General features: G+C 45.4%; 2 protein-coding genes across 3 annotated transcripts; one reads left to right on the plus strand and one right to left on the minus strand.

Annotated features, from left to right (window-relative positions):
* Window positions 1–6,201: 6,201 nt before the first annotated feature.
* Window positions 6,202–21,384, plus strand: C11H1orf35 (chromosome 11 C1orf35 homolog). Of its 2 annotated transcripts, none has more exons than XM_054992148.1 (9): window positions 6,202–6,381; window positions 8,492–8,658; window positions 10,944–11,094; window positions 11,826–11,871; window positions 15,865–15,947; window positions 16,622–16,694; window positions 17,426–17,505; window positions 19,081–19,218; window positions 20,994–21,384. In XM_054992148.1, exons 2-9 carry the CDS (start codon window positions 8,565–8,567, stop codon window positions 21,340–21,342), a joined length of 1,014 nt encoding a protein of 337 aa, XP_054848123.1. In that variant the 5' UTR covers window positions 6,202–6,381; window positions 8,492–8,564; the 3' UTR covers window positions 21,343–21,384. The 2 variants fall into 2 exon arrangements, with proteins under 2 accessions (XP_054848123.1, XP_054848124.1); XM_054992149.1 differs by having other exon boundaries at window positions 16,625–16,694.
* A 21,975-nt stretch (window positions 21,385–43,359) lies between these two features.
* On the minus strand, window positions 43,360–72,523 carry ARF1 (ADP ribosylation factor 1). The gene is made up of 5 exons (XM_054991223.1): window positions 72,383–72,523; window positions 51,654–51,837; window positions 50,541–50,651; window positions 47,247–47,371; window positions 43,360–44,805 (listed from the first exon to the last, which is right to left on the minus strand). Exons 2-5 carry the CDS (start codon window positions 51,799–51,801, stop codon window positions 44,644–44,646), a joined length of 546 nt encoding a protein of 181 aa, XP_054847198.1. The 5' UTR covers window positions 51,802–51,837; window positions 72,383–72,523; the 3' UTR covers window positions 43,360–44,643.
* Window positions 72,524–144,179: the final 71,656 nt, after the last annotated feature.

Genomic DNA, 144,179 nt, shown 5'->3' on the forward strand with positions numbered 1-144,179 from the left:
GTGGCAGAGAATTCATTGAATTTCTCAGCAATCTGTCCAATCTCCTTCCTTACTCCTTTTACGTCTTTTTAAATCAAGGAATGCACTCTACAGGGGCCTGCCCTTAGAAACAGAAACTCTAGTTGTCAGGGGTCATTTTGTAGAAAAAGAGCTGGAGGAACTCATTATCACAGCTCATTAGCATATGCCACGCCCCTTGCCATCACCGGAAGTGTGTCATTAGCATAACTGATTTGCATATGCCACACCCCCTGACATCACCTGTTCTGGCTGTTTTGGACCCAATCCTGGCCATTCAGGGCTGAAATTGGGCCCAAAATGGCAAAAAGGGGCTGAAAATGGTTGAAAAGGGGCCCAAAATGGTCAGGATCGGGCCGCTGCTGAGCAGGAGAGAGACCCACCACCTGTCAGAGGCCCGATCCAGGCTGTTTCAGCCCCAATCCAGGCTGAAACGGGCCCAAAATGGCCAAGAGTCAGGTGGATGGGGCCACCTGACATGTGACCTCTTTGGGGAACTGCCGGAACTGTGTTCCTGTGCATTCCCCCTCGAAATGAGCCCTGCTAGTTGTACAGAACACCACACCCCAGCTGCTATTGGAAACTATATGGAATCTGCATATCACTTCCTTTCTGCAGACACTCCATTGGTTACAGATCAGTTACTGGGTTCCATTCATGGTGCAAGCTTTCACCTACAAAGGCCTGAAAGGCTTTGGTCTCCACATACATGCAGAAGTGCCTCTCCTATTATGTTCTACTGCGAGAGCTCTGCTCATCTGAGAAAAGCCTCCAGAAAGTACCGCCCTGCAAACTAGTAAAATTGGCAAAGGCTCATTTGTGCGTGTTCTCTTTGGTGGCTCCCAAGTGATGGAATGGTCTGCCCAAGGCTATTTGGAAGCCCCCACACGTCTAGTATTTTGCAAAATATGCAGCAAAACAGAATGGTGTGAGAGGGCATTCTTGTAGCCAGGGCTTATTTCAAGGGGGAATGAACAGGAACGCAGTTTCAGCAGTTCCCCAAAGAGGTCACATGTCAGGTGGCCCCACCCACCTGACTCTTGGCCATTTGGGGCCCATTTCAGCCTGGATTGGGGCCGAAACAGCCCAGATCAGGCCTCTAACGGGTGGTGGATCACTCTCCCACTCAGCAGCGGCCCGATCCTGACCATTTTTGGCCCCTTTTCGGCCATTTTCAGCCCCTTTTTGCCATTTTGGGCCCAATTTCAGCCCTGAATGGCCAGGATTGGGTCCAAAACAGCCCAGATAGGTGATGTCAGGGGGTGTGGCATATGCAAATCAGTTATGCCAATGACACACTTCCGGTGATGGCAAGGGCTGTGGCATATGCTAATGCATTATGCTAATGAGTTCCTCCAGCTCTTTTTCTACAAAATGACCCCTGCTTGTAGCAGGAAAAGAGCTGTGGTGTAATGGGTCAGCTCTGGAGGTGACTCTTATTGGGGACAATGTGTCTTTCCTCCCTTTTTCATGTTCCACTGAGGGACCGCTCTAACAGTCGGGAAGTTCTTCCTGATGTTTAGCCTAAACTCTTTTGATTTAATTTCACCCCATTGATTCTGCTCGGACCCTCTGGGCCAATGGAAAACAACTCCATGCCATCCTCTATATGACTGCCCTTCATGTACTTGAAGATGGTTATCATATCACCTCTCAGTCGTCTCCTCTCCAGGCTAAACATACTGAGCTCCTTCAACCTTTCCTCATAGGACTTGGTCTCCAGACCCCTCACCTCACCATCTTCGTTGCCCTCCTCTGGACATGTTCCAGCTTGTCTATATCCTTCTTAAACTGTGGTGCCCCAAACTGAACACAATACCCTAGGTGGGGTCTAACTAGATCAGAGTAAAGTGATACCATCACTGTAAAGAAAACAGCTTTTCTGTTCAAACTATGGCCATCTTAAAATCTTTGGTTCAGGAGAAAGACCTGAGAAAGACTTCCAGAGCTCGCTAGCAAAAGACTACACACTGACCTTGGAGTTAAGAGATAGCTTGTTAGCGGAACTTCCGTGGCACAGCTTTATACCGATAACATTCTGAATATTAAGCACATTTAATTTAATTATCACCCTTATATTCCACTCTCCCTGCAAGCAGGCTCAGAGTGGATCACATCAGAGTATAAATAAAACAATTCCATCTCATAAAACTTACAAAGACCAATTTGTCTGCTGCTGGATTACTGCCCAATACGGCTTTGACTTTCGTGTGAGAAACTCACTGAGAAAGATTCATGGAGGCGAAAAACGGCCTGATTGATCCTGGGGTGTTTTCCGGTCTCTGAGTAAATCACGGTACTTCTCCCCCTGTCCGCCGCTCACACAATGAATATAAATGAGATACATTTGAAAATATCATTCTACCCTATTGCATTCCTGGTACACGTAATGTAGGAAAACGGTTAAGTGCAACATGATGATCAGCCCAAATGAAATATAATTAATATATAAATAATAAATAAAATAATAAATAATAACAACACAAACCTAAACTGCTAACCTACTCTCAATATAAAGAAAACCAAGAGATAGATCAAGCGTTCAACACCCCCACTCTCTCTTGTCTCCCATCTACGTCCGACTGTCGCCCATAAAGTCGGTTAGAGGCGGGAGTTGTTCAACCGCCACTCTGATGACATCATCCACAATTCAACAAGCAGAAAAGACCAAGGGGAAAGATGATTGGCTGAGCTGTGGCTTGCTGGGCTCTCCCATGAAAATGCCACCAGGTCACTGGCCAGGTGCTGAACTTGACTTTTTCTTCTTTCAAGTCTTCTTGGGGAGGGTGGAGGATGAAGAACGTCTTGGGCATGGGGGCAGAATTTAGGGCCTTCTACCAGGGCCTGGCCAGAGGGATCAGGAACTGGGCAGCTGAAAGCCCAGCAGCCTTTAGGGGGCTGTGGAAAGGGAAGTGTAGGGAGGCACACTGAAGGACATCTTGAGACAACTTTTTCTTGTCTCCTTGGGGTGCCCAGACCACACAAGTTTCACAGAGAGCTGTGCCCTTCCCAGGCCTCATCTAGAGTGCAACCTCTAGACCTGGAAGCTGGATCCTCAGCTAGAAATCCCGAGGTCCCTTTTTTAGGTTCTGCTCTGCTTAGTGGAGGGTTTGGGGTTTTTTTTGCTAAGCTCTCCCCATTCATCACCTAAAAATTTCAAAAGCCCTCCCCCCCCATCCCAACCCATATGCTCAGCCCTCAGACCTATAAAGGGTATTCTTATGTTTATTGTCATTCTTCTGTGCAGTCCCACATGGACCGTGTGTGCCTGCACAGAAGACACTCGACAAACAACAGTTTCAGGTAAGTGCAACACTGTTTTCTTAATGCATGAATGTCAGACCTCACCTCACCATAACACAGCGTGCCCTGTATCTGTAGGTAGTGAACGCTGGGAAGAGCCACGTGGGAATAGCTGCTAGGTCATGCTGAAAGATGGGATCCTGAAGGTATCACTGGCTCTGTGGGGCCCTTGTGCTTTTTAACAGCTACAGGAGAGGCAGAAATTTAGGAGATGCAGCTTTTCCCAGCAGGTATTTGTGATGTCCTCCAGCTGTTACAGGCACAAGAGCAGTTCCTAGGAACGAAGTTGTCACCTGATGAGGAAGGATTCCTCAGAGGTGGGGGAGCAGAGACCACCCCCCCTAGTCAACTCCAGTGCCAGCAAGGATGACAGAGCTCTGCAAATATTCCTGTCGTCCTAGAAAAACCCTTAAGTGGTGTCTCAAACCAAGATACTGTATATTATACTAATAATAAGGAACCATCTAGGTGATATCGGCACAAGCAGGATAACAACTGGACAGATGCAAACAGCTGTACTGCTTGGAACATGCTAAGGCGATACTTCAGTGCTCTTGGATAACATCCCAGTTGGTGGCAGACCAAAAAAATCCAGCCCAAATGTCTTTTGGACTGTGATAACATCACATCATAAATAATAAATCTGAATGATGGGGTGATAACCCACAGCGATTGAGGAAACAGTGTATCTGGTAGTAGTGGGCCTTTGTGGACTACAAACCTTCAGAATGTAATAGGGGGCTTTTTTGTTAGAAAAAAATCCCTGCAGGTGGAAAACTAGCATGTCAGGGGAAAGTTCAGTTGCCTAATATTTCCCTGGCTGTGCTAGATTTCTGCATGCAGGGGTTTTGTATATGTATGTGTGTGGAGGAGCAAGTATCATGGCAGACCCTTGCTTGCAGTGGGAAGCTGTCCAGCTCAGAGACAGGTTCCTACCAGAGTGAGGACTATGCATGAGCTCACAAGAAAAACGGCCCTTTTAACTACATTTATGTACCCTATCGTTGGACAAAGAAATCTGACAGGAAGAAAATTGATTCATTTGAACTGTGGTGCTGGACAAGAGTTTTGCAGATACCATGGACGGCCAAAAAAATAAGTGGGTTCTAGATCAAATCAAGCCTGAATCCTCTCTAGAAGTGAAAATGACAAAACTGAGGCTATCGGACTTTGGTCACATCCTGAGAAGACACAATTCTCTGGAAAAGCCAGTAATGCTAGGAAAAGTGGAAGGCAGTAAGAAAAGAGAAGACCTAAAACGAGATGGCTGGACTCAATAAAAGAAGCCACGTCCTCCATTTTGCAGGATCTGAGCAAGTCCGTTAACAATAGGACGTTTGGGAGGTCTTTCATTCATAGGGTCGCCATAGGATGGAGGCAACTTGACCGCGCGCGCGCGCGTGCGCGCGCACGCACGCACGCACACACACACACACACACACACACACACACACACACATATGTATGATATTGCATTGTTTATTGAAATGTCTTTGAAATGAACTGTACTACTCCTGCTGCGTAATCCGCCTTGAGTCTCAGAGAGAAAGGCAGACTATACATAATGTACATAAAATCAGGGCTTTTTTTCAACTGGAACAGAGGGAACCTTTTGAAAATGGTCATATGGCTGGTGCCCCCCCCCCCCGTCCCTTATCTCCAGACAGAGGGGAGTTTAGATTGTCCTCTGCACCGCTGAGCGGTGCAGAGGGTAAGCTAAACTCCCCTCTGTCCGGAGATCAGGGGGCGGGGCCACCAGCCATGTGACCATTTTCGCCAAGGGCGATTTAAACTTTTAAAAATTCCCCCCTTGTTCCAGCTGACCCAAAGTGACGTCCTTGTGTGGTCCTGGGAGCATGCGAGCACTTTGCATGCGCGCATGTGGTACCAGGGGCACCACCATCTCCCGCCAAGAGTTGCCCCCTGTGCTGGCAACCCACTGAGTTCCACCACCTCTTTTCCCAGAAAAAAGGCCCTGCATAAAATAATACAAAAATACTGCCTGGAGCAAAAATCCAAAGCTATGAAAGGCAGGAGACTCAGCCAGTGCCAGAGGAGGCAAAGCACGGGCGGAGTGCATGCCTTCTTCGCATGCACCAAGCTGCCAGATGCAATTCCTAGCGACTCTTTCTCTGCCAGCTAGTCAAGGACACACAACAGGAGCAAAATCAAAAAGAGTCCAGTAGCTCCTTTAAGACTAACCAATTTTATTGTAGCATAAGCTTTCGAGAATCAAGTTCTCTTTGTCAGATGCATGATACAGAGACTGGTCAAATATAGAAGAGGAGGGGAGGAGAGAGAAGAGAGAAGATGCAGTTAGGGGGGGAGAGAGGGAGGGTGCAACCAAAACATTCCTTTGCTAGTAAATGTAAACATCTCCTTTTGGTGTCCTTTTTGGGCCAGTTGGCTTGAGTGAGGCTTCAAGGGAGTTTGCCCTGTTAGTTTGCAGCAGTAAAATAGCTAGACCATCCAATTCCTATGTAGTATAATTGCACCCTCCCTCTCTCCCCCCCACAACTGCATCTTCTCTCTTCTCTCTCCTCCCCTCCTCTTCTATATTTGACCAGTCTCTGTACCATGCATCTGACGAAGAGAACGTGATTCTCGAAAGCTTATGCTACAATACAATTGGTTAGTCTTAAAGGTGCTACTGGACTCTTTTTGATTTTGCTATTACAGACTAACACGGCTAACTCCTCTGGATCTTTGACAACAGAAGCAATGGTCTCCGCATTGCAGCTTACAGCAAGAACAGCCTGGCCACCCCTACCAGCAATTTGGTATAGTCTGCCCCCGCCCCCAGACATGCGCTGCAATGGTCTCTCCCCAGGCTTGCGGAAGCTGCCGCCGCCGGAAGTTGGACTTGGTGTTTGGAGCACGTGAGTCTGCAAGAGAAGTGGGTCTTGTCTGCGACTTGGAGAATCGGCTTGCCTTTCCTGGGCCAGGCTCGGGCAAGCAGATGCTTTTGGCTGGAGGTCGAGGGCGGCTGGATCTCAAAGAGATGCATTAGTGACGGGAGAGGGATATATAGAGTTTTATTATTATGGACTGCCTTCTGCTGTAAGTATGATCCTGCTGGTCGTTTCTGTGTTGTTGAACACGTTAGGCGTAGCATTGCTTATGCTCTTTTTCAGCATGTCTTGCGTTCTGTATTGGATTCCTGCCGGTTTTAAATCTTTGCACATATGTACCTTATTGCATTGCACGTTAAAGTTTATTAGAAAGGAAAAGACAACATAAAATACATACAAGAAAAAAAGCATTAACATTAACAGAATATACAGTTTATTTTTTATGCCATTGATAGTCTGCCTTTCTCATTGTGGCTAGTGAGATTAGTACAGTCAATATCAAGGACATTTCCATAAGCAATGCCATTGGGTAAATAAACACAAGTTTACAAAGACCTGGCATTGGCAAGAATCCAATACAGAGTTGAAGAAATGCTCAGACAGAAACATAATCAATTCTAGGACTGACATTAGACCCTGAAGCACAGGTAGCTCATAGGAGCACATATTTAAAACAGCAGATAGTATGCAAGGAAACCTAGCACGTTTAAGCTAGAAAATATTGCTCCTCTCCGTTGCCTTACTTACTTTATACTCAGCATTTTATATTCAGCATTATACTCAGTATTTTATATTCAACATTTTAAAATATTCATTTTCTGAATAGCCTGCTTCCATAAAAACTATTCTTAGTTTTCCTTAATTACCAGCTACATAGTCAAAAAGGACTTTCCATTTTTCCAGAAATTCTAAGATTTGTCTGTTGTGCATATAGGAAATTCATTTAGCCATTTGCACGACTGGTTTTTTGACATGGTTACTAACTACTGGAGATGAAAGGCACCTGTCCTCAAGGTTCTATGGTATTCTGTTCCTTTTCAAAACAATGAGTTCCATTTGCAAAAGAAATTCACACTGCTCATGCTCAGAGATGTTTTCCTATTAGGTCTTTGCTGTTCTCTATGGAAAAGCAAACCAGGAAAGAGTCCAGTAGCACCTTTAAGACTAACCAACTTTATTGTAGCATAAGCTTTCAAGAGCCTCAGCTCTCTTCCCACAATCAGATGCATCTGACGAAGAGAGCTGTGGTTCTCGAAAGCTGACGATGCATCTGACAAAGAGAGCTGTGGTTCTTGAAAGCTGCTGATGCATCTGATGAAGAGAGCTGTGGCTCTCGAAAGCTTATGCTAGGTTGGTTAGTCTTAAAGGTGCTACTGAACTTTTTGTTATTTTGCTACTGCAGACTAAAATGGCTAACTCCTCTGGATCTGTGGAAAAGCACTTTGCAAATGATTTGAGGCACTTGGATTAATGGATCAGATTTTTTCAAAACAAACACTGTGCCCATCAGACCAGGTTTTAGCTGATTTTGTCTGCTTTGCCCAGAATAAGTGAATTTTGGTTTTGCAGTTTTTAATATATTACATTTTGGGGATTTTTATAAGCTGCCTTGCCCTGACCTGGATAGCCCAGGCAAGCCCGATCTGGTCAGATCTTGGAAGTTAAACAGGGTCAGCCTTGGTTAGTAATTGGATGGGAGACCTCCAAGGAAGACCAGCGTTACAGAAGCGGATTATGCAAACCCCCCTCTGTTAGTCTCTTGCCTTGAAACCCCCACAAGGACTAGTGGAAGAAGAGTTTTCAGTTGTTTGGAATCCCTTCTACAAGTGGATAAAAAGTAAATATAGAGACTAAGGCAACACTGTATGAAAGATTAGAATTCCCAGTCAAAGTTGTATTAGGATAAAGTATAAGTTGTGGAGAATTAGAATGTTGATATAAGCAAGCCTAAAATTTGTAAAAATTTTCTTTGTTTCTTTTTCTACTCTTTTATCTCCTTCTTCATCCCTTCTCACTTTCTAACTATCTGGAAAAAACAATAAAGTATATATATAAAAACCCACTAGAGATCACCGTACGTCAGCTATGACTTGATGGCACTTTCCACTGCCTTGAGCTGTTAAGAGAAATGTTTGGCCCGAATAAATGATTTTTTAGCCAGAGTGATATTATACTAATTGTCCTAGGCTTGACATCTCCATTTCTGTGGGTTCCATTATTAAATCTTCATTCTCTGCCTAATACATGTAAATTGTCTGATAGAATTTTAGCTTTGTGATGGATTCTGAACAGCTGTTCTCTCTCCTTAAATCTTCCAGATCCAGATGACCGAGAGCTGGAATTTGAGCTTCCTCTGATCTGAGCCTTGACATTCAGACAACTTTCTTCACCATGTTTGGCTCCTCCCGAGGAGGTGTGAGGGGTGGGCAAGACCAGTTCAACTGGGAGGACGTGAAGACGGATAAGCAAAGGGAAAACTACCTGGGTATGAAAATGCCAGTGTTTGTCTCACTTGCTTTATGGTGACTTTGGGCAACACACTGGGGGGGGGGGCGCGCGTGTTCTCGGTGCAAATTGCTTCAAGTCTAAAGCCTATCCCAGATGACACGTTTCGGCTGTGAACTTACAAAGTGTCCTTTAGCTAGTCGGTATCTCTTTTACAGCCCCACCGCTCCCTCAGTTTGCAATATGGAGGCGATCACGCTGGCGTCCCTTACGGGGTTGTTTGGAGGGATGCTGAGATAACATATACGTGAAGCACTCCAGGCACTCACAAGGGGCGTCCTTTGTTAACTTGTGAAATTCCCCGCTGGAGAACCTCGTGATGTCTGAGTTTAGTTGGCTTTAAAAGAAGATAAGCCACGTTCATGAGGAGACGTCCATCCGTGGCCTATTAGCCCCACCGACTAAATGGAACCTCTGTGTTCGGAGTCAACTGGGTCAGGTCAACTGGGAGAGCAATGGGGGTAGCTTTTGGCCTCTGATTCCAGCTTGTATGCCTTCCAGGGTCACTGTGTGAAAGAGGATGCTGGCCGAGACAGATCCATGGTCTGATCAGGCAAGGATATTCTGGGGATTATCAGTTATAGACAGGATGTGGATGGGAGAAGCTCGAAACGAAGAAAGGTATAGCTGGCTTGTCTGCAGAGGCAGTGGCTCTCCCAGAAGGACCTGAAATTGGGAACGTTGTCACCAAATGAAGTGCAATTGTTTTTTGAATTGGGAAACCTCATTTTGAACTTTATTGACTTTGGGGAAGGGGGTCCTCTCCATTCTGGCTTGTGGTTGTGCTTTTTGTTACTTATTTTGTAAAAACATGCCTATGTTTCAAATACTGATGAGTGATTGATTACTATTGTGCAGATATAATTTATTATTGCTTTTGTAATAACGTGTCTGTACCTGCAATTACCATTCCGTGCTGATGGTTAAGAGCAGCAGGACTCTAATCTGGAGAGCCAGGTTTGATTCCCCGCTCCTCCACTTGAAGCCAGCTGGGTGACCCTGGGTCAGTCACGGCTCTCTCAGAGCTCTCTCAACCCCATCCACCTCACAGGGTGATTGTCGTGGGGTTAATAATAACACACTTTGTAAACCACTCTGAGTATGGCATTAAGTTGTCTGGAAGGGCGGTATATAAACCGAATGTTGTTGTTATTATTATTATTGTCTACTCAGTCCTGCAGCAGCTCTTAAGGTTCTCGGGTCTTTCGCATCATCTACTATCCAGTCTTTTTCATTGGAGATGCCAGGGATAGAACTAGATAACATCTGCATGCAAAGCGGATACTCTGCCAGTGAGCCACAGCCCCTCCCCTCCCACGCAGACCTTTGGCACACACAACTGATGGGTTCCTTCCCGAGCAGCCTCAAGCCATGAGCTCAGCTTGACTGTACCTTGACCTGATCTCATCCTGTCTTCTGAACACCATTTAGGCCCAAGGTGGGCTGTAAATAAAAATATTATTAGTCGTAAAAAAACCGTTAGGGAAGCTCTCTATTAAGACACAACCTCCTACTGTAAGCTCGGCTATCTATGACTTCTAATTAGGTTTTCATATAGTGGGCCATTCTGGCCAAAGAACGGACTTGAACAAGTTCATGAGCAAATTCCACATTCCAAAGGAACTGGGAACCATGAATAGATATCTCAAAGAAAGAGCTCTCAGCACTTCCTTCAAACTACAGTTCCCATACTGCTTTGGAGGAAACCACAAGTGTCACAATTAAGGAGCCTCACAAGATAATGGTCTCACAGGATCACACATTAAGCTGCTTTATTCGGAATCAGACCCTTGGTCCATCCGAGTGAGTATTGTCTACTCAGTCTCCTGGGACTCACATTCGGTCCTTTTAACTGGAGACGCCGTGGATTGAACCTGCGACCTTCTGCCTGCAAAGCAGAGGCTCTTCCACTGAGCTGCAGCCTTTCCCCAGCTAATCCAGCCCTTTCCTTTCTTATGCTCCCTGAGAGTCTGCTTCAGTTTATCTTGAACATGCAGACGTACAAAGCTGCTTGGTACTGAGTCAGCCGCTGATGGAGCCTGGAATTATTTCCTTTGACTGCTGACCGGAGTCTCAGACTGAGGACGACCACCCAGACCCTCTTTTCAAGGTCTTTTTAACTGGAGACGCTTGAGAACGAACCTGGGACTTTCTGCTTGCCAAGTCTGGGCTCCACTGCTGAGCCCATAACCTTGCCTGTTGATGTCCTGGGGTGTCCATTCTCTCCTGCTCTGACGCTGTGTGCCGTTTTCCCCCCATCTGCAGGAAACTCCCTGATGGCTCCGGTGGGCCGCTGGCAAAAGGGGAAGGACCTCACGTGGTACGCCAAGGAGAAGAAAGGAAGTGCGGCCCTCTCCCGGGCGGAAGAACTGGCCGCTGTCCGGCAGGCTGAAGAGGAGGCCATGATGGCAGCTTTGTAAGCAGGACTAGCTATGCCCAGACTTAAGTAGAGCCCTGCTTGGTCTTGTCTGGCATCCTGTTCTCCACAGTGGCCAGGCAGGTGCCCCCGTAAAACCCACAAGGAGGAGCACAGAGTGTGAATCAGCAGTCTGCTGGTTCGACTTCCACTACTGCCATGAGCTCAGTAGGTGGCCTTGCGTAAGCCACTTCTCCCAGCCCTGGCCATGGGTTAATACGGCCCGAACTGCTTTATGTGTTCACACATGAAGATATGGAGCCAGCTGCCCTGCACAAGGGGTTCTGGGCACCTCTGAAGTGTGGCTAAAACTTCCAGCCACTCTCCCATTTCTGACTCAGTTCCCTTGCTGGAGAGGGGCCCCATTTTAGATTCTGGGTGCTGTCAAGTGTACCAGAGTGGCAGATGAAATGGTCTGACCAGGCTGTGTGTGTGTGGTAGTGGAAGGCACGATGCTGTGGAAAATTAGTTATTTATTTATATTTATTTCCCACCCTCCCCACAAACGGGCTCAGGGCAGCTAGCAACAATAAATCACAGGGCTTAAAACATCATAAAATTACAGAGATCAGTCAACAGTCTATTCGCCATCTTACAGGCCCTGCACAACTGCAACAGATCTCCAAAGTTCCATGCAGCCCCCTTGCAAGTAACTGAAAATGCAGTGGAGCTGGACTTTGTAGCTTGCCTCTCTTTTTGGTGATTCTCTTATTGCTGTTCTGTCTTTCCAGGGGCTACAAGAATATAAAGAAGCAGCCGACCGGGCTGAGCAAAGAGGTGAAAATGCTGCGTTTTTTACTTGCTTTACTTTACTCGCAGTGGCTCGCCTTCTCGTACCGCTTGGGTTTATCTGGCGTGGGGCTGATATGGGGAGGAGTGGTGCCCAGGATATGTGGGGTCTGGCCCTTGAAGGGGATTGAAGGTGAATTGGCCCTGGAAGGATACGGAGAGCCAAAACGGCTGTTCCTTAGATTGTATTCCACCCCTTCTCCATGCAGCTCCAAATAGTACGCGTAAGATCGGATACTAGCAATTTTCTGCTGGCAGAAGTGGATGGGTCTCTGCTGGTATCATGTGACACCCCCCCCCCAAAAACCCCCCGCTGATGCTGGGAGTTGCAAGACCGTTGTGGCTAAAAGGTGGAGATGTGGAATCAGGATAGATTCTATCTCCCTCCTCTTTTGTCAAGAGAATGTCCCCTTAGATTGTGATCCTGAGATCTCCCCACCTCCATTTTCATCATTCACGCACTCCTTTTTTTTTTTTTTTGAAAAATTTTTATTGGGTTAGAATCCATTATTTCCACATTTACATTCAATTTTCCCCAATTTTTTCATCTCTAACCCCCTCCCTTTCCCCCCCCCTTTTTGTTGACTTCCAACAGCTTTCCAACCCTTTGTCCCCTTTCCCTTACTTTTATTAGCTTCCTCTATCTAAAACAAATATATATTCTCCATTATTCTAAGCAGTACATCCTTAACTATTTTTAACATTATATGCCCAAACTGTAAGTCTTTGTTTCCATCTTAGATAAACAATTTATCCCAATTTTTCAATTTCAGATATTTCTATATATCATAAACCATATAGATCATACATTCGTTTATATCAAACAATTTGACTTATTCTCTATATATATTACTCATTCTATCTTTTTATAATAGTTCTATATATCTCTCCTCACGTAGTCAATCAATTTGACCCATCTATATCTTCAGACATTCAGTTTGGTACAAAACTTATCAGAAAAAAAGAAAATATTGTTAGTTAATCGCTCCTTATATTTAGTCCTTATAATTAATTATTTTCTCTATGTTCTGTTTGTTAACCTATATATATCTATATATATGTCAATCTATTAATCTGACTGCTTATTAATTCACATTTATCTCTTCTCCCCCCGGTAAAGTCTCCCCCCTCTACTTCAATACTTCAGTAGTTCTCAAACTGCCACAGTTTTCCTCCCACCTCCCATTTCTTCTCCAGGTATTGTTTCAGCTTCTCCCAGTCTGTGTTGAACTGCCCTGAGTCCAGATCTCTCAGTTTTCTTGTCATCTTGTCCATTTCAGCCATATACAGCAATTTGTAAGTCCAATCTTCAATAGTTGGCACTTCTTGTACTTTCCATTTTTGCGCATACAAAAGTCTAGCTGCTGCTGTCATATAAAATATCAACGTCCTGTGTTGGGCTGGAATTCCCTCCATTCCCAAGTTCAGTAGCAGGAGTTCTGGGTTCTTATTAATTTGAAATTGTAAAATTTCACTCATTTCTCTTATTATTTCCCCCCAGTACTGCCTGGCTACCTCACACGACCACCACATATGATAGAGGGAGCCCTCATGCTTCTTACATTTCCAGCATTTATTAGAAGTATTCAAATTCCCTAGCGCAATCTTCTTTGGTGTCATGTACCAACGATAGATCATTTTGTAAATGTTCTCTTTGATATTAATACATGTCGTTGTCTTCATTGTAGTTTTCCACAAGTATTCCCATGCCTCCATTGTTATTTCTTTATTAAAGTTTATAGCCCATTTCACCATTTGTGTTTTAACTATCTCATCCTCGGTATACCACTTCAACAGTACTTGGTATACCTTGGATATTCTTTTCTTATCTTCTTTAAGAAGGGTCTGCTCTAGTTCCGAATTCTCTATTCGTATACCTCCCTTTACAGAGTCCGAATTATATAAGTCTCTGATCTGTCTATACTGGAACCAATCGTAGTTAGGTGATAGTTCCTCTTGTGTCTTTATTCTAAGTTTGGATGCTTCAGTTTTAGTTATTTCTTTATACGTTAAACATTGTTGTTCATTATCAACAGCTCTCGGGTCTATCACCTCATATGGAACCACCCACAAAGGGGTTCCTTCTTGTAGATAAATTCTGTACTTCTTCCAGATTATGTATAGACTTCTCCGAACAAAGTGATGCAGGAACATCGAGTTGACCTTTACTTTGTCATGCCATAAATATGCGTGCCATCCAAATATTTTTTTATATCCCTCTAGGGCTAATAGTTTCTTGTTCTTTAATGTCATCCATTCTTTCAACCAAACTAGGCAGATTGCATCATGATAAAGTCTCAGATTGGGCAGTTGCATTCCGCCTCATCATTCACGCACTCCTGAAAGTTAATTTAGATTGAGAGAGAGTGACTAACTATTGCATCCGTCTGGCTTGCTATACCACGCTGTACCAGTATGCTGGAATCTCCCAGTGTCTGTGAAAGTGCTCATTCAGAGTTCTGAACCCTTAGGAAAATTTGACACAATTTAAAGGATAGAGCATAATAAAATTAAGTGCCATCAAGTCGCAACCAATTTACAGTGACCCCTCATGAGGTTTTCAGAGTAAGAGATAAGCAGAGGTGGTTTGCCGTTGCCTTCCTATGTACAGCAACTGTTGTAATAATACACCTTAACAATTTCCCCCGGTCTACCTTCCGATGGAGCTGAACTCCTGCAGTGCAACACTCTTCTTTTCCGTTTGCAGAACAGCAGCCCCGGGTAGGTCAGAAATGTGGCCAGTAAGAGGTAGGGGTGGGGGGCCCTGACGACCAGGTGAGCCTGATCTCGTCAGATCTCAGAAGCTAAGCAGGGTCGGCCCGGGTTAGTAATTGGATGGGAGACCTCCAACGAAGACCAGGGCTGCAGAGGCAGGCAATGGCAAGCCACCTCTTTCAGTCTCTTGCCATAAAAACCTCACCAGGGGTCACCATAAGTTCGCTATGACTTGACAGCACTCTCCACCACCACCACTGTTATCTACACCCTGACCTGGATAGCCCAGGTGAGCCTGATCTCGTCAGATCTCAGAAGCTAAGCAGGGTCGGCCCGGGTTAGTAATTGGATGGGAGACCTCCCGTGAAGACCAGGGTTGCAGAGGCAGGCAATGGCAAACCATCTCTGTTAGTCTCTTGCCATGAAAACCCCACCAGGGGTCACCATAAGTCCGCTATGACTTGACAGCACTCTCCACCACCACCGCTGTTATCTACACCCTGACCTGGATAGCCCAGGTGAGCCTGATCTCGTCAGATCTCAGAAGCTAAGCAGGGTCAGCCCAGGTTAGTAATTGGATGGGAGACCTCCCGTGAAGACCAGGGTTGCAGAGGCAGGCAATGGCAAACCATCTCTGTTAGTCTCTTGCCATGAAAGCCCCACCAGGGGTCGCTATAAGTCAAGTATGACTTGAAGGCAGTCTCCAAGAGGTGGGGAAGAAAGCTGAGTTGTCCATGTGACTTCGCCGCTATTTCTAGAGGAGGCCTCCCCTGGGCTAATTTAACATATGCACTGAAGGCTTGCAACCCAGTTGGCTTTCTCATGACCCTGGCCGACTCACAGCTGGTTGGATCCTGTGAACTGGTTCCACTAGCAGAATTGCTTTTTTCAGGCGGGAGACTCCTTGCCCCAGTGTAAACTGTTTCGACTAGCAGAATGGATGCACAGGGTCCAAGCTAGCATCTGGTCTTCCATGGTCTCTTGAGTACCAATAAAGCCTAAGTACTCCATGAAATTCTCAAGCTGGGAAGACTGTGGTCTTGGTTCCATTGGCTTCTCAGTTCTCATATTGCAACTGTTGCCCAGAGAAGGAACTGAAGGCAGATGGCCCAGTTTCACTGCAGAAACTGGGTGGAGGAGCAGTCTGGCCCTGAACAGTGCTATGGGAGAGGAAGTCCCTGTAGCTCAGAGCTGTAGTATCTTCATGGTCTCCCGCCCCGGATGTGTGCTGATTCTCAAAGTTTCTGCCTGGAATTCCTTTTCAAGGATCTCGCGGAGGTCTGCAAACGTGACGAAGCCGAGCGGGATGAGAAAGGCGTGGATCGAGTGTTGGGCCTGGGGAGCTCAAGGTAGGTGCAGCTGTTCTTCACATTGTTTGCCACGCTCCTCTCCAGTGGGAGGCGGTTTCCTGTGGATGGGTGAGAAGTTGCGACAGGAGGTGCTAAACTCCACCCGACTCATTCTTGTGTTTGGCTCAATGGTGCCAGGAGGTGGAGCATAGCTGGTTCACTGCCCAACTCTTCATCCATTCATAGCCCTCTTGACTGCAGACTTCTGTTGTGTCTTAGAGGAATAACTTAACTTGTGCTGTCTCGATGTGGCTGGGAGATCTGTAGAGCAAAGTCCTGCTTAGCAAGAGCTTGATGAGGTGTGTCAGAGCAGTCAGTGGATTTGTGTTGGGTCCTCTGTACTGAAAAGAACCCATTCCAGATGTAGACACTTAAGAGTGGCACACCCTCTCTTCCAAAACACAGCAGTCTCTTTAGTGCATTTTCCCCTCTCCTGTCCTCCAAGGAGCTTAGGAGGTGTGGACATGGTTGTCCATTCCTCTTTTTATTATCACAAAAGCCCTGTGACGTAGGTTTGGTAGAGAGAGGGGGTGCACCCAAGAGAGAAAGAGAGTGTAACTGGCCCAGGGTCACCTGGTGAGCTTTGATGAAGCCAGATCTCCCAGCACTTGGGTGCTGATACTTGAACTCCTTCTTGACACTAGCCATCTTATCCCAGTCTCCTTTGTTTTCAGAAGCGCTGGGAGCCGGATGATGTTTTCCAAAGAAGACAAGGAAGCTGCTAAGCTGGGGCTTTCAGTCTTTACAGTAAATCTTCTTTTCTCCTTCCCACTCCCAGTTCAGGTTCTTTAAAGGCGCTGGAATTCCTTGTTTCCTTTCTGCCTCTTGCTTGGCTTGTGAAATTGTATGCATTTTACCTCCATTGCAAAGCGCGCTCTGCATTGTGCACAAAAAGCAAGATGAAGAAAGTGCCTTGGAGAGCAGCGTCGCCTTCAGTTGGTGGACTCTGATCTTCCTCCAGGAGCTCAGAATGAGTTGCATGTTCTCAGAGGGTCTCCCATCCAGGGTCAATCTTTCTCCTGCTACTTTTGAGCTGTGGAACCGCACCATCTGCCTCAAGAGGCCGATGAAACTCAAGAGTTCTCTCTCCTTAGCCGGGCTTAGTTTATGCATCGCCAGCAGAATCAAATGGAGAAACTTTTTTCTGGTGGTAGACTGAGGTTGTGTGTTTCAGTTGTGCATGTGAAGGGGAGAGTAACCTCTTCCCTGCACAGAGAAAATCGGCATGTCAGGGAGAAATGTATGCTGGTTTTCTGGCATGCAGGCTGATCGACCCATAGGAGAGAATTGAAAACACCTGACAGCATGAAGCTGGGAAGTTTGGGAAATGCTCTTCCACTTGATTGTTGACAACAGGCCGTAGCGGACAGAGAAGTCTACAGGTTGGGAGGTTTGCCGCTGTATATGTTTCTCCCACCTGTTTTGGTCTGGCAGAATTTCTTCGATCTTACTTTTGTTTCCTCTATTTGGAATGCTAGCATCACCGAACAGCCAACAGTCCAGAGGTTTCTGCTCCTAAAAGAAAACCAGAGAAGGTAGAAGAAGCAGAAGCAATACAGTAAGAGCCAACTCCGTGGCAATTTTCTGATTGTTTTCTCGAGGGTCTGGGGTGTGAGGCTGCATGCTGTAAGACTGTTCCAGGATGATACCGTTTTAGACAGCAAGCGTGAGAATTCTGTGATTCTAATGCTCCCCTCTGTAAAATACACCTTGCAAACAGAAAGCCAACATGCCAGGGAGAAGACTAGACTAGGACCTTTCTTCCTGACTTGCTAGTTTCCTACATGCATGGATTTTTTTTTCCATTGGTGCACAAGCATCTGTGGACTGAAGAACAGCTTTGTCACAGAATGGCTGCAGCAGCTTACCTTCAGTCACACAGTGAAGATCCTTGTGCTGTGGTTGCAGTTGCTGCCGAGACGATTTTTTTAAAAAACATGCACAGCCCATCAGACCTCCAAGGGCCTGTCAGAAGCCTTGCTGGGCAAAAGCCCCAGCTGCCACCACCCACTTTCTAAAAACACTTTGCAGGTATAAGGCAAGGTGTTGGGTGCCATGGCGCACACGGGCACCGTGTTGGGAACCCCTGCTCTAAGGAAAAGAGGAGCGCATCTTATTAAAATGGCTGTTAAACACAGACAAAGCTTGCAAGGAAAAAAGAGGACCTTTCCCAACTCTCAGCAGTCTAAAAAGGCCTTGGCATAACTGTAACATTGTTTACATAAGTAAAAGGTAATGAAAATATGGAGCAGAAATAGGTTAGAATTCTTATTTTAAGGCTCTCAAAGATTGTGATAAAATAGTAAAAAGTCCAGTAGCACCTTTAAGACTAACTGACTTTACTGTAGCATAAGCTTTCGAGAACTACAGCTCTCTTCGTCAGATGCATCGGCAGCTTTTGAGAACCACAGCTCTCTTCGTCAGATGCATCTGACGAAGAGAGCTGTGATTCTCGAAAGCGTATGCTACAGTAAAGTAGGTTAGTCTTAAAGGTGCTAGTGGACTTTTTACTATTTTGCTACTACATACTAACACGGCTAACTTCTCTGGATCAAAGATTGTGATAATCAGTTATATCAAGTAATAAGCAGTGTTAGTGTTAACGATTTTTTTCTCTTTATTATTACTAGAATAACAAGTAGAAATAGGTTTAAACTTTGCATGTGTTGCTTATTCTGGAAAAATATTCAGTAGCTATTTTAATATCCATAAAGGTCATGACTCTAGTACTTTGTATTTCAATGATCCTTGTAGCACACAGTTTCACGTCTGCTTGTCCCTCTCCCCCCCTTTCTTTTCTGTACCCCCCTGTTTTTGCTTTAACAATAATTTTAAAAAATGCCTTGGCATTTAGCATGGCACTGAAAAGACATTAAGCTTGGTGCCAGACAAACAGATCAAAGAAGGGTGTTCCATAAAGCAACATGGAAACAGTTACAAGCAGGACTCTCTCCCCCCATTCTAAATTTGGTATAGCCTTATCAGGACTGTACCATATACCTGACTTCATATTTGGCTTGGCTCTTCACTTCAGGAAGCCGATCAAGCTCTGACCTGGCCAGGCCTCCGCAGGGAAATGAGTTCTTGGGAGATTGCACATTAAGGACAACTTGTTTCTTTTTGAATCACGCAGGCCAGAGGCCACCAAGAGAGCCAAAAAGAAGGAGAAGAAAAAGAAGAAGAAACATAAGAAAGAGAAGAAAAAGGAAAAACGCCATAAAAAGAGAACTGCTTCGTCTTCTGCTTCCTCTTCCCCAGACAATAGAGAAAGGTACTTGCGCAGTTGTTTGTGGATCTGTTGAGCTGTAACCCCCCCAGTGAAGTTAATTAACGTGGGGCTGTGGCTCATACTTGGCATGCAGAAGGTCCCTGGTTTGATCGTCAGCGTCTCTAGTTTAAAGGGATCTTGGCTACCAGGAGCTGGGAATGGCCTTTCTCTCTCCTCGAGACCATAGAGAGCAGCTGCCAGTCAGAACAGATAATGCTGATCTTGATAGACCAAGGGGATCAGGCAGCTTTGTATGTCTTTATTATCTAAATGGGAGGCCTGAAAACATTGAAGGGGCTGTATGTGTGTAGCTGCATTTTCAAACGTCTCGCACCAGAGGGCGCTGTAAGCAGCCCATAGACTCACCTTAAAGAGATTCATATTTATTGCAGAATAAGTTTTTGTGGGTTAAAACCTGCTATGTCAGATGCACGAAGGGGCTCCTCAGTCAGTAAAGTGCCCCCCTCCCACACACACTTGCAATTAACCTGGGCCTACTCAGCTGGTGACTTACCAAGCTGGAGACTAATCCTTCGCACCAGTTCTGTGTTTTTGCAGCTCCATCCTGGCAATAACAGGGAGGTTTATGAGCTGTATTCCGCTTGTTGTGACACAGCTAGTTCAGCCATCAGTTAGAATGTTTATGAATATCCCATCACATCACCGTGCATTAGCCAATGGTGAGAGGGGCCGGCAGATTGGCTGCTTTGCCTGTCTTATTAGATGGTATTTTTGACGTGGCATCGTTATCACATACCTTGCCTACTTGGGAATAAGCAGGTTATCCATTTGAACAGATCATTTCAGCAGTGAAGTTACCTGCTGGAGGAAGTTGTGATTTTCCAGAAAACGTTGGACCGGAATGTATTGGGAATTCTGCATCCTGGGAATATTCACTGTTATTTATTTATGTGCTTGCTTACTTCATTTATAGCCCTTCTTTCTCAAGGCTTTTTAGAATACATATTAAAAACTGAGCAGGCAGCATAAGACATTGAACAAACAGTGCAATAGGACTGGGATTGCAGAATTGCAAACTGACTAAGAAATGACATACTATAATGCAGAAATTATCAAGGTTGCCGTTCAGTTGCACCTCGAAGACCAACAAAGATTTTCGAGGGTATTTTGAGAGTCCAGCTCCCTTTGTCAGACAGGAGTAGGAATGGAGATCTGAGTCTTTTTTTATCCCAGTGAGAAGGCGGGAGGGGTGTTGCAAAGAAGTAAGGTAGGATGTGGAGGTACAATGTGAAATGTAATTAGCTTGACTAGAGGAAATGTAGAAAATCAGTATTTGCAATGCGAGAAGAATCCTGTGTCCTTATTCAGCCCTGCGGGGAGGTCCATTGTTCTGAATTTGTGAATGAACTCACAGTGCAGAAGACGGGTTCAAAAGGCAGAAGGCAATGCAGAGGAAGCAAGGTGATATATACAAGAAACTCTGCAATAGACTGCAGTCCTATTCCCTTATAAGAACATGCTTGAAGCAGTCTTTCTTTTGCCCCGGAGTTCTATATGTCAGTCCACTACATCCATGAGCAGGGGAGAGGGCTGATTGCAAGTTGCTCAGGGGAGAGGGCTGATTGCGGGGGTGGGGGTCTCTTGGGATTTAGAAAGCATGGGTGCAACTTCTGCTAAAGTGCATGCAAGTACTTTAGTGCCTGCAAGTATCTTGCAACCGGGCCTCTTGCCAAGCCTGCCTCCTCCTGTGCTCCTCTGGGGACCGCCAAATACACTGATGATCTGACCTGGCCACCTCTGGGGGTTTTTTTTTGCAGAAAATCACGGCCTGCCTCCCCTCCTGTGCGCCATCCATCATCCGCCCAGCAGGCTGGAGCCAACCGCCCTGACAGCCATTCATCACCCTCCCAAGAAGAACAGAAACTTCCCAGCAGGTGGCGCCACAGCCCGGCCTCTCCTGGCCGTGTCAAGGAAGGCACCCCCTGCGGCAGGCCATCGGCAAGGACGCATTCTCCCAAGCTAGGCGGGAAGGAACGGCAGAGTTTGAGCGACAGCCTGTCCCTGTCTCCCAGAAGCAGGGGTTCAGGGGGGCCGAAAAGGAGGAGAAGCAAGTCCCCCCCAGTATACAGAGCGAAGAGGAGGCATGATACGGACTCTGATGATTAAATATTCGCTGGAAACTGAGGCTGTGGCTATGGCTTTTTTTTTTTTAAAGAATGCTTTTATACTTTCTAACGGAGTCTGGTTCTTGGCTGTGCTGTTTGAGGTCAAGCTCTTTGCATTAGCACAGGGGTGAAGGGGAAGCTCAAATAACCTGACAAAAAATAACTGCCCCTAAAATTATTTTCCTTGTTAGAAGAATGAAAAAAGAGGTCAGTGTCCTGATAGCTGAACTCCCAAGAACGAGAAATCTGGTGAGATGAGTGCTTCTGTTGAAGCTAGAAGTGTTCGAAATGCTAGAAGTGAGTGTTTGAGTTACACAAAAGTTTTGGCACTGCTGATTAAATGCTAAAAGGAAAAAAAAGTGATATATGTCTGCACCAGCTCGGGTGTTTAACAGCTTTGGAAAAGATTAATAAAAAACTAGACTTTCCATTGAGCTGTTTCTGAACACAGAAAGATGGAGGTGTTCTTTTTAACAACGTCTATGGCGTGTGTTGGGCCAGCTATAACATATTTCCTATCAAATATGGGAGACTGTGGAAATACAGAAATGTGCCTGTCAAGTTTATGCTGCTGGACAAGTAACCATATCTGGCGTGCAGAAAGAAGATTCTTTTCAACCCGACTTCTTTGCATTATATAAATGGAACTATCAGTTCATCAACAACAGAATATGTTAAGGGTGGAGCTTTCCTCCAGCGCAAGGCAATTTCCTCTGGTGGCAGAAGAATCCCATGCGCTTGAAGAAAGCACTTCCCTTAGCCCAATAGAAGCGCATGAGCCAGCTATGAGTCCTGTGGTACCTGGAAAGCACATACATTGATTGGGGCAGAAGATTTCATGGGCCAGCATTTTCTGGTAGAATCACTTCAGTGGGTAGGTGTTAAATGGGTATATAACATGCTGAAGCAAGCTGACGTTTTACGCCTCTGATGAAGTAGGATCTCGTCCACGAAAGCAGATCTCGCAATAAGCGAGTTTGTCTTTAATGGGCCAAGGGCATCTCTGTTTCTGCTGTAATAGACTTAACCGGGCTGTTCCTCTGGGATTTGCCCCTAATCGGAAGGAATTGTCTTCCTTAACTTTGGTAAAATGCTCTGTGCAGGGGATTCAGCCCCTCCAAATCCATCCTTTTTTGCATTTGGAGAAATCCGTAACTGCTGCGCTGCCCTTGAGAGTACTGGGTTGTGCCCTTTGATGTCTACATGCAGGGAGGTAAAGTAAAGGTAGTCCCCTGTGCAAGCACCAAGTCATTACTGACCCATGTGGGGGGTGGGGGGCGTCGCATCATGGCGTTCTCTTGGCAGACTTTTGTTATGGAGTAGTTTGCCATTGCCTTCCCCCAGTCATCTACACTTTACCCCCAGGAAACTGGGTACATTCAGGGAAGAGGGCCCAAACTGTCTCCTTTCTTCTGGGGAATTTTTAATTGTTTTGTCACTATATTGCTCTAATGTTTTATTTCTGTGGGGAATATATGTCAGATTTTTATAATTTTGTATGTGCATATATAATGCGTAGACTATTGTAAAATTAAAGTTCCTTCCCTTAAGAGCGTTCTGTATGAGTCAGAGTCTTGCTTTCTGCTTTTGAATGGTTTCATTGACCTAGTCAGAGATCAGCTCCTTTCGCTGATCGTGTGTAATGCTAGTATGGTTCTGCTCTTATTTAAAATTTTTACATGTTGCATTTCTCCTGAAACTGAAAACTCAAAGCAGCTCACAAATTATAAAGCCATAAACACTCTAAAATAAATAATAATAATAGTAACTATAATAGTAAGTGTGCTTATATACTGCTCTTCTAGACAGATTAGTGCCTCACCCAGAGCGGTGAACAAGTTAAGTGTTATTGTCCCCACAATACAGCTGGGGCTGAGAGGAGTGGCTTCCCCAAGGCTGCCTACTGAGCTCATGGCAGTAGTGGGATTGGAACCAGTAGAGTGCTGATTCGCAGCCGAACCACTTAACCACTGTGCTACAAGACATCCATTATTACTACATCTATATGACAGCCCTTCAAAGTACTTGAGGATAATCATCTTCAAGTACTTGAAGGGCTGTCATATAGAGGATGGCGTGGAGTTGTTTTCCATTGCCCCGGAAGGTCCTGACAGAGCAGTCCCTCAGTGGAACAGGCTTCCTCGGGAGGTGGTGGGCTCTCCTCCTTTGGAGGTTTTTAAGCAAAGGCTAGATGGCCATCTGACAGCAATGCTGATTCTGTGAACCTGGGCAGATCATGAGAGGGAGGGCAGGAGGGATTACATCAGTGCTTAGTTCTCGTGGCCCCTTCTTACATGCCCAGGGTAAGGCCAATTGCCACCTTGGGGGTCAGGTAGCAATTTCCCCCAGGCCAGTTCCTGGAGGGTTTTTTTTTGCTGTTTTCTGTGCATGGAGCAGGGGACACTGGGGGTGTGGGGAGGGGAGGTAGTTGTGAATTTTCTGCACTGTGCAGGGGGTGGACTAGATGACCCTGGAGGTACCTTCCAACCCTATGATTATATGATCTGTGGTTACCGATTGCCTGCTGGGGGGGGGGGGCTGGAGACCTCCCACTCCCTGCTGTGTCTGCCTGCTGCCACTCAGTTATATGGCAGGAGGAAAATGGTAGGCGAAAAGAGGGTGAGCAATTGTCCCACCCCTAGCATGGTGACGCCATTTCTTGCATGACCTAAATGTGACGTCATCAACCAGGGATCCCTGGAGGGGCTACCCCACTCTTAGCACAATTCTCTAAACCTCTTCCCTTCCCATGACACTGTCATTGGGTCTCTCCTCCATGGATTTGTCTGGCCCCCTTTTTGAAGCCAATGCAACTCATCAAGACATCATGGGACTGAATTCCACAAGTTAGTGAAGAAATACTTCCCTTTGTCCATCCTCAATCTATTGACCACCAACTTCACAAGGGCTCATGAGTTACAGTATTTGGGGAGAGGGAGAACATTTCCTCCCCACCCCTGCATAGTTTTCTAAACTCCTATGCTGCCCTCCTTATTTTGTTGTCCTTTTTTTTGCATAGATATCTTTGTTGAGAATATTTTAGATATTAGAGTGGAAATAATACTCCAGTCGTCATAAGCAACACAGCTGTTAATTATAAAACTAGCATTGCTTCTGTTGTTGCTATTCCTCTGAATCTGATTTGACGTCTTTTGCATATGTCACAGTAGGCATCAAGTCTCGGGTTTCTAACAATCCCTTTATAATGTGTCATAGATCCAGAGGAGTTAGCTGTGTTAGTCTGTAGCTGGCAAATGGCAAAGAGTCCAGTAGCACCTTTAAGGCTAACCGACATTATTGTAGCATAAGCTTTTGAGAATCACATCTCTCTTCGTCAGATGCATCGTCAGCTTTTGAGAACCACAGCTCTCTTCGTCCGATGCGAAGAGAGCTGTGGTCCTTGAAAGTTGACGATACATCTGACGAAGAGAGCTGTGGTTCTCAAAAGCTGCCGATGCATCTGACAAAGAGCTGTGGTTCTTGAAAGCTTATGCTATAATAAAGTTGGTTAGTCTTAAAGGTGCTACTGAACTCTTTACCATTTTATAAGGTATTTGTACTAGAACAAGGCTTGAGTCTAGTAACAGCTTAAAGACCAACAAGACTTTCAGGTTGTAAGGTTTTGAGAGTTGAACTCCCTTCTTCAGATACTTGGAAATAAAGTGGAGAAGGGGAAAATGGAAGCCACTTCGGCTTCACATTGAAGAGAAAAATGCGGTATAAATGCAGTAAATAAATGATATGCTTTAAAAAGGAAGGCCTGAAAACTGTATTCATATTGTATAAACGGATGTTTTTGTAAGATAAATCCACTTCAAAGAGGACATTAAACATCTTTGTTTTTTAAAAAAGAATAGTTTTATTATTAATATACGACAGATATATTGATACTTGTATTACTTTGTAAATCGAGCTGGGATCAATTTTTTGCTCATCCAGATAGCTTTCTTAATCTCAGCCTTATCTACATCAAAGGATGATGGATAGAAAAAAAGGGGACCAAAAGAATCCTCATAGGCAGCCCTGAGATTCTTTGAGGAAGAGAGAGAACTGGAATACATTTTCAGATGGTTTGCTGTGTTGGTCTGCAGCAGCAGAACAAGTTTCGGGTCCAGTAACCCCTTTAAAGACCAACTAGATTTCGAGGGTATTTCAAGCATTCATCATCTGTTAAGCCGATACATCCTGTGTTCTGTGCCGGGGCTTGATCTGGGACCATGTGAGGTCACATTAGATATGACAAACTCTGAGCATACACAGAGCACCTTCCCCCCCCCCCCGCCCCCCAGCCACCATAATCAGTCCCCAGTATAATAGCTGGAAGGTGTGGGTTGCCAGGAAGTTTGAGACTTAGCATCTCTTGTGGACTTAGCATTCCGAAGTCTGTGGTTATCCTGCAAAACGGGAGGAAAATGATTCCAAGCTGAAAGCAATCTATGGAAGAGTATTTGGCCCACCTGGTGAATTAGGAAAATGATTGTCCGATCCAACCCAAATGTCCCTGTTGAAAGGGACAAAATGTCTTTATGGGGGGAAATAACCCCATTTATTTTTTTAGCTGTAAAGAGATCGGGAGCGATTGCCCATGAGAAGCATTAGCTAAGGCCGCTGTCTAGGTGGGATGCTCTTTTTACGAGCAGACTGTTTTGAAATGCCCGATGGCTTTACAATGGGCTGCTCCCCAGGCCGTAAATGCGTGAAACTATCCCCCTATTCTTAAAACATATTTTTTTCAGCTTGGTTCTGGGCCCTTAAGAGGTAAGAAAGAAAGGAAACGGGAGAGAAAATATCCTATTGAACGGAAAACAACAGCCAAATAACCTCACTGCATAATAATGCAGAGAGGAGGGAGGGCCTCTCTCACCTATGTGTTAAGTAGGGTGGTGGTGGTGGGAAAGGAAGCTTTTGGGGTTATAAGCCCTGGGCAGAACTACAAGCTAAGGAGTTGCAGGAAAAAGGAACAGGCAGTGTGAAATCAGAAGGCTGTAAAGACCCAACTGAGTGTGCTTTAGGGAAATGAGGCTCAGCTGGCATGGGGCGGGGAGGGGTGGCCCATCCACTTACTGGACCCAATCCGGCTAGGAACATGGGTGTGAGAAAGCGGCTCCCAGGAGGAAAACCCATGTGCACATATACGTAGGAGCAGGCCTGGAGTTGGACATGTGTATCCATGTGAAATCCGAAGCGCCAGTGCTGGCCTGCTGTATTAGAATATATGAAGCAGCCTTATGTTGACTCAGGCTATCGGGCCCTGCAGTCCAGTGTGGTCTGCTCTGACGGGCAGTGGCTCTCCAAGGACCCAGGCAGAAGGTCCCTCTTGGCTGTTGCCGGCAATCCTGCCAGTTTGGTGTAGTGGTTAAGAGCGGCAGGACTCTAATCCGGAGAGCCAGGTTTGATTCCCCACTCCTCTGCTTGAAGCCAGCTGGGTGACCTTGGGTCAGTCACTTAAGAGCGGCAGGACTCTAATCCGGAGAACCAGGTTTGATTCCCCACTCCTCCGCTTGAAGCCAGCTGGGTGACCTTGGGTCAGTTACAGCTTTTTCAGAGCTCTCTCAGTCCCACCACCCTCACAAGGTGATAGTTGTGAGGATAATAACAACACACTTTGTAAACCACTCTGAGAGGTTGTTAAGTTGTCCTGAAGGGCGGTATGTAAATCAAATATTATTATTATTCAACTGGAGGTGCTGGAGGCCAAAAGCAGGTGCCACTGGCCCTCTTGGGGGAAGGGATATAGGATTTCCCTGCTGCAGATACACTTCTTGGGCATCCCATATCTTCAGTCCAATCAGAGTTTATGCCCCCTGGCTGGACTGGTCTATCTGGAGGCCCAAAAGGAGAGATTTTCCCATGAGTGGGTTAAGATGTGCTGGGAAAAGACCAGGCGCTGTTACAACCCCCAAAGCGATACATCAAAGGCGGTTGAAAATAGTCTTCCCTGTGAAATCACCCCAAATACCCACTGGTTGCAATCCAGGTTGATCTAGTGATAAATCTGCCCCCCCCCCTTGGAAGCCAGCAGGATATGAAAGTACTCCGCTGAAAAGCACGCCCCACACGTTTTTAAATGTGGCAGTCATGAATTCCAGTTGCAGCAGCTCAAAGGGAGGAAAGAGAGTGGCTGAATGTCGGCAACGCGTTTCTCATTCCTGTGATGCGCAAACAAAACCCAATTCTTCACACATGTATCACTTGGGAGCCCCCCCCCCCCCGTGCTCTGCTTTAAAAATGGTCAGACAGCTTCATTCTTTGACCCGTTTCGCACATTTTGTTTCCTGCTTCTGTTGTCACGGTAGGCAAATTCTCTCCCCTCCCTCTAGATTTCCCATTTTTATCCCATCTTTGCTCCCAGAAGTCAGGGAGCTCTGCATGGTGCACTTTTTCCCATAAGTAGATCTGACCGAGAGTGATTAAGGCTATGCAGTAAGCTGCAAGGCCGACCGGCGATTCGAACCTGGCTCTTCCATGTCCAATATTCTAACCATGATCCCACACTGGCTGAGATCTCTGTGCTACTTTATTCACAAATGCCACTTGGCTTCTTCACTGCTTCTCCTGTAAGCATTCTATCTATTTTTATAGGTGCTACTGGACTCTTGCTCTTTTCTACTGCAGATAAATGTGTGGTAGGGTATGAGCTTTCGTGAGTCTTATAGGTGCTACTGACTGACTGGCAGTGGCTCTTTTCTACCGCTACAGACAAACTAACACAGCTACCCATATCTATCCGCCTGCCTGCCTGCCTGCCTGTCTATCCATCCATCCATCCATCCATCCATCCATCCATCCATCCATCCATCCATCCATCCATCCATCCATCCATCTATGCTCATGCAGCTATTGCCTTAAGCATAAATTAAAATGAGAAAAAACGTACTTAATATTATTTCTCTGATATTTAATTTTTACCCCTATATATTTTGCCACGGAAAGAGTAATGGAATCATTTATATCCAATAATAACCATGTCACCTGAGTTCTCATATTAGGTAATTAAGGTAGCCCTCAATTCATTGAATATGGGATACTCTATAATCATGTCTTTAGTGGTTCCAGCTTTATCATATAGTCATCTGCATGTTCTGTTAGGCATCTGATGAAGAGAACTTGATTCTCGAAAGCTTATGCTACAATAAAATAAAATTGGTTAGTCTTAAAGGTGCTACTGGACTCTTTTTGATTATATAGTGTGTGTGTGTGTGTGTGTGTGTGTGTTACGTGTTGTCAAGTCGCCTCCGACCTATGGCAACCCTATGAATGAAAGACCCCCCAAAATGTCCTGTCATTATTAACAGACTTGCTCAGGTCCTGCAAACTGGAGGATGTGGCTTCTTTTACTGAGCCAAGCCATCTCATTTTAGGTCTTCCTCTTTTCCTACTGCCTTCCACTTTTCCCAGCATTATTAACTTTTCCAGAGAATCTTGTCTTCTTGCGATGTGACCAAAGTACGATAGCCTCAGTTTTGTCATTTTAGCTTCTAGGGAGAATTCAGGCTTGATTTGATCTAGAACCCACTTATTTGTCTTTTTTGGCCGTCCGTGGTATCCGCAAAACTCTCCTCCAGCACCACATTTCAAATGAATCAATTTTCTTCTTGTTGGCTTTCTTCATTGTCCAACTTTCACACCTTTACATTGTAATGGGGAATACCGTCATTTGGATTATCTTGATAGTATATGGTACTTTCTTGTATCTACCCTCCAACCGCAGTGGGAAGAGACCCTGTGCGCACTCACGCTCTTTTGCTCGTATGCAATTGAGCTTTGAATTAGACTTCTGCTCTGGACGGTCTGAGCAAAAGCGCTCCGGACTCCAGCCGGAGCTGGCAGGAAGTGGTGATGATGAGTTCATTAGCGTACACACATGACCCTGCCCTCTTCTCCTGGCATAAATCACGCTCAGCTCCTTGGCAGAGCTCAAAGGTCAGGAAAGGATTCTGACGGGCTGTGTTGGGACAAAGGCCCTGCCACAGCCCATGTGCTTCTGAGTGATAGACACATGTGTCACCCACCCCTGCTCTTTCCCCTTTACTAGGGGTTGAAAGGAGCTCTTTCAGCTTATCAGTCCACCTTCTTTGGGTGAGTCTGTATTTGTTTGGAGGGGGGATGACAAGTTCAGCTGCTTCTAAGAAACAGGGAAGCATCTCTCAAGCCACTGTCCTGAACTCAAGCCTCATTTAAACGCCTGCACTCTCCTTTCATTGGATTTGGATTTTGCATGCACGTGGTGTCTCAGGGAAACGGGACCTAATCTAATCAAGAGAAAAACAGAGATGGACACATAATAGGGTTGCGAGGTCCAGGTTGGGAAATTCCTGGAGATTTTTGGGGGGTGAAGCCTGGAAAGCGTCAGGTTTGGGGAGGGGACTCAATCGAGTATAAAGCCATAGATTCCACCATCCAGAGCAGTCGTTTTCTCCAGAGGAACTCATCTTTGTCGCCTGGAGATCAGTTATAATTCCAGGAGATCTCCAGCCTCCACCTGTAGGCTGGCAACTCTATTCTAAGCTAGGTGACACCTGAGGAGGTCCTAGGTTTTGAGAGCAAGATCCAGGGCTGACAGACCAACTAGATTTTTCACTGATTATAGGTATTAACTATCAGCAAGACTCTAGCAAAACCTCAGTGGTTTGAATTTCACTTTCACATCATTATAGCTTCAAGAGGGTAGCTGTCTTGGTTTGTAATAGAAGAGCAAGATTCAGGGCCAGTAGCACCTTAAAGACCAACTAGATTTCCAGGGGACGAGCTTTCAACGAAGAAAGCTTTGATTCTTGAAAGTTCATAGCCTGGAAATCTAGTTGGGTCTTTAAGGTGCTACTGGCCCGAAATCTCGCTCTTTTGCATCAGTATAGTTCACCCTGAACTTCCTACATCATGCAACTCCTTTGACCCCTGCTATTTTTCTCTATAATCTCCAATATCAACATCTGCGTAGTGTGAACCCTCTACGTGCATCTTACAAAGTGGGAACTAGTCAATGCAAACTTTTTGACAGATAGAATGCTCGTTAGTCTTGTCACAATAATGCTGCTTAAATTAGAGTTGCCAACTCTGGGCTGGAAAATGCCTGGAAATTTGGGGGTGGTGCCTGGGAAGGGCACGGTTTGGAGAAGGGAGGGCATCAAGCAGAGTAGAATGCCACAGAGTTCCTCCCCACAAACAGCCAAGCTACAAGTGACGCCTTACACAGGTTGGACACTTGTCAGCTTCCCTCAAGTTTTGATGGGAAATGTAGGCGTTCTGGTTTTACAGCTTGGCTCTCCATTACAGCTGCAAGACCAGGATGCCTACATTTCCCATCAAAACTTGAGGGAAGCTGACTAGTGTCCAACCTGTGTCAGGCGTCACTTGTAGATTGGCTCAAAGTAGTCATTCTCTCTAGGGTAGCGGTCCCTAACCTTTTTGGTACCAGGGACCGGTTTCGTGGAAGACAATTTTTCCACGGACCTGGGTGGGGTAGGGATGGGAGGCCGCGCCTCGCCTGCGCCTCGCCTGGCCGGCCCTGCACTTTTCATTAGAAATATCACCTTGCCTGGCCGGCTCTCTCCCATCATGCCTCTGGGTCTCTCCTCCCACTCCCAGGCGGCACACGCGCAGTTGCTGCCTCGTGCTGTGGTCAGTGTGGCTGTGGTCGTGACGTGGCTACCCCTCCCAAGACAGCGATGGCCTACTTCGCCTGCTCCTTGGAGCCAGCTCTGCACTCACCCACCTCCTGTGTGGCCCACTTGCTAACAGGCCACGGACCAGTACCAGTCTGCGGCCCGGGGGTTGGGGACCCCTGCTCTAGGGGAATGGATGTCTGTAATCTGGAGATTGCCCTGACCTGGATAGCCCAGATCATGGAAGCTAACCAACAAAAAGAGAGAAACGTGGTGAAAGACAACAATGCAACAAGCAACCCAGGAGTACTTAAGTAGTAACAATAAATGCAATTCCTGTGCCAGTTATCAAATATTTTACTCACAATAATGCAGTGTTTAAACACTTCTGTTATAGTTCACAAATATTCAACTGTATTTTCAAACTGACTCTCTGTGCTCAAAGAGAGTTAATTTTTAAAGTGCCTCAATATGAACAAACCAATTCCTATAGGATACATTAATATACAGTGCTAGTGCTAAAGTGCTAATTCCAAGTAGGAAGACATATTGCACATGAAATTCATAAAGTGCAAATATATAGATAGCACCGTTCAGCAAAGAGTATCCTCAAAATACTTTTTTCAAGTTTCAAAGGACACAAGTCTTAAAGTCCAAGGTTCATAAGCACTATGTCTCAATAGTCACAGAGAGTTCATAAATCTTGACTCGAAGATTCTCGTGTGGAGTGACTGTGAAGGTTCCTGAGTCCTCTATTGGGTTATCTAGATCCTTATTGGCCCATTTCAAAGTGTATCTTTTTCAAAGAGTCACAGTCAAGACATTCTCAACTTCATTCAAGTGTATAGAAGTGATTGTTTCCTTGTCCAGTCTCTCCTCTATTAGCCTCTTGCCATGAAAATCCTACCATAAATCAGCTATGACTTCATAGTAGAGGTGGGCACGGACTGGAAAACCAACCAAAATTTAACATGGTCTGGGCCTCCGCGGCATTCGTGAACTGACAGGTCATGGGATGCCCATTTTCTAGGGACCCCATGGACTTTTCACCGGTCCGTTGGTCTGTGGTCGGTTAAAGCCTGCCGGTACCACTAGCAAGTGGCGCCAGGAGCGCTTTAGCATTTAAATCCCCTCCTTGCTCCAGCTGACTGGAGCCGGCTCAGACCAACCAACTGGTCGGTTCATGAACTGGTGCTAGACCGTGAAAAGTTCGTGGTCCGTGAAACGCCACAGGCCACAGACCACAGACCCACAGCCCGTGGGTTTTTCCCGGTCCATGCCCACCTCTGCTTGAGAACACTCCACCACTACCAGTCTGGAGATCAGATGTAATTCAGGGAGATCTCCAGACTGCACCTAAGTGGCAACCCTAGTTTAAATGTGGACGATTGTGTGTGGTGCATGGGGCTCTGTGGGTCAGTAACAGGTTGCTCTTTCATCGGATTCTGATTCAGCTTGTGAGGTCCAGAAGGGCGAGGGGGTCTCAGATGCAGCCTCGTTTCCCCCAAACTCGTCTTTGCACAGTTACCATCCTCCGATGAGCAGCAAACCCTTTGGCCAGAGTCTGTCGGGAGAGCCAGCAGGGGACGAGAGCATTCCGACTATGCTCGCGCATCTCTCAGTCACTGCCGTAAGGTTGGGGAGACTGAATCAATCTGCGGAATGGCAAGGAAGCCCCCAGTAGCTGCGGGCGAGGCCTCCTGCTTTGAAAGTCAGCCGGATGGCCAACCGGTCCCCGCTGCTGACAACCCCTCATTATCTTCATTTCCTTTCCCCTCTCTCTTATCGCAACAGGTCACTCCTCAGGCACTCCGGGATTAACCTGTAATCGTACATCATCGCCAGACAAGGGAAATTCGCTCTCCGCCTCCACATCCTCTTAGCAGCTCTGTGGGTGAAGGTGTAGCTGTGAAGTGCCATCTGGGATTGATTCCCAGAAGGACGAGGCAGGGAAGAGGGACGCCAGCCCTGTTGTGGCAACTCCTGGGAGCGTTGGGGGAGGCGGAACGGTGCCAACTCTGTGACGTCACTTCACAGCGAGCACCTGAAGTGACATCGAGGTGCCTACACTATTGTTTCCTCCCCATTTTTCTTCTGCTGCTCCTCTGAGCAAGTGCAGGTAGTGCAACACGTGGCTGACAGGTTGCCCACAGCAGGCAGGCAACTGGTAAGCCCAGTAGGGAAGTAAGGTTGCCAACAGTTTGGAGAAGAAGTCTTGAACAGAGTTCTTAACTGGGTGTTATTTACCAGGCGATGATATTGACCTCCAGGCTACGGAAAAGCTTCAGCTTCTATTTCCACACATTAAACTTCTGTTAAAGGAACAGGGCTTTTTTCCTCCAGGTGGCTGGCAATTGTATAGGGAACGGGGACAGTGAATGGAGCTCCCTGCTCCTCAAATAGGACTTCAGCTCCTCAGCCTTCCTATAGTGACCCTCATCTGCATAATTAGCCACTGCCATAGGCGTCCTCCAAGGTGAGTTTGCCAGTTTTAGCCACTTGTGCTTCTTTACCTCTAACTGCACAATCCTAAAGAGAGTTACTCCAGTCTAAACCCATTGAAATCAATGGATTTGACTGGAGTTACTCTTCTTAGAATTGCACTGTTAAGTGTGATCTGTAGACGTTAGAAGGTGGTGCATATTGTGAAAAGGCACAAGAGTAAACCACACTGGTTTCTTCTGATTTGTTGGCAATCCTGTTCCTAGATCAAGAAGGGTAGCCATGTTAATCTTTCCGTAGCAGCATAAAAAAGCAAGAGTCCAGTAGCACCTATAAGACTAACACAATTTGTGGCAGGGTAGGAGCTTTCGTGAGCTTTCATGAGTCATAGCTCACTTCTTCAGATACCTATTCTTGTGTGTGCATGTTTGTGTTGCCATCTTTAACACGAACCTTCGGCACAAACATTACACCTCAATACAGACAATCTTAAAGATTAATATACAATTTAAACCAGAAGCTTTTTAGTTGGGATTAATGGACAGACAGCTAGAAAATCGACATAGTATTTTATTTCTGTATATGACAACAGTGGCAAGGCTGTTGTTCTGGTATTGACCTATAAGGCCTTGTGTGGACTGGGACCAGCGTATCTATGGATCCGTCTCTCCCCATATATTCCCCGTAGGATACTCTGATCAGGGGACAAACAGCTGTTGGTGGTCCCTGGCCCTAAGGAGGCCCGCCTAGCCTTGACTAGAGCCAGGGCCTTTTCGGTCCTGGCTCCCACCTGGTGGAACGCTCTGTCTGCTGAAATCAGGGCCTGGCAGGACCTACTATCCTTCCGCCGAGCCTTCCGCCGAGACAGAGTTGTTCCACCAGGCATATGGCTGAGGCTGGGCCTCCGCTGGTCTGAAAAAAGGGGTGTATAAAATTTTAACCCTCCCTGTGAAGGCTGTCCACCATCCCATTTTAAATGTGTATTAATACACTGTTGTTTTAATGTAGATGAATTTTTATTGTATTTTAATATGTTGTTATCTGCCCTGAGCCCACTCGCGGGGAGGGCAGAATAGACATTTGAAATTTGAAATAAATAAATAAATAAATAAATAAATAAATAAATAAATAAAAATAGAAGCATTTGATATTGCCCACAATAGAGGACTGTGAAGAAGATGGAATTAGCTGAGATGGCTAAACTTACTGCTTTGATTAGAGAGCAGACACTATCTACATTTATGAACAAACAAACAACAACAGGGGGCGGGGTCTCCTAGACTAGTTAACACTATCAATATACAAACCGGGGAAGAAATACAGTATCAAGGTTTCAGGAAATAATTTTTATCCATTTTTCTAAATGTGCAAAGTGCACGGAACAAACTGCAAAGCAATTATTATACGATTAAATACAATGTAGAAAATTCAACAGGTAGAGTCAAAAATCCATATGGTAAAGAGTCCAAGTGGTGAAAACCATACAGTTAACAATTTATCTTTCATTGACAGGTTCAGTGGCATAGACCATCATGTTGTCTAGAAGAACTTGAGCGGAACGTTCCTTCAAACATACAGCCGACGGGTTTTTGCTAGCAGAGTTCCAATTCCTGTTTCGTACTCTTACTTCCTCACAGGCATGATTTTCATAGATGGTCAGCAAGCCAATACACACACATCACTCAGTTGGCAAAAGATGGAATCATACTGTGTATTTCCTGGTTTGATACTGTATTTCTCCCCTGGTTTGTATATTGATAGTACTATCTACATTTATAACAAAGTGGAAACCTCTTATTGACTTTGTGTGTGAAACTGAAAAAAAAAAGAACTGACGATCTGTAGCTTTAAAGCATAAGTGGGGGACAAAGACTATAGAAAAATGAGAAGCTTTAATCTGATAACAAGAGTACAAGTGTGAATTCTGTAAGTATGCCAATATATGTCACACAGAAAATCAAAAAAATTTCCTATATATTTTTCGTTTCTTTTCGGTTCTTTTTTCATCTCTTTTAAATTCTTGTATCTGTTTTTAAAAACCTTTCAATACAATTTATGCAAGAAATCCCCACAAACCTTACACCTGTAATACTTTACTTGGCATGTAGAAAAGAGTAAGAGTCCAGTAGCACCTATAAGTCTAACAAAATTTGGGGTAGGCAGGGCTCATTTCGAGGGGGAACGCACAGGAACGCAGTTCCGGCAGTTCCCCAAAGAGTTCACATGTCAGGTGGCCCTGCCCACTTGACTCTCAGCCATTTTGGGCCCTTTTCAGCCTGGATTGGGGCCGAAATGGCCCAGATCAGGCCTCTGATGGGTGGTGGATCACTCTTCCGCTCAGCAGCGGCCCAATCCTAACCATTTTGGGTCCCTTTTTAATCATAGAATCATAGAGTTGGAAGGAGCCATACAGACCATGTAGTCCAACCCCCTGCCCAGTGCAGGATCAGCCTAAAGCATCTCTGACAAGTATTCATCCAGCCTCTTCTTTTCAGCCATTTTCAGCCCCTTTTTGCCATTTTGGGCCCAATTTTGGCCCTGAATGGCCAGGATTGGGTCCAAAACAGCCAGGATAGGTGATGTCAGGGGTGTGTGGCATAAGCAAATCGGTTATGCTAATGACACACTTCCGGTGATGGCAAGGGGCGTAGCATATGCTAATAAGTTATGCTAATGAGTTCCTCCAGCTCTTTTTCTACGAAATAACCCCTGGGGGTAGGGTATGAGCGTTGGTGAGTCACAGCTTGCTTCTTCAGATAACAGCTAGAATGTGAGTCCATCTGTCCTTATATCTTGGAGAATGGAGTGATTTCAGATGCTGAATGACAACAGCTGGTGAACGACAACTGCAGGTGTGATTAGATTGGGTGGGGTATGCAGAGGGGTAGTGGGTGTGGAGAAATCAGCATTGGAAACGAGACAGGAAGCCGAGGTCTTGATTCAGCCCAGGTGGATGCATTGTCTTGAACTTCGTTATCAGTTGCAATTCAGCAGTCTCGATCTGTTTACTTGGCATATCAATAAAGGGGAAACTTCAGGTGCTCAGCATTTTTGCAAACAGGTGCAGGGCAGCATAAGAGCAAGGCTCAAGAAAAAGTATGGCATTAGTAAAGGACAGGAAGCACATGAAGCCATTTAAAAGGCACCAGTTTAAAGAACAGCTTATGGCAAACACAAACTATCAAAAATGCAGAAAATTCTACATTGGTACCTTGGTGGGGGCAACCTTTCTGCTCAAGGAAATGATGCTAGGTAGTGAAGCAAGCTTGCCAGTTGCCTAGAGACAGAACAATATTATGGAAAATATGTCACGTAGAAGGGCAGGCCCTTTTCTCTGATATGGTTTCCTATGTGCACAAGAGAGGGTTTTTTAAAAAAAGAGGGGCAGTAATTAACCATGCAAGACATGCAGCTTGAGCTGGATAAATCCAGGAAATGTTTTATGGCCTGAGGGAGGGAGGATCCAAAAGAATGGCAAAGCTATACCTGGTCAGCCTTCTGGCAAAGCAGAAATGGAATTAAATACAAGCATACATGCCACTCTAGTCTGTACACCAGGCTGTCTACCCAACAGGCACTAATTCACCACCACATAGGACGTCATGCCACTGGCAGTATCTTACAGATATAGATGTTATGCAAGAAATTCCTGCAGGCAGTTTGCAAGAATTTTTCTTCTCCTCGGAGAAGTTATGAGGCCGTAGTGGCAGAAGGTGGTGCTGTGGAGCTGCAATGAAATGTGTCCTAGAGGCACAGGAAGACACTGTGGTTAAGGTCCCAATAGGTGGGGTGGGAATTGGATATGCTACACCAAGCCCAGAAGTCCTGGAATCAGCTGCAATTTGCAAACCCAATTACTAATATGGCCGACTTAACTTCGTTTCACCATTCTCTCCCCATGCCGAATTTCTCATCAGTTTGGAAGGGTTCCAATACAGACCAACGGCTAAGGCTGAATGTGTGGAGGTGAATGCCCTTGTAAAGTAGTGTTACAGTAGGATCTGGAAGATCTGAGTTCAAATCCTCCCTCTGCTTGACCAGGGGCTGCTCTCTTTCCCTTGGCCTAATCTACCTTACAGGGTTGTGAGGATAAAGTGGGGGAAGAAACTTGGAACTCCAAGCTTTTTCCTCGAAGGAACGGTGGGATAAAAATATAAAAGAAGGAGCAGGAAGGAGATACGAACGAAACAAAATTTGCATGTTCAGAAGCTGTATGCCCCTAAATTTCAGTTTCTAAGGAGTGACAAAGCAAGGTGGTTCTTGCTCCATGCCCGGTTCGAGCTTCCTGGAAGATCTGGGTGGTAGGGTTGCCAGCTCCAGCTATACCAGCTTGTGAAATTCTTGGAGATTTGGGGCAGTTCCTGGGACAGTGGGGTTTGGCGAGGGGAGGGACCTCAGCAGGGCATCATGCCACAGAACCCACCCTCCAAAGCAGCCATTTTCCAAGGGGGAACTGATCTCTGTGGTCTGGAGGTCAGCTGTAATTCTGGGAGATCTCCAGGCCCCGCCTGGAGGTTGGCAAACCTCCTGTGTGGCCCCTGCAAGTGGGAATGGGATTTTAACTTCACTGTCCCTTCGGTCTGCTGCAGCAGGGCAGCAGCTTTCCTAAGGCTGCCTGGTAAGTGAATCAAAAAGAATCCAGTAGCACCTTTTAAGACTAACCAATTTAATTGTAACATAAGCTTTCGAGAATCACAGTTCTCGTCAGATGCATCTGACGAAGAGAACTGTGATTCTCGAAAGCTTTTGCTACAATAAAATTGGTTAGTCTTAAAGGTGCTACTGGGCTCTTTTTGATTTTGCTACTACAGACTAACACGGCTAACTCCTCTGGTAAGTGAATGACTGGGCTCAGCTTTGAACCGCTCCTCCATCATGCTTTTCATCTCTACCATCCACCAGGGCAAAGTCCCTTTTGGTCTTCGAACGCAGTTGTTTTTGAGAAGCGTGAATGGTTGGCAACTGCCACGTTTTGTGGTCAAGAGAGGAGTTCCGGCATCAATCCTGGGCAGCCCTGCCCTGGCTTTTCCATTCACTTTGATGGAGGGATTTTTCTTTTAATCTGATCCTTCTGCTATGGAGAAGAGGTCATGGTGTCCTTCCCCGTTTTATCGTCACAGCAACCCCGATAAGTAGATTAGATTGGGAACATGACTGGCCCAAGATCTTCCCGTGATTTGAACCCAGGGGTAGTCCGACACATTGGCATCTACGCCGTATGGAATCCCGCCACAGGCAAGTTGCAAGCTTGGTTATTAAATCACTTCTGATTTACATCTCTTACCCCAAAGAACGCATGGAGGCATATATGGTCCCCATTTGTCCTCACAACATCCCTGTGAAACAGGCTAGGCTGAGAGAAGATGAGTGGCCCCATGTCTCCCAGTGAGTTTCGTGGCCCTGAAGATCTGACACACGTTTCCCTAACCACAGCCCAACATATTTGATCTTCATTTTCTTGGCAAGCGGCAGCACAGCCCAACTCATCTCGTTTTTTTATCTCAGCCTTCTCCAAGGAGTGCAAGAGTACAGCTCTCCCCTCCTCTCTTTTATCATTACAACCCTGTGAGGTAGGCTAGGCTGAGAATCACCAGCCCAAAATTCATGCGTGAGTGGAGATTTGAAAACAGTAACTAGATGGGAAGACCATCAAAGACCAAGGTTGCTATGCAGAGGCAGGGAGTGGCAAACCACCTCTGTTCGTCTCTTGCCTTGAAAACCCCAGCAGGGGTCACCATAAGTTGGCTATGACTTGATGGCACTTTCCACCACCCCCTTTCCCATCTTAGTCCACCACTCTAACCACTACACACACAGGGAAAAGTCTGCCCACTGGGACAAATGGGTCACGAGAATATTCTCCTGCTGCCACTTTGGACTGGCATAAAGACGTTTTAAAATCTTGCATGAGAATTAGTGGACGCAAATTTGTGCTCAGCTGGAGGCCTGGAGAAAGTCACTTTGTTTTAGCCTAACATGGGGAAAATATCTTGAATATTTTTTTGTATGATGCTTTTAAATGTTTTTAATGCTGTTATCCGCCCTGAGCCTGCTTGCAGGGAGGGCAGAATACAAATACGATAAAACAATAAATAAATGTTTCCCCAGACTGGTCAATGGAAAGGTAGGACAGCAGGGAAAAGGCAGGAGAGGAACCATTTTCTCCCTTACATGCTAGCTTTGTACAATCATGAAGTTTAGTGAAGCGAGGAAGCATTGTAACTGGCAAGCCCTGCTGGTATTCCAAAGTGTTGTTGTTCCAGGGGTACGGTACTGTGTGATCGGCCTGCAATAAGTAGACTGGCTCCCCCAGACAATAAGGCAGATGGGCTGGATCCAAAGGCAAAAGCTGTGATGGTTCTTTTGCAAAAGCTTGTGCTAGCCCCCCTAAGTGGGAGATTTGGCCCAGGCTTTGCTTGCTCGATAGCATTCATTGTGCTTCAGAAGAACCACTTTGGGGATTGTTTTGCTTTCTGTGAACGCTCGACACCCTTTCTCACAAGCGAGGGTGCCTTCAGACCCAGACTGCAGTAGCACTTGGCCCAAGGCCCGCTACCCATCAGGTGCCTCGTGCGCCTCTTAGCTGTTTTTTGTGAGCAGCTCAGCATCTTTCAAATAAACTTAATACGAGCATGCAGGCACACATGCACTGACCTGACCTGATCGCCATCCTCTGACGTATCCTAGTCCAACAAACTCTGTCCTTCGTCCACCTGAACGCACCGGCTCCGTCCCATCATTCTTACTTTCCCCCATCCTTCCTCCAAAGAGCTCGAAGTGACATAAAAACGTCCTCTCCCACTTCATCCTTACAACCTTGCGAGGTAGGCTGAGCATGAGGCCTATGGTCATCCACAGCAGCATCCTAAGCAGACGTGACTTCAGACCTAAAAGGAAGCGACTCGTAGCGTGGCACTATCAATGAACCAGTGGCAGAGTGGCCTGGCTTACCCCAACCGATCATGTTCCATCTTCTAATCATTCAAAACTCACAGAGCAGCGAGTTTGGAAATCACCATCAGCGAGCCTAATTTTGGTTGTTGTGGGTTTTCCGGGCTGTATTGCCGTGGTCTTGGCATTGTAGTTCCTGACGTTTCGCCAGCAGCTGTGGCTGGCATCTTCAGAGGTGTAGCACCAAAAGACAGAGACACTGAGAGATGTCTGTCTTTTGGTGCTACACCTCTGAAGATGCCAGCCACAGCTGCTGGCGAAACGTCAGGAACTACAATGCCAAGACCACGGCAATACAGCCCGGAAAACCCACAACAACCATCATTCTCCGGCCGTGAAAGCCTTCGACAATACATCGAGCCTAATTTTGTTTAATGACAAATCACCATTTTCCAGGGTTCTTCCCTGGAGGTGTGGCAGAGTGGTCCTCTTTCCCCTGGATGGGATTCCCAGCTCTCCCCCTGAATTCTCAGCTGAGGAATAAATTGCCAGGACTTTTACTTTTGCTAGCCAGTTGTACAAAACTGCTTCTGACCAGGTAGTTCTTGGAGCACTGGCATGATTGGCACACGTTTAATAGACTTAATAGCATTCCATTTTTATAATTTAATGTGCATAATGTTGCATTTATCTTTTGCTGCTGTTTCATAACTTACATGCACCTCCATTCGTTGTGTTCTTTAGGTGGTACCCCTCCACTACAGGAAGACTTCTGGCTCCCGGTCTGAGGATTTCCCCAGAGGCAGCATATTCAGGGTAACCTCTTCCAACACTGGCCTTTTCTTTCATGTCAAATGATTTGTTCCAGCTTCAGTGCAGGAGCTTTAAGCTTCTCCTCTAGGCACAGTCTAGCATGTACATCTGGCTCAGTCTCACCTCATGGAAGTCCAGCCTCCCACTCTATCGCCAAGAGCATAATTCACCTTAGCTCTGTTTGGCAAGTCTCCGAAGGGAATTATCCCAAAGCCAATAAGGATCCATGGAGGAGCATGCAGACCAAATGTGTTCCTAGTATCGGGCCTTCAGCATATTGCAGGGAAGACTTCCCTGGCTGTGTCTGTCAACAAAATGCATTTGGCTTCATGCCGTCATTCCAACTTTTTACACCCCTCACCCCAGGGCAGATCTTGACCCTCATCCATTGACGCAGCCTTCCTAGATGCATGTGGCTTACTTACAGGGCTTGTGCACCAATAACTGAATCCGTCAGTTGAACCGCTGTTGCAGAGAACTCTTACCATACTGGTAAAGCAAGCAATAGCCACAAACTCTGCTGCAAGAGAGACTGGATGCAGGCCTTGTCAACAATCCAGATGCATCCACATTAACTGTGCCCATTCCAACAGGGGAGGTACCCTGTAGCACTGACACCTCCCCCCCCACCCCATGCACAAAGGGTCACCAATTCCTATAAGAAGCTGAACCCACCCACTCCCCTCTCCAAGATCAGCTCAAGCCCTGCTTCAGATCTTGAGATAGGGGGGAGCACTCGCTCAAACAGGGCATTCACTGCAACATTTCAACTTACAGAATAAAATCGCCAAGTACCTATCCTAGTTCCTCTTTGGCATCAGCTGGAAACCGTCCTACTTTCCAAATATCTGTGAGGACAGTTATGGAATGGGAGGGGTCAGTGTCAGGAGTGTTTCTGCTGTTGGTTGATGTTTTGTGTTTCATTCATAGGATTATCTTTGGATGCAAGCTGCCTTATGAGCAGTGGAGGGAAAGCAGGAGATACTAACCAGTCCTGAGGAAGGGCAGATTGCCCAGCGATTAACACTCCTGAGCCCCATCCGCTGGGCAGAAAGGGAAGGCATTGAGCTGAACTGGGCTATCCCACCGTTGCAAAGAAGCCGCTTAATGTGAAATGCTCTGCCCATTTTAATGCACTACAGCAAGCTGCCAGAAAACTGCTGTTCTAGTCCCAGATGGGGCTAGCAAATGAGAGATGGCGGGACTTGTAGGACTGCTGCTGAGCTTTCACCTCGAACTCTTCCAAGAGCATAAGCATGCCTTTTGCAGCCTTATGGACTACAGATCTGCCTTTTAAAAGCAAAAGCTTTTAAATGGAATCACTCCTCACTAGGGTTGCCAGCTCCAAGTTGGGAAATTCCTGGAGATCTGGGGGGTGAAACCTGGAGAAACCTGGAGAAAGTGGGGTTTGGGGAGTGAAAGGACCTGGGCATGGCATTCCATAGAATCCACCCCCCAAAATTAGCCATTTTCTCCAGGTGAACTGATCTCTGTGGTCTGGAGACCAGTTGCAGTTCCAGGAGATCTCTGGCCCCTACCCCTCACTCACGAAGGTGTAGGAGAATTCTTGAGCCACTTATTGAAGGGAGGGGGCAATATCATGGGGGGGGGAGGTTTGCTGCTGCTGAAACTGGGAAAACAAGCTGAGGAGAAACAGAGCGACCTCTCTGTACCTCGTGAACATTTCGGCGGAGAAAAACTGCCTCAGGGTGGTCCAAGGGAGGTCACCCCCCCACCATCACCTAAAAGCTAGAGAAATTCATGTTTCAAGCAGCTGGCCTGCACAAGCACAGTACCCAATGTGGGACTGCAATGAAGACCACAGATGAATGTTTGTAAGCTGCCTTGAGGACAAAGTGGAAAGATGGGAGGGATATAGAAGCCCTAAACAAAATGTTCATGAGAAAAATAAAAACCAAACATACGTCAGTTGATTTTCAACAATTCTGGCACAACTTCAGGCGAATGCTTTGCAGCTGATCCATCCCCCTGGAACCCAAACTGGCCTCAGCCAGGCCCATACCAAGCCAGAATTTGTAAAGCGTCACCACAATTATGAGGTAGTTCCACCAATGGAAATAAAATAATCCTGAAGGCAACCTGCAAAAATGCACAAAGGAATCTTAAAAGTCCCAGAAAGATTGCCCATGTGGTCCAGGAGCGGACCCAAAGTAGAATGTGACAAGTGCAAACGTCATGAACTGTTTTATTCAGCTTGTATTTGGTTCAGCTCCCGGCAAGATGAACAAGCAAAGCGTGAAAACTTCATGAAATAGTTAAGAGATTTTTATTCTAATAGCTTTTAATTACAGTGCTTGTTTGTCGAAATGAAAACTGAAAACAAGTATACAAAACAGTCGATTACTGTGTATTGAAAGCAAATAAGATTTTCCACGACACTAAACAAACCAGTTCTGATAGTTCCTCAAGTTAAAGTTTAAACAGCTCCAGCTTCTTCAGTGTTTTATCAAAATACAAAAGAAAAAAAAAGTTAAGAGGTCTTTTTTGATGGCAAATCTGAACCTTGCAGTATGAGGGATGCGAAGGGTTTTCACACATATACAGATGTGGGGATGGTTCCAATACTTCTATTATGGAATGAAACTCCACACGCTCATGCTTTTATTTTCCCCCCTTAGATGCTACATTAGATGATTTGGATGGCATTTCTTACTTAAGTACAGTACTTGCTGATGGCAGAGCTTATAACGGCTATGGACTGCAGTGCTCTGTGGAAAGAATTTGCCTTCTGTGGAGAAGTTTTATACAAGAAAGGTCCAAAACACTTGGGGGCGAGGAAGGGGGAGAACCCAAACAGAACAGATGAAGGTGACACCCCTACAGGATGCAAAAAGGCTATTCTTGCCTGAATCTAAAGAGAGCTAGAGGGTTGCGGTGTCTGAATGAGTGCCGATTTCTTGGTCACTGGCCTAGCTCTAATTTGAAAGAGGCTCTCTTAACACACACAAGAGTTGTCAAGCACAGGAAGACACAGAACGTTCCTCATTCTGTGAACCTTTAATATAGTAAGTTGCTGGTATTCAAGTTGTTGCAGAACAATGGACATATTTTGTTCAAGTTTCTTCGCTTTATTAAATAAATGGACATCTCCAGGCTAAAAAACAGCCGCCCAAATCTGGCCTCTCCACAGACCTCACCAGCCACGAGGGATCGTATTCAGCTCTAGCGTACAACTGGCAACCCTTCTCTAAGTCCACTTTAAATCCCTTTCCCAGTACTAAACAGCGAGTTGATTTTCTTTACAATAAAAAAGCTGAGTAATATTGCATAGGAGTACCAGAAACTGTCTCACTGGAAACGAGAACTATTTACATTAAATAAGAACCCTAACTGTTTTCAGGCTTGGATTTGCCACATGGACAGCATGGTGAAGGACATCCTGTGACAACAGAAATGAAAACAGCTTCCGGCACTCAATACCACAAAGTAGCATGGTTTGCCACGTTAGAGTAAAGCGAAGGGTGGAGGAAGAGGAGGAGAAGGAAATAAGGAAGGGAGGAAAAGAGGGGGGAGAGAGGAAGATTTTTAGGGCTTCATTTCTGGTTTCGGAGCTGATTGGACAACCAGTCCAGTCCTTCATAGAGACCGTCCCCGCTAGTGGCACAGGTGGCCTGGATGTACCAGTTCCTGTGGCGAAGAGAATGCAGTCCTAGTTTGTCTGTGATTTCTGCTGCATTCATCGCATTCGGCAGATCCTGAAACAGAAGCAATGCTTTAGAAAAATGTGCTTTTTCTTGACAATCACAGGACTAGACTAGCGTGCGCTATTAGAGATCAAGTATGCTGGTCAAAAGAACTATCAAAAACAAGCCAAGCCAGTTACATAGAGAGGCACTGGACACTTCAACGTGGGCAAAACCCCAAATCCTTCCTGACCTCAAGATACAGCCCCCCAGAAGTCCTAAGCAAAACCTATCCAGGGTCTTCAAAGAAAAAACAAATGATTTTGCAAGTATACATGAACGCCACCGAATCAAGGTCCTGTGGAGATGTACTAGGGCCCTGCTGCACTCTCCTCCCTCCCAAAACCTTCCTAATTTCAGTAGTTCACAAGTTAATCATCAGAACAGAAATAATTTATTCATCAGAAATGTGTCAACTGCACAGCCATTTAAATCTGTTGTTGGACAACACGCCCCCCCCCCCCCCGCAGTCAATGACTTCCTCAATTCAAGCCTGTTGCCTCTTTGGTCCCTGCAGGAGCAACACACACACATGAACACTCTAAAGCTGCAACAACAGCAATCACCCCTGCCACCAATCCAGCAAACACAAAGTTGTGAGTGCACATACTGGAAGGAGGCTACAGAGAGGTTAGTAACTGTTTCATTATAGAACCCTGGTTCTGAACCAGTAACACCAAAAACCAGCTAGATGTTGGGGCCACTAAATCCTCATCAAGTTTTCAGAGTTGGTATGGGCCAGGTGGATGGAACGGTTCACTACCCAATGCTGGTTGCATTTAGGAAAGAAAGCTCTACGATGGTGAGGGGATCAGGGGACACAGAGAGAAACTCAAGTCCTGAACGAAGAATCAGGCACAAACCATCTCTGCCTCATTCACAGAATCATAGGGTTGGAAGGGACCTCTAAGGTCATTTAGTTCAACCCCCTGCACAATGCGGGAAATTCACAACTACCTCCCCTCTCCTAGAAGGTTCAGAATGATTTAGACAGGAGGAAGGGAAGAATAAGGAGATCTGGAGTAGTAATCATGAGAATGGAGCTACAAGAAGCAGTAGAATGCTAAAGTGCTGCTTCTGCCACTATGAGACCTAGAAACGTGTCAGAGATATTACACTTTCAACATACCTACCCAGTTCCACAGTAAAGCAACAGCTGTGCCCAGGAAAACCCATTTATATTCCGTATGTCATTGTTTTGTGCTCCAGAAATAACCTGTCATGGTCTGGGTGTGAATGCAACTTAAAATATGGGAAAGCAGGGATTTAAAAAAATATAGCTGATGACCACCAGTTTTTAGAATTCCATAAACCGTGAAAAAACTCATGGAAACCTGTATTGAGATCTTCTGCTTCAATGGAAGTAAAGAGAAGTCCAAAATAAAAATCTTGCGTGTGAATACTGGGAAGTGAGTTTTGTCATTTTAGCTAGGGATGGTACGTGAAAACAAAATTCAGCCTCCAAGAATCCAGGTAAGTCTGAAGTTAGACCACCACTGAACTTTTTATAGTAAAGAGGATTTTTGAACTGCTATTCAGCTGTTCCACAGCCTGCTGCCAAATGGAACCAGAAGCCTCTTGGCCTGGAGATAAACCTGCACGTGCAGTAAACAATGGGACATACACAGATTTCCTGTAGAAGAGAGCTATCTGCTCCCACGAATTCATGAGGTGGACACAAGGAACGCATAAACAGGCAGCCGACGTTATTGTTTTCACTGAACCACTTTTCCAAAGCAGGAACTAATGCCTGCAAATCTGCCACTTTAATCCCTCCAAGTTTCTCTTCTGTTAAACCAAAAACCTGACTGCAAGGTTGTCTACCCCTGTGTGAACGCAGCTCGTCTTGCAGTATTTAAACTATATTCCAAGAAGGGGAAAAAAAGATATACTAAGGCCCAACTTCTACTCACCTTTCCCTCAGCTTCTAACTGCTCTGCGTAAGAGGGAGGGAACAACGGCAACGTAGCATCTGCTGGCCTACATTCGTCAATTTGGATCACCTTTTGATTTATTTTAAGCTGCCATATATTCAGAGGCAGATTTTTTTTTTTAAAAAATCCTAAATTAGAATCTTTTCTAACATTTCATCATTTCTAAACACTGCCTAAATAATCCTCCCTTCTGAAGGCAAAGTGGAGGTGATTTTTTAATTCTAGTAAGCTTGGGTACAGTGGTGGTGGTGAATGATGTCAAGCCATAGTGCAACACTTTAAAAACCCTGCCGCATATAAGTAAACCTGCCTGTGCGTGAGGGCCAATTAGCACAATAACACTCTCTCAGGCAATACATCACATTGCAAGGGAGTTCTTCGGAGTTCCCTAGCATAGCACTCCGGAAAAAGCCCACCCTGCAGCCATGTTATGTAGGAGGTTGTGTATTCCCCACCTCCCCCCGAAAGGCTAAAACTCCCTTTTGGCTGAGCTATGCATAGAGACTTCCTAATGCTCACCTGTTTGTTAGCAAACACTAAAAGGACAGCATCTCTGAGCTCATCTTCTGCCAACATTCTCATAAGTTCTTCTCGGGCCTCATTGACTCGTTCTCTGTCATTACTATCAACCACAAAGATCAAACCTGCAAAGGAAGCAAAGCACTTGTTAACTAGGCACTGGTTGGTAACAGACGGCACATTCCTAGTTAATTTCTTACAACAATTGGTGTGAGAATGATTTTATACAGCCATTTGCTCAATTTTAAAAGTATTGCTTTAGTTAAGAGAGGATATTTTGGGATTTTACTGCATGTTTTAAATCTGAATTCATAAGCTACCTGGAACCATGGGGGACAGCAGGGTACAAATACTTTAACAAACACACAAAATTAAGAATTAAGCCAAGGAAGCTGCATGGAGTCAGTGTGATGTAACGGTTGGAGGAAGAACAAGAGAGATGTCCCACAAGACTCAGGAAATTAAAAGAAAGTTCAAACCACAACTAGGGATAATGGAAGATCAACACGGAAATACAGTATTTGATCTTGACAAAATAAGGAAAAGATGGAAACATAACACACTAAAGAACTATACGGAATAGATGAAAGGATGACAGATTCCTTCAAAAAGAATCTTTTTATGAAGAGCTGTACTAAAATCAACTGGGAGAATCAAACCACCTGGAGTCAACTAATATGGAAAACAAAACAATGGCCCACAGACTAGAAATGGTCCATCTACATCCCATTTCCCCCCGCCCCAAAAAGATGTCAAAGAGTGCAGCAAGATGCTCAAAATTTTACAACAAAGACTCTTACCATATGTAGAATGAGAAATGACATGCGTTCAAGGTGGATTCAGAAAAGCAGAGAAACTAATCATACTGCAAATTTACATTGGTTATTGCAGCATGTCAGAGAATTTCTGAAAAGTTCAGCAAAGTTTTTACTGTGTGGATCATGAAAGAAACTGGAGTGCCACAACATTTGACTGTGTTGATGTGCAACCTGTACTTATTTATTTCGAGTTGTATCCTGCCCTTCCCGCAAGCGGGCTCAAGGTGGCTAACAAAACTCTGGAACAAGAGGCTACAGTTTGGACATAAGGAAAGCTGCATTATGAAGGTAGAGTGAACTGGGGGAAGGAATATTAACAATCTGTGATACACAGATGACACCACATTACTGGCAGAAAATAGTGAAGACTTAAAAGAACTAATGATGAAGGTTAAAGGAGAAAGTGCCAAAGCAGGATTACAGCTGAACATCAAGAAGACAAAAGTAAAAAGCTAACCGGAAGAAAACTGATTCATTTGAAATGTGGTGCTGGAGGTGAGTTTGGTGGATAACATGGACCACCAAAAAGACACATAATTGGGTTCTAGATCAAATCAAGCCTGAATTCTCTCTAGAAGCTGAAGCTGTCATAATTTGGTCACATCTTGATAAAACAAGATTTACTGGAAAAGACAATAACCGAAAGGTGGAAGGCAGAAGGAAAAAGAGGAAGACCTAAAACGAGATGGCTTGACTCAATAAAGGAAGCCATATTCTCCAGTTTGCAAGATCTGAGCAAGGCTGTTAATGATAGGACGTTTTGGAGGTAATTATGAGTTGCTTTAAGTCAGAAGAGACCTGGCAGCATATAACACACATATACACATACTAATAAAAGAATAAATAATCTCCATTCTGCCATAAAGCAAACTGGGTGACCAGGGCCAGTAAATCTGTCTCCCCCTAATCTAACCCAGAGAGTTGTTGTGAGGAGAAAATTGAGAGAGGGAGAAAATGTCCATTGCTCCTTGGGAGGCGTGGAAGAAAAAAAAAAGTTCTATAGTAGCAAAATCAGCAATCTTCAAACCTGAGTTCCAAATACCACCACCACAAGAGGAATCTGATACAAGTCAAGGAAACATTTGGCATTTGCAGATTGGGGCAAATATAGCTCCGGGTCTAAATTCAAACAACTTTCGCACTAAGGTGAAGCACCCTGGGCGAAGAATTTTTAAAGGAGGGAGACAAAAGCTGACAAGGACTCCCTGTGTGACTGTGAACTCCCTGTGCTCAAAGTAAACTGTGAACAGACAACATATGCTGATCTGTCAGTGCATCTGTTAAGTCAGCCCTGAGGGTTGGAAGAGATGGAGACGTGAGCTTTGATGCATATAACAACATCTTCAGCAGCTTAAACACAAGCGAATGATCAGGAAGGACAGGCTAAATAAATAGATCCAGAAAAGTTTAGGAAGCCAAAAGCTTCAGTGATCTTGAGCTAAAAGTTTTGTTAAGTCTCCTGCAGTTGCTTGCCAGGAAAACATTTAAAGGTACAGTTCTCAAACTGATCTTGTACATGAGTGTTTCACAGATTTTGGACCTGCAGCTTCTGCAGTTTTTAAAGCTCCGGTTAGAAGGCAGCATAAAATGAAGAGATCCACTATTTCAATGTCTTATGGAAACATCATACAAAACATACAAAGCATGCCAGTACAAAAAACGTAGCCTGAAGAAGACACTTGCTCCTCATGCATCACTTATGGGCTAATATTGTTCATAGAACTCAAGATATTGCTCAATGTATATTGAAATCTATCCAGTACATGTTTATCCTGCACTTCCTCCAAGAAGTCCAGGTGGCGTGCAGGGTTCTCCCTTCCACTTTTATCCTCACAACCACCTCAATGAAGCAAGTTCGGCTGAGAATAACTAGCGGGGGGTGGGGGGGAAGAGAAGCAGATGTACTGGCCCATACGATTCTGGAACAAGACAGAAAACCCATGTAATATCTTTTTATTAGGGCCAATGAAAATTATGCAAAATATTGTGCAAGCTTTGGAGTTTATACGAACCCTTCATCAGGCAGATGTTGCAAAATTTTAAAAAGCAGAGGAGGAAAAAGGCAGACCTTCATGCCAGCTCTAGCGGTACGGGATGATACCAAGCACACTAACTTGTTTAAGTGTTGGAGGGGTTAGATTCCAACACTTCTGAGTGCCATTTGGATTGAGCTGGACTTCGTTTTCTCAACTCAGACATGCCTCCATTGTTTACTTCTTATGAAGTGCTGCGATCTGACACCTCAGGCAATTAAACAAGTTACCGTACCTATTAACATCCAACATCTCCAGAGCTGGCAGGCTTTTTCCTCCTTAAGTTTTTATTTTGACCTGAGGTACTCCTTGACCTGAGGTACTCCTGATGCAATCAAGATAGTTAAGGGGGACCTGAAGAATTCCAAGAACAAGCTGGACAGAACTTTTAAGTGGGCCTCTACAAATACCAACAATATGTGGTGAGTTAGGAAACAACTCACCTTGAGTATTCTGGAAATAATGACGCCAGAGTGGCCTGATCTTATCCTGGCCACCTACATCCCATACTGTGAAGCTAATGTTCTTGTATTCTACTGTTTCTACGTTGAAACCTGAAACAGAAGTAGCAGGAGAGATTATGATTAGTTAACGGGTGAAAGGATCTGTGTTTGCCCATGAGATGTATGGCAAGGCAGACAAGTCGTCATTTGACTGATGCCTCTTTCTCCTATAGCACTTCATTATTTGCGACACACACCAATGCCTTACTACTCAAATGAGCTTCAAGCAGCAGCTTTGCACTGGTTTGTCTATCTGAAATGGCAAGAACAAAGGCCAGTATGGCCCAAATGCGGAGACTTAAGAAATGGTTCTGTTCTAGAAAAGCGTTAGAAACTGAAGGGGAGCTGGTAACATGCAAAATACAATAGCACCTAACCAACATTTGCTTATCTTCATAAAGCAGTTAGGCCAACTTCACGTAGTGTTATGCTGCAATGTTCCTTTTCTGACATGAGCTGGCCATTTAACCATCAAAACAAGACAGCAGAACATAACAGCGTTTTCTGCCAACTTTTCAATATACCTGCAATCTCAGGGGCTAAAAACTTTGGGAATGGAGGGCATAAACTTTATAGTCATTTGTGGCTTTACTGGATGGATCTGTCCAAGTTGGTCTCCCCAACCTTTAAAAAGGAAACAACTGCCATGAATCTTAGGGTCGATTTTCACAGCAATGAACAAAATTAAGAGACAGAGCAGACACTCTATCCCTAGTAGATTAATTCTTGTGGTATCTCACAAAAGCCCATCCAACATTTTCTGTCTTCCTCATCTCACAATAGCTACAAATAGCCAACTGTTTTTCTAAAAGACTATACTATGAAATAGCCAAATGGTGGAGAAATGCCTTGAACATTTTTGGTGTTTTATCTTGGTTCTCTGAAGGACTACACACTCCCTGGCTCCCACAGTCACAATCACCAAGCAAAAAAGGCACCAGAGCTAGTTAACTAGTTCACCTTGGCAGAAGGTGCTTTGTTATAAAAATCTCACACACATTTAAAGAACCACGTGGTTGCAGTAGGAAGAGGCTTAAGTTTAAAGTGTCTTACCTATAGTAGGGATGGTAGTTACTATTTCACCAAGTTTCAGTTTGTACAGAATAGTAGTCTTTCCTGCAGCATCCAGCCCAACCATAAGTATGCGCATTTCTTTTTTGCCAAAAAGGCCTTTGAAGAGGTTGGCAAAAATATTTCCCATGCTTGAATACGGAATTCACTTGCTGGACAAAAAAATCTAGAAATAAGAAAGGCAAGACAATTAGCTCTGTGCAGTAATAGGAACAGCCGCAGCCTGATCCTTGGAAGCTACCTCCATTAAATTTAAGGGCGCTCACGCTCCCAAGTGTAACGAACGAACGTCTACAGCAATAAAGGCTCAATGTAGACTTGTGTGCAAATAGGGCTTTAGAACAAGCGAGGGACTCACAAAGAGCCAGTTTGGTGTAGCGGATAAGAGCACGGGACTCTAATCTGGAGAGCCGGGTTTGATTCCCCACTCCTCCACAAAGCCAGCTGGGTGACCTTGGGCGAGTCACAGTTCTCTTGAGCTCTCTCAGCCCCACCCACCTCACAGGGTGATTGTTGTGGGGTAATAATAACACTTTGTAAACCGCTCTGAGTGGGCATTAAGTTGTCCTGAAGGGCGGTATATAAATCGAATGTTATTATTATTAAAGACTTGGGGCACTCACTTTATTTTCTTGTGAATTCCCTTCCTCACGTTATTTCTTCTCTATTTTCTTGGCTGCCCTCATATCTGGCTTCCTTCCCACTCACCAACCAACCTCTCTCTGACCCCCTCGACACTCTTCAGTTTTATTTATTTACGTGTGTATATATGTCATTTATAGTCTGCCTTTCTCACTGAGACTGGAGGCGGATTACATAGAGTGAGATTAGTACAATCAGCAGCAAAGACAAAGGCAGGCATTTCCATACAGTGTCAAGGACATTTCCATAAACGTCATAGGGTAAATAAATACAAGTTTACAAAGATATAGCATTAGCAAGGATCCAATATGGGGTTGAAGAATTGTTGAAACAGAACATTATCAGTTCTAGAACTGACATTAGACAACATGAAGCACAGGTAGTAGATAGGAGTACTTATTTAAAGCAACAGATAATATGTAAGGCAACATAATGGTGATCTATGGTCCCTAACTCATTAGCGAAGCATGTGAGACCCCCTCCCTACAATACCGCCCTCCTATCGAGTAAAAAAGCCTTTTTGAAGAAATCAGTTTTGCACTGTTTGAGGAAAGCCAGGAGCGTGGGGGCTCTCCTGACCTCCTCAGGCAGGCAGTTCCACAGGGGAGAGGGCCACCACAGAGAAAGCCCGTGTGCGGGTTGCTGCTGATTTTGCCCATGTGCAGGCTGGCACCTGCAAGAGACTCTTTTTGGATGAGTGAAGCTGTTGTGGAGGGGCATTGGGAGGGAGGCATTCCCGTAGGTATGCCAAGCCAAGGCCGTGAAGAGCTTTGTATGTTATAACTAATACCTTGAATTGAGCACAGTAACTGATAGGTAGCCAATGGAGTGACTGTAGGATGGGAGTGATGTTCAGGCTCCTGCTAACAGTTGAATTGTAGCATTTTGCACCAACAGGAGCCTCCTAATTAACTTCAATGGGAGACCAATGTATAGTGCATCACAATAGTCAAGTTTTGATGTTACCATAGCATTGATCCAGGTGGCCAGATCGGCCATGTCGAGGTAAGAAGCCATCTTCCAGGCTAGAGCGAGATTGTAGAAAGCAGTTTTTGCAGCTGCCTTAATTTGTTTTTCTAGTAGCAGCACTGGATCCAGTATAACTTCTAGCTCTTAACTGAATCTGCAAGGGTCAGACGAACGCCATCAAAAGAGGAGAGGTACAATGTCTTTCAAGATCTGACTTCTCAACAAGCATCACTTCAGTCTTGTCTGGGTTCAATTTCAATTTGTTATTTTTCAGCCATTTCACCACGGCTGTCAGGCAGCGATCTCAAATTTCTACTGCATCCTATGGGGACCTGGATAGCGAGTTATAGAGATGAGCATTGTCTGCATATTGATGACATCTAACTCCATAGCTGCAAACGAGTTCTCCTAAAGTTGAATAACATGAGAGATAAGACTGTGCCCTGAGGAACCCCATTCTGGAGATAGCTGATCTCTGATGGCAATCCTTTGAGTGTTCCATGAGAAATGATTTGAACCAGTTCAGAGCACATCCTTTGATGCCCACTTCTGTTTCCAAACATCTCAACAGGATGGCATGGTCTACTGTGTCAAAGGCTGCAGATAGATTCAGGAGGAGTAATAAGGAGGCATGGCCTTTCTCTATATTCAGACAGAGGACATCCACTAATGCTACTAGTGCTGTCTCTGTCCCATGCCCTGGTCTGAATCCAGACTGGAAAGGGTCTAGAGTGCTAGAGTTTTCCAAGAAGATATGGAGTTGGTCAGCTACTGCTCTCTCAATCGCTTTGCCCAGAAAGGGCAAGTTAGAGACTGGATGATAATTGGCCACATCGGTTTGTCTAGGGATGGTTTTTTAATCAGTGGACAGTTAACTGCCTGTTTAAGTGGCCAGGGAAAGGTGCCCTGAGTTAGCAAATGATTTACAATAGATCTCAGTGGTTCACTTATGTGATCTTTACTTGATTTTAACAGCCAAGATGGGCAAGGATCAAGTGCACGAGTAGTGGCTTTTATAGATGCCAGGATTCTGTTAAGGTTTGTCATTGTAACTGGTTCAAAGCAGTCCAAATGTGGGCCAGATGGTTTGTTTATTAAGCATTTCTTCTATCTTGTTTGCATTGCAGCTAGCATCTAGATCAGAGTATATTCATGCTAGTTTATCAGCGAAAAACTTAGCAAAAGCCTTGCAGCTAATTGTCTGTTCTTGGGACTGTAAAGGTTCGGATTTAGGGGTTAGAAGGTGTCTAGATATCCTGAACAATTGGGATGGTTGTGAACTAGCCTATGCAATAGTTGCCAAGAAGTAATGTTTCTCTGCTGCTTTCATTTCCACTTCATAGATCCTCCAGTGTGTTCTGTAGCAAGTTCTATCAGCTTCCTTGCGAGTTTTATGCCAGCATCTTTCTAGATGTCTTCCAGCCCTCTTCAGGTCAGCCAGCTCTGTGGTAAACCATGGTGCAAGCTTCCATCCCAAGGGCTGGAGAGGTTGACAAGGAGCAATGGTGTCAATAGCTTCAAGGAGCTTTCCATGTTCCTACAGCAGCTTCTGGGGAGCAAGTGTCAATTTACTTCATTTATACCACAACTTTCTCCCCAAAAGGTCCTCAAAGTGGCTTACATCATTGTCCTCTCCTCCATTTTATACTCTCAATCACCTGTGAGATAAATCTGGCAGAAAGTGAGAGACTAGCCCAAGGTCACTCAGTGAGCTTCTGTGGCAGGGCAGGGATTATAACCTGTGTTTCCCAGATCCAAGTCTGACACTAACCACTACAGCACACTGGACTCAATTAGTCTTCCGTTCAGAGCAGCGGACTGGGAGGGCAAAATAGCTCTGGAAAAGACTGACCCCCAGCCTTTAATTGACAGAATCCAAGGTTTGAAAGCTGGTAATACAGGTTTTTTTTTTAAGGTTGCATTTTAATTGCTTTTTTATTATCTTGGACTTGAGCAGGTCTCCGGAAAAACAGCATATATACTTCTTAAATAAATTATAAAACAAATTATGCACCATACAATACGTAAAAAGGTCAAATCAAAGATGAGCATCAGTGGTGACAGGGATACAAGTTTCCACTCATCACAAAATAGGGGATTTTGGTTACTTCATCAGATATATGTAAAAGGAATAATTATACACCATAGCATATGCAGCCATGTGACTGGTATAAAGTTTTATTAGAATGCTATCATTCATAGAATGTATTGATCTGTATCACTTAGCAAAAGATCCGTGGTTAGCTGAGGCACAGCCATTTTATATTTGTTTTAGGAAGATCTCTCTTCTTTTAAGAGTTGAATGCAGAGATGAGTCAATATAAGGGCCACCCATTACAAGAAAAAGTAACATGACAAGTTTAATATTCTTCCGAAGCATTTATTTCCTCAAACTCAGTGTACACTGTTTCCAAAAAGTGAAGCAATCTTGTTTCTCAGCCTCTGACACTACTTATTTGATTGACAGAAGGGCTGCAGAAGTAGAACTCTCTCCATTGTGTGGTCATATTTCCTTACCAAACTCCTCCACCCCCTCCACCCCCCCTTATTGATGCTTTAAATCCTGAAGGTACACAGCTCTTAATGGTGTGATCCAGCACAAGTTCTGTTGAGGCCTGCCCTATTCATCTCATGTAGCAGCTAGTTTATCATACAACCTTATAAAAGTTATTATATACTTCTGACACTTTATAATTCAGTGCTAAGATTAAGGCTAACTATAACATGCCACTCAACTTCTTTAGAGCCCTTGTGTCATTTGACAGCGAAATGGGTGGCGAGAATAACAGTGACTGTTTAGAAGCAAGAAGCAACTTTTTGGCCAGAAGACTCCAAAACCAACTGCTAGAAAATTTAGCCTCAGCCTGGCAAGTTAAGGCGTTTCTTTCAAGTGTCACAGAACAAGGTGATGGTGCTGGGGCGGGGGGGGGGGGGTCAAGCTCCGTCCAGTTCAGCTTTAGTCAAGACTGAATATACCAGATCCACTGTAGTCCCAAAATATTCCGTGTGATGCTTCAAAAAGAGATACCGGGAAATGACGATGCCACAAAATACAATGCAATAAAGGGCCAAAATCAACAACTCTGCTTCTTATATTTTACTGTGGTATGGGTATTTTGAGAAATCCAACTTTTCCATGAAGATAGTTTCAGGTGGGTAGCCATGTTGGTCTGCAGTTGAAGAGCACAATTTGGGGCCACCAGCACCTCAAAGACCAAAGAGATTTCTAGGGGATGAATTTTCAAGAGTCAAAGCTCCCTTCATGGTTAAACCATATATTCACTGCAGGAATGGAAGGAACTTTATCATCTTTCTCTGTCATGAAAGCTTGTTAGGTGACCTTGGGACAATCATATACTTTCAGCCTAACCTACCTCACAGGTCGTTATGAGGTTAAACAGATAAGAGCACAACATAAGCCACTTCAAGTTCCCAATGGGGAGAAAGGCACGGTATAAATGAAGTTGAATAAAATAAAACAGGAATACCTTTCAGGGAATTCCACATAGTTGATAATTCAATAACAAGCAGTAAATACAGATAATTAGCACCTGTATGAACCTTACAATAGCGTAACAAGGTAAACCAGAGATACAAGGTGTTGGTTTTGACCTATAAAGCCCTGAGCAGACTGGGACCAGCATACCTACAGGACCACTTCTTGCCATATGTACCCCAGAGAGCATTTAGATCTGCAGATAAACATCTGCTGGTGGTCCCCAGCCCCAGGGAGGCTCAACTGGCCTCAACCAGAACTAGGGCTTTCTCAGTCTTGGCTCCCACCTGGTGGAACTCTACTGACATGTGGGCCTGCCAAGACCTATCTTTTTGACGGGCCTGTAAGATGGAAATGTTCCACCAGGCATATAATTGAGGCCATTTCTATGCTATCTGTTGAGCCTCCCTTCCAGTCTCCTGTTGGAATGCTGTTCCCCCCCTTTCTCCTCCCTCCCCCCTGTGTAGGTGGGGGGACTGTGTTAATGAAGACCGTCATCTTGGGGACTGAAATCCGTATTTTATGATTGTATGTTTTTAGCTGGATTTTAATTTGTATCTTATTTTTGATGTAACCCGCCCTGAGCCTTCTTGCGGGGAGGGCGGGATAAAAATCAAATATCATCATCATCATCTACACAGAAGTGGGGCTGAGAGAATGAGTTGGCCAAGGCCATCTAATGAGTTCACAGTAGTGGGCAGAATTGATCTGGGGACCTCTCAGATCACATCTCAATCTCACAGCCACTAGGCCACACCAACTCTTGATACAAAGGCAAGGGCTGAATCAAACTACCAATCAGGCTTAGAATACAGTTAAAGCAGCATTCATGCTTAGGACCTGCCACGCAGCAGTGTTTAAACATGCACTGGACTTCTGTGGTATGCATACAACGATATAGCTGTTCAAGGCACAGGTTCGATGTAATGTATCCAATAATATCTAACTACGTATGATGACAGTATGTTGCGCAAACCTGTATCACTGCATACGTCCATTACGTTAGCCAAGATTACATAGAAGAGACCAGCTTTTAATGAAATAGCTTCTGGCTAAAGTTTTGGCTGCTACTATTAAGAACAATAAAGTACTTAAAGGATTACAAATGAGTGTGAACATTTACAATCCTAATTCCAGCACATAAATTCTCCAGCTTTCAGACTGCTGTAGAGTTTTAGAATACACAAAATTTCAGGTTTTTTAGGGTTTACTTAGCAGAAGTTTTATACAGGAACGTACTTCACTGCCACATTAGATCGTTTGGAACTTCAAGAAGCTATGAATTAAGCATCATAGCAACATGACACTGTAAAGAGGATACTATGGCACAATATAGTCAAAACAGACTTCTAATGCCCCGGATCCTTCTAGAACATTCCACTGGCTCAAGACCCTTCTACCAATGCTAATGGCTCCTGTGTTGGTGGAATACTCCTTGCATTAGAGAAACAGGCTGGCACCAGCAGAACAAATTGGTAGACAATATATTTGGAAGTTTACTGTGCTCAGAATGGATTTAAATAAAGTTGATTTAAGTCACCAAGAAAAAAACAGATATAAATCGAATTTTAAATATTTCCTAAATAAAGTACATATTTTTTCTGCTAAAACCATAGCAAACCATATAGACTGGATCCCGGCAGCTTTTTCACTCAATCAGTTCTCCTTGCCACAGTCCTCATCCCACATGGCTCTTTTTAAGATAGTGTTTTCATTACTATAATAATATTGCACTTACATAGTGCTCTTCTAGACAGAGTAGTGCCTCAGTCAAAGTGGTGAACAAAGTCAGTGTTACCATTATCCCTACAAGACAGCTGGGGCTGAGAGGAATGGCTCACCCGAGGCCGCCTGTAGAGTTCATGGCAGTAGTGGGAGTCAAACTAGCAAAGTGCTGACTTCACCACTATGCTACAGCCTTCAGACAACCTCAGCGGCCACATTTTCTTAATATTGTTACTATTTTGGAAAATGATAATACCATATTGCTTATTTTTAGGTCACTTAATGCTCCCAAGTCTAAACAAGGTTTCTTTTATAACCTGTGGATGACTGTTTCCCCACCCCTCACCCCAATTTTGCAAACTGCTGGCTGGAAGAAACAGTAGAAGGTGCTTCTGTCTCCTTCCCGTTCTGTTAGAGCCTGTCCTTATTTCTTTGTCATTAATGCTTTGCCTCACCTAGAATCAACACTAGAAGAAAGGCCCGGTAGTAAATTACTGGGCAGACTGATTTACTCCATGAGATTGAAAATAAATGCCCACTTTATATGGAATAAAAAAACTATTAAAGTACTGGGATCATTGCAAATAACAGGTTGTTACTAGTCTAAACTCGAGATGGATCAGCAGACCACACCAAGGATAAGCTGCCAGATTGAGGCCCCTGGTAAACTATAATAAGTACATAAACGATACACTAATGATGACTGACAAAGGTGCCCCCATGGTTTTTCATTACAAAGAAATGCAGTCTTTTATATGTCTTAGGAGTCATTTCAGTTTTAAAAGACTGTTTGCGCTAAGTTTAGGTTTCATTCCAAATCAGGTCATGCCTAAAAAAGATGAGCATGCCTTAAGTATTCACAATGGGCAATCTTCAATCTCCCTGTAAACATTCCTCCTACTGAAACATGCTTCTCCACATTACATTTACAGTATTGGCTAATTAAGCATATCATATTTGCATTTCAGGAGTTTGTTTACAAAACGTTTACATAAACTTTCTAGGGAATTTTGACAAACCCTGTTTACCAGAACGTCAAAAGGAAGCACTTCCCTACGGGATAAAAATATTTTTATATTCTCCCTCTTCCCAGTCTCTTTCAAGGTCCCCTAAACTGCTGCAGTACCTACATCTAACTTGGGGAACAGAGGAAAAAAAAAAAAACAGAACACTACTCCAACGTCAGGCAAAAATTAAGGGGAGGGAACATTACATTAAATTCCACAGTAGTATCAGTTAATTTGAAAACTAAAGAATATAATCAACAAGATAGCTTCATAGAACAAAGATGTTTAGCAAATCAGACTATGAAGATTTAAGTACTTGAGTTTACAGTGCACAAAATGGTTCTCTAAGCGACCTGCTGGCAACGATCTATGGCTAGACACCTCTGCTCAAGATACTATCTCACCAAGTTTCTTTAATGCCTCCTACAATCAGCATTCCATGTGAATTCTTGAACTCATCTTATATACTAATAACCAAGTGGCCCTGATATGTGAATATTTAAATCTGGAGATTGGAGCCATGCACCAACAAGACAGATCTTTCTACACACCTAAAACATGCTCCAGGTCTGTAGAGAAATCTGAAATCTAAAAAAAAAATTGGTGAGTGTGTTAAAAAACCCAAAATGATCACTGAAGCATCTATAGCTTTAACCAGATGCCCTCAGTGGCTGTTGCTAGGCACCCATAACAGTTTAGCCAATATTCCAGGCTTGGTTTTGTCAGTAAAAAGCAGGGGGAAGGAGCAGGGTCTGTTTCAGGGCTTTTTTGGCACTCGAAGGAAGACTCATTGGGGCAGAACAAGAAGCTAATAATGGGCTACTTGATACCACTTGACTTACATGACCCATCCAGACCTGGCTGCCTGCTACTGTTCAAAAATGTCCCTGCACCCCACAAAAGCCAGTGTAATGTACTGGTTGGTATTTCACAGTAGGATCTGGGAGACTCAAGTTCAAACTAGCAACCTCGTGTAGAAGCTCACTGGGTGATTTTTGTCCAGTCACACATTCTCAGCCCAGCCTACCTCTCAGGGTTGTTGTGAAGATAATATGGAGGCAAAGAGGTATGCTGCTTTGGGTCACCGTTTGAGAAAGAGTATATATATGAATTACATGAATATAGATGGGGGCAGATAAAAGGTAAGCTGTTTAGTGGGTTTGAAGGAGAGAAAGACATAGGGCAAAGTGAGCACATGGAGGCTGCCAGGAGGGAAAGAGGAAATAGTGTGGGGAAGGGGATACATGGGAAAGTTAAGTACCCCCACAAGCCCTTGCAGGTTCCCCCCCATACAAGTGGCTCTTATAGCCACTTCTGGCCATAAGGGAGAGGCTGCTGGGGAGAAGGGAGGGAAAGTGAAGACGGGGACAGACAAAGGTCAGTGGGAAGGAGAGAAGCAGGAAAAGGAGGAGAGGCCATGGGGGGACAGAGAAGGGAAAGTGGACATGATGGAGGAGGGGAAATGAAATGGCCCCCACAAGACCTTGCAGGTCCCCCACTTGTTTATTCCTAGTCCTCCTCAATACTGTTCCCTCCTAATTGCCTTGCCTCTATTTTTTTCTCCATTCCCAAGCAATTATTTTAGTACAGCTTTCCTCTAACTTCAGGACTGTGAACCCCTTCTAAGCTTATTCTATGTGGCTACTGATTCAATAATATAAAGGATCTTGTGGCTGGTTGTTGTGGGTTTTCCGGGCTGTATTGCCATGGTCTTGGCATTGTAGTTCCTGACGTTTCGCCAGCAGCTGTGGCTGGCATCTTCAGAGGTGTAGCACCAAAAGACAGAGATCGCTCTGTGACACTGAGACTGTGACACTGAGAGATCTCTGTCTTTTGGTGCTACACCTCTGAAGATGCCAGCCACAGCTGCTGGCGAAACGTCAGGAACTACAATGCCAAGACCACGGCAATACAGCCCGGAAAACCCACAACAACCATCGTTCTCCGGCCGTGAAAGCCTTCGACAATACGATCTTGTGGCTCTTTAGAGACTAATAGTCATTGCGGTGTGACCTTTCTTGAGCCAAAGAACAATGCTGTGAGATGCATGAAGTGTTATGTTCAAGATTAGAAACAGCACAAGCTTGGTGGCGGTTATTCCAAAGAGAGGCCAGCAAGCCCAGTTTCCCAAGGCATTTGCATTGCAGAGCATAGATCAGAAGATCCACTTGGGCATGACTGTGGACCACTCCAATCTGTTGATGAATCAGTAAAGTCAGATGAATGTGAATGGTGTAAATAACCTTCTAAGAAGGGACAATTCAATTACTGGGTCCAAGGATGCATATAAACTTTAACTCATTAGCTTCTCTGACACCAGCATTAGAAAGGGGGGAAATGTGGGCTAGTCAAAGTCTGCTATTAAACAGTATTCAATTCACTTGTCTTGGCACCTGAGGGAAGTACGGTTCTGCCACTCTCAGAATCTTAGCCCTCCCCTTCATTGTGATTCCCCACCCAATTCTTTCTCTCTTAGGAGAATCACGGCCCTAGCCTTATTGTCCCTGTGTAAACTTGCCCTCCTTTAAAAAAAAAATCACCACCTAAGCTAGGTGAAGAAGTGTTTTCAGTATGTGTGCTGTTGCCACAGGAACATTCCCTGGTGGCCATATGCCATCAACAGTAAGTTAACTGCTTGTGGCACAGTAAAACAACATGAATTGAGTTTTCTATTAGTGGGCAATCTAGCAATTAAAGATTTGCTAGTTTTAACTAAGAATGCTTCCAGATTCTAAAAAAAGCTCTGCTTGCTCAAGTAAAAAGCATAGCCTTTCCAATGCAGAAGATCAGCATGCCTACAGTTCAACCACATTCTTTTTTACAGCATCCCTCCCAAGATACTTAACAATAAAGGAACAACTATCAGCGTGTGCAGTTTACTCTAGTGTTGTCGATAAACTGCAAACAGGTGCGAGCTTTATATGGTGAAATATAGTTTGGTATCTATCGCTCCTTATAAAAGGAAAGGTGACACACACACACACCCATTCAGTTCAATAGGAATTACAAACCTCTGAAGAAATTCTCTGTCTTTGCATAGAAAATAATGAACGGTTACAACAGCCTCATAACCAACTCTTATTTTTATTTACTTTTATTTACTTACAGCCTGCCTCTCTCACCAACAGGGAGTAACTTACATTGTTCTCTTCATCTCCATTTTAACCTAAGAAGCTGTCCCTGGATTATGCATGTGTACATCTCTCAGTTGCTGGGAACATCCCTGGAAGGATGGTGGTGAAATTGTGCTGGGCAAGCAAGGAACAAACAACTCATGCAGCCAACATGTAGTGCTTACAGGCAGGGGGGCTGTGGATAGTCCTTATAAAATGAGGATTTCTGCCAAAATAATTGTGAGGAGAGGGAACTAGCACCTTCAAACTTCCTTTGTCCACTGCCTCATCTCTAAAGGGAACCAGCTCCTCTATCATTGACAAAACTTCTGAATTTTTCCTGCTTTTTCAGTGCTCAGTACTATTCTCCTGAAGACACACCTTTTGAACAAAGAGGCCACTTCTCTGTACCATGAAGTGGTGGTGAGGAGACAAGGAATGACATTCACGAGGATTCAAGCTTTATTCCAGCATCTAATTTCTTGTGGGTTCCTACCTGTTCTATGTCTATACCTTGTTCCCTGGAAGGATAACAGCAATAACTTAATACTGCAGTTGCAAAATCCTTTTCTTGGGCCCCTACATATTTTAGAAGCCACCTGTGAACTGTGCTAAGCGTAAACTGAACAAGCAAAGCTGATCATGTTGGACCATTGGTCTAGTGATGTCTATTCTGACAGCAGCTCTACCAGACAGTCCTTCCTAACTGCTATCCCAGATCCTTTGAAAGGGATCCATGTGTAACAGTGTGTCTAAAGCACACACTCTCCCATTAAGCACATCAGTTGCCTCAACATTACTGTATTCCTTACAGCATGGAAGAAACAGAAACAAGTCCCAGCAGCCAAGCAGAGTTAATGTTAGTATTTTATCCAAGCTGAATTTATTCAAGTTCTTGATTCAAAGCAAAAATAGTGATCCCGTAAGCATTCGCTCTGACAAGGAAAAAAACATTTCAAATTCCTAGGTACAAGATTCAATCTTTTACGATACAGAATCCTATTTAATAGTCAATACTGTGCAATGATGGGGGGAAACATGCAAATACACATACATGTAATTATTTTAGCGGGATGCTTAAGTAAATTGAAAACACTCTTTTATGGATTTACTTTATAGTCCAACATTTCTCACTGAGACTGAAGCAAATTATGGGATATATTAAATCAGAATAAGACAACCAAAGCAGTAAGGACAGGATTACAGAATTAGAGAACATGAACAAACTAAGGCAAGGTATACGATGAACAATACAGAAAATAGATTACAATTTATTAGAATGTAGCAAAAGAAGGTGATACCTCCAGTAGTCATTGCAGCGGACTACAATCCCATTTCATTCTAAAGACGCCCTCCTGGACCATTCCCTTTTACAACAGACCTAATCTCTCTTTAAAGATACCATCTTGAAAATGTCTGTTTTGCACATTCTTTGGAATGACAGAAGTGTGCGAGACTTCCAGACCTCCTTGGGCAGGCTCTTCCACAAGACAGGAGCCACCACTCGGGATTCATGTGAACAAGCAGTTGCTGATAGCCATTTGCAGCATGACACCTCATCTATGTTCAGATGAGTGAGGCTATCACAGCAGAGTGTAGCATGAGAGGCAGTCCTACAGGTACATGGGTTCGAAGGCATTAAGGGTTTTAGGGATAACCAGAAGTTTGAAATGAACCAGTAACTGACTGGTAACCAGTGACGTGTCTGCAAAATGACAGTGACATGCATTTTCTACTAGGGTGTGGCATTGAGCATCTACTGGAGTTTGAGGCGACTTTAAAGGCAGACTTCTATAGAGTGCATTACAATAGCTAGCCTTAATGTAACCATAGCATGGATCTATGGGGTTAGATGAGCTGTCAAGGTAGGAGGGGACCACATATAGACTGCCTTCACACTGAATGTTATAGAGGAAAGCAGTAGTTCCACATCATCTCCTCTCAGAACAGAATGTGTGACATCTCTCTCCATTATGAATCGCCTCCAATAAGGGGAATACAACTCGACAATACAAAAATATTTCATTACATGTTCTTTCATGAGGCACTGGAGGCAAAAGATGAAATGCTACTGCTTTTACAGGCAGCCAGCCACCTTCTACAACATGTCATTTTGCCTTCCACGCAAACCTTGATAATTGTACAGCTCCTTTAACATAACCTTTGGATCTGCACTGGAGAGGAGATTGTAGATATGGAAGAAGTAGAGGGTAAAGAACCTAGAACGAGCAGAACTATTTGTTGCCAGTAAACAGTTTTTACTTAACATGTGGGTTAACAGCATTTCTCGGCATAGCAAAATGCCTCAACTCTTTTTCCTGTAAGACAGGCACTGACAACTTGCCTCGCTCTAGGAGCCAGCTCCAAAATTTAGGAGCCAGTACGCTTGTTTCAGTGCACAGAGTTGAGTATTATCACCATATTTATTAATCCTAACCTCTTTGCAATTTCTTGCAGTTTTATTAAAGCTATGACAGAAGTATTGTACATAAATATAAGAATAGCCTTGGTTGTCACTGCTAGAACAAAAAGCTAACTCTAACCCTGCTTTTTCTGCTATTTTTGTTAACTCTATTGCTGCTTTAAAAACTCCATTTAATTGAATACTGGAGCCAGTAGAGAAAGCAACTGGTTAAAAAATTAATTCATCCACCACCACTGAATGGTGGTATACAACAAAACATTCCAGTGTGAAATGATAAGTTTCGTACTTCTCAGCGAGAGTGACTACAATAAAATCATTGCTAAAAATACTAGGCATCTCAGTGAAAATTTTAGGCACTGTGGCTACCTGGGATTTGTCAAGCCCTGCAGTAGTGTAAGTAGAAGGGTCATAACACGATATATAGTATTTACCTACTGCAAAATGCTTTCAGTCTTTAAACTGCTTAAATATCAAACAGTACTACTTCTCAACTTGGTATACAAAACTACACAAGTGTTTTTACTGTAAATTGTGTGATTAGATTTTTAAAATAGTGGAAGCATCAATATCATCTGAGAACATCTGGGAACAGATGAGAAAGAAAATTGGCACATCTCCAGAAAAAATTACTAACAAGCAATAACATTAGAATTTTTCAGATAACAAGAAAGAATACTGAATAAAAGGGAGGAGAGGGGAGAAACAGCTACTGTAGCTGGAAGTGGAAAAACACTAGTCTGAAGGCCATACAGCTTGAGAATTTCTGATCAGATACACCAGATAATGCAATGTTTTCAGCTCAGTAAAAATCAAAAAGAGTCCAGTAGCACCTTTAAGACTAACCAATTTTATTTTAGCATAAGCTTTCGAGAATCAAGTTTATGCTAAAATAAAATTGGTTAGTCTTAAAGGTGCTACTGGACTCTTTTTGATTTTGCTACCACAGACTAACACGGCTAACTTCTCTGCAGCTCAGTAAAAAGAATCTCTCCAAATACTTGTAATTGAACTTCATTTTCATCTGTAGCCAGCACTTGTTTTTAAAAAGAGGAGGCTAAAGACTCCTATGAGAGATAATAAAAATAGAAATAATGCTCCCAGTGATATGATAAGCAAGCTGCTCAGGATAATATTGTATTTAAATTTCATCCTGTTGAAATCAAAGTAAGAAATGCATTCAGGAATTATTTCAGCAGGGTAAACACAGATTTTGTATGCAGAAGCCTTCTAGCACTTTAAAGGTGAACAAATTTGAGGCAGAAGCTTTTGTGAGTAAAAGCACACTGACTGAGAAATGCATACAGCACAATAAAATCATTAATCTTTAAGTTCACACAGACTTGGTTACTCATGGATTTTGTTCCTTCCAGCAATTTGGGCTGCATGTTCTTTGTAGTTCCTTGGAACCAGTGCACAATGGATTTTTGTAAAATGTGGACAACCAGACCTAACCAAGTAATTAATAAAGAAAAACAAGCCAGTTTATTCTTAGTGCTACAGCAAGCCTAGCAAAATGACCAATCTTCCATGTAGGTCTGTCAAAAGGCCTAAAAGGTCAAACAGAACAAAGGCCTAAACTTCATCATCATCATCCTTACAGTCCAGTCTGTGAGCGGGCTCAAAGTGGATAACAACATTTACATGAAAATTTCCATTTAAAACCATAAAAACACAGTTCAGTAGTAAAGAACAGCTCTAAGCAGCAGCCTATATTACTCAGCCCCAATAAAACATTTCTAAAATATTTCTATGGGTGGAAGGTGAGGAACAGCAATTGTCTAGCAGATAGAAAAAGAAGAAAATGGGATGGGGGTTATATTCCCCCTCCCCAGGTGGCTGGTGGGAAGGCTCATCCATGGCCCAGCCTCAACCATATGCCTGGCAGTACATTCTGTCTTACAGGTCTGGTGAAAAGATAATACATCTTGTTGGGCCCAAGTCTCAACAGAGAGTTCCACCAGGTTGGTGCCAGGACCAAAAAGGCCCCGCCTCTGGTCGAGGCCAGGCGAGCCTTCCTAGGGCCAGGGACCACCAGCAAGTTTTTATCAGCTGATCAGAGCACCCTCTGGGGAACATATGGAGACAGGCGGTCCTGCTGGTCCCAGTCCACTAAGGCCTTTATAGACTAAAACCAAAACCTTGAATCTGATCTGGAACTCCACGGGGAACCAGTGTAGCTGCTGTAGAACTGGAGTTATATGCACCCTATATGGAGTATCTGTATGGATGTACGTGGCTGCATTCAGGACCGGCTGTAATTTCCAAATCAGGCCCAAGGGAAGCCCTGAGTAGAACGAGTCACAGTAGTCCAATCTGGAGGTGACCATTGCCTGGATCACTGTCGTTAGGCCATGGGTTGAAAGGTAGGGGGAAAGTTGCCTGACCTGCCGCAGGGGGAAAAAGGCAGACCTGGCAACGGTTGTAATCGGGGTCTCCATTGATAAGGAGGCATCCAGAATAACTCCCACACTCCTAGCTTTTGACACGGGCATAAGTAGTGCCCCATTGAAGGTCAGAAGCTGGATCCCCGAATCATAGCAGATTCTTACACTAAACTCACTGCTGTCACCAAATAGTAAGAAAGGTGTGTGCTGTTTTTGTACTTTGGATATAGTATTACACAGTGATATAGGGCAGAAAATTTCCCAAATTCAGTGGTTAAGTGGTTGGGTTGCAAATCAGCATTCTGCTGGTTCAAATTCCACTACTGCCATGAGCTCAGCAGGTGGCCTTGGGTAAGCCACTCCTCTCACCTCCAGCTCCCCAGCTGTATTATGGGATAATAACACTAACTTGTTTACTGCTCTAGGTGGGGCACTAATCAGTCTAGAAGGCAGTATATATGTGGTTATATTTCTCCATGGGAAAAAAATCTGCCCCACATATATAAATATAGTCAGTTTACCTATAAAGGCCTAGGGTTTTCTGCTACTAATCAATCCCGTTAGATGGTCTAAATATGGGATATGAATTATGGATGAGCCTGCGTGTCTGCACATGGCATATTTGTCTTCTTTTGCTAACATTTAAATTGTTTAAATCTGAATTAGAAAATTTTCCCATAAAAGCCACATCAATGGTAAGGAATAAAAGTGTTTAGGGACTACTTACATACTACTGGCTTCTTCAGGCAAAACCTAAAAGTCAAAATTCTACTAAAGTTGCAATTCAGGAGCTTATGAACTTAGAAACAATTAGCAAAAAAGCAATGTACATCTTGTTACAGGATTTGGGGTTAAAAGCACATCTCTTTAAAAATCTGTAAGACAGTATTCATAAAACCAGTGCTGCATGAGGTTTAAAGGAACTCCAGTAGTTTCCATAGGTGACATTTTTACTGTCCTTAAGACAATGTTTTCAAGTAAAGCTTTTAGATAGGCTTATTCAACCCAGGAACTTTGTAGCGAGATAAGACAACAGGCAAGGTCAAAGACAAATATTGAGGGTTGGTTAATTTTATAAGCCACGAAACCTTTAAAACAATGGCAAATACAACTTCATGCTTCAGTGTAAGCTGATACTTCCCTGAAGATTGCACAATAGGCATAATGTACTATAGCAAGCGTGTTCTTCCTTGAAACATCAATGTTACATACAACTCATTTGCTGATTTGTTTCATTTGCTGATTCACTGCATACAGTTCAACGATGTTAAAGGTTACGTATGTGAATCAACATGACTACCATCATTTTCCTTACTCTGTTTCATCTAGAGATATCCAAACCCCAAACCAAAAGGGCACAGCCAGCCCAGCCTCTACCTTCAACTCAGTTTTTTCCTTCTGGAAACAAGTTGCATAGCAGATACACCTAAAGAAGCCAGTCAGAAGAAGCAAGGATGCAGAAATGTGGAAAGGACAAGACTCAATCCTGTTGTTACAAAGCACACGCCCAGGAAAGTACTGCACTGACAAAGCTACGAGTTCAGGAATATGGTCTATACAATAGTACCATTTCAATTTGCCATTTGTTCATCAAGTGTATACAGCAATTGTTATGATGAACAACGCACAAGCCCCAAACTGCATCTACCTTTTCTCTATGGAAAGGAAGACACAGGCCCCTAGCACTCTTGTAATCTTAACATTTTCAAAGTAGAAGGGCATGGGAGCTTTCCCCCTTATGATTCCCACACCATGCCTTGTAAATTTTTGATAAAGCAGCAAATAGGTGCTCAACAGAGGAGGAAGGGAGAAGCGCAGCTGAAATGGTTGGGAAATGAGAGTACTATCTCAACTTCTCTAATCTGGATCCTTCCTTATTCTTCACATTGTATTAAGTCTGCATGTACACTATATGCTCAGTAATACTTCCCGAATCTAGCTTTTTCAAAATACTCCATTTTAAGGGTTGGCACATTGGTCAATTTACCATGGTCATGTAGCCTACAAAGTCAAGAATGCCAATGTATAGGTGGCACGCTTGATCTCCCAACAAGAATACAGAAGACAGACTTCCATATATCACTTCAAAGTTAATTTCACTGGTCCATGATGTGACTAATTTGTTTTATGAGCATATACAATAAATCTATCATTAAAGCGTCTCACCATATTAACTTTACTTAGGAGAACATTAAAATATTGGACTAATATTTGACCAATCAGTAGCCAACACCACCACATCATCCAATAGATTGTTTTGAAAGCATGTTTTATTGACTTCAATGAAACTTACTTTTATCAAGCTTAAAATGAAAATGTGCAAGCTGACTAAAAGATGTACCCTTCAAGGTTTGTAGAAGAAATGAGAGGGAAGGGAATCTCTGGAAAGCAAAATCTGACAAAAATATTACAAACAATAAGCACATGAACAGCTGTTACCATGCACTTGCTTATTGAAACTAAAATCCTAACACTGCTATTGCATACTCAAGTTATTTTACAGTCAGACTGTCAAAGGCAAGACGGCAAAAATTAAACAAGAGATGACCAGGTGATCAAATGGCACTCTTTGCCACAGAGATTTAGCTATAGAGACCAAGAAGAGAAATCACCGCTTCCAGGCACTGGGATACTTTGTTATTTCTCACTGCCTAATCAATTCTCGAGAGCTCTGTCTTAGCCATACAGGCTGGTGACCTAAAGCAATACAGTAATATATCTTTCCATTGAAACAATATTAGCTAAAAATAAAAGAGGATGGATCCTTGCCAGTGGAGTGCATCTGGCTGCCTCTAGCTGCAGAGACAATCAGTGCCAATGAATGCAGAGCTGTCAATATTACACTAGATATACATATAGCTATACATATATCTTTTTAAAAGCTATGAAACCGGTATATGAAGATTGCTTTGCTCCACAGGGCTGTGTTTGCGAAAGCCCCCAGAAAAAGAATCCCCAAGGCTGTAACTGGAGAAGGGCTTCCCTCCTCAGCCATTTCACACATGAGATCCTGCACTTGCGTAACTTTTTTGTCCTGCTGATGAAGTCACCACTGTGTGACTAAGCGAGCAAAATTCCTTTCCCCACCCTGCCATCTCCAACCTCGAGCCCAATTTCAGGGAAAGACTAAAGTGGATACTAACCATCCACTTACCAAACAGCCCCCCCCCCATTGTGTTTCAACAGCACTTCCACAGCTCATTTAAGCAACCAAGCGACACCCCCACTCCCAAAGTACTGAGTGGTCAAAAGAGAGCCTCTCTTTTAAGAGCAGATCAAACAATCGTTCCTCTGTGTACACCCACCCACTCCCATATATTGTTTAAAACGCTGAACGAGAGGCAAACTTGCTTTGAAAAGGTGTGTCAAGACAGTCCCAGGTTAGGGGCAAAAACCGCCAGCCCCTGTTTCAGTGGGGGGGGGGGGAGAAAAGACAGCAACTTAAAAATGGTGATTAAACGAGGGTGTGGAGGAAGCACCCTCCTACCGTAAGAAGGAGCCACAGCAGACAGACTGAAACACTTATTTAAAAAGAAAGACAGGGGAAAGAAGGCAAGTAGGGCCAAGGAGGCCTCAAGAAAAAGGGTGGCCTCCGATAGATCAGCTATACAGAGAAACAGCAGGACTGGAGCCCAGTGGCACCTCAGAAACCATCCAGGCTTCCAGGGCATAAGCTTTTGAGAGTCAATGCTCTCTTCATCAGATACTAGTGTTTCCTCCTTGTATCTGAAGAAGGGAGCTGTGACTCTTATACACTGACAAGCTTGTTGGTTTTCAAGGTGCCACTGAACGAAAATCCTGCTGTTCTGTTGCTACAATTTTGAGTAAGTGGTGACAATCTCTTTCAGAGGGCAGATCAAGATGGGTAGCCATGTTCATCTGTAGCTGTAGTAGAAAAGAGCAAGAGTCCAGTATCACCCATAAGACTAACAAAATTTGGGGCAGAGCATGAAGGGCATGATCTGAAGTAGTGAGGTGTGATTCACGAAAGCTTACACCATGAATATCTTGAGTCCAGCAGAAACTATAAGACTTATAAAATTTGTGGAAGGGGACATGCTTTCGTGAGCCACAGCTGACTTCTTCAGATACAGCTAATGTTCTAGCTGTATCTGAAGAAGTGAGCTGTGACTCATAAAAGCTCATCCCCTACCACACATCTTGTGAGTCTTAGAGGTGCTACTGGCCTCCTGGTCATAGATCCAGGAGTAGGCCATGTTTGTCTGTAGCAGCAAAATAGAAAAGAGTCCAGTCGCACCTTTAAGACTAACCAACTTTATTGTGGCATAAGCTTTATAGAACCACAGCTCTCTTCTTCAGATGCATGGAGGGTAAGAAGAAACTGGTCAGATATATAGGTGGAGAGGGGAGGGGGGAGTAGATGCAGTCAGTAGCTTCTGATAATGAAATCAGTTACTGCTGATAATGAGATAACCATTCATAGTCCCTATTCAATCCAAGCCTGACTGGCCTCTTGGCCTTTTCTCCTGCTTCGGCGGCCAGGCTGAAACACTCATTGAAACTGGGGGTGGATCTTTCGGCAGACTTTCGCAGTCCGCAGCCTCTGACGGGCCTCTTCCTAAGCTGAAACTATACAGAGAAAGCATTTTTTTGCTGGAGGGAAAGGGGGAGGGGGCGCTCCTCGAAGAGACAACCCCCCTCGCCCCACAGCGGCCTCTCAGCGCGGCCTCGTCCTCTCCCCTCCCTCCCTCCCCTCAGGGGAGGCCGAGCCTGCAATGCGGCCTTTGGGCCTCCTTCCCTCCCCACTCCCAACTGGCGGCGGGAGGAGGCGAGCGGGGCCTGCGCTCGGGCCTCCTCCTCCTCCCTCGGCTGGCGCCGGACTAGGCCCGCCCGGGCCCAGGCGAGGGAAGGGCTCCTTCCTCGCTTCTTCGGCGGCTCCCCCCCACCCGCCGAGGAGGGGAAGGCCTTCGGGGGGTGGGGGGCTCTTACCGGGAGGCGTCTCGGTGCGGCCGGGCGTGCGTCGTCTTCCCCCCCTCCCCGCCTGCTCTCCTTCCTGGCCTGGCCTTCCGCGCGTCCCTCCGCCTCACTGGCTGCTCTGCGCCCAGGCACACAAGATGGCGGCTCCCGGCGGCCACGTCAGTGCCAGGGACCGCGCAAAGCACGCCGGGTAAGGGTGGAAAAAAGGAGGGGGGCGCGGAGGAACGGTTAAAGGGGGAGCAGCGGGCGCGAGGCAGGCAGGCGCATGCGTGCGGAAAGGGGGGCGCGGCTGAAGGGAGGAGGAGGAGCGAAGAGCAATAATAAAAAAAAAAGTGAGGAGAAAAGAGAACAACTGAGGGGAGAGAGCAACTCGCGTCATAACGACCGTTAGAACGCTTAGGGGAAGGGAGGGGGCGCACGCGCGTTCCGCGGCTGGGGGATGGCGAGGCCGTTGAGCGCCGTTAGCGGCCCTGCTCGCGCGCAGTAGAACGGCAGGAGCTGCGCGCGGGAGGGAGCAGAAGAGGCGGGGCCTGGCTCCTCGAGGCGCCGCTTTTGGCTCCACCCCCTAGAACTTAGGGGCGGGGCTCGCTGCCTTTTTTACCTCAGTGCTTCCACTGTTTCTACTGTTGCCAGCCTCCAGGTGGTGGCTGGAGATCGGGTCACCTGGAGAGAATGGCTGCTTTAGAGGGCGGACTGTGTGGCATTATGCCTGTCCCCAAATCCTACCCTCTCCAGGCCCCCCCTCCCAAATCTGCAGGAATTTCCTAACCTGGAGCTGGCAACACTGTTTCCCTAAGCGATGAGGCTGTTTCCTTTGTTTTCTTGCTACAATTATTAATTTACTGTATTTCTATCCCGTCTTTCTCCCCAATGGGGAACCAAGGTGGCTTACATCCTTCTCCATTCCTCTATTTTATCCTCACGACAACCCTGTGAGTAGGGTTGCCAGCTCCAAGTTGGGAAATTCCTGGAGAGCTGGAGGGAGAAACCTGGAGAAAGTGGGGTTTGGGGAGGGAAAGGACCTTGGCATGGCATAATTCCATAGAGTCCACCCCCCAAAGTAGCCATTTTCTCCAGGTGAACTGATCTCTGTGGCCTGGAGACCAGTTGTAATTCCGGGAGATCTCCAGCCACTACCTGGAGCCTGGCAACCCTACCTGTGAGGTGGGTTCGGCTGACGGAGGGGGGGGGGGACTCGGCCAAGATTACCCAGCCAGCTTCCATGGCAGAACGGGAATTCAAACTAGGTTTCCTAGGTCCTAGTCTGATACTCTAACCACTGGACAATACTGCTATGCAGGCTAAAGTGAGAGTAAGTAACGAGGGTGTACTTAAGATTCAACACACTGACTAGTTCCTCGAGTAAGAAGACAGAGGAAAACACAGCCTGGGAGGGTTGAAATTATGACATTTAACGTTGCTAAAATTATGAATTATGACATTTGACATTGCTAAAATTGTGAAGATGAATGGTCATTATATAACATCACAAATATGTTCAGTGAAACCAATGACAGAGGCAATTGGGATTGTATTGTACAGAATGATTTAGAAAGCTACTTGGGTCAAGGTTTGGTGCAATATGTATGGCTCCTGCTGCCTGTTGTTGTAAGTGTGGTGATGGAGAGTGCCCTCAAGTCATAGCTGATCTATGGCGACCTCTGGAGGGGTTTTCATGGCAAGAGCCCAATAAGAGGTGTTTGCCATCGCCGCCTGCTGCAACCCTGGCCTTCATTGGAGGCCCATCCAATTACTAATCAAGGCAGACCCTGCTTAGCTTCTAAAATCTGATGAGATCAGGCTCACCTGGGATACCCAGGTCAAGGTTTTTTGTAAGTAGGACCCTAGTAATTTTTGCATCGTTTAACATATGTCAATACTTCTGTTTTCGCTTCAGTTCCGTTTACAGATTTCTGTTTGATTCCAGATTTATACAACACAAATCCTATTGCATTGTTGATAGGCTGTCTCATCCTTTTGATTGCAGTGACTCGCTCTGTGTAACTTAGGTGGGTAGCTGTGTTGGTTCACAGTAGAACAGCAGAATTTGAGTCCAGTGGCACCTTAGAGACCAACAAGTTTTTCAGATTATAAGCTTTCGCGAGTCAGACTCTGACTCTTTTTGTCTGAACAAATTAGGTAATTGCATAACTACACTGGCCCCGATAGTTCAAACTATGTTTTTATTTTATTTTATTTAAAACATTTTTATGCCAACTTTCCACCCAAGTAAGTGAGGATGTACTGTGCGTAAACCCCATGTTTTTGAATAAAAGATTTTTGTTTCTACATAAAACCACTACCATAAAAAACCCAAGCAAAATGAAAAAATGGATTTTCCATACAATTTATAAATCATATCAAATTTATAATTTATAAATTATATCAAACCTGTTGGGATCTTCTTACGTGTGACCTTTGCACCTGCACACTCCCAGAGAGGGGCAATGATGTCACTTCTGGAAAGTGACGTTATCACGCCACCCACGGGAATGCTCCCCTGCTTTGTGTGGGGCTAATTCTGACCTGTTTTGGGGCCAAAATTGAACCAACCTGATGTCACATAACACGTATGCACAGTTTATTGAACCTAGCCATATGCTTTGTACACCTTTATCGAATTGCTGTAACTAACAGTTTTAGAAAAATTGTAGATATCAAATACCCTTCCTTATTTTGGGCCACAGGCTAATCCAAACTTTTTTGAACTGCAGCCATGAACTGAGTCTGTTTCTACAGGGTCATGATACATTAATGATGTCCACTCTCTAAATTTACCACCACAATCAATGTGTTTCAGTACAAGAGACAAATACCACCATTCCACTCAGTCAAATGACTTTGGCATCTAAAGATTGATTCCAGAGGGAAGAGAGACTGCAGTGCTCAGCCCTGCTATCCTATTTGTCTAGAGCAATATAACAACACCTGCCTCAAGGAGCCTATTGCTGCCAGAAAGGATAGAGCTACAGCCAGGGCTGACGAAAGAACTGCTAAGCCCTGCCCTCTTAAGACCCTGAAAGAATTTTGTCTGCGGAAAACTCTAGGACCTATTTGATCATATAATGTGAAATTTTTAGTGCTCTTTATTATAATGTTAATTTAGAATGTATTATTTCAAAAGTGCAATTTGCTATAATCATACATCAAATTCATATCCAATAAACATATATCCATATACAATCATTCATTCATTCAATTTATTGCCCGTCTTGTTTGGGTTATTCTTGTATATGTATATGAATGATTGTATATGGATATATATTTATTGGATATGAATTTGATGTATGATTATAGCACATTGTGCTTTTGAAATAATTGTGATAAGTTACAAGGTTGTGGTTGTTTTCTCCCGAGAGTTTTCTCTCTGGTAGTTCTGGTGGCCTTGCAGGAGAAAGGCAGGGTAAAAGCATTAAAAATAACTTGTTTAACCAAATTAATAATATTTACTAGTCTCTCAATATTAAATGACATTTTCAAATTTAAAAAACCAGTCTCATCTTTATCTGTATACTTCAAAAAGATACAACCAGCCGGTTGGCTACAATTGAGATCCAGATCTTGAAATCTTGGTTCAAGAGTGATAATGGGTGATGGGACTCAGGGAGATCGTCTTCGTCCTTCTGTGCAGCCCCACATTGGGACTGCGCAGGCGCAGGCCAGCCGCGGAAAAGATTTTTCTAGCTCTAAGAGATGTGAGGGGGACGTTCGGATCCACCGCGCATGCGCGCCGGTGTTCCCGCCAATTTTGAATGCATATATATCCGAACGTCCCCGGCATTCCCTCAGTTCCTTTTTCGCCGCCGTCGAAAAGGTTCTATTGTCTAGCGTTCGTTTCAAGCGTCTCTTCGGAGTTTTGGATCCTTTCTTCTGCTGGTCGGTATTTTCCCCTTGTCATCTGTCGGGAGATACCGTTCATTATGTCGCAGACATCTTTGTTTAAAAAGTGTCATAAATGCGGCACTAAGATGACCCATTCGGACGGCCATGAGCTCTGCCTCATCTGCCTGGGCGAGGGGCATGTTGTCGAGCGCTGCTCCATTTGTATGTCCTTCACTCCGAAGGCAAGGAGTGATCGGAAGGCCAGGCTCCGTGCCTTCTTGTGGGATGCCAACCTTCTCCCCCCCAAGCCGTCAGGCTCTTCGGGAGATAGGCCGCGCTCCGCCGCTCCGTCACCGGCGCCGTCTCGTAAGTCGCCAGAGCCGCTCCCCTCGGAACCGACGGGGCAACCCGTTCCGGAGGCCCGACCTGATTCCGGTTCCGGGGATCGTCCTTCGAGCCGGAAGGCCAAGAAGCGTTCCGCTCCCAAGCCGAAGTCCTCCTCCAAGCCTTCGGTTCCGGAGGCTGTTTCGGAACCCCCGTCCAAGAAGGCCAAGGCGAAGTCGAGGGCCAAGGACCGTGCGTTGTCCCCAGCTCCGACTGTGCTGCCTGGTTCTCCGACCGAACCAGTCCTGATACCCGACGATGTGGTGAGTCTCCACACCCCGTCGCCTCCTTGCACGCCTCCTCCGTCGGTTCCCGAGGAATTTGTGCCGTTTCCGCCTTTCCCGGATCCGTTCCAATCTTTTGAGCGCTCCCTGCCGTCCGCCCCGGCGCCTTCAGAGGCCTCCGTTCCACTGCCGTCTACCTCGTCGGTTCCGATGCCTCTTCGCTGGCCTGCCCTGGTGCCTGCTCCTCTGCCCCCTTGCCAACCGGTCGCGGGGGTTGGGAACATGACCTCCTGGCAGGATTTTGTGGCGTGGTTCCAGCAGTCGCTGCCCTTCCTGCAACATCCGTCGGTTCCGATGGTCTCCGTTCCGGCTCAGCCAGTCGGGCTCCCAGCACCCGCTCCTCCACCTCCGGGCTTGCCTCTGCGACCGCCGGTTCCTGCAACTTATCCGTCGGCCCCGGCCGCTCACCGGTCTTCGGTTCCGACGCAAACCTCGCCGGAGTTTTCGGATTCCGAGGATGATGAAGGTCTGGCGTCACCGTCGGAGTGCTCTTCAGACGCGGCCTCGGATCCTTCCCCGGATGACACCGTGGGTGGGCCCCGCTCATCGTCCCCGAATGACGATTACAGGCTATTCTCCGAACAAATGGTGCGGATGGCCGCCGCGCTGGAGATAGACGTCTCCTCCACGACCTCCAAGCCCAAGAGTAGGCTGCTGGAGGCGCTGTATTCCGGGTCCCCCGCGTCGGTGGCGTTTCCCCCTGTGGAGGATTTTGTTGATAACGCTCTCGCGCTCTGGCAGACGCCGGCGTCCCTGTCCGCGACGGCAAAGAAGGTGGAACGGTACTACCGTTTAAAGCAAGATGATTGCCCGTACCTCTTCAATCACCCGAAACCCTCGTCGATCGTGGCTGAGGAGGGTCAGGCTCGGTTCCGTTCCGGTTCCTCGTCGGCCCCGGCGGACCGGGAAGGCAGGAAGCTGGATGGCGTGGGCAGGAAACTCTACTCATCCGCGTCTCTGGGATTCCGTATTGCCAACTTCCAGGCCATAATGGGATCCTATAATCTATTCCTGTGGAAGAGGCTGTCTTCTTACCTCTCCGACCTCCCGGAGGATCGCCGCCACCTGGTTAAGGCCCTCCAAGCCGAGGCCGTGAAGCTGTCAAAACAGCAAATGACAGCTGGCAAGGACGCCGCCGACTCTGCAGCGCGAGCGATGGCAACTTCGGTGGTCCTGCGTCGGCACGCCTGGCTCCGGTCCACGGCCCTGCCTCCAGAGAAGAAGGCGAAGGTGGAGGACTTCCCGTTCGAGGGGCCCCAGCTCTTCTCGGAGAAGACGGATGAGTCCCTCTCCCTGATGAAGAAGAATCAGCAGACGGCCAAGTCCCTCGGGGTCGCCCCCTCAGCCCAGTCGTCGGGTCCGAGGTATCGCTATGGTCGGTTCCGATCCTACCAGACCCCTTACCAGCCTTACCAGCAGCGTCAAGGGCGCTTCTTCTCGGGCCAGTCCTACGGTCACCGATCCTACTCTGCCCAGCAGCGTCACCCTTCCAGGCGCTCCGGCCGGTCCAAGGGCAGGCAACAGCCCTCTTCGCCCAAGCCTTCGACCTCGGCGCAGAAGCCCTCGGTCTTCTGACTGCGCCTGAACGCTCCCCCGTTGGCCTCCGAGGGTGCTTCCTCTGCTGCCCAGTTTCTGGACAGGCTTCGACCTTTTTTGCCCTGTTGGCAACGTGTTACTTCTGACGCTTGGGTCCTGTCCATTGTGGCCCATGGTTACAAGTTAATGTTTACGGATGCACCCCCTCTCTCTCTCCCTCCCCGTTGTTCTCCATGTTGTGATGTTGTGTTACACAATAATGTTATGGAGTTGGTTACCAAAGGTGCTGTCCGGGTGGTCAATGTCTCTACTTCCCCCTGGGGATTTTATTCCAGATACTTCCTTGTGGATAAGAAGGGTGGAGGTTCCCGGCCCATCTTAGACCTTCGGGGTCTCAATGGTTATTTGAAGGCTGAGAAGTTTCGCATGCTGACCCTGGCGCGAGTCATGGAACTCCTGGAAGTGGGCGTCTGGCTGGCCATTCTAGACCTGAAGGATGCCTACTTCCACATTTCTATATTTGAGGGCCACAGGAAATACCTGCGGTTTGTGTATGGGAATTCTGTGTATGAATATACAGTGTTGCCCTTCGGGCTAGCCTCTGCACCCAGAGTCTTCACAAAGTGCATGGCCACCGTAGTGGCATACCTGCGGTCCCAGGGTTGCTTTATCTACCCGTACTTGGATGACTGGCTCCTGGTGGGACCCTCGCCTGACTCTCTCCAGGCCCATATTGCCCTCACTTTGTCCGTGCTGGCTAGGCTGGGCTTGGTGGTTAATGGGGATAAGTCTATCCTGACCCCAGGCATGGCCATTAGGTTTATTGGGGTCCATTTCAATTCCCTGCTGGGTAGAGCCTACCTGCCCCCTGACCGGTTGGCCAGGCTTTCCGCTTTGGCCCGGCATTTTATGCATTGCCGGTATCAGACGGCCCTTTTGATTCAGACACTGTTGGGCCTTATGGCCTCCACCACAGGGGTGGTTTTCTTTGCGCGCCTGCGTATGAGGCCTCTGCAAAACTGGTTTGTCCGGAGGTACAACCCCCTCACCATGGGTCAGCACCAGAGGTTTTCCATCCCCAGGGTGGTGCTGCGCTCTCTGGCCTGGTGGACTGTCCCTGGGAACCTGTCTGAAGGTTGTCCTTTCGGCCCCTTCCTAGCCGAGGTCACGGTTTATACCGATGCCTCCAACTTGGGATGGGGGGGGCGCTGTGGACAGCTTTCGGCTCAGGGCATCTGGTCCCCATCTGAGGCATCCATGCATATCAACCTTTTTGAGCTTAGGGCGATCCGTTACTCCCTCGCTTCTTTTGCAGATGCCATTCGGAACAGGAGGGTTCAGGTCCTGTCGGACAATACCACGGCCTGCTACTACCTCAACAAGCAGGGAGGGACGGTCTCGCTCAAGCTCTGCAAGGAGGCAACAACTCTATGGAATTGGGCCATGGTCAACAACGTCCTTCCCAGAGCCGTGCACATTGCCGGGGATCTCAACACCTCGGCGGATGCGCTGAGCAGGGTGTTTCTGCCTCAGCACGAGTGGTCCCTAAACAGGGTTTACCTCGACCAGGTTTTCCGCACATGGGGCACGCCGTTGGTCGACCTCTTCGCCACTGCCCGCAACAAACAGGCCCCGCTGTTCTGCTCCCGGGCCGGCATTGGCCGCCACTCCCTAGGGGATGCCTTCCAAATACCTTGGTCCCCAGGGCTCTTTTATGCCTTCCCGCCCTTTCCGCTCCTGTACAAGGTTCTTTCCAGGGTCAGGGCCTACCGAACCCGCTGTATCCTCGTTGCCCCTCGGTGGCCTCGCCAGGATTGGTTCCCCCTTTTGCTCTCCCTGTCCCAGGGGCGATGCCTCCCCCTGCCTCACGCCCCGGACCTCTTAACCAGGGACGGGGTGTGGCATCACGATGTGGCTGTACTGAATCTGGCTGCCTGGCTTCTGGGCAACCGGGAATGAACCTCTCTTCTGGGGTGCTTGGGGTGATCTTGAATGCCTGGAAACCGTCCACCAGGTTGTCCTACCAGAGGAAGTGGTCACGTTTTTCCCGGTGGTTGGCCCCAAAGGGGGTTTCTCCCTTTAGTTGCCCGCTCCCTGTCATCCTGGACTACCTCCTGGATCTCTGCTCCCAGGGCCTTGCGTTTTCCAGTATTAAGGTCCACATGGCTGCAATCTCTGCCTTCCATGAGCAGATTGATGGGAAGACAGTTTTTACTCACTGGCTTTCCAAGCAGTTCCTGAAGGGCCTGTTCAAGACCTTCCCTCCTAGGGCCCATCCCATTCCACAATGGAGTCTCTCCCTGGTTCTCTCCCAGCTGATGCTCCAGCCCTTTGAGCCTCTATCTTCTTGTCCCCTGCCTTTGCTCACTCAGAAGGTGGCTTTCCTGGTGGCAATCACGTCCTCTAGGCGTGTTGGGGAGCTGTCTGCCCTGCGGTGTGACCCTCCCTTCCTGCAGTTTTTCCCTGGTACTGTCATGCTCCACACTAGCATGGAGTTTCTGCCCAAGGTAGTCTCAAGGTTTCACCTACAGCAAAAGGTGTTCCTCCCTTCCTTTTTTCCAACACCTTCATCCCCAGGGGAACGAGCACTACACACATTGGATGTAAAGCGTGCTTTATTGTTTTATTTACACCGCACCAAATGTTTCAGGAAGTCTCCTGCCCTGTTTGTGTGTTACTCTGGCCCTCGCAAGGGCTCACCTGCTTCTGCCCAGTCCATCTCTCGCTGGATTGTGTCTACGATTAAACTTTGCTATCAGCATGCTGGAGTCCAGTGTCCCTTGTTGGTTACCGCTCATTCCACTCGAGCGCAAGCTGCTTCTGCTGCCTTCCTACGAGGAGTGCCGCTCCGGGACGTCTGCCAAGCTGCGACATGGTCCACTGCAGACACTTTCATCAAGCACTATTCTGTGGATGTGCATGCACGACGTGACTCGGCTGTGGGCACAGCTGTCCTGCAGTCCTTGTTCAAGTAGACACTCACACCCGCCCCCATTGGTGAGATGCTAGTTACTCTCCCAATGTGGGGCTGCACAGAAGGACGAAGACGATAAACAGGGTTTCTCACCTGTAACTGTTGATCGTCGAGTCTCTTCTGTGCAGACACACATTCCCTCCCGCCTGCCCCGCTGTGAGTGCTTGGTTTCTTCCATTGTTTCTCCGGCGGCTCAGGTGAACTGAGGGAATGCCGGGGACGTTCGGATATATATGCATTCAAAATTGGCGGGAACACCGGCGCGCATGCGCGGTGGATCCGAACGTCCCCCTCACATCTCTTAGAGCTAGAAAAATCTTTTCCGCGGCTGGCCTGCGCCTGCGCAGTCCCAATGTGTGTCTGCACAGAAGAGACTCGACGATCAACAGTTACAGGTGAGAAACCCTGTTTTTCAAGCTTTTTCTCTGGGCAGTTTTTTAGAGGAAGTATCCACATGCACGACCATAGTCCAAGTATTCTTGATTTCATGCGTGAACCTTTATAAAACTCTGGTTTCAGGCCATCTGTGATGGGCAATTTGTTATTTTCAAGTTTTTAAATAGCTAATAGTATTATTGTAATCTGCCCTGATTCCCAGTGTGCAAGGCAGACTATAAATGAAAATAAATAAATAAATAAAATCAAAATAAGTGGGGCCTTATGAATACTAAACAAAAAACGTTCAGAAAGATTATCACGTGGGTTCTCTGAGGCATAAAATTTCTGCTAAAACAACTTACATTCATTTGTGATATTTTTGCCTTGGCACATTTTTTATTATTTATCACTAAGACGACTCTTCTGTTTTTCAGTTGTCTAGCCAAGTTCTTCACTAGAACTTTTGACTGTTATCAAACTCAAAACACCAATGTCTAGTATAGTTTAACATACTTTTTGATTGTATATACTCTTCTTAATTCCAACTGCGATTTTAAAAATTCTATCATTTCCAGTTTTTGAGGGTTTCAGGTTTTTATATGCTATATTTCTTCTGTGTAATTTTTATCATTCATTTGAACTTGTTGGTCCCTTTAATATAATGTTTAATAAAAATGCCCCAAACAAATGTTTTTGTAACATCCCGTATACTGGCCCACCTAACTTCTGAGGAAATGTTAAACTAGAAATCTTTTTCCAGGTCTTTCTGAATTATTTTTCTGATTTGTTTTTGGAGAAAATATTCTTCTAATCTCTACTGTCTAGGAAATAATTTTCTTGGGTAAGTCCAGGAAATTGTGATTGGTGTGCGGTCTGCATGCCACATAGCATTGATCTGAATTTCTTGAACCTTAGTCATTACAAACAAACAAACAGTTCTGGAAGAAGAGTTATTTGGTGCTGAAGAAATCCTGTTCAGTTGGATTTATATGACTCCATGGCTGTAACAACGGCATCTCAGCCATTTTCTCTGTGACCAACCTCCATAAAATTCTCCCTTTACTGTAATCTATAGACCTATCTAGGGTTTGCAACACGCAATAAAATCCCTTACCCATATGCACCAATATTCTCTGTTACAAAGTAATTGATTTTCTTGAGAAGGGATTTATAATAAAAAAACGGTTAAGTATTAAGGGGTCAGGATATACAAATCAATTTAAGTTTCTCACCATAAAGTTTCTGACCTAACATCTTTAAAAAGGTTTTCACATGAAATTTTTATTTAAATTGCTACTCTTGCTTTTTCAATAGATCAGCTGCTACATAAGTACCCCTTCCCACATGTATTTGTTCCAGTTAATATTTTTAACCCCTTTTAATATGCATTTCCTTAAGAAGCAAAATCTCTGCCTTCTTTCCTTAATAACGTAGAGTTCTTCATTTACTATGAGAATTAAAACCCTCACATTCTCTGAGAAAATTTTAAAGAGACTCATCTTCTGTTACCATTAAACACCTCAAGAAACAAGAAGCAGTCTAGTATTTTCTGATCTTCTGTTAGATTTCTTTCTGCGATTTCTCTGTTTTAATTTCTCAGGCAATTGCTGGGCTTTCTGATCTGCCTGTACTACAAACCCCAACACATTTTGTTTAAAAGTAATGACCCATTTGCATCTTAATATAATTTTTTCTGAAACCAATTAGTCGAAAATTTAACAGTACGTCTCTATATCAGGATATCTGGGTTGAGGTCATTCAGCACCAAAATTGTATTCCCCTGAATGGTCAAGTTCTTATTTCTCCAAATGTTCCTCTAAAATTGATCTCTTAGAGATAAGAAGGTTACCATAATATCTCTAGGCTTATGTCCATTGCTTTGGTACAGGGATCCAGTTCTATGTGCACAATCAGTATTACTTTTATCTCACCTTTTATTTTCTATAGGTAACTCATCAAATCCCTTTCTATAACTTCTGGCATCCATCTCAGTTTTAAGCTGTGACTCATCCAAACTAGTGATGACATATCCAAGTCTGATTTTATGTCACTTTTACATCTTTTTATGAGTTTTATTTCCTTTTCAACAATTTGTTCTCACTTTCGAGTTCTGCAAATTTATTCCTATTGCTCATTCACCTTGGTATCTAATGAACATATTTTCATTTAACCAGTTATCGTTTCTTATTTTACATTTCCAAGATACCTTCTAACCTTTTATCATGTTCCACTAACAATCTCTCCAACTTTTCATCTTTTACAGCAGTTTTATGCATCAACCTATGTGCCAAAAGTCTTCATTTTTTCGCAAGTATTTTTTAACCAATTGAATATATTAGGAGAGGAGGCATCTCCCCCTCTTCTCTTATATCAACATTTTTCACACCCCTTTTTCTGGCCTTATTACCAAAATAATTGATTATTCTGGATTGTTATTCCTCCAGAAATCGTGTTATAAATAGAGATGGGCATGAACAGAACCCCCCCCCCCCAAAAACGCTGTTTGTTGTTTGTTGCCATCCACGAACAGGGACTCACGAACAACCACGAACATGGCCCCAATGCACTCTTTCTATCAAAATGCCAACAGCAACTGTCTCTCTCCATTATCTGCAAAGCCAGAACTGGGAGCCACCCTCTCCCCTGGTCTTTGCTCCCTTGTAACACATTTGGAGCTCCACACTTGAAAGGAAGACCTGGCTATCAAACTAAATTGGGCTTAGATTGGGGTTTCCAGAGCAACAGCAGGAGTTCAGACAGAGTTCAGACAATCCCTGCCTAAGTTGCCAAGGGAATTGATTGCAGGTGCCAGACTGTCTGGCTTGACGAACAGCAACGAATGAGGCTTGCAACGACCACCTGTTCATTTGGAATGGGGCCTCACGAACAGCTTGTTCGCGAACAGCAGATTGGGCTGTTCGTGGCTTTTTTTGTTCGTATTGCTATTCGTGCCCATCTCTAGTTATAAATCTTATTATACCCATCTTTAAAGTGCTAGTGTTTAGGCTTTAAAATTGTCCAAAATTAAACTTCAGAATTTAAAGTTATGACTTTGTGTGCGCGTGCATATGTGCATGCGTGTGTACACACACACACACACAAGCCCTAATATGACCAAACAAAGGACTGTCCAAAAGATCAAATAGAAGACCACGTAGTGGTCTTATTTGGGTGTTGGAGTCACCTGGCAACAAAAGATTTATGACTTGTTGAGCTCCATGCCAGAGGGCCTGTGCCTTTCTAGCATCATTTGCTTGTGGTGCAGGCGCAGACTGCATCTGTGGAGCAAAAGAAAACAAGCCTTGCCTTCTCATATAAAGTTATCAAAACACCTAGAAACATTGTGACAGACTTTATGGCTCCTTCTAATGTTCAGTGCTTAAATGTAGTTTCTTCATAGGTGCATAAGAGGTGTAGTGCCCATGGAAAACGCATTGATTATGAATCTCACCCTGCCTGTGGCATTTGTTATCTTTTGAATGTGGCAAATTGTACAACTCCCATTTGGAGTTGTGAGTTATTGAGGAGACATGGCAGCTTATAGTTGCGGGAGGACGTATCTGGTTTGATGGAAAGAGTGAGAAAGATGCTCTCCTGTAGTCTTTTTCTAATTTTTCTATCAGCTCTTGACCAAAACTAGCAAAGATAATAATAATTCCAGCTTGGATTGTGGGACAGCTAAACTATGAAACTGGCAATTGCGCCATTATCTAACATGCTTGATAAGCAGGGCTTTTTTTTCAGCGGGAACGCAGTGGAACAGAGTTCCAGAACCTCTTGAAAATGGTTACATGGCTGGTGGCCTCGCTCCCTGATCTCCAGACAGAGGGGAGTTTAGATTGCCCTCTGTCTGGAGATCAGGGGATGGGGCCACCAGCCATGTGACCATTTTCTCCGAGGGCAACCCACTGAGTTCCACCACCTCTTTTCCCAGAAAAAAGCCCTGTTGATAAGTATCTCGTGCCATTTTTACTCATAGGGAGGAAACAATAAACAGAAATTCATTTTATTTTGGAGGTATCATATGTCAGACTTCACTGACAAAATAATAGACCACTAACTTTTGACATTTTGCAAAAAATTGCACCTGGGGTTACCCCTGAAATCAGGTTAATGAGATAAAAGGTTTATTTGCACAAAAACACATTTTGCTATATGAGTGGTATGATTTTTTTTAAAAGTTGTGGAATTCTCTATGAGGTTTAGTAAAATAAAAATTTAATACATTATGATCATCAGTGGTGGATAGAGGGTTATATGAGCTGGCTATTCTGACACTTGGATATTTGGAAATCACATTTTCAAGGTTTCCTCTTCAATTCTGAGAACTAGACATGTCATTTTTCTACAATGAAGCCCACAATAAAATTGCATGAACAGCCAACCCGTGAGAGCACACACAGCAATCTCTCTGGAGTCAGACAGTGAAAATCTGTCTGTTTTACGAAGTACGATTTATAGGGATTTTATATTTATGGGATTGGAGTCTGAGCACTTCCATTTTTATCTGCTTACTCTCAAGTTGATAAGCGACATATTCTAACAAGACTCCTGCCTTAAAACCTTAATCCCTTCTAATATTTAAGGTAAAAATTCATTTGCCTGGTGTCTCATTTTATGCCGGGGCTTGCTTTTCTCATATTTTTCTTTGATGTCTAGTTAATGTGACTTATTTTTTCATTATTTAAAATGCAAAGGCTTGCCATCTGAACACTGAGAGAAGCTGTTTGGAAATATGTATCAGTATCATGCCTGGTACCGTGAATTTGCATTGCAGTTTGTAATATCTCGGCATTGATTTTGGCTTTTTTCAAAGCTAAGCAGCAGCATGATGTATTTTAATATGTATTATATACCTATGGAGATTATTGTCTGTCCTCCTTCCCTTAAGGGGAAGAGATTTTATGGTTTAGGAGGCCATCGACATCTTGAAATTGTTACAATACATAACGCTGGAGACTGAATGCCCTGCGTCCCCTGCTATTCGTGGAAATTATGATTAATTGGTGGCCTGATGAAGGAACTTTTTGAAACGAGCGAAGTGTGAGAAGGCCGGCATTGCTCGTTGCCACTCCGCCTATCCGTTGCCTCGTGTCAATTTCATTTTCGGCTTCGCCCTTTGTAATCGCTCGGCTTAGGGGTCAAGAAGTGACGGCTCCCTAGCTGACTTACCAGCAGCTTGAAACAATACTATAGACATAATATGGGACATTATATCTCTCCTTGTATATAGACCTTGAGTCGTTGTACTACCATTGCCTTAAATATTGTGAATGGTTGTCCAAAGTTAAATTGAAAAATTGTGAACCATTGTTGTAGACAGTTTTCCCTGTATGTTATGTATTATCATTGAATCTTCACAATATAATCATATATTGTGGTCGGTTATGGCACACTTCCTTTTCTCCCTGGTTAGTGATAATCTTTGAGGAAGTTCTCTCCCCCCCCCCCTTTGCTTTTTACGGATAATGTTTTCAAAGCCAAGCAGTAGCATGATGTATTTTTAATATGTATTATATACCTATGGAGATTATTGTCTGTCCTCCTTCCCTTAAGGGGAAGAGATTTTATGGTTTAGGAGGCCATCTACATCTTGAACCTCAGGGATTCTGCACAAAACTCTGGGAAGAGGTTTCTACATGTCAAAACCAGGAATGGTCCATTCATTTTCTAATGCCTGAATCTCATTATATCCATGTTCTTGCACCAACCTGTAGCAGCACCCTAGGTACTTCTGGAACACAGTTCAAGGTGCTGATTTCTTTTAACCGCTAACAATCTAAATGCTGTAGTCTCTGCATATATTGGCTGGCTGGCTTCTGTGTTTTTAAGGGCACCATGTTCTCAGATGCATGTTTTCACACATTTTTCCAGAAGCCACTTCTTTCTTTCTGTCCCGCTTTGATCCCTGTAGATAGTTGGTCTTGGCTTCTTGGTGTTTCAGGGACCTGTTCTCTTAGTTCAGAAAATGCTGTTTTTCTATTCTGTATTTCCACACTGTGGGAATTTGTGAAAAGAAGCATACGAATATCTGAAAGTAAATTAGTTCATTTCACCATGGGAGGTACATTACAAGATTAATGAGATTGAAGGCAGCAGAACGGTTCCCTTAACTATGGGAAACTCTGTGTCCCAAACTGTTTCTGAGTTTGATAAAGCTTTATTGCTGATCTAATTGTTGCGGAATCCATGTCTCCTTCTAACTTAAAGGGAAATCAAGACTTGTCAATGCCTGGTTTGATCTGAGTCTTAGCTGACTCCTGAGTACTACAGAGAATTGTAGCAAACTGGCTACAACTGAAAGCAAACTGTCTGTGTTGACTCTCAGCGTAAAGCAACTACTGAAAAGCCAAGAAGACCCTGGAGAGGTGGTCGTGGCAGTTGACAGGACTGATACTTGTCGCAGGGCTCATTTCGAGGGGGAACGTGCAGGAATGCAGTTCCGGTAGTACCCCAAAGAGGTCACATGACAGGTGGCCCCACCCACCTGACTCTCAGCCATTTTGGGCCCGTTTCGGCCTGGATTGGGGCCGAAATGGCCCAGATTGGGCCTCTGATGGGTGGTGGATCACTCTCCTGCTCAGCAGTGGCCCGATCCTGACCATTTGGGGGCCCTTTTCAGCCATTTTCAGCCCCTTTTTGCCATTTTGGGCCCAATTTTGGTCCTGAATGGCCAGAATTGGGTCCAAAACAGCCAGGATAGGCGATGTCAGGATTTGTGGCATATGCAAATCAGTTATGCTAATGACACACTTCCGGTGATGTCAAGGGGCATGGCATATGCTAATGAGTTAGGCTAATGAGTTCCTCCAGCTCTTTTTCTAGGAAATGACCCCTGCTTGTCTGGCTGTTGGAGGAGGTGGAGAGGCCCAGAGCAGCTAAGGAGGAACTGCCAAGCACAACGACCTGCACAGCAATGGCTAGACAGGGAAAGAACAGGCAGACGGCAACGCCTATTGTGGAGACGCTCATCTGTCTCTCCTGGTGTAAATATCCAGATGAGGGTGATTTTGGTGAACTCAAAAGCTTGCAAACTGTTATGTATCATTGGGTTGGTCTTACTGAATTACATAGATTATGTCCATGGTTTTTGGATTTAATTTTGGATCAACGTGGCTGTCAATAACTTCTACTTGGAACAGTCCTTCTCCGACAAGGCAAGACAGGGGATAGTCCCCTGAGAATAAGGGCCCCAACAGTATGCCTGTAATGGTATAGAAAGAGTCCATAACGTTTAAATTTATTTAAATCTTTTGGCTGCGGAAATGAGTGACACAGACATCTTGGCAAATGGTTGGGGACCGTCAAATGCTCCTTCCCAGGGCACTGTCAGAAAGATGCAACATATACTGCCTTTAGACATCTGCAGTAGGAAAGGCCAGTGCTAAGCTGTGTCTCATAACATTCAGCTATAGAGCTGCTCACACTTCTGACAGCTATAATCCCTCCTCAGAGCAATTCAGATTTAGAGGTGCAAACAGTAGTACCAATTAAAACCAATGAGATTCAAGAACTTGAAGGAAGTTTCTAAGAAACATCTGAGAAATGTGAGCTAACTGATGTGCAATAAGATATTCTGCTTTAAATCCCTGGTAGTTCTAACCAGCACGTTTAACATTGCTTCTGTGTAAAGGCAATGGTGAAGAGAGAGAGCTGCAATATGCTTCGCTTTCCTGAGATGTTCCTGCATTGTCTGCTTTTATGAATTTTAAAAATAGCTGAGCAAAGGGGAAAAAAATCTTGCAAAGTAAAAAGAACTGGCTTTTGCATTTCTTATTTGCTGACTCGGTTTTATTACAAACTCAGTCTTGTCAGGGCAAGGCTGGGGCAGGGGCTGTCTGAACTCAGATCTAAAGCTGTAAGGCACGTTGACTTGTCTAAACCAGAGTCTGGATCCGGGGTGCTGAAGTATAGAACTTACTATTCTGTTACCAGGCAAGGTCAAGCTTCCGGTATTCATTGCAAGCCCCGTGGTGGCTCAACAGGTGGTTCCAATCTCTGGCCCAACTCTTTTGTGGTTCTTCCTCTGGTTCCAACCCTGGCTGCTAACATTCCTTCCTCATGTTTTGCCAGATGTCTTGAAATACAGCTCTGCAAGCCGTGCATGCCCAAAAGGGCTTTTTGAACTCTTTGAGATGTAAGCGTGGTGGAGGTCAGGGCATGATGTGGCAATGTCAGGGTCTTCTGTGTTGTGGCTCCAGAACTATGGAATGCTCTTCACTAAGAAACTCATATTTTTATATGTTTTATACTCCTATCACTCTGTAAATTTTTTAAATCCCACCCTTCTTCCTCAGTGCTCATGGTGGTATATGGCATGTAGCTCTCCCATCCTCCATTTGGACCTCACAATAGTATTGTGAGGCCGGCTAGGCTTAGCGTCTCTCTACACGAGACATCTGACATGTGAAGAACATGTGTCATGAGATGCGATGTTAGCTGGGAATGGTCATTTAAAAAGACAGAATTGGCAGCAGGGCAAAGGCTTTGCTATACACTGGAGCTGTTTAAAAAGGCTGTGAAATGCCAGAAGGGAAATTTCAGCCCATTATAACCTCTCCAGGTCCAAGCCTGGCTCGGGAAGGCGGCTCCAGCCCATTTCCATTCCTCTCTGCCCTCTGGATGAGATCCCACACAGCTTTAGACAGGAGGTGTGAAATTGACAGAGCCTTTGGGGAGGCGAAGATGAAATTAACAAACCCTCTGAGGAGCAATCTTCACTGGCTCTGGTTTTTTAAAGGACTCTTCCGGGCTAACATTGCGTCTCCCTGCATCTGGTGAACATACGCTGAAGTGTCTCTGAGAGCAGAACCACAAGTGACAAAAGGCACAGATTGGACACTTGCCAGCTTCCCTCAAGTTTTGATGGGAAATGTAGGCAGTTTGGCGGAATGTTGGACAAGTGACAGTTGAAAAGTCCATTGGACAGCAGTCAGAGAGCGAAGCTGCGAGACCAGGATGCCTACATTTCCCATCAAAACTTGAGGGAAGCAGACAAGTGTCCAATCTGTGCCTTTTGTCACTTGTGGTTCTGCTCTGAGAGAGATGATGGTCCTCAGTTTATGCAAGCCATGGAACACTTATTAATTAAGCAGAGATGACAAGATAGAGGGCCACTCTTTCTTTCAATGTTGTCTCAGGCCCTCTTGCAGCACAAACCCTTCTCACACATGTTAGAACCCCTTTGGCTTCCAAGGGTCTCTGCCCAACAAGGACAGCCCCCTCCTACTGACTGCTTTTGCAGGAGCCTAAGTATACATTTGCCCTGACCTGGTTAGCCCAGGCAAGCCTGATCTTATTAGTTCTTGGAAACTAAGCAGGGTCAGCTTTGATTAGTAATTAGTTGGGAGATCTCCAAAGAACACCAAGGTTGCTATGCAGAGGCAGACAATGGCAGACTATCCCTGTTAGTCTTTTGCCATGAAAACCCCAGCAGGGGTCGCCGTAGGTCAGCTGCGACTTGATGATGCATTTTACAAAGGAAGAAAAGCCCGAGGAGGGAAGGAAGGCAGGAGAAAGAGGTGGCTACTACTGTAACTGTGGGATAGCCTTTCGTTTGAATGGTGACAGCCAATAGCAAGATCAGCCTTACAGTGACCCTGCCCACTTTCTGAAAAGCTTGGAAGGAGCCATGGCACCCGTGGGCACCATGTTGGGGAACCCTAGCCTGCTCAGTGCCGTACAAAATATCCAAAGGTACAGCATGCACCCAGCTGTGGGTCAGATTCAGCTCTTCCTCTGATGAGTATTTGCAGAGAGATTATATGCATAAGAAATGTGAGTTCCAACATGATTGCCACTTACAATTTTATTTTAATTTTATTATTTATTTATGTCATTTATAGTCCGCCTTTCTCACTGAGACTCAAGGCGGATTACATAATGTGAGATTAGTACAATCAGCGGCAAGGACATTTGCATACATTGTCAGGAACATTTCCATCAACAATGCCATAGAGTAAATAGATACAAGCAGGGCTTTTTTTTCTGGGAAAAGAGGTGGTGGAACTCAGTGGGTTGCCCTCGGAGAAAATGGCCACATGGCTGGTGGCCCCGCCCCCTGATCTCCAGACAGAGGGGAGTTGAGATTGCCCGGTGCGGAGGGCAATCCAAACTTGCCTCTGACTGGATATCGTGGGCGGGGCCACCAGCCATGTGACTATTTTCAAGAGGTTCCGGAACTCCGTTCCACTGCGTTCCCTCTGAAAAAAAGCCCTGGATACAAGTTTATAAAGACATAAAATGAGCAAGGATTCAATATGGAGTTGAAGAATTGCTGAAACAGAAAATAATCGATTTGAGGACTGACATCAGACAACATGAAGCACTGGTGGTACATAGGAGCACATATTTAAAGCAACAACGAATATGTAAGGCAACATAGAGATGACGTCTATGGGCCCTAACTCATTAGCGAAGCATCTGAAACCCCTCCCTACAATACTACCTTCCTATCTGAGTAATTTACAGTTGTCATTTGCTTTTGAAACTCTTCTCATATGGCCAGATGCCTGGCGAAATCTCAGGAACTGGGGGAGGGGGGCTTATAAAATTGGTCACAATTGAGGCTTCAGTGGGATTGGCTTCTCTTTAGGGGCAGGAAATAAATGATGCAAAGCCCTTCATTGCAAGCTACAGATAAGAAATAAATTAATTAACTTGTGTACTACTTGGACCAATCAATAATCATCCGCAGATAAATGAATGTGTAATGCTGCAGAAATCAAGCCTTTCTTTGCTTTTTTCATAGGTGGAAAGACAGTTCTATCAACAAAACTTCATTAGGTTGTACAGCCTGTTCTAATTTGAGGAACACAAATTTCGACAACATGCCCAAGAGAGGACAGCAACCAAGCCATGAACCGCCAATCAACGTCATGCCAAAAATGAACTTTGACCTCACATAAGAAGGACGCTGATTGTTTCAGGTACAAGGCTAGAAATGGAAGCTTGCCTTATTATAACATCAATGTCAAGAGGACACATTCCCTATTGCAACACCTGTGTGATGGTTGGGGGTGGGGGTGGGGAATTGACCAGGTTTGTAAAGGTCAGTTAGGGCAAATAATAGGCTCCCTGTCTTTGAAGTACCATCCTCAGATTTATTTACTTAAAGCTTTGTAACTCTCATAACTCTTTATGACAGAAAAACCGAAATGTCAGATCTCCACCTCCAGATCTAAATGGAGGAGATAGAGAGATTTATTATAACAAAAGAAAACAAAGTTGTTAGCTTCTTTGAGTCCCCACTGGAGGGAAAAACAGCATATACAAATCTAAAATAAATAAGTTGCTCATGCTGGAGAGATACAGCTTCACCTCATTCAGTCACGTAGCTCATCGAGTGACGTTTGGCCGGGCACTTTTGCCAGACTACCTGACAGGGTCATTGTAAGGTTAAAAGAGACTGGGAGGAACCATTTATGCCACCCTGAGCTCCTTCGAGGAAGGGTAGAACAAAATTGTAACTCACAATTGCTACCGCTTGGGCTAGGTGACCGCCCCCCTTGACACTCCTAAGTGATTTCTGTTTGGATGCTACCACCCACCCACTGTATCCGCCTCTTCTCAATTGTCTCTTAACCTGGGCATCCAGAGAACCTTGGAGGAATCTGCCTAGCGCTGTTGTGATTTCAGTACCTCCCACATACTCTTAGTGCTTCCCCCAGTCACTGCTTTCTGCTTGCAAGGTACACACCCAAATAGCCTCAGAATCCAATATCAAATGAAGAGCATTGTGTGAGAGCAGTCCTTGGTCTACAGCAACATTTGTATTATAACACACAAGAGATAAAGCATCGGGAGTATTTCTATATTGGTTTCGGAATGTGTGGGTGTGTTTGATTATAAATATTGTACAATTTACCACTGAGGAAAGCCTTAGGGCCGAAAAGCTTATGTTCGGTGCATCTATGGAGGCAGGTCCGGCAGCCGCCTCGAGCGCTGAGGCGCCGGAGGGGGCGCGGGGGAGTGGGGGCATGCACCTCGGAGCTGGAGGTGGCAGTGCTAGTGACTGAGCGAAAGGGCTGGGAAGATGCCTGCGCGCTGCCCCGGCTGCCTGCTGCTGCTGCTGCTGCTGCGCCTGGCCAGGAGCGTGTGCTAGCGGTGGCAGCACGGGGCAGTCTGAGCAGGCAGCCTCCCAGCCCTTCTGCTCAGTTGCCCTGTGCTGCCGCCTGCACGCAGCTGCAGGCCAGGCACAGCAGACAGCCAGGGTGGCGCGGGACAACTGAGCAGGAGGGATAGGAGGCCACCCATGCGCCATCCCAGCTGCCTGCCTCACCAATGGGGCCGGCTCGCAGCAGCATGCTGCGTGATGATGTCACATGCAGTGACATCATCACACAGTCTGGGTGCGAGTGCACACACGCTTCTCATGCACATGTGAGGGTGGGAACAGCCCTGAAGCTGCCCCCGGCCTCAGGCGCCAGAAACTCTGGCACTGGCCCTGTCTGTCTTTGTGTGGGACATTGGACTGTATCATCAACTGTGTATGAAGAACGTTTTAGCAATTTTTAACATATGCATGTAGCCTACCATTCAAGCCTTATGTTTTAAAGTTGTTTTTAACCTATATTTTGTGCATATCCATAATAAATACATATATTTTACATTTTAGGTTGTAACTTGACCCCTCTATTTTCCCCCCTGCTTGTTTGGGTTGAGTTTGTGGGGGCTCTTACCCCCCTCCCCCCATTTCTTCTTTGTTGTTGCTGTGCATTAGGGGTTGTACTGGTAGTTTTTGTTGTTGTTGAATCTGACATTATGGCACAAAGAAAATTTAATGTGTTCAGGTATTCAGATGAGCATATAGCCTCCATATTGAACAAACCTAATTTCTTTAATTCTGGTAAGGACATATAGAATTTTCATGTATGGGAAGATTAAAAAAAACTTTTTTAAAAATATGAAAATAGAAACCCATGCAGGAGCCCTGAGGGATTATTATCCCTAGGGGATTACGTATGAATAAGGCTCTGGGGATGTTCCCTGAGAATGAGACTTTCAGCTGAAGCAATAACAACATATAAAACAGCCAAGTATGACCCCTGTGTGGATAAAAAGAAATTGCTATGGGGCCAGGGCTAGGATATGGGTTTCTGCAAACCCAGGGAAAACCCTAGGTTTGCAGGAAAATCCCATTTGTTTAAAAAAAATGGGGGTGAGGAGCAAACGTTCCAAAACTTTAAGAATGATGTCAGTGTATGCATGTATGTGGATTTCCCTTTCCCTGTGAGTCCTTGCAGGTCCCCCTCTTATCACAGTTAATACCTGCATTAGGGCAGTCAGTGACCCAGTAGGAGACCGGCAAGTGGGAGAGGTTGGTCAGGCAGGCCCTGTTGGGGTCAAATCCATGCTGACTTCTCCATATCACCATGTTATTGGTTTTGTTGTTACCTGCTTTGGGGTCCCAGTTTTCTGTAAGAAAGGTGGGTTTATTATAGTTGTTTTAAATAAGTACTAGAGATGGGCACTAACCGGGAAAAAGGTGGCTTTTTGTGGTTTGTTGCATTTCATGCACCACGAACTGGCATGAAATTGCCCAGTTTGTGAACTGGTTCATTTGGTTCTTGACTTCATCACTTCCAGTGGAGCAGAAGGTCTGCAGAAAGCCCATTCCCTCCATTGCCCAGGAAATTGATTGATCAGCGCCAGGCTGTCTGCAGTGGAGAACCGAAAAATGAACCGAACAAATGGGCCTAAAAATTGTTGCGGTTCGTCATGGTTCATCAGAAAGGCCCTCTGACGAACTGCTGGTTTGCGAAACTTTTGAACTTCGGTTCGTATTTTGGTTCATGCCCACCTCTAATAAGTACATTTAAGTATCCCCCCCACTTGTTTTTTGAGGCTACCATTCCCCACCATGGGGAATAGACTGAGAGTTTCATAACATCATTGGTAGTTTGGCCCTAAATGCCCCAAATTTTGATAAGCTTTAGCAATCCCCACCCTACCAATACTTTATATTATATGGAATTTTGAGACCATTGTTAAAGCTATGTGTGGAGGGAAATTGATCAAAATCAGTCGTGTATTGATTTTTTAAAAGTCTACAACTTAATTAACTAAAAGAACACCAACCAATGTTGTTGGAGAATTTCCAGCAAGTTTGAATTACCATGGACTAGCACAGTCTTACATTCCTATTTTGACTTCCCCCTCTCTATTGTGTGGCTTCACCTCCCGTTTATTTCAATTATTCATTTGCATTGACAGCTGATATATGTGGTGTCCTTATCTCCAGGGAAACAGATCGGCTGTTGCCGTTTGATTTTTTCCTAATGGAATGCATTTCAATTACCATCTTAAGCCTGCATCCCCAGTGAATCACCACTCGTTAATATGCCCTGTTACTTTTCTAAAATCCTATGCGGTGGGTGTTCAACTTGCGTCTGTAGATAATGTGCACGTGTTTTGGTGTGGGGAGAGAGAGGTACAGCTTGTTCCTTCCCCTTGATTGACAAATTTAGCCGCAGTTCCAACTTTATTACAGACATGAGAGGGGGCACCAACAAAGAATCATAATAAGGAAGGGTAAATATAGAAAAAAGCCTGCTGCTTAGATTGTACAATAAATCTAAGACTGTCTGTATGACATGTTGCATAAGGGCAAGGGAAAAAAGCAGAGAATGTAGCATTCAGAGAAGAATCCAGTTTTTGGAGAATCTGAAAATGCCTGCCTACAGGTGCACAGTGGGAACTTTTCTTCATTTAAACGTTTATTAATTACTTTACATTTTAAAACGGAAAATCTTTTGAGAAAATTGCTGTGGGGGCGGGCAGGAAGAGAAATGATTACTAATCCCCAAGAGCTTGTCAAGCAGCGCTGTGCATTGAAGATCGGTAAAACCGGTTTCCTTTAAGTTGAGTTCTGGATAGGGAATTATACATCTGAATATAAAGCAGTGAGCACAGTTCTTCATTGGTTCGATTGCTTAAAACCAGCATATTTGTAGCTTCCTTTCTTTTTTTAAAAAATAAATCATAACTGTGGTCCTTGTAGATATGCTTGAATATAATTTGGTGTTTCTTGTGAAATCTCAGAAACCAGAGGAAGGACTAAATAAAATTCCCAATGGGGAGCCGGAGGGAGTACTTCCATGGCCAGCAGAAATAGGCAAAACAAGAGAAAGCACACAAATTGGCTTAATCCGTTTCCTTACATACATTGAAGCATCGAACTGTTTTTGGTGCAGAATTTAAATACTTTCGGGAAAGCCCTCTGAATAAATCTCCTGATAGCCAGGCCCATGACATGAGGCTGTGGGTCAGGAGTACAATGGGATCTAATGGGAACCTCCATATTCAGAGACAGCAACCCTCTGGGAAAAAAATGCAAGGAGAGCTGCTGTAGCATAGAGGTTAAGCGGTTGGGCTGTGAGTCAGCACTCTGCTGGTTCAGCTCCCACTACTGCCATGAGCTCAGCAGGTGGCCTTGGGTAAGCCTCTCCTCTCAGCCCCAGCTCTCCAGCTGTATTGTGGGGATAATTATAACACCGGCTTTGTTCATTGCTTTGAGTATGGCCCTAATCTGTCCAGAAGGGCAGTATGTATGAACACTGTTATAACATTGGAGAAGATTTTGGCCTCTATTGCTGGCCCTGGTAGGCCTCTGTGTGAAACAGTGTGTCTGACTAGACGAACCACTAGTCTGATCAGGTTCTTCTTACATTCTTCTTTCAGAGCTATGGGGACAGGGCCTATATCCCTCAGACTATTACCCAAAGACTGGGTATGCTTTCCGTTAACAGGCTGCCCAGATTCTGTGCATTGCAAATTAAAACTCTATTTTAAAAAAGCCTTATGCATAGTTTTAATTGAAAAGAACTTTAACATGAGTTTGAAAAAAAAAAGAAATGTTGGTGATTAATGTACTGGAGGTAACTTTTATGAAACTGAAATTTGACTAGAAGCTGCAGCACGGCAGGAGGTGTGAAATCAGTAATCAAGAAGCAGCTATCTAATGAGCTTGCACCCGCTTGGATGGCATATCGAGAATGTGTTATATATAGCTAGAAGCCACAGGGTGCTTCTCCGCATTGTGTCAGTGTGCAAGAGCATCAAGCGTGAAACTGTACGAGTCTCTAAACTGAAGTAACACCTCAAAGGAGTCCAGTACAAGAAACAGTTGTGCGAGAGGGTGCCGTTTGCCTGCCCCCAGCAAACGTCCATGGGCATCTCTTCTAAATCATGTACTCTAGTGGTCATTTGCTGAAAATATTGGCAGTGGCTTCAAGATGGATGACATCATACAGCATACCGAGAGTCTCTCTACACAAAACATCTTACATGAGAACGCTCAAGTGTAGGGAGATGCAATGTTAAGCAGAGTTTAAAAAGACAGAACTGAAGGCGCTGTCAATTTCACCTCTCTATGCCAGGGTAGTTTAGAAAGACAGAGCTGGTTTTGTCAATTTCACTTCCCCTTTGGGCAGGCAAAGTTGAAATTAACAAACCCTCTGAGGAGCATCTTTGCCAGCTCTGCTTTTTAAACTACCCTCCTGTAGAGAGGTGAGCCCTCAGCTCTGTCTTTTTAAACTATGCTTCCCAGCAAACATTGCATCTCCCTACACTTGAGCGTTCTCATGTAAGATGTCTTGTATAGAGAGGCTATGAGTTGTATCCTACCATTCTGCTTAGCTTTTCTCTTAACCAAAGAGCTTTCTAGAAGAAAAGGCTCTTCCTCTAGACTCCTTACACTGGAGGAAGGCTTGACAACACTTAGCTGAGCAGAACGGTAGGATACAACCCATAATTAACTTATGGGATTCACTGCCACAAGATGTGGTGATCAGTACAAATTTTCATGTTTAGACATCACCCATGATACTTTGAAACTGACTTTTGATGGATCTTGATTATAAAAGCATGTTGATTAGAACTCGCAGAGTATGACCGTTTTCACACCACCACGCATGAAACACATGGCATAAAAGCATCTTCCTAGCGTGATTTCCCGATACGATCCTGTTTAATGGCCCTTTTTCTGATGTCATCGGGCCATTAAAGGGGATTGTGCTGCGAAATGGTGCTAGGAAGATGCTTCATGCTGTGAGTTTGCGCGATCTCCCCGGGCGCGTGTGAAAACGGCCAATATTCTTTTTCAGTTGGTTGGTATTCTTCCTCCGATAAAAATGCCAAACTACTTGTTTGAGTTAGCTCCACCAAAGTACAGCAGGGCACTTATGCTTGCACATTTGAATGCCTTGCCGTTGGTGGTGGTATTGGGAAGGTTTTGTGGTATTCCATCCTGTAACAGACTCTGTGGAGTTATTATCACAGAAGAACTGATTTATTACACAAGGGATGACCAAGGACCTTTCATTCCGTGAATTCTACGGTCAACTGTTAGGTTTCATTGACTTTGTATTACCACATGGTTGGAATATCGGGTGTCTTGAAGATTGAATGGCATTACAAGGACTGGTGTTTGTATGTGCTAATGAGCATTTGCACTTTATTCATATGTGCAATTGGAATGATAAGAAGCACTTTGAGCACACAGCACTTTATTGTTATTAATGTAGAGAAGATAATAGACACCTGAGCAAATGTAATTTCTGACTTGTTGTTTTCTTGCATGTGGTTTCCTTCCTATGATATTCATTAATTGATTCATATACATGTATATAATTAGGAATAAATTTGTAGACATAAGTTACAATGTGGGCAATTATTTCCTTGTATAGTTGGTACTCTTTACCACGTTTCTTTCTGTGAATTGTTAACTTGCTGTTGGTGGTGGCATTGGGAAGGTTTTGTGGTATTCCATACTGTAACAGACTCTGTGGATGTGGCACTAACCAGATTGATTCTGTAGACCATATTCTTTTGGAGTGTCCTGAATTTCTAGATTGGAGAGCTAAATTGATGCTTCCTCTTTTTAAGCAGGATTTTATTTCTCTTGAATCTAGATCTTCATGGCTATTAAGAGAGGAAGACAAGTAACTTTGTGTGTGGCTACATTTTTGGTGGTTGTCATAAAATCACATTGTAACTGGCAGTACACTCTAGGTTTCCCTTTTAGTAGGTGATGGCTCACTCTTTATGGCTTCGGTCATGGAAACAGTAAGAAGAAGATGTGGGCCGTTTCCACACGGCTTACTTTGTTCTGGAAAACAGTGAAATCTCGCGTGAAGATGCTGTTATCGCGTTTTCTCATGTGATAACAGCGTCTTCTTGCATGATTTTGCGTGATAACAGTGTCTTCCCGTGCAATTTCGTGCGAGATTTCGCTGTTTTCTGGGACAAGGTAAGCCATGTGGAAACGGCCGTGGTGATAACTCCTAGCTACAGTGGCTTTTAAAAGGGTTTGTCAGACTCATGAAAAAGAGTCAGTGGCTGGTAAAGATCCACCAGATTAGCAGACAGAAAGAAGTTGCTAGGAGATGAACATTTGGGAAAGGAGCACAGGCAGAAAAATCTTAGAATGATGTCATCATGCAGGGCCCGGGAGCGCTCTCGCACTTCACAGTGGGCTGAATTGGGCCCCATAAATGTGGAACGAACTTGGGTCCATCTCTCAGCGGGTATGTGAGAGCATGTGACGCGCACCCTGTTTAGAAAATGTTTTAATTAACTGGTTGACTGAAATTTTTTGAACCAAATCTTTTCTTTGGCCCGTTTTGCACAGCAGGGGGCAGCAGTCAGTTTCAGTGGAGATCTCAACTGGGCCCTCTGAACAAGAAATGCCATACAACGGGGACACCGTTGTCAATGCAGTTTTTATTGGCACTCTGGTATGACACTGAACTAGTTGTCCTTCTAATCGCCAGTGCAGGATTTATATTCTTGCCGTATGCCCCCAACTGCTGAGGATCTGGAGGAAGCACTGTCAGGTTTGGTTTCTTTTGGGTGAAAGAACACAGAAGACGTTGGGCATATTTGTATTTGAAGATACAAAAGCGGAGCACATTGGAAGCAAACAGGCTAAAGCTAAAATCCAGCAGGCAGCAGATCTGCTGTTACTGCATCAGGTTCCCAGAAAACGTCTGTTGCCACCTGCTCAGGTTGTTCCCCCGTTTCTTAGCGTGCTCTCTCTCTCTCTCTCGCTCTTTGCCTTTCATTCGTTCCATATTCAGACTGCAAACCTGCTGTGTTTCTCCTGCTACTCTCCTTCCCTTTACAAATCTCTGGTCTCTGGTCCACACCTACAGGTGAATTGACCATTCAAAAAACTACTCATAGGTATTAAGAAAGAGGGATGAGCTCATACATAGCCTGCTATCCCTGCATCATTTCATGCTGGGTTAACAGTTTTAATCAGAAAAGCCCAGAAAAGACTGGAGCTCTTTCTGGGCAGGATGAAGTTCCTTCCAGGGCTCATAATTTGACCCATAATTATAAGAAGGCTTCTTTAGTCACAGTGGTGGCACCTAAGCAAAGGACAGGAACAGAATGGGCAACCGGTCCACACATGCCTGGGAACTCCTCAATTCGTTCCTCCTCTAATAATAATTTATTATTTCCAGTTTTCACCTTAATCTGTGTAACGTGAGCCTCTGTGGCAGCCTGGGATTCAAAGGCCCCTCCCTCCCCAATCCCACATGAAGACACACTTTAGACGTTGTGTCCTGTACCTAACTGGACGGTCTCTTCGAGAGCTGGTTTACTCGGGTGGCTGGCCTGCAAGGTAGCTTGGAGCTGGACCCCCAAGCTAGTGCGAAGGGAACTGGTTGATCCAGCACTGAAGCTCTGCCAAGCCTTGCCGTCAGAGCTCTAGCCTGAGTCTGCAAGGAGATGGCGTGCTGCCAGCCTAGCACTTCGCTTTCTCTGTGCTATTTCTGGCAGGCTCCTATGCTGCTGGCACTCCCCAGTGTGGGACTCGATCTGGAGGGACTATCAGACTTGGTTCGTGTCCTGCCTAACAGGGCCCCAGAGGCGGTCTCTGAGGCAGGCTGCCGGGATTTGCTTGTAGGTTCTGGTGGGGAGGTCTTGGGTGCTGCCAGGACATTGGGTTGGCCAATGCTTGTAGGGTCTGGCAGTTCAGAACCTCTGCATCACCAGGCCCATCCTGGCCCTCTTGGTCCTCAGGCTCCTGAACCTCCAGGTTTGAGTCACTGATAGGATTGTCAGGTTCCTAAACTCTCCCAGCAGGAGGGGGGAGACCTGGCACTTACTGACAGTGCATGCATGTGCTCCCGGAGCACATGTGATGATGTCATTTCCAGGAAGTGACATCATCACACCAGCAGTAGGCATGTTCCTGCATAGGGTCAGTTCAGCCTGTTGGGTACAAAATTTTTTAGACATTGGGCAGGAATTACTCTTCTTCAAAAGACATAAACCTGATCGCTTGGCTGAAGAGAAATCTCCTTTCACTGGCTTATATCCCAGCCCAAACGCGTAGAAGGGGAGAAGCAGGAGCCCATGTCTTCTTTAAAATGAAATGGCAGTAGAAGCTGAGTAAAGTTCAAAAGAAAACAGCAGGTTTATTAAACAGGCAGGGTTGGTATATAGGTAGGCAGTGAAAGAAAAACTCAGGAAAATTTTGATTGTAGAACAGAATAGACACAATCAAGATTTGATTTAAATCGAATAAATTTAAATCATGATTGAAATCATGATTTAAATCACTAGTCAGTAAGACTAGATTTAAATCATGGTTTTCTACATAAAGACTCCTCACACTTAGCTTCTTGTGCAGATCTATCCTACTCCCAACAATCTTCTATTCATTGAATTTTTTGAAACTTAGCACTTAAGAGGTAAAGGGTTGGTTCTGTGTACAAAGGTTTGCAAAGGAACAATAGGATTAAGGTCTTTTTCTCAACTGTGCATGTTTATTTTATAACTGATTTGCTGTGAAGAAGAGTCACCTGATTTCTACAGACACAAATTCGCAGTTTTAAGAACTGTAAAACCAAGCATCTGTGATATCTTCTAGATAGAAAAAATGTCCAATAATCTTACAGGAACCTCTAGAAGAGCATGACATTGTGAATGGATTAATGGAATTTGTTTACCAAAAAATTTAAACATTGCATGAATATACAGCCTCATGCTACATAATTAAAAACTAATCCTTATTTCATAATGATAACCTTTGGGCTATATTGTATCTTAAACAGAAAACTATCTTTAGATAGATTTTTCCTCAAAAAACAAAAATCTGATTTAAATTAAAAAATCTGATTTAATTTTTTAAAAATCCATGTTTTACTTTTTTTTTTTAAATATTGATTTTTATCCACCCTGGGCACAATAATCTTGTAGCTTAGTTTCAAATATTTACAGTTCCTAAAAGTGAGAAGCTTGTAGTTTCAGACTTAGGTTGCTTTTACAAGGTTTCTTCATAGATTTCACTTCATAGCTTAGGTGTTTTGACGTCAGTACAGCACTCTTTTCCTTTTACACCAGACTCAGGGTTCTTCTAAGAGCCAGAAGCCCCTTTTTAGACACTGGGCAGAAATTATTCTCCTCCAAAAGACATAACCCTGATCACTTGGCTGAAGGGGAGTCTCCTTTCACTGCCCACTTCCTCTGCCAACAACACACTCACATTTCTGTCTTGTCTGTGTAAATTAGTGCTGGCATTCACACTTAAATACTTTAACTAAAAGTCTTTCAACCTAAAGCTGTCCCAGTTAGGGCAAACTTTCCCTTCTTCCTCACACAAAGGATTATTAGCCTGACCATCTTTGTCAGACTTCAGACTTCAACTGCTTCAATAATTCTGTTATCACCAATTGTTACCTTCTCACTGGCCCATCACACAGAGGGGGGAGCAGCCTGTCAATCATTCTCCCTTCAGGAAGTTTTTTTACCCTTTACCTTCCACTCTCTGGGTGCTGCATGTAGTAAATAAACCTTTCATCTGTAAGCCCATGCTGTCATAGGTGTGTTTTTTCCTTCTGGCTTTATATCCCTTTCTTCTTTGCTTTCCCAGGGCACAATTAGTTTAATTTAGTTTATTCGGTGTTTAACCCACCCTCCCCACAAGTGGGCTCAGGACAGGGTACAACAGTCATAAAATACAATTGCATAGCAAATTCTACAATAAAATTCAGCAATTAACATTATATATATACAAAAACCTGAAATAGTTGGCTACACATTCCTGCCCCCAGCATACAAAGAGGAGGTAGACAGACACGTGAGTTGTACTCGAATACCAGAGACCGGTGGGAGGCTCAAGGATGGTCCTCAACCGTAAGCCTGGTGGAACATCTCCGTCTTACAGGCCTGCCAAAATGATACAAGATCCTGGCGGGCCCGAGTGTCCTCAGACAGAGAGTTCCACCAGGTTGGGGCCAGGACCGAAAAGGCCCTGGCCCTGGTCGAGGCCAAACGAGCCTCCCTAGGGCTAGGGATCATCAGTAAGTTCTTACCCGCTGAACGAAGCAAAGTAAATCACGGGCCAGCTTAATATCTGAAACAGGCCTGTAGATATCAATTCTTATTTATGATATATAGTTTCTCCTCTGGAAGAGGAGAGAGCTGTGGTTTTTGAATGCTTCTGCTACAATAAAGTTGGTTAGTCTTAAAGGTGCCACTGGTCTCTTTACTATTATGATATCATTGTAAAAAGTGATGTCATCATGCTGATCCCCCCCCCACTCCTTCTAGATGCCACTCCTGGAGGCCTTCTGTAGGAGGCCAGCTGGGTGCCTTGGTTGGCTACACAGCTAGGGTTGCCAGGTCCCTCTGTCCTCTCAGTGGGAGGATAGGGGCCTGGAACTTTCTGTTCCACGGCAGTGGCGTGATGACGTCACTTCTGTAAGTGATGTTTTTGCACCGGCCATGGGAGCACTCTCGCGCTCCGATTTGGCCAGTTTGGGGCCAAATCGGAGTGCAGGGATGCTCCCGCGGCCAGCGCGAGAGGTGGTAGTGCGCACATGCTGCACGCTCTTGAGGTGTGTGCCAGTGGTGGGCATGCTCTGGGAGTTTGCCCCCTCCTGCCGATAGCTCAGTGATTGGCAGATAAGGGGGCACATCTCTGGGAGTTTGCCCGCCACCAGCAGGCACCTTGTAACCCTATACACAGCCTTGGGTGGTGCCATGCCACTACAGGAGGCTGCTTTCCTGGCCTGGCGGCAGTGCTGTGCAGTTGCAGGAGGCTGGACGGCTGGGCTGGGCAATCGATGGGGGAGGGGCTGGGCCAGGTGTCCAGTATTTGGGAGCCTTTTTTCCTGTACATTCCCCCCAAATACTGAACTATCCGGGCCAAAACTGGACACCTGGCAACTCTATCCGCATCTAGTTGCCAAAAGTGAATTGACTGGGGATTTTTTTGACTAGCACAGGCAGAATATTTACTCTGAACAATATCATGGTGCCCAAGAAGCAACATTGTGTTGAAAAATTGATTTGGAACCAAACCTAGAAACAGGGAGTTCTTTGAGTAATGAAAATGTTTTGTTTTCCTCTTCATTTGAACATGCATTTTCCCTAAACAAGTCTGAAAAGGAAGAAGGCGAGCAAACCAGAAAAAGTTTAATTTTGATGATTTACTAAATATAGAGATATAAGTAATTTTAGGAAAATTACAGGGTTCAGTAATTAATCATTAATGGTAATGTTTGAAGGAGAAGAAAGTTCAGGAGTATAGGGCGGCTACATCAGAAAGCCTGCCAAAAGAAAATTTCATAATGACACAGAGACGCTTTTAAATTCAAGCCTCAAACCTGGGAAGTGGGGTGGTGGTAGTCCCCATGTGTATTAAATAGTATCTTTAAAGTAATAATATCCTATTTTTTAAGGTTCTATGATTAAAGTGATACAATATCGGTGAACTGGGACAGAGTTAAGAGTTAGAGAACCGAACAACAGAATTAATAAAGATTTCTTCTTCTGACATCCGAGGTTTTGGGGAGTTGGACAGATGATGGTGGTTGTGGGTTTTCCGGGCTGTATTGCCGTGGTCTTGGCATTGTAGTTCCTGGAACTACATTGCCAAGACCACGGCAATACAGCCCGGAAAACCCACAACCACCATCGTTCTCCGGCCGTGAAAGCCTTCGACAATACATTGGACAGATGATGTCAAATAGTCAAAGGAGTGTAGATTATTAACCTATTTTGAATGGAATCTGAAATTGTAAAAGAGAACACCCTCTTCCTTTTGTGCTTGAGAGATCTTCAAACTTTTTGTAGCCATCCTTTATGTAATTATCGTCTCTGTCAGTGTCTGCGTCATTATTTGGTGAGTCTAGTTAAGAGACCCTAAAAAATACTTTTGGGAATAGTGAATATTAGAGATAACTTTCATATTTAGGTTCCTAAAATGGTTCCTGTCAGAAGGCATTTTGGACAAATGCTATAAATCAGGATTCAGAAACAGTTTATCTGACTTGACATTAGATCAGAATTTTCTGATTTGACCTGGCATAAGAAATGAGACTTTTGAAGGTACAAGGGACTTGCGTGTTTTCCAAAAAAGGGGGGGACAACCATGTAAAGAATTTGTGCCAAATGCCAACATGTCTCTTGGAGATCCCCCAGACGGCAAGTTGGTGAAAATCTAAAGATGATGACATGTTCATGGGGAATGAGGTGAATTATGAAAGTTTTCTCATGTAAATGGAATGGAAGAAATTCTTGTTAAGTCTATGTATCATCACAAAATGTACGTATTGTTTCATGACCAGTTCTTTTCCCCTGGAAGTATCATTTCCTGACTAAAATTTAAAAGATCCCTTTTGGGGACCTGTTTTGCCAGAATAGCACACAGGCTAACACTGTCTGTACATGGGCAGTCTCTCTGGTAGTGCCTCCTTATGAAATGGTTTGCCTGAAGAGGTCAGAAAAGCTCCCGCTCATTTGGCTTTCCTCTAACTATGCAAAACTGTGTTATTAAAAAAGGTGTTTTATTCCGATAATAGGACTGTGCTGTAAGAAATAGCTCAGAGAGGTGCTCTGAAATGGTACAGGGACGTTAGACTGTACTGCGGGCAGGGCTCATTTCGAGGAATGCAGTTCTGGCAGTTCCCCAAAGAAGTCACATGTCAGGTGGCCCTGCCCACCTACTCTCAGCCATTTGGGACGTATTTTGTCCTGGATTGGGGCTGAAACGGCCCGGATTGGGCCTCTGACGGGTGGTGGATCACTCTCCTGTTCAGCAGCAGCCTGATCCTGACCATTTTGGGCCCCTTTTTGGCCATTTTCAGCCCCTTTTGCTATTTTGGGCCCAATTTCAACCCTGAATGGCCAGGATTGGGTCCAAAACAGCCAGGATAGGTGATGTCAGGGAGTGTGGCATATGCAAATCAGTTATGCTAATGAAACATTTCCAGTGCTGTCAAGGGGCGTGGCATATGCTAATGAGTTATGCTAATGAGTTCCTCCAGCTCTTTTTCTACAAAATGACCCCTGACTGCGGGTATTGTCTATTGGCATAGATATGCTCCTACAAGGACTTTCCATGTCAATTAATAAGTTCCTGTCAAATCACTTAGGCCCTTGTTTCAGCAATGTTTCATTTCTATATCCAAATTTATGCTTGCTTTCAAACAGGTAAGGTAATCCGTGCCCTGTTGTATTGTTTATTGAAAGCCCCAGCTGTTCTTATTGACTTATGCCATGTAAACTGCATTGAGTCTCAGTGAGAAAAGCAGACTATACATAATGTAAATAGAAAGAAACGGATGCTGAAAAAGAAGCTGTTTAGCTAGAGTTTGCAACCAGCAGCAGAATGCCGAGAAAAAAACAACAGACCGTGCATCACTTATTCCAGACAGAAGTCGGTTGTCAGGCTACGGCAGATAGATCCCTGTACCATCGCAGCAAGAAATCCAGGCTCTTGGTTAAATAGTTTTATTCAGAAATCAGATCATTTCCACAGATATGTCCATAGGATTACTCCGAAGCAAGGTTAGCAACTAAGCAGTAAGGAACAGGTTGACAGGGATGATAGCATGAGGGAAAACCCTTCCTTGTAACACACACATTTACTCCTTCCCCCCTCCCATCAGTAAAACAGGACGTTTGGCGCGAACTTGTCCTGAGAACGACTCACATATCAGGTCGAGACACTGAAAAAGCAAGAGATCAAAGTTGAGACATAGCAGTGCATGGGAGTGAGCAGCAGTATGCAAGGTCAAAAGCACTGAGAGTTTCTACAGTCTGTTAGATAAGACACCTGCAGCTTCAACAAGCCTGTGAATGCAAAACAGTTATGGCACTGGCAATATGACATCAAGTTACAGCATGAAACATTGGTTTCAGAGCAACAGGTCAGCATTAAGTAGTGGCATGGATGGGGCACAGACATGACATTGGTGCCACCTGCAGTGAAGAAAGGCTTCCAGAGAGCAATCAGAAAAGCTCTTTAGATACATAGAGCCCTCTGGTTAATAATGTCAAAAGCAGGGATGCATTTTGCAAAGGAAATGTTATTTCATTACTTGCCTCTTTCTGAAAAGTCCTCAATTGCTGCTGCCTCGTTTCTGCTTCATTAACAATGCGATACATACCTAGGACTCTGGAACAGAAAGTGACTGTAGCATGTCGAGCGGCCTTCTCTCTTAAGCCTCTCTAGGATTTGCAATTCCTTCCATTTAACGGTTAGATGGACTATCCAGAAAGCACAAAAGACCCACTTCTAGCTTCCTCCTGCCAGAGGCTGCTTTTTTGACACTGAAACAAAATACAACCACCAACATGTGGTAGATCCTTTCTTACTGTAGAGGCAGTAGTATGACAATCACGCATTCACCCCTTTGGGGCACTGTCACAGTGCAAGAGTGTGAAGCCAAGGTACAGATCCTTGTGGATCCTCAGGATTTTTACATAGGGGTCCCCCCCAAACTCACCATCAAATCACTTCATGTCCATAGCCACAGGCTGCACCACCAAAATCACGCACCCACTGCTTCATGGCACCACCACGGTGCAAAAATGTGATTCCAAAGCAGGGATAAAAGTCCAAATGGAAGGCTGCCAGACTTTGGCTAAAGACTTCAGCCGCAAAAGCCTTCCCAAAGGATCCCTCAACATGCCCAATTCTTTAATAAAGAAGCAGATCCTTTATAAGATGTCCCCTATTTTAAACGTGTCTGTGCTACAGCCTCGCACATTCCTCCTCCCCAGCAAAACAGACCCTCAACCCCTCAGAGCTCCCCCACAGAAGCTTCGATTTTGCTTAAATATTCCTACGTAATAATAATATTTGATTTATACACTGCCCTTCAGGACAACTTAATGCCCACTCCGAGCGGTTTACAAAGTATGTTGTTATTATCCCCACAACAATCACCCTGTGATGTGGGTGGGGCTGAGAGAATTTCAGAGAGCTGTGACTGGCCCAAGGTCACCCAGCTGGCTTCAAGTGGAGGAGTGAGGAATCAAACCCGGCTCTCCAGATTAGAGTCCTGTCACTCTTAACCACTATACCACACTTGGGTTGCCAGGTCCCCTGACTCCCCCGGCGGGAGATTGGGAGCCTGACACTTACCTTGCTGCATTTCATGTGTTTGTTTTTTGCGTGCACGCAGCGTGCAGCCCATTCCCAGCCTCCAAGAAGTGACATCATCATGCGGGTCAAAGGGCGGCCTGGAAGCATTCCCGTGCTCACCAAGGGACTGAATCAGCCCACTGCGGGGCATGATTCAGCCAAAACGGGCCCACTGCAGGGCATGATTCGGCCTGAATTGGGCTGCTGTGGGCACTGGATCACGCCATGCAACCTGGGGGCGTGCCATGCCGCCTGGGGGGGGGTGCCCCGGGAAACATGCCCCCATGCTGGCCAAGTAAATGGGTGCAGGGGAAGGTGGGAGCAGGGGATTCCCCGCCTCGGGCGGAGAATGGCACCCCTACACCAAACTGTACTACCTGTTGCTTTAAGTATGACCCTACTGGGTAGTTCTGTGTTGTCTAATGTCAGTCCTAGAATTGTTTATGCTCTGTTTCAGCATTTCTTCAAGTTTGTATTGGATCCTTGCTAATGTTATGTCTTTGTATACTTGTATTTATTTACCCTATGGCATTGTTTATGGAAATGTCCTTGATACTGGCTGTACCCATCTCACTCTATGTAATACCCCTTGAGTCTCAGTGAGAAAGGCGGACTATAAATAACATAAATAAATAATTAAAATAAATTACTAGCAGATGGGGCATCCTTTGCATTTTAACTACATTTGCCAACTCTTAGTTGGGCAACCTGGATATTTTGGAGATGGAGCCTGGGGAGGGTAGAGTTTGGGAAGGGAAGGGACTTCAGTGGGGTATAATGCCAGAGAATCCACCAGCCAAAGCACCAATTTTCTCCCGGAGAACTGATCTCTGTTGTCTCAAGAGCAGTTGTAAATTTACCTGGAGATCGCCAACCCCCTCCTGGAGGTTAGCAACCCTAGTTTTAAGACTTGGGCCCCTCCCCTGGTGTCCCCATAGGCGTGACCTCTCCTCTTTTGTGCCCCCCCCCCCGCCTGGGAATCTGCTCCTGGTCAGAAATTTCCAGCCCTTTCTCAGATCTTGACCCACCTGCCCAGCGCAGGCACTTCTTCCCTCCCAGAAGAGAGATGCAGGGAGAGCTTGACCATCATACCAGCAGCAGGATCAAGTCCTCACACTTGGATACTTGCAAAAGACACCCCTCTCTGCACACACACAGATGTTTTTGGTCCTCTGTGATAAATTCAAAAAAATATTCGACCCCATTTCGGCCTTCGGTAGCCATTCGGCGCACTTTCACTGGGTTGCAGGATGCCCCTGATTTACTATAGTTTAATTTAATTTATTCGATATGTAGCCCTCCCTCCCTGCAAGCAGGCTCAGGGTGGGTTACGACCATATTAAAATATAAATACAAAAAGAGGAATAACATACAATAAAAACAATATAGGCATACACTAAAACAAGCCTAAAAGACCTGCTTCGATTGGCAGGATCCCAACCAAAACAGAAGGAAGAAACTGGTGGCCCTCCCAGCACCATCAGTAGCCTTAAGACTCCCGCCCCACTTGGCCAGTAGGGTTGCCAACCTCCAGGGCGGTCCTGGCACTCTCCCAGAATTACAATGGATCTCCAGATTACAGAGACCAGTTCCCCTGGAGAAAAAGGCTAGTTTGAAGCATGGACTTGTAACCCTATGGAGTTATAAGTGAGGGGCCCCGAGAGATTGGGGGGTGGGATTTCAGGCAGCTGCTGGGTCTGCTGCTCCCTCACTGTTGCTTCTGGCTTTTCCTGCCCCCCCACTCACCCCCAAGCTTCGGTGCACCCCCTTCCACACCCCCAACTTCACCATGGTGAGTATCCCCCCCCAGGTTCTCCAGCGTTGGGAAGGCATGGAACTTGCAGGAAGGGGAGGGAATCCCAGTCTTTGCTTCCTCCCATTTGACCTCCCACCTCTTATCTGCTTCTCTTGCCTCTTCTCTCCCTTTTTTGCAAGTGGGAGGTACATGGACAGGGTTTTATTTACATTATTTACAGAGCACAATCTGGATCCAGTAGCTCCTTAAAGACCCAACTAGATTTCCAAGGTATGAGCTTTCAAGAGTCAAAGCTCTCTTCCACGAGGAGTGGAAAAGGGATCATAATCCAGGCAGAGGGCGGGAGGAGTATTGTAAATTAGAGTGTCAGGAAGCTAGCTACAATACATGTTGTAATTAGCTTGATAGAACCTTGGTGCGAAGTGCAGGAAATTAGCATTTGTAATGCGAGAATAATTTTATGTCCCAGTTCAACATTGGAGGGGGAGCCATTGTTCCAAATGTGTAAATAAACTCAATTTCAGCAGTCTCGTGTTGTAATTTTCCTTTGAAGTTTCTCCCGTTAAGAACTGCTGCTCTTTGGTCAAGGATGGAGTGTCCTGACAGTTTGAAATGTTCTCCCACTGTTTTTTTGAATGTTATGATTTTTGATATCAGGTTAATGTCCATTCATTCTTTTGTGAAGGGGCTGACATGTTTGTCCAATACAGAAAGTTGAAGGGTATTACTGACACTTGACTGTAGTAGATTTTTAATTCTCAATCCTTTAGGTATAATATCCAGTCTTCTGTGTAGTGCCATGGAAGTTCATTGGGAGACCTTGGGCTAGTCATTCTGTTTAACTTATCTACAGAGCTAATGTTGGGAGGATACAATAGACAAGTAGCCATTTGGGTCCCTATTGGCGAGAAAGGCAAGGTAAGAAGTTGGATATCAAAGAAACAATGTTATGGCCATTTCCACACGTACTTAGAGGGATGGTTCAGTCACCGAATGCTGGTGGCTTTTCCTCTTGACTCCAGACGTCTCCATTTGTAAAACAGCTGCAGGCTGTTTGGCTTCTGGTTTTTTTCGGTGCCTTTTCTGGGAATGCGCTTTCTGCGGTCCCTGAAAAGGCACCCCCCCAAAAAAAGGAAGCCGAACAGCCTGCAATCATTTTGCAAACAGAGACGTTGCCAGCATTCTGTGAGTGGGCCATCCCTATAAGGATGTGCAGAAATGGCCTATGTTTCATCCCCCTGCTTTGTACATGGTGATTCTTAACCTGCATTCGATGCGAAATGTTCAAATTCAACAAAATCTTCCTATGAGCCTAATGTCTCTCCCAGAAAAGGAGGAGGAACATTGCTTCTCTTCTGAGCCATACCTCCTCCTTCCATGCACTCTTCTTTACGGATGTTAAAATAAGAGCCATTTCCTCTTCTGAATGCCACTTTTTAAGTGGTTCCACCTATGTAAATTTGCTGCCTGCTTGGCCCTTCCTGGACAATGAAACCTCCTGGAAACAAAGTGGGAACTTTGCAACGAGCAAAGATGTACCAGAATCGGAAAAGGCCAGGGAGCTTGTACACATGCCGGCTTTTCTCTCTCGTTGGAAAATCTACTTCCGTGCAGAGATTTCTGTTCCCTCCCCGAAATCTTTTTTTTGGTGTTGTTAGTTGTGGCAGGCGAAGAAATGGAACAAAAAAAATTGTAATCCTTTTTTAATGTTATTAATGGAAAGAGGACAAAGCAAATGCGGGGTTGTAACCAGGCTGCATTCCTGAGTGCTATAATCTAATTGCCTTCAGCCTACAGTGATGAATGGGGTCAGTGGGTGGGTATGGGAGAAGAGAGCCTATTAATATGTCCCACCATGATCCAATTGCTATTGACCCCCATGTGGCCAGCAGACTACCATGTGGTTCTGGTCACGTAATTCCCAAACCCTCTCAGCTTGTGGGAGACCAGCTTTGTTTGGTAGGAGCTTGGGTGGTCCTTCCTGGTACCAAGAACTGAAAAGGTTCATCTGAATTGTTGCATAGCTTTATAACCATAACGGCGGGGCGTTATTCTCTTCAGAATTAAGTCCGTGACCACTGGAAAAGCATGAAGGTGGGGTTTCTAAATTCCAATTATCTTCATCTCTTCGACAAAAAAACAGATTAGGTCTCGGCAAACAAAGGAATCCTTCCCCTCCATGTCACTTTTCGTTGTGGAGAACTGGCCTGTGGTGTAATGCTTGTCTGCGTACCCCCGTAGGGAGACCATCTTATGTTTTTGGTCAAATCTCCCATTTACAAGCAAGGTGCAGAGCCATTCAAGTGAAAACAACAGGGAGAGATAAAGCCCCCAATACACATTCAGTTCTTCTCATTAACAGACGCGAGTGAATGCCTCCTCTCAGAGGAGCCACGGTCCAGTCACAATCCTTGGTGTCCACATTAATGGATCTGAATGGACGCGAGCTTGTCTTTCTAGTTTCCTCTCAAAAGACAGGATGTCCCATTCTTCGTGCAGCCTCTGCCTTTTGATGCTCCAGAACATAAGAACATAAGAACATAAGCCATGTTGGATCAGGCCAGTGGCCCATCCAGTCCAACATTCTGTCACACACAGTGGCTAGAAATCCAGTGCCCCTGGAAAGTCTCCCCTTGCCTTCTCCCAAGGCATCTAGACATCTCCAGGTTCTACAACTCTTCAGCTGTTGAGTTCAGCTGTTCCTTTTGGAGACCATTGCTCTTCCAGTTAATGAACTTCAGGACTCTTTCCAGTGCCACTGACTGTCCATGGATACCTCCACAAAGATCTTCCCCTTAATAATAAAGGTAAAAGTAGTCCCCTGTGCAAGCACCGAGTCATTACTGACCCATGGGGGGACATCGCATCACGATGTTTTCTTGGCAGACTTCGTTACGGGGTGGTTTGCCATTGCCTTCCCCACTCATCTGCACTTTACCCCCAGGAAACTGGGTAGTCATTTTATTTTATTTTATTTTATCAAATTTATACCCCGCCCTCCCCACAAACGGGCTCAGGGTGGCTAACAACAAAGCATTTCAGAATAAAACCATACATATCTAAAAAACAGTAAAAAAATCATAAGTATTTTCAGTAGAAACTTGTATTATATTTGTAATATGGTTTTGTGATGCTAGATCTATTTATACACTCGTGCTCAGTATTTATTTTAATGTGTTCTTTTACTGACCTCAGAAGGATGGAAGGCTGAGTCATCCTTGAGCCGGCTACCTGAACCCGGCTTCTACCAGGATCGAACTCAGGTCATGAGCAGAGCTTGGGCTGCAGTACTGCAGCTTACCACTCTGTGCTACAGGGCTCTTCATATAATAAAGGTAAAGGTAGCCCTCCACAATAATAACAGTGTGCTTATATACTGATTTTCTAGACAGATTAGTGCCCCACGTAAAGTCTCTCTACATGAGACATCTGAAATGTGAAGAATGTGTTGGGAGTTGTAATGTTAGCTGGGAAGGGTAGTTTAAAAAGACAGAGCTGGCAGCAAAGGCTTTGCTATACACTGGAGCTGTGTGACGGCACTGTGAACTGCCAGAAGGGAAATTCCATCCCATTATAACCTCTCCAGGTCCAAGCCTGGCTCTGGAAGGCAGCTCCAGCCCATTTCCATTTCTTGCTGCCACACAGTTTTAGACTGGAGAGGTGAAACTGGCAAATCCTTTGGGGTAGTGAAGATGAAATGAACAAACCCTCTGTGGAGTGATCTCTGCCAGCTCTGTCTTTTAAAACTACGCTTCCCAGCTAACATTGTGTCTCCCTACACTTGACGAACATGTGCTGAAGTGTCTCGTGTAGAGAGACTCTCAGACCACTGAACAAAGTCAGTGTTATTATTATCCCCACAAGTCAGCTGAGCAGCTGGAACTGAGAGGAGCGGCTTACCCAAGGCCACCTGCTGAGCTTAGTGCAGTGGTAGGATTTGAACCAGCAGACTGCTGATTTGCAGCCCAACCAGTGAACCACTATGCTACAGTAGCTCTTGATCCATGTGAGTAACGCTTAACTGTCCCTACCTTATGTGCCTATCTCAACAGGTGAACGTTTGCCTTGCTGCTGTCAGCTGCTCCCAAGCCTGTGAAAATGTTTCACACACTGAGGCTTGGTCTAATCATGCCCCAGAATGAGCTAGCGGGGTGCTGATTGGGTAGAACAGGCCGTATTAGTTAAGACTGCATGGGAGAGCATTTGAGGGCAACCCTCCACATTTCAGGCAGATATGAGAAAGCATCCTTTTCCAACAAAAGCCACAGCACAACTCTGGCTCTATCCTCTCCCACCCAATTGGGATGAAATACTCAGGGGCTGCAGCCTCACCCAAAGGATTCTGTTTATCGAGATGTAAAATTCTTCCTTGTGGAAAAGCTCATTCAAGTTTCATGCTGAATTGTGCATTGGAATCAACTTGAACTGTTTGGGGAGCCAGTCTGGCTGAAAAGCCCCCAGCCGCACCTGGTGGCTTACTAGGGCTTGGTTTTTCTGCCTCCTTGGAGCTGGAAATGCAGAAATGGGTTCTCCTGGGCTGCTGCATCTAGCCAGCTGAGTGCTAAGTTGTGCAAGTCTGAAACAGTTGATTTCTGTTTTGGAAGGAATGGTTCTATTTATCTGCAGCAAAAGGGCAGAATTTCATTTGAACAAAAGATCATCCCCAGAACTTGTTTTCCAATGCCGGGGCTCAGATGTGAGAATCAGGTGTTGCAATAAACAAGCAATGCCTTTAGCACAAGTGGCGTATGCTTCCTTCAGCAGTGAGGTGAGCAAGTCTTCATGTTTGTTGGAGAATGACTCCAGACCTTTGTATCAAATGTGCAATGGGAGTTTTATATCTCCCGGGTGTGTCCTGGCCCTTTTCTTGTTGTGATGCAGCAGATGGGGAAAGCAGATGGGGAAAGCATCCAGAGTTGTGCTGTGGCTTTTGTTGGAAAAGGATGCTTTCTCATATCTGCCTTCCCTTCATTTGGGGTTGGATCCAGGCTAAATTGGCAATTTCCGTTGACTCCTCCTTCTCTGCTGCAGGCCGCCCCAAGTCATTCCTCTGGACCCTCTATCACCCAGGAGTAATATTGCATGCTAAACATGGGCTTCAGTGGGAGGGAGAAGGCAGGAAAGTTCTGCATGGAGCAGGGATCACTGGGGCAGTTGCGGGGGGGGAGGGGAGAGGTAGTTGTGAATGTCCTGCATTGTGTAGGGGGGTGGACTAGATGACCCTGGAGGTACCTTCCAACCCTATGATTCTGTGATTCTATGATTTTATTCCATGCAGGGAAAATTCCATCTGGATCCAACTCCTTGTTTTTGTGTCCCCAAGAACACCTTCTGCATGGCTAATTTCGCCAGTTCAGTTCCCATACAGCAGTGTTTTTCCCCGTGATCGTTTGCAATAGATTTGCTGTGGCTTTTCTACAGCTTTCCTGGGAGCACTTATATCCGGACTTTTTTAAAAAAATCTGTTTTCCAGTCTACTGTTTCCCCTGTACACGCTCCTTATCCCATCTTTTAGTGTTCCACCCTCTTCTGTCCCTGTCCTACCCTTTCCAGCTCACTTCATTGTGATTGGCCACTGTTGTCTATCCAGCCACTCCCTCCCCTTCCTTTCCATTCTTCCCCTCTCCCCTCTTTCTTCTCTATTTTCCTTTTCACTTGTTTTTAATTTTTTTTTAAAAAATCCAGCATCGGATCGATGCACCAATAGGTTGAGAGGGAGAAATCCAGGAAATAGGTTGATCCAGCATTCCTGCGATGCATCGATTCATCAAGTGCGCAAAATATATTTTATTTAAAGGAAAGGGCTGGTGCTGTGACGTCACCAGTGATGGCATCAGTGATGAAAGCACCAGCACTCATCAATCTTGATGCCTTTTGACATGGTGCAGACTGAAAAGAATGGCACCACACTGACTGAACGTGAGAGGGGCGAAAGGGCCCAGACAAGCCGATTCCATGCCTTTTGGCTTGACGTCTGTGATAATGAGGAGTTATGTCCGTGGTGCAGAGGGGGTTTAAATTGCCCCATGGAGCCATAATTGAATCAGATGCAAAAATTACTGGCAATGATCTTAGAAAGGTAGGTAGTAGAGGTGGGCATGAACTGGGAAAATGGCGGTTCATGGCAGTTTGTGGTTCATCGTGTTTTATGAACCACGAACCGCCATGAACTTGTCTGGTTCATGAACCAGTTCATATGGTACGTTGGTTTGTCACTTCCGGTGCTGCAGAAGGTCTGCAGAAAGCCCATCCCCTCCTATTGCCTCGGTAACAGATTGATCGGCGCTAGGCTGTCTGCAGTGACAAACTAAAAAACGAACCATATGAACCACTCTAAAAATCAGCGATTCATTGCGGTTTGTCAGAATTGAGCTTCGACGAACCACCGGTTCACAAATCCAAAAAACCTGGCCTGATTCGTGACAAACTTTGGTTTGTATTTCAGTGTGTGCCCATCTCTAGTAGGTAGATAAGGGTGTGTGGGCTTGGGGGCAGTCCTGGTTCAAGGTATTATGTCGCCCTAGGTATGGTACTCCTATCTCCTCCTGACCTGGGACTAGGCCACCACAGGCTGGCTTGGCTTGGACCCAGCTGGTTCCATGGGCATAGGAAGGGATACTGGTTGCCATCTGTGTCACTGATGGCTGGGAGGAAACTGAGCCCAGTGGAGCATTGTGCTACCACGTGGGTGGCTTGGCTGGAGAACTCAGACTGGTATGGTTTGGCAGATGAAGTGGTGCAGGAAGCAGCCATGGCTGGGGCACTAGGGAGCCTCTTCCCCAAGGCTTCCCACACCCTGGAGCCGGCTGTGGTTTCCCTTGTCTGAGGTCACCTTCTTCCTAGTCTAGGATCCGTCTGAAGATGAGGCTTTTCGGCTTTCTGTGGAGCTCCACTGCTTCTCTTTAGAGAAATGAATTGCCAGAGGAAGCATTTCAGCCTAGCAAACCACATTTGCTGAATTAAGAGACACCTGAGAGAATAGAAGCAGACAAAGAAAGAAAAAGCTAATTTGTGCAGATCTGAGCAGGGCCGCTGGCAATGGGAGAATTATTAACACCACGGAGAGATAAGACGCTCCTTCTACCACTGAAGAGCTTTTGAAGACAAAATTACAATGGAAAATTACCAAGAAAAAAAATGATTGCTTCTGAAACAATCTCGGCAGGCGCTGCCAAGTCAGGGCCGGTTCATACATGCAGGTTTATCACTAGATGGCTACACCACCATGCAACAACCTGCATATGTGAATGGACCGGCACAGACAGAATGCTTGTCTCACCTCCAAATGCCTTTCAATTTGGATCGCTGTTTAATCGGTAATCATTGTTGCATTTAACATACAACACCTCTAAGTATCCACATGAAAGTAAATAAGGGAACTAAAATTTAAAGCAAAAACTTTAAAGCAAAAATTTAAAGCAAAAAGTGTAAAAAGAAAAAAATATATAGGTTGGTCCAGAAGATCACTGAAAAGATTTAAAAGTGTTCTCTTGTTAAGACTGATTGAAGATTGTTCCTATGAGGGTATCATAGAAATGGTTTTCATCCTTCAAGCCAGGTAAGCCTGGAATAATAATAATTTGTTATTTATTTATGTCATTTATAGTCTACCTTTCTCACTGAGATTCAAGGCGGATTACACACTATGAGATTAGCACAGTCAGTATCAAGGACATTGCCATAAACAATGCTATCAGGTAAATAAATGCAAATATCTCCATGTAAACCCTGACCTGGATAGCCCAGGTGAGCCTGATCTCATTAGATTGCAGAAGCTAAGCAGGGTTGGCCTTGCTTAGTACTTGGATGGGAGACCTCTAACAAAGACCAGGGTTTCAGAGGCAGGCAATGGCAAACCACATCTGATAGTCTCTTGCCATGAAAACCCTGCCAGGAGTCGCCATAAGACAGCTATGACGTGAGGGCACCACACACACGTCATTGTTTATGGAAGTGTCCTTGATACTGATTGTACTAATCTTACACTATGTAATCCGTCTTGAGTCTCAATGAGAAAGGTGGACTATAATGACATCAATCAATCAACGAAGACCAGGATTGCAGAGGCAGGCAATGGCACACCACCTCTGATAGTCTCTTGCCATGAAAACCCCACCAGGGGTCATCATAAGTCAGCTGTGACTTGAGGGCACTGTCCACCACCGACATCTCCATGTGGAGATTTTGTCTGCATGTGTGGCAGCAGAAAGGGGGAAACTCTCCCTTCCACCCTGCGCTGTTTTTGTACAGAGAAAAAAGCTTGGGAGAAAGGCAGGGTTGAAGAAATACTGAAACAGAATATAAGCAGTTCTAGGACTGACATCAGACAACATGAAGCACAGGTAGCTCATAGGAGCACATATTTAAGACAACAAAAAGTACATAAGGCAAAAAAGTGGTGAAGTCTATGGTCCCTAATTCATTAGCAAAGCGTCTGAGATCCCCTCCCTACAATACAAAAGCTTTTTAAAAAATAATTTGGTTTTGCATTTTTTGCAGGAAGCCAGGAGAGTGGGGGCTCTCAGGCATATATACTATACTATTGTTGCCAAGTAGGCCCCCTCTCCTGCTTTAAGGCCTGCCATGGACTGTGTTAAAGTTTCCTGCATTACTGTTTACTGCTACACAAAGATTGCCCTGCACATGTGTGCTCTGATACACGTGTCAGTTTCCTGTCTGCTCGTTGATTACCTTGCTGCTGCAATAGACTGTGTAGTTCCCTGACTCCATGTTTGATTAACTGCACAAAGGACTCTTTTCCTGGGCAGCCCTGCTCAGACCTATATCTGGATTTCCCAGTGTGTGTTTGGACTTTATTACAAGTGTGCCCCGTGCCTGCAGTGTCATCTGCCACGGACCGGGCCTGTTCCCTGCTTTGGACTGTGTTTTACGTGCTGTTCCCCCTGCCTCCATGGAAGCCTGCCTCATCTGGGCCCAAGCCGCTGCTAGCAGCCGGGCGCCTGCCGGGGAAACCTCCAGCGAGCCTGGCTAGGTGCCCCCTGGTCAGTTCCCACCTGGAGCCTACCGCGGGTTGATCCCCGAGCTTGCCCTCACTACCGAGCAAGCCTGCTATCCAGCCCCAGCTATGCCCAGCCAGCAACCATGTTCTTAGGCAGCCAGAAGACCCAGGGAAGAAGACTGCTTTGAGAAGCCATTTCGGCGAAGCGGGCACACCACGTCCGCAGCGAGAGTACCTCGCCCCGCTCTGCATATCTTAGGAGCCGCCCCGGAGAAGGAACTAAGTGCCGACCATCCCAAGCACTTAGAGAATGCATCTCAAAGAAACCTCCGCATTCCGGAGCTGATGACATCAGGACAAGCCCTGTCCGCTGGAACATCCATTCAGCCCACTCGGATTTCCCCCTCCCTCTTTTGTCCCCTCTTCCTGAGGTGTCACTTATCACAATCAGATTACCAAAGTGGCCCATCCAAGCCATTCAGTAACCCATTAGAACCTTTGTTTTAACCTGTGAGAACCACCAAGTACAGCACCAGCCCCAGGGTACGTTTTGGGGTATTTAAGTCGGTCTCTCAGACCGCATGGTGCTTAGGCCATTCCCTATCCAGATCCCCTTGCTGTCTGTCTGTGGATCCATTGCTGGCATTGGACCACCCCGCTGTTGTGTCCCTGCTCCGCTTCAGGATAAGTGAGTATTTCCCTTACCATCGTTGGGAACCTGCTAATGCGAACGTCTCTATATTTCTTGCTCTATATTTCCTAGTCCTTGTATGCTTTCTTGTGTGTATGTGCAAGTTCAGGCTTACGCCGCACTACTAGTAAAGACACGTGTTTATTGAACCTATTTGTAGTCTGCCTCTTTGTCACTAGAGTGTCTGGAATCGGGACCTCCGTAAACACAGGTTAGATCCGCGCTAATTTTAGTTACAGACTGCAAAGCTAATTTCCCCTTATAAAAAGCAGTTCTGGTAACACTATACTATACTATACTATACTATACTATACTAGACTAGACTAGACTAGACTAGACTAGACTAGACTAGACTATATGTTTTATTTTCTCTTGCTCCTTTAAAATTTCTCCTGTGTGTGGGGTTGGCTCCACCTTTCATGGCTGCCATTTCGTGATTGTGTCCACCAACCTGGGTCAGAAGTCCAAAGGTGCCCATGGGCTCAAAAAGGTTGGGGACCCCTGAATTAACCAAATTCTTCGGCATGTCTAGAGTGAGTCTCATTGAAATGAATGGGATTTGTGCCGTGATATAGGTGGTACTCCCACACACCACTAGAAAGCACACTGTGTGATCTGGGAATGAGGGTATTCACAGGATCACTCAACACGTTACTTCTTTTATGAGTTTTCCACACAGCCAACCTGTGCTCCGCACAGACACATGTCAGCTTTGGGGACTGGCTTCTATAAAAAAAACAGAGTGCAAATAGTAATAATAACTGCACTTCTATACTACTCTTGTAGACAGAACAGTGCCTCTCCCAGAGTGGTGAACAAGTTAGGGTTATTATTATCCCCGCGATACAGCTGAGGAGCTGGGGCTGAGAGGAGTGGCTTCCCCAAGGCCACCTACTGAGCTCATGGCGGTGGTGGGATTCAAACCAGTACAGTGCTGATTCGCAGCTGAACCACTTAACCACTGTGTTACAGCAGCTCTTGGAAAGCAGTCTTGGAAAGCAGCTGCCCGGGGAGGGAGCGCTCCTGCCTTTCTCCCAAGATGTTTTCCCTGTGCAAAAACAATGCGGAGAGGAGACATTTCCCCATTTCTGCTGCTCCATGTGGAGGTATTGTTTGTACGTGTGGCAGCAGAAAGGGGAAAACTCTCCCTTCCACCTGGCACTGTTTTGGCACAAAGGAAAAAAAGAAGAATTCGCTGGACCCTGGACACCGTTCTATAACTGGATTACTAATAAATATAAAGACTTGAATTTGCCAAGCATGTAAAAGGACTCAAATGTTTTATCATTAATAGTGTGTTTAATTATTAAGAATGTTTAATGATATATTGAGCAATGCTGTAAGCAGGATATTATAGATATATTTACCTTCCTTCCTTCCTTTCTTTTTCTTTCTTTCACTTTTCTAACTATACTCTCTTTCTGTTCTTATTTCCTCTTTTTTTTACTCAATTAGCTATCTATTTGAAAACCAATAAATTTTTTTTAAAAAAAGACTTTAGCCCTTTTTCTTGTGACGTTATAAGGAGAAATGTGAAGCATGCACCATTTCCCTTATAACAGCACCACCACAACCAAAAACCTTTTTTTAAAAAAGAAAAAGAAAGAAAGAAAGCTAGGAACGAATGCAAAGGGGCTCTCTCTCCCCCAGTGGCACCTTTCTGAGCCCATTTGCACTTTCCTTTTTAAAAATAGAAGCCAATCCCTGGAGCTGATGTGTGTCTGCATGGAACATGGGTTGGCTCCATGGAGAACTTGTAAAAGAAGTAATGTGTAGAGTGACCCACAATTGTGGCTTTGAAGAGGAGTTTGTGGGCAATGTCTCCTTTCTCTCACCGCCTCTGCAGCCTGAAGTGGGCAGCCAGGCACCTCCTCGTGGGCCATCTTCCAGGCTGTTTTAAAGGCAGAGTAGCAAGCGATACATGCCCAGTTCTTGCTTACTACCTCTCATGAGGTTATTTATTTATTTAATTTATTTATTATATTACGTTTCTAAACCGCCCTCCTCATCAGACGGGCTCAGGGCAGTGTAACAACAATGATTTACACATACAATTTAAAACAGTAAAAACATTATAAATAAACATTTAAAACATTAAACATTTTAAACATTTTTCTGTATACAATAAAATTTCTCAGTGTTGGATATAAATAATTAAAATTCAGCATTTTAAATGCAGGGCCTAGGTCTTGCAAAATGACCAGCATCAGACTTTGTGGACATTCTTCAGTGGTATGGTCAGCAAGAGGACAGCCTCGCCCCCACCAAATGCCCGGTGGAACATCTCCATCTTGCAGGCCCGGTGGAAAGAGAACAAATCCCGCCGGGCCCTAGTTTCCTCAGACAGCGAGTTCCACCAGGTCGGAGCCAGGGCTGAAAAGGCCCTGGCTCTGGTAGAGGCCAGGCGGACCTCCCTGGGGCCAGGGACCATCAGCAGATGCTTATTAGCTGATCGAAGCGACCTCCAAGGAACATATGGGGAGAGGCGGTCCCGAAGATCGGGAGCCTCTCTGGGCGCCATGGGTAGCCTTCCACAAAGTGACCACAGGGATTCTGGGCAAAAGAACAGGATGGGGCCCTGGAAGCACTGACATCTCCTTTTGCTGGACCCTCAAGCTGGGGCTACTCCCCCATGGCCGAGCAAAGGGCAGTCCTTGCCCCATGCACGGCAGCTGCCAGCACAAGCCAGCTGTTCCTGCTCCAGACAAGGGTAGGATTGAGCTGTAGCTTCCACTGATCTGGCTACCCAAGTCCAAGCAGCCGTGGTGGGAGCCTGTTGTGTTTCTTCTCCCCCCTCCTCCATTGGGGATGGAGCTGGGGTTGGGTCCCCTTAGTCTGGTGGCCAGGGAAGCCGCCCAATTTGCTCGCTGTCTGAGACTGTCCCTGGCTGCCAAACTGCTGTTGTAGTGGCACTGACTCCTTGAAGGTGAAAATCTCTGTAGCATCCTTTCCCCACCTGCTTCTGCCCATTCTCCATTCAGGGCTTTGCATCCCCAGACCTTAACCATTTGATAAGCACAAAATGTAGTATTGGTGTAGTGGTGAAGAGTGGCAGGACTCTAATCTGGAGAACCAGGTTCGATCCCCCACTCCTCCGCTTGAAGCCAGCTGGATACCTTGGGTAAGCCACAGCTCTCTTGGAACTCTCTCAGCCCCACCCACCTCACAGGGTGATTGTTGTGGGGATAATAATAACGCACTGTGAGAGCCAGTTTAGTGTAGTGGTTAAGGGCGGCAGGGGTTGCAAATTGGCACTCTGCTGGTTCGAATCCCACTGTTTCATGAGCTCAGAAGGCAGCCTTGGCTTAGCCCCTCCTCGCAGCCCTGCTTCTCAGCTGTTTGTGGGGGTAATGATAACATGGCCTTTTTTAGCACTCTCAGTGTGCACTAATCTGTCTAGAAGGGCGATATATAAACACACTGTTATATAGATGGAACTCTCTGTCTAGGGCAGTGATGCTCTGTATTCTTGGTGTTTGGGGGGGCAATCAGTGGGAGGGCTTCTAGTGTCCCTTCCCCACTGGCAGACCTCCTGAGGACACCTGGGTTTTTGGCCACTGTGTGACTGGATGGGCCATTGGCCTGATCCAACATGGCTTCTCTTATGTAATTTAGAGAACGGTTTGATTCCCCGCTCCTCCACTTGAAGCCAGCTTGGTGACCTTGGGTCAATCACAGCCAGGGCTTTTTTTCAGGGGGAACGCGGGGGAACGGAGTTCCGACACCTCTTGAAAATACTTGGCAATAGTGCTTGAAAATAGTATGATTTCAAAGAATCCTGTGTGTTTCTTCCTCATTTCCCTCTTGAGAGTTCCGCCACCTCTTTTCCCAGAAAAAAACCCTGGTCACAGCTTTTCCAGAGCTCTCTCAGCCCCACCCACCTCACAGGGTGAGTGTTGTGGGGATAATAATAACACACTTTGTAAACTGCTCTGAGTGGGTGTTAAGTTGTCCTGAAGGGTGGTATATAAATCTATTATTATTATTATTATTATTATTATTATTATTATTATTATTATTATTATTATAGTTGAGTGGTTGGTACCAGATTATTGCCTTCCACGTCCAATTTACACATACAGCCGCTATGGGAAGAAGACAAGTGCCGAAATCTTAAAAGAAGCCATCCGGCATATAAGTGAAACCTGGAAATGAATCCTCAAACCTGAATCTTGGGGTCAAAGCCTGGCAAACTCAGTAGTTTCCTTGGCCAACGGTGGCCAGCCTGCAATATCTTTAGCAAACCTGCAGTCAGAGACTGGGAAATTAAGACATTGCTGCTAGGAGTGGAAGATCTTCAGAAGGCTAGTTCTCCATCCAGCTGTCTTGCTCTAGTGGCTTCCCTCTCTTGGGGAGTCACTGCTCTGAGGCACCACCTCAGGTTGGATTTAGGTGGGTAGCCATGTTGGTCTGCAGTAGAAGAGTAAGATGGAGGTCCAATAGCACCATAAAGACCGATTAGATTTCCAGGGGACGAGCTTTCAAAGAGAGCTCTGACTCTCGAAAGCTCATACCCTGGAAATCTAGTTGGTCTCTAAGGTGCTACTGGACGCAAATCTCACACCAGGCTAGTGAGTCTACTGTGTAAGCTTGAAATGGGCTGAAGTTTGAATAACCTGAACTCTCTTCAGATAAATGGTGGATAGATTAGGGGGTTCCCAACCCTCTTGAACTTGCGGGCACATTTGGAATGCTGACTAGAGATTGGCACGAACCGGGAAAAAACCCAAAACCATGTAGTTCATCAACTTTCATGAACCTGCCCCCGGTTCGTGAACCGGTTCATTTGGTTGGTGAAAACATTACATCCAGGTCAGAAAATGGTCACTTCTGGGCCAGCAGAAGGTCACTTCCAGGCCAGCAGAAAATCACTTCCAGGTCAGCAGAAGGTCTACAGGAATTCCATCACCTGTTGCCTAGGAAACTGATTGATCAGCACCAGGCTGTCTGCAGTGATGAACCAAAAAATGAACCAAACGAACCAGCCTAAATTTCATGGTGGTTCGTCAGAAATGGGATCTGATGAACCGCTGGTTCGCGAACCATGAACCGGCCTGGTTCGTCATGAATTTTGGTTCGTATTTTGGTTCGTGCCCATCTGACATAGTGTGGTGGGGGCAACCACAAAATGGCTGCTGCAGGAAGCAAAGCCAACCTCAAAATAGCTGCTACCTCTTGCCTCCAGTTACACAGTGAAGATCCTTGTGCTGTGGAAGCCGCTTCCACCAAAGCAATGTTTTTAAAAATCTGCACAGCCAATCAATATTCCAACGGCCAATCAGAAGCCCTGCTGGGCAAAAGACCCACCTGGCCCTACCCACTTTCTAAAAACACTTAGTGGGCACAAAGAAAAGTGTTGGCAAGCACAAGTGTGCCCGTGGGTACCATGTTGGGGACCCTAGGATAGATCATTCCTATCCCAAGTGCTTGGACAGCTTCAGGCTTCCAGTTTATGTTATGTCCACTTTCTTCAACCTGATCCTGTGCATGTGTTTACTAGAATGGGGTGGTGTCTTACTCTCAGGTAAGCGTCCATCCACAGGACGGAGACATCTTCCCCAGTGTTTTTTCTCCTCATTAGACATCGGGCCAAGCTACACATGACGAATGACACTTGAACGGCAAGTGTATTTCTCCCTGTTTACTTACCCTCCACTCAATCCACTTGCCGTTCAAGTGTCATTCGTCATGTGTAGCTTGGCCCATCATGATCCAAGAGAGGGTAGGAGCCCGTAAGCAACAGAAAGTCCCCTTGACCGCCTTTTCATCTTCCCTCTTTCTCCTCCCATTCCTTTGTGGACATTTGCAGACTTTCTTTCATCCTGACAGAAGAATCAGAGATTGCGCTGGAAGGACAAGCCATTTCTTTCTTGACAGGCAGAAAAGCCCCGATTTAAACGTCTTTCTCTCCGTGCCTCCCCCCACATTTCATCCTGATCTCAGCCCTGTCCATGTTTACACATACGTAAGCACTGTTGTGTTCATTGGGGATTACTCTCAGGCAAGTGTTCATCCTGCGATTGGAGTTTCTCTCAAACTGACGTGATCAGAGATTGCCGCTAGCTAAGTGTTGGGTTCCTGGCCAGAAAGATAAGCGTCAATCCAATCCCTTTTACTGCCCCCCCTTCCCACGCATATTTAGAGTCCCTGCCAGAAAGACTGCTCATAGTACATCAGGAAATAATCACTTTAAAATTATGAGCAGAAGAGATCTTTGGTTAAGTCTTGGCTCTCCCTGCGATATGTATAAAGAGTGTGTGGCAGAGCTTGAATTCATGATGCAAATAGGCCAAGTTCTTCGGCATCTCTGGCGCAAGCCTCATTGAAATGAAATGGGATCTCTGCTTCCATTCTGTCCAATGGAGCTTGCACAGAAGACTTTTCCAGCGGCTTGTGTGTCACATTCATGCCTGGTGGTTCAGGCATCACAACATCTTGGGCCAGCCTTCCCCCCCCCCTGCCTCCAGCAGAGTGGCTCCTGTATGAATGCGACATACCAAGGCACGTTTGCAGAATGAGGAATTCTAGGGACCCCACGGAAATAAGTTCCCCTCTTCATCCACTCTGCAGTCCACCCTGGGTGGAGTTTTGTAGATTCTGCCTGATGCCATCAGAGGTTTCCAGAAGAATGCTTATGGGTGCCGCCCTGCACATGGGTGAAATCAACAGCGGCCTGTATGCCGGCTTTCTCTGTGGTGGCCCCTACCCTGTAGAATGGCCTGCCTGAGGAGGTCAGGAGAGCTTTCCACAAATGATGCAAGACCAACTTATTCAAAAGGGCTTTTTACTCAGATAGGAGGGCTGTATTGTAGGGAGGGGGTCTCAGATGCTTTGCTACCGAGTTCACCACTAGACTTCACCACTCTGTTTGCCTTCACCACTATGTTGCCTTACATGCTACAGACTTCTCCACTACGTTGCCTTACATACTATCTGTTGCTTTAAATACTAGCTCCTATGAGCTACCTGTGCTTCATGTTTTCGAATGTCTGTCCTAGAATTGCTTATGCTCTGTTTCAGCATTTCTCCAACTCTGTACTGGATTTATTGTCGAAGGCTTTCACGGCCGGAGAATGATGGTTGTTGGGGGTTTTCCGGGCTGTATTGCCGTGGTCTTGGCATTGTAGTTCCTGACGTTTCGCCAGCAGCTGTGGCTGGCATCGCCAGCAGCTGTGGCTGGAAGATGCCAGCCACAGCTGCTGGCGAAACGTCAGGAACTACAATGCCAAGACCACGGCAATACAGCCCGGAAAACCCCCAACAACCATCTGTACTGGATTCTTGCAAATGTAAACCTGCATTTATTTACCCTATGGCATTTTTTGTGGAAATGTTCTTGATACTGACTGTGCTAATCTCATACTGTGTAATCCGCCTTGAATCTCAGTGAGAAAAGCAGACTATAAATGAGATAAACAAACAAATAAAATGCAATTGTGTGATAGGCTGTGCCTGGACCCCACTAGAGATTTGCCACACACTGTAAGTGTCCCTCTGTCCCGTGAGCAATTCCTATTGTGAGGTTCTTGTCTGTAACAAATTCCTGTATCGTGTTTTGCGTTCAGGCTAAAATTGTATGACTGTGCATGGGAGTACACTATGGAGAGAATTCTTGGCATCTTAGCCCTCTTACTGGAGTCAGTAGAAATTAAATATATCAAAGGGGAGGAAGGGAGCGCATTCATCCCTATTGTACGTACATGAAAGTTGTAGGCGCACCTTGGGATTCCTAAGCCTGCAACTTTCACATATGTGCACTTGGGATAACTTTGAATGGGTAAGTATGGTAACATAGCACGGGGAGGTTATTTTTTCCCCAAGGGTTGCTTTTGCCAAAGAAGAGCCAGAGCTCAAACAGATGCGAGGCAAGAAGTTCTATGTCTGATGTGTCTTTTCTTGATCAAATCAAGCCTGAATTCTCCCTAGAAGCTAAAATGACAAGACTAAGGCTATCGTACTTTGGTCCCATCACGAGAAGACAAGATTCTCTGGAAAAGTCAATAATGCTGGGGAAAGGGGAAGGCAGTAGGAAAAGAGGAAGACCTAAAATGAGATGGCTTGACTCGGTAAAAGAAGCCACGTCCTCCAGTTTGCAGGATCTGAGCAAATCTGTTAATGATAGGATGTTTTGGAGGTCTTTCATTCAAAGGGTCGCCATAGGTCGGAGGCGACTTGATAGCACGTAGCACATACACACAAAGGGGTGAGGAGTTGGTCCAGGGTCATCTAGTCCAACCCGCTGCACAATGCAGGAAATTCACAACTACCTCCCCCGCCCCCCCCCCAGTGACCCTTGCTCCATGTCCAGAAGATAACTAACAAGGTGAAAGCACGCCAGTAGGAAAAATCAATCACAGTATGTATCAAAAATAATGTAATGGAGCGTCAACTCTCTATGTACAGTCAAGAAACTCAGCGGCAACCCTTGAATACAGCTCCACCTGGAAGGAAAACACAGCATCACTGAACTTTGTTGATTCTTCCCAGCATTATGGACTTTTTGGACTTACCTTTTGGATGTCTTCCTGTTGGAATTCTTGTATTGCTTGTATGATATACAGGTTTGATTGAGTGCACCCGGTTTGATTGAGTGCACCTGGGTTTGCATTTACATTTGATTCCTCTTATCGATTTTCTTGACTGTACATAGAGAGTTGATACATTCTGTGACTGATTTTTCCTACTGGTGTGCTTTCACCTTGTTAGTTACTTTTGCCAGTAGGTTCCTCTTTCGTATCCATGTCCAGAAGATGACATAGCACTGTCAGGATCCCTAGCTGAACTGGCCTAGGGAAAAATTGCTTCCTGACTTGATGGCACATAACACACAATGCACAGAGCTGTGGTTCACTGTATCACTCGAGACCACCCTGGTTCTCTGTAAAATACAAGGTTGCCAACTGCTTTCTGCTTGGATCTTTGTCCAACCACAAAAGCTGCTTAGGCCAGGGACAGAACTGTACTTGATGTGCAATCCCCTGATGCTTTTTACCAACGAAGTTTTCAACAACTGTATACAATGCAACCACTGGAGCAACACTTTCAAATGGGGGCGGGGAGACTGGTGCAGGGGAAGAAGAACCATTTAACTTGTTCCTCTCACACACGCTCCCCAGTTGCTTTTGACCCTGTTGGAGAAAACCTCTATGTACTTTTAACCCTATTTCCAGCCTCAGCGTGACAGTTTTAGTGCTCCTCTTCTTTCCTTTTCAGCTTGCATCTCCAGATTCCAACAGGTTGGCATTCGAGAACTCCCCCCCCCCAGTTTTAACCACACGAACAACATGATCTGTTTAGCTTGGCAGCCTATGAGGAACAACCCCCACAGCCAAGGAAAAAGCCCCATTAAAATCTTCTCAAATTGCTCTCATTTCTTTGGGCTTGTTGCAGTTGGAATTCCTGTTTTGGGGTGGGTTTTTTTGGTCGGGTGAAAGGCACAGTTAATCTTCATTGTTCCTCAGGCTTGCCACGGAGCAGGCAGCCCCCCACGGCAATACCTGGGAAAGTTCTTCTTGAGGTTGCACAAGGACAAAAGGGGAAACACGCTCCTTTGGTCTCTCTGGTAGGTTCAGGAGCTTTATGCCAGGTGCCCTAGACTGGAGAGACAGAAAGAGAAGGCAAGCACCAACCTGGAGATACAGGGCCAAGCTACAAGTGACGAATGACACTTGAACGGCAAGTGTATTTCTCCCTGTTCACTTGCGCTCCACTCAATCCACTTGCCGTTCAAGTGTCATTTGTCACTTGTAGCTTGGCCCACAGTGAGCTAGCAGCCCCGCGCACTTCATCATCAACAAATGGCACAGACTGCAGGGTACAGAACGGCAGTGGCTTGTGCGGCCTGTGTGGCTCTTTCACATGCCACTCGTGGCACTTCTGTTAATTTTGGGTTCCTGGGGTCTTGTGTCTCCAAGGGCATGCCCAGTAGTAAAAACAGGTGAATGGGAAAAGATGCAGGACTTGTAATGCACCATAGAAAAAAATCCTCAGCAAACCAAAGACCACGAAAGGAGGAGGGTGAAGGTGGGAGAGCAGAATGGATCCAGAGAAGCTGGGGCAGTCCCCACTGGCTGGGTCTGATCCAACCTCCTGAGTCAATGTCACAGGGCCAGGCTCAGAAGTGACCACCACCAGCAGAGGCCCTGAATTTGGTGGGCGTTGATAAAATACCTTAAACCATCCTTGCTGTCCCAATTCCCAGGATCTGGAGGCCTGTGTGTCACAACATGAAGTGCTTGTAATTTCCTCCTCCAAGGTGCCGGACCTTTGTGCAGCACAAGAAGTCAGTGTCAGTCCAGCGGGACGTCGGCACAAGGCTAAGAGTGACTGAATCCTTCATCAGATCTCTCTCTCTCTCTAATCTCTGTCCCCTTCCTTCCTTCCTTCCTTCCTTCCTTCCTTCCTTCCTTCCTTCCTTCCTTCCTTCCTTCCTTCCTTCCTTCCTTCCTTCCTTCCTTCCTTCCTTCCTCTCATCCTGCCCTCATCAGGCCCACCAAGGGAGCTAACAGATTAAAAACCTACACAATAAAAATATAATAAAACATATGTTAAAAACAATTACAACCAAACAAAAATTCACACAACACCTCCCCCCCAACAACTTTATACAACACAAAACAGTAGAATCTTGCCTTTCGTATTTTTGCCTCCGCTTTAGGTGTGCGAAAAACCCACATTAAACACTCAGAGATCAACAAATGGGGGAAAGCAGTCAGAGAAACAGGCTGTGAGCCAGAATGGGCCACCACGAGTCGACTCACTGCACACTTCTATTGGGCAGTTTTAATTGCTTCCCTGGAGGAGGAGCATTTCAATTCACAACGTGCTGCGTAACCCCCAAAGGCACTCCAATCTCTTAAGTGCCCAAGGAGAATCCAGCTTGTATGATTTTTAGGATGCTACAAACCCAGCTGAGATTCGTTGCTACTTCCAAATTCTGTGCCAAGCTGAATTCTACAGTCTAGGTGTCTCTGAAGCAGATTTGCACCAGCTTGCTTGCTTGATCCTACAACTTGTGCAGAGAAAAGTAGCTAAATTTCGTCCACAAACCGCTGAACCTTTTTATCCAGCCCTCCCCTCTTGGCCTCTAAATTTCCCCAGCCGTTCTGCTTGATCTCCAGCCCTATCTTCATGAGGCCTAGCAACCTGCCGCCGTTCCTGTGATATTCCGCCTCTTCTAACAGTTTAGCAACATGTCAGGTCAATGCGGTTTATATCTGAAATGTTATCACTCTTTCTCTCTAGGCAAAGTCTCAGGGCATCTCCGGCTGCTTCAGGGACTTGTGTGGAAGTGTTTCCAACGCTAGGTGGAGCAGCAGGCCTGGAGGAGAGAGAATAGGAAGGCTTGCCCTGTATGGTTAACCTTTTCTCTGCATATGAAACTTTGAGGAAAACGAAACACTCAAAGTCTACTGACTCCTGTTTGCCCAGATGTTCATACACACATACACATATAGATAGGGTTGTCAGCCTCCAGGTAGTGGCTGGAGATCTCCCGGAATTACAACTGGTCTCCAGGCCACAGAGATCAGTTCACCTGGAGAAAATGGCTGCTTTGGGGAGTGAATTATGCCATGCCAAGGTCCTTTCCCTCCCCAAACCCCACTTTCTCCAGGTTTCTCCAGGTTTCAACCAGATCTCCAGGAATTTCCCAACTTGGAGCTGGTAACCCTACATATAGAACATAAGAAGTGCCCTGCCGGATCAGACCAATGGTCCATCTACTCCAGCGTCCTGTTTCACGCGGTGTCCAACCAGTTACTCTAGAGGGCCAACAACAGGGCATAGAGGCCGAGCCCTGATGTTCCATCCTCACACTGGGATTCAGAGGTTGACTGCTTCGGAATGTGGAGGCTCCCTTTAGTCCACAGGCTAGTAGCCACTGATAGAATGAATCTGTCTAATCCCCTTTTAAAGTTTTCACTACATTCTTTGGCAGTGAATTCCATATTTTAATCACAAGTTGCGTAAAGAAGTATGTTTTTTTTGGTCTGTCCATATAGACACATGGCTTTTAGCCTTGTGCAAGGAAGTAGAGTTGCCGCCCTCCAGGTGAGTTCTGGATATCTTCTGGAATTACAACCGATCTCCAGAATACGGAGTCAGTTCCCCTGGAGAAAATGGCTGCTTTGGAAAGCGGCCAGGTGTTGAAAGACAACAGTCCTGCCTGTTCAGTTTCTAGCTTTGGAAAGTAGCATTATATCCTGCTATGCTCCCTGCCCTCCACAAACCTGGCTGCCACCAGGATCCACCACAAATAACAACAACAACAACAATATTTGCGCTTATATAGCGCTCTTAGTGCCTCATCCAGAGCAGTGAACAAATTAGTGTTATTATTATCCCCACGATACAGCTGGGGAGCTGGGGCTGAGAGGAGCGGCTCACCCAAGGTCACCTACCGAGCTCATGGCAGGAGTGTGATTTGAACCAGCAGAGTGCTGATTCACAGCCGAACCACTTAACCATTGTGCTACAGCAGCTTTCCGGGAATTTTCCTGTCCAGAGTTAACCAGATTAAAAGAAACAGATGAATGGAAGAAGATGGTTTGTTGCTTTCTCAGGGCTTGTTCAAGCTACTGGCTGTGGATGTCCGTCTCCTCCAGGGCCCGTGCTGTGCAAGCTGAGCCTCTGCTCGATTGTAGCAGGAGTCTGCAGCCGCTCAAGCTTGGGGAGGGATGCCAGGCCACCCCCCTGCCCCAAATGGAGAGTGGGAACGAGTTTGCCTGGGAGATCCTTTCACAGGGCTTAGCCAGTGGACTGGCACTGTACCTTCTGACCCCATTAAGGTGGGCTCAGTCCCTCAACTTCAGTGGAAGTAAGGTTGCCAGATCCAGGCTGAGAAATTCCTGGAGATTTCTGGGGTGGAGCCTGAAGGAGGTGGGGTTTGGGGAGGGGAACGGGCCTCGTCAGGGTATAATCTGCTTTGGCAGGATAATCTGGAAAGCTGGGTTTGATTCCCCATTCCTCTGCTTGAAACCAGCTGGGTGACCTTGGGTCAGTCAGAGGTCTCTGGAGCTCTCTCAGCCCCACCCACCTCACAGGGTGATTGTTGTGAGGCTAATAATAGCATACTTTGTAAACGGCTCTGAGAGGGTGTTAAGTTGTCCTGAAGGGCGGTATATAAATTGAATGTTGTTATGTTATAATACCATAGAGTCCACCCTCCAAAGCAGACATTTTCTGCAGGGAAGCTGTTGGCTGGAGATAAATTGTAATTCCGGAAGATCTCCAGCAACCCTGAGTGGGAGGGGATACAGAGCTTCTCTTTCAGAATAAAGGCCCTTGCCCGACTGGCACAAACCCTCCTCACCTCTAGAAGATGCAAGTTGAAGGGGGTGGTACTGTGTACCCTCTCCCTAGATGACTTCACCAGCCAGCTCCTTTTTTCCTGCTCACATGATTTGTGTACCAACGGACCTGGATCTGGCCTGGGTGCTTTCATTGGCCACCATCAAAAATCTGGTCTTCTCTTGATTGGCTCCTCAGTTGCTGTCTAGTATTGCCCTGGGGTAAAAGAAGGAGCTGCTGTTGTGAAAGGAGCTCCTGTTGTGAAATTGCTAAGTAGGCCACAGGCAAGCCAACCTCTCTCTTTGTGCTCTCCCCGCCATCTGCAATGTGGGGTTAAAAATACTGGCCTACTTTGCAGGGCTGTAGGAAGGATCCTACAAGAGAAAACGCATGAAGCCACAAGATGTAGCGAGGGCTGCTCAGATTGATTTTTTAAAAAAAGATGAGACAGATTTATGGAATGTTGATCCATCAGGGGCTGTTAGCTGTAACGAATGAATGGAACTTCCCTATTTAGAGGCAGTGTACCTGTGAGTGCCAGGACAACAGTCCTTCCTGTTCAGTTTCTAGCTTTACTCACCTCAATAACTGGAGTCCAGTTAATAATCGCTGCAGAAGATCACTCCAATTCCACCTCCTTAACCATCTGTGCTTGTAAATTAAGTCACCGTGACAATTGCATGAGATTTCACCCATTGTGCAGGTTCTTCAGAAATCCAAAGTCGAATTTCTCAAAATTTTGTAAATCCATCCATAAAAGCATGTCTGTTTCCTTTCTATGCTGTCTTTCCTCCTTGCAGCTCAGAGTAGCATCAGGCTCCCTTCTTCCATTTTTTCCTCACACAACAACCCTGGGAGGGAGGCATTAGTCTGTGCGAGAGTGGCTGCCCCAAGACCATGCCGTGAGAGTCATTTGAATCCAATGGCACCTTAGAGCCCAATAAAATTTTCAGAGTATAAGCTTTCGAGAGCTCTGACTTTCGAAAGCTTACACCCTGAAAACCTTGTTGGTCTCTAAAGTGCCACTCGACCCAGATCTTACTGTTCTACTGTAAGAGCTCTGATTTGAAAGCTTTGTGTGTGTTATGTGCTGTCAAGTTGCCTCCGACCTATGGCAACCCTATGAATGAAAGACCTCCAAAACGTCCTATCATTAACAGCCTTGCTCAGATCCTGCAAACTGGAGGACGTGGCTTCTTTCATTGAGTCAAGCCATCTTGTTTTGGGTCTTCCTCTTTTCCTGCTGCCTTCCACTTTTCCCAGCATTATTGACTTTTCCAGAGAATCTTGTCTTCTCGTGATGGGACCAAAGTACAATACCTTCAGTTTTGTCATCTTAGCTTCTAAGGAGAATTCAGGCTTGATTTGATCTAGTACCCACTTATTTGTCTTTTTGGCCGTCCATGGGAAGGCAATGGCAAACCATCCCGTAAAAAGTCTGCCAAGAAAATGTCGTGATGCGACGTTCCCCCATGTGTCAGTAACGACTCAGTGCTTGCACACCTTTACCTTATGTTATCCGCTAAACTCTCCTCCAGCACCACATTTCAAATGAATCAATTTTCTTCCTATCAGCTTTTTCATCGTCCAGCTTTCACATCCATACATAGTAATGGGGGATACCATAGTTTAGATTATCTTGAGCTTGGTTCCCAGAGATACATCTTTATCTTTAAGGATCTTTTCTAGCTCCGTTCAAGTCTTCTTCTTCTGATTCCTTCATTGCAGTTTCCCTTTTGGTTGATTGAGCCAAGGAATAGAAAATCCTGACCATTTCAATTTCCTCATTGTCAACTTTAAAATTGTATAATTCCTCAGTAGTCATTACTTTTGTCTTCTTGACGTTCAGCTGTAATCCCGCTTTGGTGCTTTAACCTTCGCCAGTAGTTGTTTCAAGCCTTCACTATTTTCTGCCAGTAATATGGTGTCATCTGCATAGCTCACATTTCGAAAGCTTATCCTCTGAAAACCTTGTGGGTCTCTAAGGTGCCACTGGTCTCAGATCTTGCTGTTCTACTGCAAACCAACATGGCTATCCACCTCAACTATCCAGTGAGAGTCATAGCCAGTTGGGATGGGAACCCAGCCCTCTAAAAGATTCTTTACTTTGCTTCTGCATGACCTTCCTAGCTGTATGTATATCTGGCACCTGAGGGCAGTGCTGTACATGGGCTGTGCCCTCAGCTTGGGAGTGAACAGCTGTCTTCACCCCATTGGTGCACTGGAGCCACTGCCCATCCTCTGGGTCCCTCCCCAGAAGTCTGTTCCCTTCCTTTGATTTTACGTAGGCTGATATTGGATTCTTTAGCCTCAACAGCAGCAAGTGATGTCAGAGAAGGCGAGGAGATTAATTGTTCATCAAAGAGGCTCTCGGATGTTGTCTGGCCCGAGGAGCAGTCTTTGCCCCAACATCAATAGATTCAGGCCCAGCTTAGAGATGCAAAGATTTCAGATGGGAAGGGGAGGGGGAAGAAACAAGGAGGCACAAAGATCAGGAAAGTTCAGGAGCCGGGTCATTTCCTCGTTGCCTTAACATGTGCATTTCTACAATAGGACTCTGGTCAAAGGTCAAAGGTGGAGGATTAAAAGGGCAAGCAGTGAGGGAGACTGGTACATACATGAAGTGGCCTTCTCTGGAGACAGATCGGTGGTCTGTCTAGCCCAGTGTTGACCCACAGCAGCTCTCCGAGGCCTCGGGTAGCTACCCTGTTCCTGGCTTAGGCACCTACAAACTAGTTAACCTGGAGACTGAACGGGAACCTTCTAGGTACAAATAATATCTTTTGCAATTGAGCTGCGCCCAACAGAGATTCATTCTGTGGTTGCCAGCCTCCAGGTGGTGGTTGGAGATCTCTCAGAATTGCAACTGATCTCCAGGCGACAGAGTTCAGCTCTCCTGGAGAAAATGGCTGCCTTGGAAAGTAGACTATATGGCATTATAACCCGCTGAGGTCCCTTCCCTCGCCAAACCTCACCCTCTCCAGGCTCCATCTCCAAATCTCTAGGCATTTCCCAACTTGGAGTTGGCAACCCTATCACTGCTAGTCGACAAGTGTACCCAAAACATTTACGGTAGTATCAAATCTAGTTAGCCAAGTAATCCAAGGGATGGTAGCTCCAGAAATTCTCAAGGGTGAATCCTGACGGAGACCTCCTTGAGGGCCAAGTAGTAGAGTCCATACACAGATTTACCACTTGATTCGCTGTTTGTGTAAACTAGCCCTAGGGCTTTTACTTGAGAAGAGGGCTATTGTCTGATAAGGATGCTTGACAAACATGTTGTCTCTGCTGGAGCAGCCAGATTAATGAAGGGCTCTAATCAATCAGTTAGGGTAACTTGGAAGCCAGGCATCAATTCATTATCAGCAGGTGTTAAACATATCCCTGGAGGACATCAGAGGGGTAGTTCTGGTTGCATGTGATGGTGCACTTTTCCTGGAATGTATTGCACAGACAAATTTATCAAAGATTCGGTCATCAAATTCTGTGTACTGCAATCCCAAACACCTTGCTTTGGAAGTTCAGCCCGTTCGTGATCTGTTGGGCCTTCACTGCCTTTCCAAAAATGGCCTTATTGGTGTTGTAAATCCGTTTCCAACAAAATAATCCAAATCAAGCAAGCAAGCCTTTATTGGCGTACATAAAATATACAATTTTAAATACAGAAACGAGTCCATACAAAGTGAGATTAAAATTACAGAAAGGAACAGGGCAACAGTGCAGTAAAACCATTATAGAATATTACTTGTCAGGGCATATAGCCATGGCGCTGTAGAGAAACTTTGCTACTGTTTCAGTTATTTCCCCATCTGTGTTGTCAAGTAGAAACTGAACCTTAAAATCATCAGAAAACTCTGAAAGTTGGGCTAAAATAGGATGTAGAAGATCCCAGCGTGGCGCCAGGTAAAAAGAGCACTGGAGAAGAAAATAATCCTATATTCTCAAAGTCCGTCCCACTGAGAGCCAAGCTACAAGTGATGCCTGACACAGGTTAGACACTTGTCAGCTTCCCTCAAGTTTTGATGGGAAATGTAGGTGTCCTGGTCTTGCAGATGTAATGGAGAGCCAAGCTGTAAAACCAGGACGCCTACATTTCCCATCAAAACTTGAGGGAAGCTGACAAGTGTCCAGCCTGTGTCAGGCATCACTTGTAGCTTGGCTCTGAGTTACGTGGGATATACTCCCAGGAAAAGGCACAGTAGGGTTTCAGTGCACGAGTCGGCAGTGACGGGCTTCCAGTTGCGGCCTGTTTGTTGCAAACCTTTGACAGACTTCGGAGCGAGCCAAGTTGGGCATGAAGAATACTCGTAATGCCGTCCTCGGCATTTTTGTGGAAGGCATGGAAAATAAATAATTTCAATAAGAAAGATATAATATCCCTTTGCTCGTTTTTGACCCCAGATCCTGCCAGTGTTTGTTGTTTAGTATCTTTTTATCCTGCTAAAGAGTTTGGGGCCGTGGACATGGCTGTCCTCACTTCCATTTTATCCTCACAAAAATCCAATGAGGCTGGTTAAACTGAGAGAGAATGAGAGCCAAACTACACGTGACGTCTTACACAGGTTGGACACTAGTCGGCTTCCCTCAAGTTTTGATGGGAAAGGTAGGCATCCTGGTCTTGCAGCTGTAATGGAGAGCCAAGCTGTAAAACCAGGGCGCCTACATTTCCCATCAAAACTTGAGGGAAGCCGACTAGTGTCCAACCCGTGTAAGACGTCACGTGTAGTTTGGCTCTCAGTGGCCTAAGGTCACCCAGGAACTTTTGCTGCAACTGAGATTTGAACTTGGGTCTACTCTCCCTTGTCCTAGTCCAGCTTTCTAACCGCTACGCTGCTTTGACTCTTATCTCCTGGTAAATAAACAGCTGTAACAAAGCACAGAAGTGTCGTGATATGCTTTTCTCACAGCACAAGATGGGCTAGTTCAGAGACATGCACGCCCAGTGCTTGAAGACTGCAATGTGAAGACATGACCTGCATGTGTGAATGAGCCAACCTGAAGGATTCTGTATATTCTTGGGATGGCTGAAGTGCCTAGAGAAATTGTGACCGACGTGTGTGTGTGAATCAGGCTTAACTGTTGCGTCAATGAGAAGGAAACAAGTGACGCAGATGCATGCATGAATAGAGATGGGCACGAACAGCAATACCAACTAAAAAAAGCCTCAAACAGCCCAATCAGCTGTTCGCGAACAAGCTGTTCGGGAGGCCTCATTCTAAACGAACAGGTGGTCGTTGCAAGCCTCGTTCCTTGCTGTTCATTGCTGTTCGTCAAGCCAGACAGTCTGGCACCTGTCATTAATTCCCTCGGCAACCGGAGGCAGGAACTGTCTGAACTCTGTCTGAACTCCTGCTGTTGCCCTGGAAACCCCAATCTAAGCCCAATTTAGCTTGATAGGCAAGTCTTCCTTTCAAGTGTGGAGCTCCACATTTGTTACAAGGAAGCAAAGAGCGGGGGTGGGGGGTGGGGGACTCCCAGCTCTGGTTATGCAGACAGTGGAGACAGAGAGACATTAGTTGTTGGCATTTTGAGAAAGAGACAGGGAGAGTGCATTGGAGCTTGAATTTTCTTTGTGTGTGGTGGGACAGGGATCTACCTCTTCAAGTTCCAGGGTTGAGCCAAGCTGTTATTTATTACTGGTACCTTTCCTGCTGCCTGCTCAGGTAAGGTTTCTGGGAGTGGTGCGGTAGAGATCTACCCCTCCAGGTTCCAGGGCTGCTGCCAGGCTCTGGGCCAAGCTATTATTTATTATTGGTACATTTCCTGCTGCCTACTCAGGTAGGGTTTCTGGGAGTGGTGTGGTGATGGCTGGAGGAGAGCCTGCTGGCCCCCATGAACAATGAACATGTTCGTGATCCGGTCATGTTCGTCAATGTTCGTTGTTCATTGTTCATGGATGGCAACGAACAACAAACACCATGTTTGTTTTTCTGTTTGTGCCCATGTCTATGCATGTCTATGCATGAACCGGTCCTTAATGTGTTCAGGATTGGGCTGCAAGTCCCAAACAGAGGCACTCCTTGCCCAAACATCATTTGGCATTGCCCAAAATGTAGACAGTTCTTTAAAGCAACCAATATTGAACTGATGATATATTCAAGATAGCGTTGCTGGAGAAAGTTCTGGAAATAACTGGGCTGCAGGCGATAACTTTTATACATCTTCTTTTATCTTGGTTTATGCAAATATCCATAGTCATGCAACAGCATGAGGTTGTTTGCAGCATGTACGACAAGAAAATATTTATGGCACTCAGTAAAATGCAAATCGGAGGCGGTTCTTTCCCCAGACTGCTCTACTGGCACTGCTGCTTGGAAAAGAGCCCCCAGCCCCCCTGCCGAGATGCTGTATTTTCCATATTATCTCCTCGGTTGCAGACCGAATGTGCTTCTGATGCTCTTTTACATGGAAATTGAATTTAGCACCAATTTTCACCGTTTGAGATGAACCATTTTCATACGATTGTTGCTTAGGAGGTTGTGATGTTTCTAGGCACAGCTTCTGCATCTATCACAGATGCCAAACAACACCTCGAAAGACAAAAAGGAAATAATTGCTTTGACTTACCTGGACAGAATTTGCCAAAAGAAAATGGGTGAAAAATATAAACTTACAAGCAAGCAATTAAGAATAGTAACATAAATCAGAAAGAAAAGAGCAAGAGTCCAGTAGCACCTATAAGACTAACAAAATTTGTGGTAGAGTATGAGCTTTTGTGAGTCACAGCTCACTTCTTCAGATACAGCTAGGATGTGAGTCCATCTGTCCTTAAGGGGTGGCCCACATTCTAGCTGTATCTGAAAAAGTGAGCTGTGACCCATGAAAGCTCATACCCTACTACAAATTTTGTTAGTCTTATAGGTGCTACTAGACTCTTGCTCTTTTTGACTGCCACAGATAAACATGGCTACCCATCTTGATAAATCAGAGTAAGATCTGGGTCCAACAGCACTGTAAAGACCAACTAGATTTCCAGGGGATGAGCTTTCGAGAGTTGAAGCTCCCTAAGTCAGGGGCTGATTCTAATTCTAGTGTGGCACTGCTCAGAGCTGAATAGGCTGCATGAGCAGTATCATTAAATTAAAGTAAGTCAAGGGCTGATACCTCATATGTACGTGGATGTGCAATCATATAGAGAGCTGCTGTGGTGGAGTGGTTGGGTGTCACACTAGGGCCAGCAAGACTTATGTTCAAATCCTCACTCTGCCGTGAAACATAGAGTTTCTCTACACAAGACATCTTAGAGTCCCTCTACACGAGACTTCTGACACGTGACATTTGATCCTACATGTGTTGGGAGATGCAATGGTAGCTGGGAAGGATAGTTTAAAAAGACAGAGTCGGCGGCTGGGCAAAGGCTTTGCTATACACTGGAGCTGAGTGGAGCGGCTGTGAAATGCCAGAAACTTCAGCCCATTATAACCTCTCCGGGTCCAAGCCCAGCTCTGGAAGGCAGCTCCAGCCCATTTCCATTCCTCGCTGCCCTCTGGTTGCCATCCCACACAGTTTTAGACTGGAGAGGTGAAACTGACAGAGCCTTTGGGGAGGCCAAGATGAAATTAACAAACCCTCTGAGGAACGATCTACGCCAACTTCCCGGCTAACATTGCTACCCCCGACACGTGTAGGAGCAAGTGAAAGATCTGTCACTCGAGCACCCCCATGTAGAGAGATTCTCAGAGTGAACACATATGAAGCTGCCTTATTCCGCATCAGATCGTTGGCACCTCACAGGTAGCATTGTCTACTCAGACTGGCAGTGGGTCTTCAGGGTCTCAGGTGGAGGCCTTTCACATCATCTCCTACCTGATCCTTTTTAACTGATGACGCCGGAGATTGAACCTGGGCCCTTCTGCAGACAAAGCAGAGCTCTTCCACCGAGCCACGGCCCCTGAGAGTGACCTCGAGGCACTTTAAGCCACCTACCTCGTGGGGTCATTATTAGGGTAAAATGGAGAAGGGGGAACCACGTACACTGGGAGGTGGCTAGGGTTGCCAAGGGGCAGGGAAAAAACGGGGCGGGCCAAGTGCTAAAAACCTTTGCCAAGGGCCAGGCCTGTCCCTCCCCCCTCCCAATGCATCGCTTGGAAAGCTGTACCTCGGCTTGCCAACCTGCAGGTGGAGCCCGGAGATCTTCCAGAATGACAACTGATCTCCAGACTATAGAGGTCAGTTCCGCTGGGAAGGTGGACTCCATGGCATTATGCCATGCGGATGTCCCCAAACCCCAACCTCCCTAGGCGCCATCCCCCAAACTCCAGGAATTTCCCAACCCAGAGTTGGCAACCTTAGCTGGACCCCAACAGATTTACCACTGGGCTTTACCTCCAAATCCACCCCAAGTGTGGGGCTTCACCTCAACTTGCCAGTCCCTGGTTTCATACTTGGATTTTTTTTAATTTCCGTTGCTGTCTCTCCTACCAGCACCTTGACAGCTGCAGAAGGCTGATCCCTTCTCTTTTTTATTTGATGATTTGCCAATAACCTAGCTAAGCAGAAGTTTGGAGAAGCCAAGTTCAATCAATGGGTTCAGCCATGAAGCATGTGGAGGTGAGGGGCTTTTTTTTTTTGCATTTAGTGGTCAATTTGGGTTATCACCCTGATAAATACACTTAGTAAGAGATCTGTCTTTTTAAAAACAAACTGTGGCTTTCAAGACAGACCAACACAAGGGCAGAGAGGTTCTAGGAGATCCAGTGACCTCTCAAATGATTTTTATGGTCAAAGAGCTGCTGTGGGGAAATCTCTGTCAAGAGTGGGGCCGTTCCGTGTATTGTAGATGGGGATTTAACCCGTTCCCTCATGTCAATTTACAGACCCCTTCCTCAGTTTCTTTGTGGGAAAGATACAGATGCTTTCTGTTCCCCCAGTGAGGAGCCCCGAGCTCTTTATTGTATGGGCCACCTTGTTTTCACTGCCCCATCTTCCACCTTTGTGATTCACTCTCCGCATAGTTAATGGTCGGCCGTGCCTTTGACAGTTATCTGTTTGCATCATTCCTTCATTTTCTGTGTTCCTGGTCCTATTACATTACTCAAGATGGGTAGCTGTGTTAGTCTGTCTGTAGCAGTCGGAAAGAGCAAGAGTCCAGTAGCATCTATAAGACTAACAAAATTAGTGGTAGAGTAGGAGCTTATGTGAGTCACAGCTCACTTCTTCAGATACCTCAGGGAGCTGTGACTCATGAAAGCTCATACCCTACCCCAAATTTTGTTAGTTTTATAGGTGCTACTGGACTCTTGCTCTTTTCTACTGCTATTGCATTACCATTGCCCAAGACATCTAGTTGTGCTGATAGGATTTTAAAAAATATTTTGTAATCTGCCTTGAGTTTCAGTGAGAAAGGCAGGTGATAAATGAAGTAAATAAGTGCTTATCAATGAAAAAAGGTCCTTTCAGCCCTGCCACTTCCTGGGGTGGCTCTGTACCCATAATAAACCTCCAAGTACCCAGGGGTCATTTCATAGAAAAAGAGTGGTGGGAACTCATTAGCATAACTCATTAGCACAACTCATTCGCATATGCCACACCCCTTGACACATCTGGAAGTGTGTCATTAGCATGACTGATTTGCATATGCCCCGCCCCCTGACATCGCCTATCCTGGCTGTTTTGGACCCAATCCTAGCAAAAAATGGGCCCAAAATGGCAAAAAGGGGCTGAAAATGGCCAAAAGGGCGTCCAAAATAGTCAAGATTGGGCCGCTGCTGAGTGGGAGAGTGATCCACCTCCCATCAGAGGCCCGATCCTGGCAGTTTCGGGACCAATCCTGGCTGTTTGGGGGCCTGATCCTGGCCATTTTGGGCCTGAATTGGGCCGTTTCGGTCCCCAATCCAGGCCAAAACGGGCCCAAAATGGCCGAGAGTCAGGTGGGTGGGGCCACCTGACATGGGACCTTTTTGGAGAACTACCAGAACTGCATTCCTTGCGCGTTCCCCCTCAAAATGAGCCCTGCAAGTACCCATTTGCGGAGTGCCAGGATTCAATAAACAAGCTGTAACTAAGGAAGTCCCAGGTTCAAATCTTCATCTTGGTCAGGCAATAGAAGGAGATTGCACGGCAGAAAACTTTCTCTCTCCTTCCTAGTGGCGCCTGCCATCTGGAAATATCGGAATAAGGCTAGTTCACAGTGCAGCAAGCCTCCTTTATATGTGAACTGGCCCGCAACCTGAAAAATAATATTCTGTGGCTTTCACGTAGAACAGGAAGGGATTTTACTTCAGTCATGGAAGCACTGCCTGACACAGCAGCCCATCTATTATCTAGGGGTTCAGACATTTCTGGAGGGGGCGGGGTTGGAGTGAACAGGTGTCCTCATCTCTAGTTGCCCGAGGCATTTGATTT

This window comes from Eublepharis macularius, chromosome 11 (assembly GCF_028583425.1).
Source record: "Eublepharis macularius isolate TG4126 chromosome 11, MPM_Emac_v1.0, whole genome shotgun sequence".
Lineage (NCBI taxonomy): Eukaryota > Metazoa > Chordata > Lepidosauria > Squamata > Eublepharidae > Eublepharis > Eublepharis macularius.

Bases quoted from the DNA above. Each gene is read 5' to 3' on its own strand.
- ARF1 (XM_054991223.1), bottom strand. From the start codon at position 51,801: ATGGGAAATATTTTTGCCAACCTCTTCAAAGGCCTTTTTGGCAAAAAA. The intron at 47,372-50,540 runs GTGAGTTGTTTC...CTTCCTTTGCAG, and splicing joins TTATTTCCAGAATACTCAAG to GTTTGATCTTTGTGGTTGAT. The intron at 44,806-47,246 runs GTGAGCATTAGG...CTTCTGTTTCAG, and splicing joins TAGTGTTTGCTAACAAACAG to GATCTGCCGAATGCGATGAA.
- C11H1orf35 (XM_054992148.1), top strand. From the start codon at position 8,565: ATGTTTGGCTCCTCCCGAGGAGGTGTGAGGGGTGGGCAAGACCAGTTC. The intron at 8,659-10,943 runs GTATGAAAATGC...CCCCATCTGCAG, and splicing joins GCAAAGGGAAAACTACCTGG to GAAACTCCCTGATGGCTCCG. The intron at 17,506-19,080 runs GTAAGAGCCAAC...TGAATCACGCAG, and splicing joins GAAGAAGCAGAAGCAATACA to GCCAGAGGCCACCAAGAGAG.